This window comes from Xenopus laevis, chromosome 3S (assembly GCF_017654675.1).
Source record: "Xenopus laevis strain J_2021 chromosome 3S, Xenopus_laevis_v10.1, whole genome shotgun sequence".
In the NCBI taxonomy this organism is placed as follows: domain Eukaryota; kingdom Metazoa; phylum Chordata; class Amphibia; order Anura; family Pipidae; genus Xenopus; species Xenopus laevis.
Genome location: NC_054376.1, coordinates 31,048,723 through 31,192,901, shown reverse-complemented (window position 1 = coordinate 31,192,901; position 144,179 = coordinate 31,048,723). Strand labels below are relative to the sequence as shown.

Here is a 144,179-nt window from a genome sequence, read left to right as displayed (position 1 = left end):
GATCTGGGCCGGCGGGGCCCCCCGGGTTTTTTCCCGGTTTCCCGCCGGTCCATTCCGACACTGAATGTATACGATGGAGAATCCGTTAATATTGACACAATTTGGCTGCAAATCCCTGACCTGGAGGGTTCAGTAAAGAAAGAAATAAATATGAGATTTATTAAATAGCTACTGGTACTAGAAGAGGGAAAACTAGCAATGGTTTTAAAAAATTTGGAGCTAAACTTGATGAATACAAGCACTTTTTGCAAGAGTGGCTATTACTTCTCAGAAAATTTAAAGGACCAGTAACAAAAAAAATGTAAAAAAAAATTTATTTCTACATAACGAAAAAAAAACACCAAGACACGTTTAACTTTAAATTTGCAAAGTCTTTATTTAGAAATAACTTACCGATACCCCGCTTGCGCTCTTCTTCAGAAAAGGTGGCAGGACAACGATCCATTGCGCAGCGCTCGATTTCTGCCTTCTGCCTTGTATAGGAGATAGCCAGGGAGGAGAAATCGAGGGATCATCGTCCTTTCGCCTTTTCTGAAGAGGAGCGCAAGCGGAGTATCGGTAAGTTATTTCTTAATAAATGCTTTTTTTTGTAATATAGAAACAAATTTTTTAAAAATAATTTTCATGTTGCTGGTCCTTTTATATGAGCACCAAAGTAGTCTAAATACCATTCATCTGCAGGTTAGTATCCATAAACAATAATACTCCAATTTCAACTGAACTCATTCAGGGCTAGAAATAATTCTGACTTGCATCACCCCTATGCTTCCAGCTAACCAGTTCAGATAATGGATAGTATATTATATTAAAACTCAGCTTTTAATCATAACTGCAATAAAGGCACGCTGCCATTAGGGATGTAGCGAACGTCGGAAAAAATGTTCGCGAACATATTCGCGAGCTTGCGTCAAAAATGCGAACGGTTCGCGAACGTCGCGAACCCCATAGACTTCAATGGGAAGGCGAATTTTAAAAGCTAGAAAAGACATTTCTGGCCAGAAAAATTATTTTAAAGTTGTTTAAAGGGTGCAATGACCTGGACAGTGGCATGCCAGAGGGGGATCAAGGGCAAAAATGTATCTGAAAAATACATTGTTGACACAGCGCTGCGTTTTGTGCTGTAAAGGGCAGAAATCACACTACGTCACTCAGGTGATGTTTCTGGACACGGAATGTGAAAAAGCTCACACAGCTAGGTGGCACTTGGTTAAAGACTGGGCAAACAATGCCTGCAAGGGCAACGTATACAGTAGTGGATACGGAATATATTATTGCTGCTGTAAAAACATCACTCAGGTGATGTTTACGGACACGGAATTATTATTGTTATTTAGACAGAATGTGAAAAAGCTCACACAGCTAGGTGGCACTTGCATACCTCCCAACTGTCCCTCTTTTGACCACTCAACCCCCTGTCCCTCTTTTGTACTGGAAAGTCCCTCTTTTCTCTGCACTGAACAGCCAGAAAAAAAACTGTTTCTAACTTAATTGGCTTTTGGCAGAGAGCTCAGAACAGCTAACAGGTGCAAATAAGATACTTTGTAACAATTTTGACTCTGGTTGGTGCTGGTGGTGGTGAACTACTAGGAGGAGCAGCACACCAGTCCCTCTTTTCTCTGAACTGAACAGCCAGAAAAAAAACAGTTTCTAACTTAATTAGCTTTTGGCAGAGAGCTCAGAACAGCTAACAGGTGCAAATAAGATACTTTGTAACAATTTTGACTCTGGTTGGTGCTGGTGGTGGTGAACTACTAGGAGGAGCAGCACACCAGTCCCTCTTTTCTCTGAACTGAACAGCCAGAAAAAAAACAGTTTCTAACTTAATTAGCTTTTGGCAGAGAGCTCAGAACAGCTAACAGGTGCAAATAAGATACTTTGTAACAATTTTGACTCTGGTTGGTGCTGGTAGTGGTGAACTACTAGGAGGAGCAGCACACCAGTCCCACTCCCCAACACAGCTAGACTAATAGCACTGGGCTCTTATAGTAGCAAAGTAAAAAAACAAAAAAGAAAATAAAAGCAGTCCTTACAAGGACTATTGGGTTATTACAGCAGTCAGCAGATGAGATCAGAAGCAGTGCCCACAGCAGCTATACACAGAGCACTGCAGTAGAAGGTAGATTACTAGTCAGCAAAGCTACCTAACCTAAAATGTCCCTCAAATCCCTGCAGAGTTCTGTCCCTACAATACAGAGCAGTATCAAGTAGATTACTAGCCAGCAAAGCTACTATCAACTGTCCCTCAAATCACTCAACAGCTCTCTCCCTACACTAGCTCTTCCAAGCACACACAGGCAGAATGAAAAAACACTGCAGGGCTTCAGTTTATATATGGAAGGGGAGTGGTCCAGGGGGTGTGGGGGTGGTCCAGGAGGGAGAGCTTCCTGATTGGCTGCCATGTATCTGCTGGTCTGGGGTGAGAGGTCAAAAATAAGCGCCAGCTATGGCGAACCCAAATTGGCGAACGTCGCGCGACGTTCACGAACATTCGGCGGACGCGAACAGTCGATGTTCGCGCGAATTAGTTTGCGGGCGAACAGTCCGCGACATCCCTAGCTGCCATACTAGAAGACTCACTGCTTCCCAATCTCAGAAGCAGTGTGGGACTGTATCCCTAAAACAAAATCTACTAAAAACCACCTTATGCATGATTTTAGTTGATGTTGTTTTAGGGACACGGTCACACACTGCTTCTGATGTTTTTGTATTTTATATTTTGCAGGATTAAACACACACGGATTTTTATGAATAGATTTTTAATGATATGATGGGGTAACCTACTGGTGACACGGAATATTGCACTTTAACAAATATTTTAAAGAGACTTTTTAGGGCAGAGACAGACACAAAGATTTGGGGAGATTTAGTCACCCCTGTGACTAATCTCCTCTTCGGGGGACTAATCTCCCTGAAAAGGTTAAGAAACGTGCACTAATTAATTATATGTAAATGCGATGGAATTTGATCACAATCACAAACACTATGAGGAAATTTCGGCGCCTATTTATATTGTTAAGACTATTTAAAGCTTGTTTACACATTAGATGTTATCCTTGAAAAAGGTCCTAATAAAGACCGATTTATTGGAGCATTATAACATGTGTATGTAAATAAAAACCACTGATTTCACAAAGCGAATTGCTGGTCCAGGGATGATTCATTCCAAATTGAAGTTGTATGTCTGAGAATTGACTATGCACTTCGGAAACTGCCCAGGTAGAGTGCAGATACTTAGGGGCAGATTTATCAAAGGTCGAATTTCGAAGTGAAATATACTTTGAAATTCGACCATCGACTGGCTATACTTAGACTTTGAATATTGAAGTCAACGGTTTTTTTTACCGAATTTGACAGTTTTGCCAGTTACCCAGTGAGTACTAATTCATCAATGAATACATTTCATTGTTTGATTAACAAAGACACGTTATCATTTCAAAAAACAAATACCAAGTGGAGGGGTAATCTTACAACTGCAGAAAGGGAGGCTATAAAGTCCTTGAAAAATAATGGTGATATCATGATAAGAAATGCTGATAAAGGTTGGGGTGTGGTGGTTTTGGACTACAGTTGTTATCGAAATGAATTATACATCAATTGGGAGTCCACATCTGATTTATATTTGATTATGCCTAAGGGACTCGCCCCAGTTCTCAGGCGATCACATATAAAAAAGTCCTTTATCCAAAGATAGCTGTCCCAAGGCTTTTGTTTTCATAAAAATATTGTTTTATTAAATTAGCATTAAAAATCAATTACAAACAGGGGTTGTTTGTAATTGATTTTTAATGCTAATTTAATAAAACAATATTTTTATGAAAACAAAAGCCTTGGGACAGCTATCTTTGGATAAAGGACTTTGTTATCGAAATGAACTTATGTTAGTAATTACAGTAAATTATTGTATGAACCCACCAAGGAATTTGGAAAAGCATTATGTGAGCATTTAAATATGGCAGTTGCACAAGGCTGAATAACACCTGACATGTTTGCAGCGCCGATTCATACCTTAGTGCCGCCTGAGGCGGCTCCTGCGATGCCGCCCCCCCTCGCCGACTTACCTGTCGGGAGGGGAGGCAGGAACACTAATGCGGAGAGCGCAATTGCGCTCTCTCGCATTCGTAAAGCCGAATTTCCGGTTTAAAAACCGGAAATTCGGCTCTTAAAGGTGCAGGAGCGGCTTTTTGCCGCCCCTGGAAACCGCTCCGGCGTTGCCGCCTGAGGCGAGCGTCTCAGCTCGCCTCATTGGCGGCGCGCCCCTGCATGTTTGCTTATTTGATTCCAGCACATCCAATAGTGCCAGTGATATATACTTTACCAAAGGTACATAAGAATCTGGCAAAGCCGCCAGGGAGGCCAATCATTTCCTCAAAAGGCTCCCTAAATGAAAAGATTGCACAATATGTGGACTATTTGTTACAGCCTTGTGTAAAGAAAATAGGCAGCTATTTAAAAGATACAGATGATTTTTTTAAGAGTGGTAACGAGTATAGTTGTACCTTTGGATAAAGTAATGCTGGTCACTATGGATGTGCAAAGTCTCTATACCTGAATACCTTACCAGGAAGGCATGTTGGCAGTACATAAATTGGTAATTGGAAACCCAGATGATGTGGGGCCCCTGATTGAATTCATGCTGTCCCTGTTAGAATTTATATTATACAAAAATAATTTTCAATTTGAAAATCATTATTCTGTTCAGCATAAAGGGACATCAATGGGTTCACGCGCCTACATGTGGGAATATGAAAGATGTAACATATTTGGACATCAATCATTTAAGCCTTTTACTGGCGCTTCATTGATGGTATTTCCTTTATTTCGTTGGGTTCTGAAGAAGAACTAAATGTATTTGTGGGAGACCTGAACAACCTCCAGACTCCAGTGAGATTGGTAGTGAATTACAGTGGAAATACGTTTTCTGGATGTCATGGTATATAAAGCCACAAAGGGGTTACAAACATGCATTTATTCTAAGCCCACAGACAGAAACACGGTACTGCATTATGTGTCACCATCCAAGACATTTGCTAAATTCACTACCAAAATCTCAGATCAGATGTTACAAGTAATTCGTATAGATAGTGACATGGAAAAGAGAAATAAGGACCTGCAATTAATAAGTATTTCTGGAGAGGGGCTACCCACGGAAACTGATCCATGAAACTATTGAATGGGCAGAGCAGGTGGATCGCACAATGATGTTGAGAGAGAAAGATATGAAAAATGGAGAGAATACGCACAAGCGTTTATAATCCCAATAGTGAGTAAGTTAGGCAAACTGTGCTTAAACATTGGGACATTATTAATACTAGGGATGCATTGAATCCAGGATTCAGTTCGGGATTCGGCCAGGAGACATAGTTGCATTTTATCAATGGTGCTCAAAAGGTTGACTCTTTTTCTGGAAAAAAATACTAGTCTATATTTCTATATTCCCAACAAGCTCATTTTTACCAGTTAGGCCAGGTGGCAACTCAAGGTCCTCAACTGCGCATGTTTTTTTGTTCGTATTCATTGGAAACCCTGAATTTTATGCCTGGTTAATGGCAGGTGTAAATACAGAGCTTTCTTGTATCTCTGCACAATCTGCCTTTTTCCTCATTTATATTTATAGGCATAGCAGGCACATTGGTGCTAGACCAAGAAATTTTTCGCTACATTTTAAATGTCACCCTTACCATTAGCTCTTACTCTTTAAAGTGGCTGAGTTAATTATCAGAACATTATTAGATAGATGCTGCTCCACTGTCCACAATCAGGTGCGTCTGTCCAAAGCAATATAAAATCATTAAAAAAAACATACTTTATATGGCAAGAAAGCTAAGGACACATTTTTCTGGTGCCATGCCCTTAATCAGAGTTTTTGACCATTTCAGCCTAGTAAAGTACATAACCTTTTATTGTAGTTTTTGTACTTAAAATTCATTATCAGAACACCAGAGAGACATATTTGTTCAGTTGCATTATTTTTGTGGTTATTAGCCATTTCAACATTTCAAATTAAAATAAAATTTAATTTAGTTAAAGTATACAGGTATGGGACCTGTTATCCAGAATGCTCGGGAACTGGGGCTTTCCCGATAATGGATCTTTCTGTAATTTGGATCTTTATACCTTCATACCTACTAGAAAATCATGTAAACATTAAATAAATCCAACAGACTGGTTCTGCTTCCAATAAGGATTAATTATACCTTGGATTATGTACAAGTCACTGCTTTATTGTTACAGAGAAAAAGGAAATAATTTAAAAAAAAATCTGAATTATTTGGCTAAAATGGAGTCTGTGGGAGACGGATTTTCTGTAATTTTGAGCTTTCCGGATAATGGATCCCATACCTGTGTATAGAAATACCTTTTATTTTTGAAATCCAAATGCTAAAAATTATATTGTATACTAGTTTTTGTCCACTTGATGTCACTAAAGGCTTACTAAGGATTCAGTTTCTAAGCCTTAAATGCAAAATCTACCCTGTTCAACATGAGTTCAATGAATCGTGATTGTGTCGAACATACTTTCTTCATGAAAAAGGGTTATGTTATTTCTTGGGATAGTAAGCAGGACCAAAGTGAAATTGAGCTGTAACCCTATTGTGACACCTTGTTTATTAAAGGATGTACACTCTTGATAAAAAGAATGTTTCTTAACAATACAGGTAAGAAACAGGCCTGAATCCCATTTGCTATATAGGTACTGGGAATTTTTCTGACGAAGTACCTCCACCTAGTAGGATCAGGGAATGCACCTATGGGTGGCCCCACTAGAAGCAATAATAAAACACACAAGTGCAGAAACAAGTATAACTTTATATTGAAATAAAGAAAAGCAGAGGAAAGGCAAAATGCAAGTACAGTATCAATATCAATAACACCCCTACCCCGGGGAACCCAGGAAGGATCGGCGAGCATCAGAGGGGAGGTAGGTAGGAAGGGGAGAGTGACAGAGGAGGGAGGAAAGAGGGGAGCAAATCCAGACTAGGAGCCCCAACATCGTTCCGCCCTAGGCAGGTGCCTCTACTGCCTAGTCCTAGTTCCGGTCCTGAATTCCAGACTTGAAGGAAAGTTTTGATTCCATTAAATACCAGGTGTACTGCCAAACAGATCCTCTTGTAGGCTGCTACATAGGGACTAACAAATAGCCAATCACAGCCCTTATTTGGCATCCCCCAGGAACTTTTTCATTCTTGTGTTGCTCCCCAACTCTTTTTACATTTGAATGTGGCTCACTGGTAAAAAAAAGGTTGGGGATCTCTGCCTTATACTGTTCACAGTTTTCACAAAGCCAGAAACCTCTCTCTCATAGTCATTGGTTTGTGTCACTTGCACTCACTGAAAATGGCTATTACACAAATAATCATTTCATATCAAGGACAATGGATGATGGCTTCCAGAAATGAATTGCTGGCACTTTTTACGAGGTAGGTGCTCAGAAACAAAATGTCCTAGAGCAGTAGAGCCATTTCAGTAATACCTAGGGTCTGTTTTTCAACTGGTCATCCTGTTTTTTTTTTCCGCTAGGTCTGTTCCAATGTTCCTTCTAATTCCTTCTCGGCTATGTGCACAAAAATATTATTTTGTGCAAACATTTTAAACGTGTGTGCGTAGTTTTTAAAAACTGTGTGCTCAGGTCAGAATGCTGGACCTGTGCATTCCCATGCGTTCTTTCAGTTGTCTAATTGTTTTCCCACAGTATATTAATCCACAGGGGCATTTTATGATATAAATGACCATTAGACAACTGAAAGAACGCATGGGAATGCACAGGTCCAGCATCAGGTCTGCTCTCAATCCAGATAAAAGTGAAAAGGATAAAGATAAAACCAAAAAACAAGATCTTTCGCGACAGTTGGTGGCAAAGCACTGGGCCGAGGCAAAACACAGCCCGGCAACAATCAGGTGTATGCTGACTGAATATATTACAATTGGACCACGCAGGGGAGACTTTGATAACTACTTAGAAGGGAAGTGTATTGGATAAACTAACTGGATTGCATAGCTCCAAAAGGTCTCAATGGACAACTAGTGCTTAGTTGTTTTTTAAATTGATAGGCTTCCCATGTTGCTATAAATGGAATGAGAAAATACAGTGAATTGAGTAAACGTGAAACAATATCATAGGCATATTTAATGTTAGCATTGATTTTATTACATTGTTTCTTATATTACGTATTACTTCCACAAAATGTGATAACACTGTTATATTAGTTACTAAGTTGATTATTTGTACAAATTTCCCAGGAAAATTGGAAAATGTATCCAAATGGACTGATGACACAGTGACACCAAGTGGTGAGCAAGTATACACATTTTTTTCATTCATGTTAAAGGGCATGTAAAGTCTAAAATAGAATAATGCTAGAAATGCTGTATTTTGTATACTAAATACAAACTTGAACTTACTGCACCACAAACCTAATCAAACAAATTATTTATGCTTTCAAAATTGGCTACAGGGGGGTCACCATCTTTGTTAACTTTGTTAAACATCTTTGCAAGACTAAGACTGTGCACATGCTCAGTGTGGTCTGGGCTGCTTAGGGATCATCATAAGCAAAGCTGCTTGAGTTCTGCATGGCTGGTAAGTAAGGCTGAGGCTCCCCCTGCTGTTCATAAGTATGATTGTTTCCCTGCTCAGCAGTTAGGGACCATCTGACAATTCCTATCCACAGTAGTAAATGAAGGGAGAATTTCACTGCATACAGTCAGGTTTCTTATAAAAACGGTACACATTTTTTAATGAAAGTATATTGGAGATAAGTTTTTTTTTTTTATTAAAGAAAGTAAAAAATTGATTTTATTTTTTTGCCTTTACATGCCCTTTAAGCAATGGACAAATGACTATGTGAGATTTTGGAATGTATAACATCACATTTGGCGCCAAAGACACAGGGGGAGGTATAAATACACCATTTGAATTGTATTCACTTATCCTTGATAAAGGCCCCAATTATATATGTGGCTATCCCACCTGGATACGGATAGACATGCCGAGGGCACAAAAGTAGTGGTTGCTTGGACCCTAGTAGGCATGTGCCCCTTCTGCCTCTATCTCTGGCTATTGTTTAATAATAGAGATAGAGACACATGGGGGGAAGAGAGAGAGGCGAGGAGCAAGTGGGGAGCAGGCATATATGCCAAGCAGTGGGTGCGGGGAGAGACTGCCAAGCAGGGGCTTTCCTTGGGTGCCATATGTGTTGTCCCAGCTCTAGAGAGATGCATTGGGATAGTTAGGAGCTGGACTGGCAAAAGTGAATCGAGTTACTAATCAATGGGGAGATATACAAACAATAAAGCCTATCCTCTCTTTATTCAGACTGGGGCTTGTTGGGTTCCCTCGGTACAGCAGCCACAGGAGCCATGATCCCCCACTTAAAAAGTAACCATAATGTCCACTCACCCTCACACAAGCAGGCTCACATTCATGGGCATATTTATTATGCTGTATTATATAAAATTCACCAGATTTGCCGCCATCATTTTACATTGCTTCCGGCGGAAGTCAATCTAAAAAAAAAAATCTGATCGTACGAATCGAGGATTCGTATGATTTTCGGACCGTGTGTGGAGAGTCCCGACATTTTATGTCCGGCGGTGATCGGTCGTGTGGTCGATCGGACAGAGATTTCTGTCGGCGGCCGATAATATCTCTGCATGTATTGGCGATTGTACGATTTTCAGTGGGAGACTGTCACTAGCTTTGTCAGACATAACTATCGTACGATTGCTGTCAGGGGCAGAACATCGGCTGATCTGTTCTTTTCTACTTTATTTGATCGGAATGGTTAGTGGCAGGTCGGGAGATGGGGAAGTGATACAATGTAAAGAGTGTCAGACAGGAACCTGGCAAACTGGCAGAGACACCTGCACCAGGATTGTCAGTTTTCCAGCCAAATTGGGCTACTAATTTAAAGCCCACGCAGGTTTTGAAAGTACAAATTAGCCAAGGTATGGATTTTGGCTACTTTCTTTGGTCTTTGGCTGGTTTGTACTTTGGAAACTAGCAAAAAAATTTTCTTGCCCTAATGGGCCAAGCCTGCATCTCCTAATGCATGTTGGGTAATGTAGTTTTTGTTTAGGGCAGATTTATCAAGGGTCGAATTTAAAATTCAAAATAAAGAAAAATTGAACTTCGAGCTATTTTTGTGTACTTCAACTAGGGAACAGTCCAAATTTGATTTGAATTTGAAAAAAATTTGAAAATTCGAATATCGAAATTTATCATGTACTGTCTTTTTAAAAATTCGACATCAACCATTTGCCATCTAAAACCTGCCGAATTGCTGTTTTAGCCTATGGGAACCTCCTAGAACCTATCTGGAGTCAATTTGTGGACTTTTAAAAATCAAAGTTTTTTTTTTAAAGCGGACCTGTCACCCAAAAAAATTATTCAAAATCCTATTTTATCACATAAGTCAAGCAAAATTAACTTTAATTAAACTATATAAATTATTTGAATCTTGTTTCCTTTAGTGTAGGAATTAATAATTATAGCAAGCAGGCAGGAGCCATTTTGTGGACACTGTTATTAAGACAAGCCTTGTATCATCTCAGAATCTTGTTTGTGCACCAGAATAGGGGACCCGATGTCCATCCCCATGTCCTGGCTACACAATTAAATGGTGAAGAGAACGGGGGAATGTGCGGGGAGCAGTGACATCTAGGAAGTGCTGAATGAAAAGTGAAAGTAATTGTCTGCCCCGCCTCTATGCCTAGGCATAGAGGAGGGGCAGACAATATTTGATTGACAGCTGAGGTTTTTAAATGAGCTTACAACAGCTATGAATGCTTTAATAAAAAATAGAAATTGGATTTCATGTTTAATTTGAAAAGGACTTTTATTATTCAGATTTTTGTGTCTGGGTGACAGGTCCACTTTAAATACTTTGAGTTGAATTCGATTGAATTCGATATTACTTCAGTTCGAATGATCAAATACAGCCTATTCACCGAAAGAAAAAATTTGATTGTTTTGATGAATTTCGGTTGGCCTTTTTTTATTCGAATATCGAAGTTATGGGAGTACAACAAACTTGCATTACTTCAAAATTCAACCCTTGATAAATCTGCCCCTTAATACAAAACTACAATAACCAGCTTACTATGGGACTGACTTGTGTAGAAGTCAGGAGTTACTAGATTTTGGGCTATGTACCCCAGTCTCCCTTCACTCTTAAGCATTCTCACATTTTCTGTTGGCTTTCCTTAATTTCAGACAAATTTGGGGCAAAAATCTGCTGGCCACCAAAAGGTCTACAAGTTGACCTGTTTAACCAAAATCTTTTTTTTATTTGTATATGTATTAGGGCCTCATGGGGCCCCTATCCCTCCTTGGCTTCCCTCTGTAGTTACGCCCCTGGTGACTGGCAAATCTGTCCCATTTTGCTTTATTTAAAAATTTGCAAAACATTGAAAATTTGAAAATCATTTGTTTTAGACTTTTTTTTTCACTGCACATATTGTGCTATTTTTAGGCTACTTTTGGAGTGCCTCTTGGCTAGTTTTGGGCTGGTTTAGTAGCTGACTTCGGCTGGTTCTGAAAATTAAACCTGGCAACCCTGACCTGCATTGTTACCAGGACACACAATGTTGAACAAGGGTTTCTGGGAGCCCACCAGTGCTGCAACTTCAAGGGCCCCTCTTGCACCAGTGGGTGCGACCTGGGTCTGTGAAGCCCACAGGATTTTTCCCAGTGCCACACAGGCCTAGTCCAACTCTGAGGATGCAGCCAGATAATCAGCATTAGCCGACCCGAGAATAACATTATGAGCACCTGAGGCACATGTTTTTGCCTTGTTTGAGGGGAACACTCCATGTGAGGGCAAGTGCCCCCCTTGTCCCTTCCTGTGGATGTCTTTGTATATGTGGATTATACATATTATACATTACATTATTCTGATAACCCACCGTATGCTCTGTAGGTATTATACGTGAATTTGCCACTGCATTCACCCTGTGTTCAGTGGCGGAACTACCGGGGGAGCAGTGGGAGCAATTGTACCAGGGTCCGCACCCCCTGCAGGCCCGCGGGTAGTCCATGCGCGCTTTAAAAACCTGCTTCCAGAGCGGCGCAGGCTTTGTGTTTTCTGTGCTTTAAAAAATGGTTTCAGTGTTTTCGGGCAAAAATCCGAAAAAATCTTGAAAATCGGATCAAATATCCCAAAAAATCGTGGAAATCTGATTTTTTTCCTGCAAAGCACATTAACAGGAAAATGTAGTAAATAAGCGTTAAAAACCCGAGCGGATTTGATCGGAGTTTGTAGCAGAAAATAGAGATACATTCGGACTTTGATAAATAACCCCTTATAATACACAAAAGGCATGAATATCCTGTAAATTATATCCTTATAAACGGTGAGTTCTGATGTCATCAGTTATAAATGGTGAGTTCTGATGTCATTTCTGTTACATGACTCACTGAAACTTGTGTATTATAATAAATAAAGTTCCCCCAGTTGCAAAATATGAGGATATTAGAAGTTACCTCGGAGTTCCATGACCTGTATAAAAACACTCGGCCTTCAGCCTCGTGTTTTTATATGGTCATGAAACTCCTCGGCAACTTATAATATCCTTATATTTTACAAGAGGGGGTACTTTATTCACTATATATTCTATAGTCTCTTGTTCTGTTTAATAAGACTGGGGTGTTGAACAAGGATAAAATTCACACATCAATAAATGTACAAGTGAATACAGCTTCAAAGTGAAAACAAAATTGTGCTGATATGTAAAGTGAAAAGAAGCTTCCCCACTTGCCAGTTCTCCTTTAAGGGCTAGTCCACACGGGGAGATCGGCAGGCGTTTGCGGTCGCGGCGACAAAGCGCCGCGCCAGTCGCCGCGACCGGCGCAGGCGACAGTTTTGTATGGGCGCCTATGTAAAAACGCCTGTGCTAACCACACCAGGCGATGCGCTTTTCAAAAGTCGCCTGAAAAAGCCTGGCGAGGCATTTTCAGGCGACTGTTGAAAAGCGCATCGCCTCGTGTGGTTAGCACAGGCGTTTTTACATAGGCGCCCATACAAAACTGTCGCCTGCGCCGGTCGCGGCGACTGGCGCTGCGCTTTGTCGCCGCGACCGCAAACGCCTGCCGATCTCCCCGTGTGGAATAGCCCTTAATGTATTTGTACCCTTTAGTACTGCAAATGTAACATGAGCATTACTAAATGTATTAGAAGCAGAATTAAGCAGAATTAAAAGCAGAATCTGGTATATATATATATATTCTGCTCTGCACAGGCTCCTCGTTAATCTCTAGGTGCTCTGTCCTGACTATAACCAGCAGATAGGACAATCTTCCAAAGATTTCATTTGCATTTAAGGCAGTGCCACGGTATTAAGGCAAGTCTCAAAATCAGAGAGATTTGTAATTAGGTCAAAATGTGCTCTATCCTCCTTTCATGTGTGTGACTGTCCAAGAGCCCACTTTTCATTAACTGAGTAATCCCGACTTAAAACCTACAAGGGTTGCTTTGTTAATGGAGAATATTGCTACTGCCACATATACCCACCATGATGGAGAATGTAGGTGAAAGATATCGAGCCTGGTGCCCTTCAATTTTTAGCGTTAGGGTTAGTCGAACACGAATACACATTTTTATATTGCCTCCGCAGAAAATATAATAAACAGTTGGAAAGTAATATTTAGGGGCAGATTTACTAAGGTTCGAGTGAATTACGATTGTTTTGCCTTAGTTAAGGATTAATTAGATCTTGGTTGGCAACAAGTTTTATTATTACAGAGAAAACGGAACAATATTTAAAATGTTTATTTATTTGATCAAATAGCACAATTTATTTGATATCTATTTGAGAGTCTATGGTAGATGTCCTTTCTGTAGTTTGGAACTTTCTGAAAGACAGGTTTCTAGATAACGAATCTTATCACTGTACAAAACAAACATAAAGATGGTAATAAGATAGGCCTAAATGGGTCTAAAACCAATGTCCAAGCATGTAACTGGATCACTGCAAGATGTACCATACACTTGGATAACATACCACCATTGAACAGAAGTGTACATATATATATATATATATATATATATATATATATATATATATATATATATATATATATATATATATATATATATATATAGTCCTTGTGTTTTCTCCGCACTCCAAACAATAATAAGTGACCCAGGTGCTACCCGTAATGGAATAGATAAATATATAGATGTAAATGGGTGCACACCAGGAACGTTTAAAGCCAAGTTACTTAAAGGTTAAAACATACTTTATTGAAAAATATAAAAACAGGCCAACGTTGTAACTTGGCTTTAAACGTTCCTGGTGTGCATCTATATATTTATATATATATATATATATATATATACATATATATATATATATATATATATATATATATATATATATATATATATATATATATATATATTCAGTCCTTAAGCGCCTGCACTCAATCCCAATCACTTTACGGGGTGCATGATCAATCTTCAAACGTATATTTGGTGTATGGAATAATTCATTCCTGGATCAGCACTCTCCTTTTTTCGTGAAATAATGTGTTTTTATTTATGCACACATGTTATAATCTTCACATTATAGGAATATTATAACGTGTGTATAAATAAAAACACATTGTTTCACGAATATATATATATATATATATATATATATATATATATATATATATATATATATATATATACATACACACAAAAATCTTCCGCACACCATTAATTGCAAATGACCCAGATGCTACCTGTGAAAAGCTGTAGTAATAAATGCCCGATGTAAGCAGTAGCACACTGGGAGCCTTTGAAAGTTAAAAAAGTTCATAGAAGTGAGTGAAGGGTATCTAGTCCATCCATTATTACAATATGGATTTATAAGTGGCAACTCTAAAAACATTAAAACAGAATATGAAAACCTAAACAGTAAATTATGTGTGTAGCTTCAATAAATGGATCACATGTACAGTATATTGAATTAAAGGGTTTATTTATTGTACAAGAGCTTTGCATAAGGTGCAGGGGAGCATTATATAATACACTTGCATTTTGAAAGAAGAGAAATGGAGACTCCCTTGCCTTTAGCACCCTTTGGTACCCCTGCCTAAATGTATGCAATGAGACTCATTGTAAGGGCATGCCAGGGGACACCTATGTGCTGCCCATGTGCCATTGATATATTATGCAGCTTTGTGAGCGCAAAGAGTTTTGCCTGAGGCAGCACCATGAAAATATTAAAGGGGAAAGTTGTGAAGTGACAAAACATGCTTGATTAAATGTGGACCTTCTCCTTTCTCATTAAGTTTAGAAAGCATCACTCCCCTCACCGGAACGGTTATAGATGTGTTTATTTCCTTCCTTCTCAATCAACATGGCAAGACTTCTTACGAAAGTTTTTCTTAATAGATTGCAGTTTTTTTTTCATCATCACAAACTCTGTCTCTATGCCAGCAAAGCATTTTTATACTTCATGGTTTTTGTTACTATTAAAAAATAATACCATAGTTTAAATGATCCCTAGGGATTGCTAATTAATGCAGGAAAGGTAATCCTCTAAGGCTCTTCTTGAAACCAAATATGCAAGCAGGAGAGAATCAGTGGATGTGATTAATTAATTAGCTGCAAAGTGTCGTTTGTGAACAGTTACATTGGACTTCAGGCATAAAGTTATCCTTGACTAAGGCCTTCATTCTTAAAGGAATTGTTCAGTATAAAAATAGAAACTGGGTAAAGGCATAAAAAGTGTTTTGAATATAGTTAGTTAGCCAAAAATGTAATGTAGAAAGGCTGGAATGACTGGACGTCTAACATTATAGCCAGAACACTACTTCCTGCTTTTCAGCTCTCTTGGTTTCCACTGATTGGTTACCAGGCCATAACCAATCAGTGATTTGGGGGGGGGCACATGGATCACAACTGTTGCTTTTGAATCTGAGCTGAATGCTGAAGATCTATTGCAAAATCACTGAACAGTTATGTCCCGTGTGGCCCCCTTCAAGTCGCTGACTCACTCAGAGTTAGAGAGCTGAAAAGCAGGAAGTAGTGTTCTGTTCTCTTTGACATCCAGTCACTCCAGCCTTTATACATTCCATTTTTGGCTAACTAACTATATTTTTTCATTTTGCACAGCCTTTCTATTTAGCCAGTTTTTATTTTTATACTGAGCTGTTCCTTTAAAGGGATACTGTCATGGGAAAAACATTTTTTTTCATAATGCATCAGTTAATAGTGCTGCTCTGAAATCCATTTCTCAAAAAAGCAAACAGATTTTTTTATATTTAATTTTAAAATCTGACATGGGGCTTGACATATTGTCAGTTTCCCAGCTGCTCCCAGTCATGTAATTTGTGCTCTGATAAACTTTACTCTTTACTGCTGTACGGAGTGATTTCACCGACCTCCCTTTCCCGCCCCAGCAGCCTAGCAGCTCCCTAACACAAGATAACAGCTGCCTGGTAGATCTAAGAACAGCACCCAATAGTAAAATCCAGGTCCCACTGCGACATATTTAGTTACATTGAGTAAGAGAAACAACAGCCTGCCAGAAAGCAGTTCCATCCTAAAGTGCTGACTCTTTCTGAAAGCACATGACCAGGCAAAATTACCTGAGATGGAGCCTACACACCAATATTACAACTAAAAAAAATACACTTGCTGGTCCAGGGATTACATTTTATATTGTAGAGTGAATTATATGCAGTGTAAACAGTAAAATTTAGAAATAAAAACTACATTATAAAAATCACGACAGAATCCCTTTAAGAAAAAGCCTTTAGTTATTTACCATCTCTGCGAAGTCTTCAAAGATAAAGCATTTGGCCTTAGATGGGGACAAGAGAAAAACTTTGGAAATCCCATTTGCTAACCATCGAATTGTGATTTTCTCCAAGAATCTCGAAAAGTTCATGGTTTTCCTATATTTCTAAAAAGCTCTAAAAAATTTCAGATTTATTAAGTGAAAAATCATGAAAACCTTGAAAAAACATGAAAATTTGTGAAAGTCCTGTAGAAGTCAAAGGGAGCTGAGCGGATCTGATTGGAGCACTTTAAATAAATTTAGATTTTTAGAGGTTTTCATATTTTTTTTTCACTAGCAATTTACCGAAAAACTTTAATTATAAGAGAATTTCAGAGTATTCCTGATTTTTAGGGCATTGTTTCCCTCTTTTTTCCATTCATACTTTTTATATTTGGATTGTCAATGACAATTGTGGTTTTAGAGTTTGGAAGCTTAGTTGTGGTTTCAATAACCTCTAAACCCACTAAAATCCAACATACAGTATAATAAATAAGGCTCCACAATTAAAGTCAGTGACGTAACTACCTGAGGAGCTGAATTTAAGGTGGCCATACACAGGCAGATTTAAAGGAGAACTAGGTGAGGTGAGTTTCTCAATTCGCCTCATTGGCGGAGAGCCCCTGAACCCGCTCCCTTAAAAAATTATCTTCAGGTCGAGAAAAAAAAAAGTATGCGCATGCATACAAAATCGCCGTGAAAACCCAGTACCCCTGGATGCTCAATAACGGGGAGAAAGAAAAGTGCAATCGTGGTGCACCGCGGTGGGGCAAAGGCCCGGGATGGGGGCCCGGAGACAGCAGCCCTGGTGGGCCTCAGACCCCCAGTCCGACCCTGTTAATTACCAGCCTTATATTGTGACATTTATATTCTATGTGTACTGTATATTGTGAGTCTGTCCCTAAGCTCAGTAAGTGACATCAGCACGGAGAATGTGCAGTGAATCAGCAGAAAAGAAGATGGGGAGCTACTGGGGCATCTTTGGAGGCACAGATCTTTACTGCTAAAGGGCTGTGGTTGCCTTGGGCTGGTACAGAAACCTAAAACTTAAAGTACAGCATTTCTAGCCTACTTTTTTAGTTAAGCTTTAGTTCCCCTTTAAGCTTCTGATTCAGCTTCTTCAGAGCAATTAGGCAGCTTATCTGCCCATGTATGGGGCCCTCCAATGGGCCTATCTGACTGATATCTGGCTGAAAATTGGCCAGATGTCAATGGGGCACGTTTGATTATTTTGTCAGATCGAGTCCTGTGTCTGCATGTTGATGTGGTCCTCGATCTGATGGACAGCATAGTGGCAATGATGATCCAATTGTTGGCCTGATGCCAAACGCTCGAATAGTCCAATATTGCCCATATTAAAGGCAATAATGTATGATCACCTTTATCCAGCGAATGATAGCAACCAAACAACAGACACAAAGCAGAATATTGTTCAGTTTGTAGGTCTGCTAAAAGTTGGAGAGAACAGATAAATATTGGAGCTTAACTGTGGTTGGTATGCCACAAGAAAATATATTATTAATAAATATCGGTTTACTCAAGGCACCAGGATTAGTCATAGGCAACCCCAAAAATAAGCATACCACCATGTGGCTAAGACCCCACCAGGCCCAGATTCTCTTCACGTCCACTGACACCCCATGTCAGTAGTCACCCACCACTTCTGCGTAAACAATTTTGCTGGAGCACTGGGGACTTGCCACTGAGATTTAAACAACTACGGGCTGAGTCCCAAATTCAGATGCCAACCCTAGGAACTATATCCCAATGTTTGTAACAACTTTTCCAGTGGCTTCTTACACTGTCCAAAAATTATTCTGCATTTTATTTTAGAGAAACCTATCTGAATTCGAATGGTCGATTTTCTAAGTGACTCATGTGCAAGGTCTTCCATTTTGTTGTTGTCTTCCAGATGATCGATAAGAACATTGTGTTACTGATGTACTGATGTAATTGGCTCAATACAGTCTTTATGGTTTTCTCTTTCCTTTGTATATCATGCATTCCTTCATTGTAAGTAATGTGCTTTTACATCTCCACTTAACTGCTTTTCTTTTCAGGACATTACCCAAGCAATTCTGCTACCGACGGAGATTTGTCTGTCTGTGGCATAATGACCCTATTTTCAGTTTGTCCTCATTTACGAGTATAGAGGCCTTGTACAAGTGTTTGCTTCTGCTCCCCCTCCACAATCCAGAGCATAAATATCTAGAACTAAAAGATTCTATTTTAAAATTAAATGCACACAGTTTCATAGTTTGGCCACATTGTGGCAATAAGTAATGACAATATTGGCATTAGTCTTCAATTTGCCTGGCTGCCTGGTTATCCAGGGTTGCCACTCACTAGAGGAATCCTGGAATTACTTATAGATCCAGGCTGGGTGTAGTTCAAGGGTTCCCTGTGAAGTTACAATGTACATATACAGTAATTCACAAATCAGGCTGAACAGGCACATTGGTGCTTGCTCTAAGTTGCTAGTATGTTTCTCAATACACAGTATGTGACTTGCCCAGTAAATCATGGGTCTACCCCATATGCTTTTCTTTTCTTCTTTTCTTCTTTCTTTCTTTTGTGTTTTTATGGGAAAACCATGCATAGCAGCTAGTAACTCTTGATTATAAGTAAGATTAATTTCATAAGTAAGGTTACATTTCACTTTAGGCTTCTAAGTTTTATTGGTACCTGTGATCTGCTTTATTGAAATGACTAATGGTAAGAAACTCTGAAGGCTGGACCAAACGTCAAGCATTCTGCAACTGAATATTAAAATGTTTCCAGGTACAAGGCAGTAGCAGTGCTTACTAGACAAATATATATGTGCTGTACTGACTGGGTTTGCTGTCAGAGGCTTTAAGCTCTACCCAAGAGTATACATTTTACTGTGACAGTACACAAATGCAAGAATGTCTACACTATAACAAAGGAGAGATTATAGCTTTGGAAAACCAGCTGCTGTTCAACTGAATGTCCACCATTGCTAGTACTACTAGTTTTAGTTTAAATATATAATGAAAACGTGGAGGTCTAAGACCTCCAAGTTAAGAGCTAAGTTAAATCACAATTAAAATAATTGTAAATGGCTTATATATTTAATTTATAATAAAACACGAAAAAAAAAGAATGAAAGTACCGTGGTCTATTTTATTCTAGATTAAACAAGTTTGGTCTGCTACTCTCCAAGCATCAGTGAATGCTGAGAATACAATAACAACTGGAAAACCTGCTGCAGTTTTGGGGCTAGGGATAAACGGGCTGATCAATTTAGTGCTAAACTTGTTGTAGTACAGGTATAGGATCCCTTATCCGGAAACCCGATATCCAGAAAGCTCCAAATTACAGAATGACTCCCATACACTCCATTTTATCAAAATAATCCAAATTTTTAAAAATGATTTCCTTTTTCTCTGTAATAATAAAACAGTAGCTTGTACTTGATCCCAACTAAGATATAATTAATCCTTATTGGAAGCAAAACCAGCCTATTGGGTTTATTTAATGTTTAAATGAATTTCTAGTAGACATAAGGCATGAAGACCCAAATTACGGAAAGTTTCGTTATCCGGAAAACCCCAGGTCCCGAGCATTCTGGATAACAGGTCCCATACCAGTATAATCCAAACTAATTGCTGATTATTTGCAATGCGTAACTGCGCCTGTGCACTTTAGTTACTAATTAAGCTTCAAGCTCCCACTAAGGGGGTAATTTACTATACTCAGAATGCAAAAATCAAGAAAAACGTTTTATTTTTTTATAAAATCGGACTTTTAAAAAATCACTAATTTTTCAGAATTTATTAAACCCTGATGATGGAAAAGTCAGAATCTAAAAATTCGGCATCTCAGACCTGTCGAAGTTGCATATAAGTCAATGGGAGAAGTCCCAATGAATTTTTGCGCTGGGTTTCAGATGAAAAAATCCAAACAAAATCATGAAAATCAGATAAAAATCCAAAAAAATTGTGAAAATCAGATTTTTTTCCAGAAAAGCTAATTATTGGGAAAATGTAATAATAAATACGCGTAAAAACCCAAGCAGATTTGTAGCAGAAAATATTGAGATAAATTCGGACTTTGATACATAACCCCCTTTGTTCTATATTCATGTTCCGAGGATTATGTAATGCATTATACAGTAAGATATCCCCTAGCGCTGTAAAAATATTTCCCAACTGGGTGCCTCACAGTCACTTGTGTACACAGTGTTTTCTTTCTTCAAATCGCATAAATATTTCTCTTACAAACATATGATTATTTTAGCAAAGGCTCCATCTGTCTATCTGAATGACATTTTTCCTTAAACTCCTGAATATCCCCTTCTGTTTCTTGCCTTGAATGAGCGTTCTGTCCTGATTTCGACCCTCAGTGGTTGCGATTCCAAATTTCCTTCCACAAGGTCCCTTTGTCTTTGCCAGTCGGTAAATCTCCAGTAAATGTCATTTTTCCCATTTATATACATGCATTCAAATTGCATCCTAGCTGCAGAGTGTACTTCTTTATTAATATTTATAACTTGCTCTAACCTGAACTAAAATATATCTATCACTCAATAGCTGCTTTGTATGAGGGATACAGGTTATAGTAATGATATAGCGTTATTTAAAAAACTGTAAAACTATGAGTGTGTGTTTAGTAAAGTGTGACATGTCAAATTTGATGAACTTTCGCCAAAAACAAAAATGAACATTTTTGCATAATTATGCCACTGCAAAACTACAAAAATGTGTCATTTTATTATATGTTTTTTCACCAAAACTAATTTCATATAAAGATACAGCAGCCACTTATCTATCTCAATACCAACGTGATATCCACCGTGCAATTATCCCACATTATGGTGTTAATAAGCCAAAGTAATTACCGATTAAAATTATATATAAGAAAAACTGACAAGTATTTACATCAACAATATTTTGGCACATTGTCACAAAAAAACACGTCTGACATATTAAATCAAAACTTGGCATAGTAGAAAATTCTGTAAATATGCCGAAGTAAATTACAACATAGGGCTAACTTGTGTAGTGGTAGATGTGTATACCATCTATTTCCATGATACTTTTTGACACGGTTCTTTGTGTAACCTTTGTAGGTAGATAAATATTGTGGAATCAATTTAAATTAGAGGTTGAATTTCTGGTGCAATGGCTAGTAATGCTGCCTTTTGGCCTTGGGGGTCCTATGTTCTATTAAAGCCATGGCTCTCTCTTTAATGAGTTTATATGTTCTGCCTATGCTAGTGTTGGATGTCCTTCCATACTCCAGATATTACAGGTAGATTAAATGGCTCCTGATAAAACTGACTATTTTGAATGTGATAGGGACTTAGATTGTAAACTCTGCTTTGACAGGGATATATAATCTCTACAAAGTGTTGTGGAACATGTCATCACTTTATTAATACAAATAATAACCCTTTCTGATGGGGATGGTGCAACGGGGGATGGTCAGGGCTTATGACTAAATACCTCTTAATTTCAGTCTTGGAAGGTTGATGTCTCTGATCTGGGGAAGGATTATTGGGAGTGGTCCTGGAAGACCTCAATAAGGCAGGATTATCTAATATTGAGAAATAGGGATTTTCACATTAAAGGCCAGAAAATAGTGAGGTATGATAGATTTTAGGCTAATGGCATACAGGTACTTCTCTACACTAGTATATATTACAATTAACTTTGAGAAAACTGTATGCTGCTATTTTAATATTGATGTGGACTAGCCAGCATCATCAGACTAACCTGAAAAACCCTGGGTAGATCTGCCTGAAAGAATGGACAAAAATCACTTCTGATGGAAAACTCCTGTGACATCTTTGAAGGCCTGGATAATCACTACTAAAGAGATGCTGGACTTTTAAGCTTGTTCAATAAGTTCAATATACTGTATAAAATACAGCATTTCTAGCCATATTTATTTTTTGGGTTTATTTCTCCTTTAAGGGATCAAAAATCGAGTTTACCCCCTTATGTCAAGGGGTTTTTGCATTCCTTTTGAAAAACAGTGGCAAATATGACACAACACAACAGCAAGTGATCACTTGCTGTTGTGTTGTGTCATATTTGCCACATAGTAGCAGTTTGTGTGCTGCATATTCTAAAGTTACATGGCAAGATCTGATCCCTTGGTAACAGATTACATGGGAGGCCAGCACGGACTGGTTAGGAGAGGTCCGTATTAATATTCCCTTTAATTAACTGAAGGCTGTGTGTGTGTGCATAAATTATTTTTGTTTATACTTTTAAATTAAACAATGAAATTTCAGATTAGTTGGTGGGTCCATGAAAAATGCACATTACTTGTCTGCTTAGAATTTTTCTAATAGGTATCTCAGTCAGTGACATCCTTCTCTGCTACGTAACAAAAGGCACAAAGGCATTTGGAGCAGCAGGAGAGTAGCTTAGAATAATAAAGAATCAGTTTTAGATTCCTCTTAAAATTAAAGCAGACAATGATCATGAATGGCTAAAGGTACATGGACTGTTTTGACTACTGTTGTGCTTAGGCAGAAAGCAGCAGAAGACAGAACATATTTATTATGATTATTTTTATTATTATTATTATTATTATTATATCAGTTACATGCATTACTATGTTAATTTTATTGCAACACTTATTAATTTGCAGTTCATGGTACATGGGCAAGATTAGGTCATTTTGGGTATGGGTCTTTAATTCAGTTAGGGAGGATTGATCTATGTTCCCATTCAGAGCCCCAAACTCTCATCATTGTTTTGCTATTTGTATTCCCTAAACGCAGCTCTGCAGTTGGCCCTTAGTGTCTTAAAGGGGTTGTTTACCTTTAAATGAACTTTGAGTATGATGTAGAGAGCGCTATTCTAAGACAATTTTAAATTGATATTTATTTTTTTATCATTTGTTTCTTTTGAGTTATTTTGCTTTTTAATTCAGCAGCTCTCCAGTTTGCAGTTCCAGCAATCTAGTTGCTAGGGTTCAAGTTACCCTTGCAACCATGCAATGATTTTAATAGGAGGCACAAATATGAATAGGTGAGGGTCTGATTAGAAAGATGAGTAATAAAAAGCAGCAATAACAATACACTTGTAACCTTACAGAGTATTTTTAGATGGGGTCAAGTGAGAACCAGAAAGATTCAGAAGAAGGTGGTTTATTTTAAACACTATACAAAATAAAAAATGATGGTCAATTGAAAGTTGCTTAGAATCAGTCATTCTATAACATACTAAAAGTTAACTTAAAGGTGAACCACCTTTAATAGTATGTTTTTTCCTTGAATGTTAAACACACTAGGGCTCATTTACAAATACATGCACAAGTGCAAAGTGCTAAAGTTGTTGTCAATTTTTGCTCACTAATATGTAATATGTAATTCACAATCGTACATGCATCTTAACACCTTGCAGCAACCAATGCATGCAATTGCACACATGCAGTATAGTAAAAAAACCTAGAATTAACACCTGCTTTGTGAAACTGCAACTTGAGTGAGATGCAGAACTGTTTCTGAGGCCGCCTGAGGCGGCTCCTGCAATGCCGCTTTCAAGTTAAAACAGTTCTTATAATGCTGGGAGTTTGCATTGTCGCTAATCAAAATGCCAATCTGCATCTGAATTTGCACTTTTCATGGAGTGCTGCTTTGGTAAATGAGCCTTGCTGTGTCCATAGCCCATTACGTAAATACATGTATGAAATCCTAATTATTTTCCATCCCTTGAACACTAGGTCAGTGGGTGTGAGAAAGCGTGACTGCTTGTTAAATGGGTATAGCCATATGGAAGGCAAAGTTCTTATTTCCAACTTGACATACCTGCTCCACGAGTTCCCTGACTGGAAATATCTCTCCATTGTTACCCTCTTTCAGGTCAACAATTTAAAATATTATATTCCTTCTTTAAACTGCCATATACAAAAGAGTCTAGTGATTCATTAAACCATCAGTAGCAAATTGTCAAGGTAGCAATACACCTGCTGTTTGGGGGTCTATAAAGTTGAACGGACTGCTTGTTATCTGGAACTTGATTTAACTAGGATGTTTGTATCTATTAGATTGTTTTGCAGAGAATGAATATGGGAAGGGACTGTGGCTGTTGGATAACAAGTATAGCAGGGAGATACGGTGCCTATAGTAGCAGTGGGATAATAGTTTCTAGGAAGAGGCTGTAGCTGTGGGATAGCAGGTATCGTAGGGAGATACGGTGCCTATAGTAACAGTGGGATAATAGTCTCTGGGAAGGGAGTGTGACTGTGGGATAGCAGGTATAGTAGGGAGAGATGATGCCTATAGTAACAGGGGGATAATAGTCTCTGGGAAGGGAGTGTGACTGTGGGATAGCAGGTATAGTAGGGAGAGATGGTGTCTATAGTAACAGTGGGATAATAGTCTCTGGGAAGGGAGTGTGACTGTGGGATAGCAGGTATAGTAGGGAGAGATGGTGCCTATAGTAACAGTGGGATAATAGTCTCTGGGAAGGGAGTGTGACTGTGGGATAGCAGGTATAGTAGGGAGAGATGGTGCCTATAGTAACAGTGGGATAATAGTCTCTGGGAAGGGACTGTGGCTGTGGGATAGCAGGTATAGTAGGGAGAGATGGTGTCTATAGTAACAGTGGATAATAGTCTCTGGGAAGGGAGTGTGACTGTGGGATAGCAGGTATAGTAGGGAGAGATGGTGTCTATAGTAACAGTGGATAATAGTCTCTGGGAAGGGAGTGTGACTGTGGGATATCAGGTATAGTAGGGAAAGATGGTGCCTATAGTAACAGTGGGATAATAGTCTCTGGGAAGTACATTGACAGTAAATTTGTAATACCATCCATGGCCTTGGCTGTCATTTTACCAGATAGGGTGGAGATATACCATCCAGATGGCAACCATAACTGATTAATAAAACTATGAAATGGTAACAGTAACCAGTCATATCAGTGTGGCACAACCAGATGCCGGTGGTGCAGGAAGATGTAACAAAATAGCAGCTAGCGTCATAGCTTTGAATGATTTGATTTATGTCCCCCACAATGTCTATTGTGTCCTGGGTACCCATGACAACTAAATATGACCCGGAAGGGAACTTGTGACCTTGTGTCACATGTACAATTAGCTATACAAATGGAGTGTGGGGACATTTCTGTGTAATAAGTGTACCAATTGCCTTTGATCTCTATTTTGTTTCAGAATGGTAAAAAACAGGAACACGTGTAAAATTTCAGGTGATTTGGGAATTGTATTTCAGCTGTATATATAATAATGTCCATACAGTATTGTCCTTCATTTATTAGTACTATATATATATATATATATATATATATATATATATATATATATATATATATATATATATATATATATATATATATATGGCTATATAATGTATATGAATGGCGTCGAACTATAAACTCCTGTCACAGGGAAAGCGCTGCAGATGGGAAAGGTCACTGCTAACAAACAAAAAATTGATGTAGGTCATCTGCCAGGGATGCAGGTAATTGAACACACTGCTACACTGTACGCTACAGAAGGGACAGAGGCAGATGGCTTTTGAGCGTGAAGCGACGCCCCATGGGATTTGTAGTTTCTCCTACAGTCACGCTTCATAAACCAGCGGCCCCAAAAGACTACATCTTCCATCGTGCAAAGCGGGGCAGGGCATTCAGAAGCGCTTCTTAATACTCCCCCCATATCCGTATGCTCAGTGACTGGCTGCTTAGGGCAGACACGGAACCGGCAGATTCCACGGGAAAGGGGAAGGGGTGTCCTGCTTCGTTTTTTTTTTAACTTAGAGTCGGCATATTGCTGCGCTGCAGAAGGGACACGGGAGAAGGGGGGCAGGGATAAGAAAATCTGTAGTCATTTCCTGTGGAGGTTCATTTCCTGGTTAAGCCCCAGTTATTAGCGGCTCTGTCCCTATTCTCTGTATGGGACCCGTCACCTCCTTCCCTCCCGCTCCCCCGCGGGGCTGCCCTTGCTAGTTGGGAACACTGCTGTCACCCTTCGCTTCTTTCATGGCTTGGCCATTGCCAGCCGCCATAGCGGTGTTAGAATGCTAATCATGTGCTCCCGGGCTGCGTGAGCGCTGTCACTGGGTCTGTCCGTATGCACGCATGTCTCCATTCCCTGCTCCCTGATCTAAAAGCTTTTGCCGGTGCCGTTGATTATTACCATTGAATGAAATAACTGGTCCCATTTTGGATCTCTTGGTTCGGAAACATGAAGAAGTTTTTTGATTCCCGGCGTGAGCTTGGAGGATCCGGTTCTGGGGTCGGCGGCGGCTCATCCAGCGGCTTGGGGACTGGCTACATCGGCAGAGTGTTTAATATTGGCAGACATCAGGTCACCGTGGATGAGGTCCTGGCTGAAGGTACAGCACATTATCCCTTGCAGCCTCCCTTTGCTACAATGGTATTCTCTGCTTTTAAACAGTGGCATTAATTCTTCACTTGCCCTCATCTGTCAGGCACAGGTTTTTGCTTGGGAATTCCTGCCACATAACAGGTCTTGGGGTCTATGGAAAAGTAGCAATCTATAGATGTCCTTTAAATGTGTTTTATTCCATGGCAACATCATAAAAGAATCAATAACCCGTAACTACACAGAATAAGCCAAGGACAGGCACCATGTGGACTTCCAGATGTTGAAGGGCAACTCCCTGGCGTGGGTGTAGGGTTGCCACCTTTTCTGTTAAAAAAATACAGACTTTCCTATATATTTATCTTTTCTTTCCTATTAACATTAGGATCAACCATCATTTTTAATATTTTAAAATACTGGCCAGGTGGCAACACTACGTGGGTGGCATAGGTCAAACAATATTTGCAGGCCTGCTGGTTGCCCGCTCATACCACGCAGCTAGGGTTGCCACCTGGCCGGTAAAAATGATGGCTGCTCCCAATGTTATTAATAGGGAAAAAAAAGATAAATATATAGGAAGGCCGGTATTTGTTTTCCAGAAAAGGTGGCAACCCCTCACGCAGCAGGCCTGGAATGGTAAGGTACAAAAACCTGTGAAACAACGCTTCTCAAGCTCAGGGATAGACAAGAGAGTTGAGCTTCTTTGAGAAGCGCTGTTTCACAGGTTTTTGTATCTATTTGCAGTGTCGGACTGGCCCACCGGCATACCAGGAAAACTCCGGGTGGGCCCAGGTGTCAGTGGGCCTATTACTTCTAACCATTTGGCCTATTTCACGGTCATTATCTATTTCTTTATAGGAACAAAAAGGTTTAATAATGAACACATAGAGTATAATATGTAGAGAAAAAAGACTAGGAGAATAAAGAGGTTGAGTGAGGAGAAGAAGTATAATAGTTTGGAAAGTGGGCCCTTAACCTAAGATTTTCTGGTGGGCGACTGGCATCCCAGTCTGACACTGTCTATTTGTATATTTCTACCGGTTGGAGTACGGTTACGAAACGGCAACGGGAATGAATTTCCAAAATCCTTATCTTTTTCCATTGAAAGATCCTGGCAAATGCCAGAGGGGCCACCACAGACAGTCACTCTTTATCTGACTGTTTGGGCCTCTGTGTACTTTTAAATGTCTGGTCCTATTTTGAATCGCACTCCAGACCTGCAAAACAGAGGTTTTTTTTATTCACAATATCCCTCGGCACTGCATTTGTAACATAACTGGGGAAATTGTGACATTAATGGAGCCTGCCATCCCCTGAGGGACTAGTCCAACCTGAGGCCTTCTAGCTGTTACTGAACTTTAAGTCTTTTATCCTTGGCAGCTTTTGGTTGTTAGGGGAACTTACAGTGTAGCAACAGCTGGACAGCTACTGAGTGCACATTTCTGGCCTGTAGTTCTATCTGTCTGAGGCTTGTTTAAATATGATACAGGAGGGAAATGTAACAGCTGTTAAACTGCCATGATTCTATATCTGTTATTTGTGATCTATGTCCAGGTCATATGTAAAAGACAGGGCCCACAGGAGAAGTCATTGGCCAACATAAAGGGTTGTTCACCTTTAAATTTCCTTTTAGAATGACGAAGATATTCTGAGACAATTTGCAATTGGGGTTTCAGTTTTTATTTGTGGGGTTGTCAGCTTTTTATTCCACAGCTTCACTCTATTATAGTTTATATAATCAAGCTGCTGTGTAGCCATGGGGGAAGCCATTCAAAGCTGAAAAAGGAGACAAGGCACAGGATACACAGCAGATAACAGATTAGCTCTGTAGTATACACTTATCTGTTATCTATTATTTGTCTTGGGCTTGAATGGCTGCCCCCATGGCTACACAGCAACTTGTTTATATAAACTATATCAGAGTTTCTAAATCAAACAACCCCCTTTTACCAGTGCAGAGCAAAACTACATTATATTGTCATCCATTTACACCATTTTTTGGTGTTACTGTTCCATTAACTTAAAAGTGAACCACCCTTATAATTTGTATGTGGCTCACATTAAAGGGATTGTGTCATGATTTGTATGGTGTAATTTTTATTTTTAAATTACACTGTTTTTACTTCACATAATTCACTCTATCATATATAATTTCATTTGTGAACCAATAAGTGTATTTTTTTTTTTAGTTGAAATATTTGTGTATAGGCAGCTACCTAAGGTCATTTTGCCAGTACTTCATGATGGAACTGCTTTCACACAGGCCATTGTTTCTCCATCTCAGTGTAATGGAAGGAGTCCAATTTGGGATTTTTACTGTTCAGTGCTGTTCTTATATTTACCAGGGATCTGTTATCTTGTTTCAGTGGACTGTTATCTGGTTACCTTCCCATTGTTCTGCTGATGGGGGGGGGAGGGAGGGGATGACCACTTCAACTTGCAGTAAAGTGTGACTGAAGTTTATCGGAGCACAACTCACATGACTGTGAGGGCACCTGGGAAATTGACAATATGTCTCGCCCCATGTCAAATTTCAAAATTAAATATTAAAAAAATCTGTCTGTGGATGCATTTTGAAAAAAAAAAAAAAACAGCTTTAATAAAAAGCCCTGTGCTTCTTTGTCTTAAAGGGGTTGTTCACCTTCCAAACACTTTTTTCAATTTAGTTGTTTTTAGATTGTTCCCTAGAAATAATGACTTTTTCCAATTACTTTCCACTATTTATTTTTTACGTTTTTTCCAAAATCTAAGTTTAAAGTTGAATGTTCCTGTCTCTGGTGTTTGAGTCTGACAGCTCAGTAATCCAGGTGCAGATTCTGAACTGTTACAATTTTGCAACATTTAGTTGATACATTTCTCAGCAGCATCTCTGGAGTATTAGCAACAATTGTATCAATTCTAACAGCTGCCTGTAATGAAACCCAGAGATTCTGCTCAGCAGGGACAAAGATAAGAAATGTATCAACTAAATGTATCCATTTAGAACAGTTTACAGGATCGGCGACCCCCCCTCCCAGAGCTGCTTCAGAAGGAGAGAAATGACACTTTATACTTCAATATTAGAAAAACCGTGACACATAGAAAATAGAAAGTCATTGGAAAAAGTCGTTATTTCTGGTGATCTATCTGATAACAACTAGTTGTTTGAAGGTGAACAACCCCTTTAATGAGCCTCAACTTTATAGTGGAAAACCTCTGTTTTTATTGGTCAGTGAATCTTACCATTCCCATTCTTAGTACCGAAAGAGAATTAGCAGATATCTTTTATTGGATATATGTTGCCTTTATTTATGAGGGGGGTTAGGCATTATTACGTTTAGGTGGACTACTTATATGAGCCCCAGAATGAAAGATTGGAAAGCCCAGAAGATGGATACGTAGTGTATATGATTTGTATGCAAAGTTCATGTACATAAATTTATTATTATTATTATTAACACCTATTTATTAAGCACCAACATTTCTAGCATAGCTGTACAATAGGTAGGTGTAAACATACAGATAACATACAAATATTAACTGGTACAGAAGGTAGCAAGGGCCCTGAGCTAATGATTAAGATAAAACAGCTTTACTACTTCCGTAGAGGTTATACTACTCCAGAGTAGAAGACTCAAGCAACTGATCATGATCTCCTTCCGTTAGACTTGTAAAAGCAAAATTCTGATTGGTTGCTACGCTAGAATAAAAAGCATTGTAGCCCTGAGACCACCTTCCCAGCCTCATGCAATAGGTAATATGAATAACCAACATAAAAATGCACTTTGGCATTAACACAAGCTTTTTACTTTGACAGGTTTTGCTCTCCCTCGGCATTAAAGTTTGTAACCGCTTGTTTGTAACATCAGCCCTTGGTACAGTTTAGTCAATAACTGTCTAGTTAATATGTATTATATTCTTATAGCAATGGATGTACCAATTGGCTGTATGATGAAGACACTCATTACCCTTTGCCTCTACCTATGCTCTGTAAAAACCGCACTCTATCTTCCTTTACTCAGTACTGGAAAAAAAGGAGACTAGAGAGAAGGAGGCAGAAGTTCTGCATAAATGCAGCTGAAAGTGTTTACTCAAGTATTACAAGGTCGCATCTGACAATCTGCATCCTGGATAAATCATTCTGATGCAAGGGAAAGATTCTGAATGTTATTAATAGGAAAAATGAGAAGTCACCGCACGCAGGCCTATATTTAATATGCATTAAAGTTCCAAATCAGCATGAGCAGGTTTATCGATACGCAGTATATAGAGAGAGTACAGATAGTGTGGAGTCATGGAACAGACTAGAGCCAAGGCATTCCAGTACAAAGAAATTATGGAAGTATGTGACTATATGAGTATATGAGTGAGGTTGTTGGAATTTAGAGCAAAGATACACGGGTATTTGTATCATCTTGTTTTTTTAAAGCAAGGTCAAATGGCATCTATTGTTTTGTAAAATAACACACACAATAACCTTTGGTACCAGGGTTGCCATCTCAGCCTGTTATAGTAACACACACAGGCAGCATGCCGAATGGTTAAAATAACATTAACACCAAAAACTGAAAGTCTAATTTAATGAATTAAAATAAGCTCGGTGGTATATACTGGTATTCTTCAGAACGTATCTGTTATCTACTGTGTATCCTGTGCTTGAATGGCTGCACCCATTGCTACACAGCAGCTCGTTTATATAAACTATAGTAGTGTTTCTAAAGCAAACACACCAGTCTTAGCCGTGCAGGACAACACTACATTATATTGTCATTCCTTAAAAATACTTTCATTTTTTGGTGTTACTGTTACTATTAAACATTTACGACCATACAATACACACCTAACTGCAATTTAGCTCTGTAGGATTTCGTTCAATACTTAAATACTTATCTAGGTATAAAGGGGTGACATATAGTTATTGGCCCCCTGTCTGGCATTTAATGAGAATTGGAGTATTTAAGGTTTTCCTGGTCTTGGTTTGGCACAGGCATGGGGTCTATTTTATACAGAATTCTTGGGACTAGGGGATCTTTCTGTAATCTGGATCCTTATATCTTAAGTCTAATAAAAACATTTAAACATTAAGAAAAAGTAAAAATGTTAGTTAGTTAGCTAGGATCAAGCACAAGATACAATTTTATTAAGAAAAAGGATATCGTTCAAAAAACTTGAATTATTTGCTTCAAATGGACTCTTATGGGAGATGGCCTTCCCATAATTCAGAGCTCTCTGGGTAGCAGGTTTCCAGATAAGGGATCCAATACCTGTACTAGAAATGACATAGTGCAGGTATGGGATCCATTTTCTGAAAACTTGTTATCCAGAAAGGTCCAAATTATGGGAAGGCCACCACCCATAGACTCCATTTTAGTCAAAAATTGTTTTCAATTGTTTCCTTTTTCTCTGTAATTATAAAACCGTGCCTTTCAATGTATTCTAACTAAGATGTAATTAATTCCTATTGGAGGCCAAAAAAGCCTATTGGTTTGCATTCGGTTTTAAATGTTGTTTTTTTTAAGAATGGAGATCTATACAGAAAGAACCCTAGGTCCCGAGTATTCTGGATAACAGATTTCATACCTGTATAGTTGTGTGCGGTTTTTAAATTTTAAGAGGCCCATTTATCTAAGTCCGAATTTATCTACATTCTTTCGGAGAAAAAAATCTGTACGGGTTTTTTCGCCTTTTTTATTAATACACTTTTCCATCATTTTTTTTGCTGGGAAAAAAAACCATGAAAAATATTGAAAAAATTGAATTGTGCGAATTTTCAGATTTTCCACCCGAAAACTTTTCAGATTTTTACCTTAAATTTTTGGATTATTGCACGAAATCCAGCGCAGATTGGAAATTCTCCTATTGATTTATATGCAACCTCTGCAGGTCTGAGATGCCGGATTTTTGGATTCTGACTTTTTCCATCCTCGGGGTATAATAAATAAATAAAATATATATAAATAAATTATATATATATATATATATATATATATATATATATATATATATATATATATATATATACATACAGTCCAGAAATTCTTGAACCGGACAGGATTTCTAACCTTGCTCCCCGCCCCAGAATCCTTGTCTGTTAGCTGACCTGTGAAGGATGCAGCAAGTTGTAGTCGCACATTGTGGTTAAAAAATGTGACATCCCAGAATTAATTGATGGTGTAGATGAGCTGCAAGGTTCAGTGTGTTGCTGTTTTTTAAATGTTCTCTTTTAAATGTTTCATAGTATATACTCTTTTACCCCTTTTAGCCCCATTCCCGTGCCTGCTTTTCTGCTCCATTCTCTCTTGTATCCTCCCTTTTTTCTCTCTTTGTGAAATTCTGGCTCAGCAGTTTTTCTCTGGCTGACTCTGATATACAAAGGTTCATTATAAAATGCCCATGGGATACCCAGGCTTCTCCTGCTTCACTTCCTCACTCCATGCAGGAATATAAAATCATTACAAGCACATTATCCCATTAATGCAATATTGTTGATTTTTTTTTTTCACACGGCACCAATTTCTGTGACTTTTATCAGTGGGGATAATGAAGAACATTATTTAGATCTCAATGTGTAAATGTTATACAATCAATGTATAAATTCATGCTAAAGAAGGATATAGTAAATCAGAAATACAGATTGTGCTGTACTGTTTATAATGATCAGACATAGAGCTGTATGCTTTTCTTCTCACATAGGTGTGACAGTCACATGCCCCTTATATGTTACGACATTTAAGTATTTAATTTTAGCTTTATAGGAAATTCCAATTACCAAGGCCAGCTTTTTTTTTATTCAGCTGGTTTCAGATCAGAAAAAAAGACTTTTTCTTATCTAATTACTTTCTATTTTCTAATATTGAAGTGTAAAGTTTCATTTTTCACCTTCGAAAGCAGCTCTGGGAGGGGGTCTCCAAATTTTAAATGTTACATTTATCTTTGTCCCTGCTGAGCAGAATCCCCGAGATCCTTTATAGGGGTAGTTCACCTGTTCACCAGTCGTTTTCAGATAGATCACCAGAAATAACGACCAATTCCAATTACTTCTATTTTCTATGTGTAACTGTTTTGAAGTGTAAAGTGTAATTTTTCACCTTCTAAAGCAGCTCTTTGAGGGGGGGGGTCGCCGACCCTGTAAACTGTTCTAAATTGATACATTTAGTTGATACATTTCTTATCTTTGTCCCTGCTGAGTACAATCTCTGAGTTTCACTACAGGCAGCTGTTAGGATTGAAACAATAGTTGCTAATACTCCAGAGATGCTGCTGAGAAATGTATCAACTAAGGGGCAGATTTATCAAAGGTCAAGGTGAATTTTCAAATGAAAAAAAAAAAAAATGAATTTCGAGCTATTTTTTGTATACTCCGACTAGGGAATAGTCCAAATTCGATTCGAATAAAAATCAAAAATTCGAATATCGAAATTTATCATGTACGGTCTCTTTAAAAATTAGTCTTCAACCATTTGCCATCTAAAACCTGACGAATTACTGTTTTAGCCTATGGGGGACCTCCTAGAACCCATATGGAGTCAATTGGTAGACTTTGAAAAATCAAACGATTTCTTTGGGAAAACCTTCTAATAGAATTCGATCGAATGCGCTATGCCTTAGATTCGTATGATTCGAATTTGGGGGCGAATACGGACCTATTCGATCGAAAATGGACCTATTTGAGCAAAAAAAAAACTGACTTAATTTCGGTTGGTCTTTTTGAATTCGAATTTCGAAGTTTTTTTCAATTAGAAATTCGACCCTTGATAAATATAAATGTTGCAAAACTGTAACAGTTTAGAGTCTGCACCTAAATTACTGAGCTGCCAGACTCAAACACCAGAGACAGGAACATTCAACTTAAAACTTAGATTTTTGAAAAACAGTAAAATATAAATAATGGAAAGTAAATTGAAAAAAGTCTTTATTTCTGGGGAAAAAGTGGAAAAAGTGTTTGGATGGTGAACAACGCCTTTAAAGGCAGCTGTTAGAATTGATACAATAGATGCTAATATTCGGCAGATACTGCTGAGAAATGTAGCAACTCATTGTAGCAACTCATTGTAGCAACTCATTGTAGCAACTCATTGTAGCAACTCATTGTCAACTTAATGTAGCAAATTGTAACCATTCAGAATCTGCTGCTGGATCACTTAGCTGCCGGACTGAAACACTAGAGATGTAAACATTAAACTTTAGACTTACATTTTGGGAAAATGGTAAAAAATAAAAGATGGAAAGCAATTGAGAAAAGGCTTTGTTTATTGTGAACAACCTGAAAAGAACTGAACCGAAAAAAGTGTTTGGAAGGTGAACAACCCCTTTAGGTCTAAGTTGAGTTACTTGTTCATTGGAAAAGGCTTGTGCAGGCAAATGTACAGTGTTTGGTTTCTTCTGCCTTTGTTTTTGCCCTTAAAGGAAAGTGTTGTGTAATCAGAATCGTCTTTGAACACATACAGTATAAAACATATCGGTGGCAGGGGCTGCTTTGTGCTATTTTATTACAGAAGATGGAAAATGCCTTAGTATTGGCAAACAAAGTATTAATGACAGCTAGAGCTGCTGCTGTCTCTACAGACTGTCCTAGGTAAGGCAAGCAAGCAACATGGCAGCTCCCTCTAATATGTGTAAATTTAAATATGAAGCGAGAGAGGGAGAGGTGAAGTTTTGAATGTACAGAAAGTTGACCCATAAAAAATATTATTGAGATGGACCCTGTATATAAATATTGTATGTTTCTCTGCTACTCCCCCTGGTGCGGCAAACGTATGTTTTTAGAAAAGCTGTTGGTTTTTTATCTGTGAAAGAGCACCCCCCCCGGCCGGGGACTTCATTCTCGTCAGTATAAGGGGTTGTTCACCTTCCAAACACTTTTCAGTTCAGTTATTTTCATTCAACACAGTTAAAGAGTTGGCCACCCCTCCTCCCAGAGCTGATTTACAAGGTAAAAAATGAATCTTTACACTTCAATATTAGAAAAACGGTCGCAAATAGAAAATAGAAAGTAATTGGAAAAGGTCTTTATTTCTGGTGAACAATCTAAAACCAGCCTTTAAATATGTTGCAGAGTTTAGGTGACCATAAGGTAGAATCCTGCAGCGGATCAGGTATCTGTGGGTTACCCGCAAAAGCCTGCGATACCCTGCGGGTTGTGGGTAGAAGTTCCGGTTGCGGGTATAGACGCAGTTCTGCGGGCTGCGGGTCTTCTCAATAATTGATTTTTACTCCTTTTTTCTGATCATGCCTACTTCGATGATGTCACTTCCGGTTTACAACGACAGCACTTCCTGATTCTTGATGAAGCAGGTCGCGGGTCCGGGTTGTGGATAAAGTACTTGTGGGTCGGGTAGCGGGTCCAAGCGGGTAAGAATGTGGGTTGCGGGTCCGGGTTGCGGATTGCAGGTTGTGGGTCGGTTACGGGTTCCAAAAAATTGACCCTCGCAGGACTCAAACCGAAGGGACATTTTTGTGCTACTACTTATAGTACACATTTTAAATGTGTTCAGGGTTTCATCTCTGCAACACAAGTAATGGAACTTCAGAAGCTATTTGGTAGCCCCTATGTGCCCTGGAAGCCTACAGGAGGCTTTGTTTGGCAGTGCACATGGTTTTATCCAACCAAAACTTTCCTCCAAGTCAAGAATTAAAAAATAAGCGCCTGCTTTAAGGCCCATGAAAGCAACATCCAAGTAACTTATTACCCACAAACCACTGGTTGGCGATCACCGTATAAAGGTTTTGCTGATGTATGCACATCACTGCTAAAAAGCTAAATTGCTCCACCTGTAAGTTACTAAATAGTTTTGCTATTTCAAACAGATGAATTTACATATACTGGTATGGGATCTGTTATCTGTAATACTTGAGACCTGAGGTTGGATCGCCAATTCTTTAAGGCTGCTAATAAACTAAATAGAATTGTTTTGCTCTGTAGATATATGCAGCTGGGTTATCATCAAGTACAAGGGACTGTTTATTATAGAGCAAGATATCAGAATTTTTTGCTTAAAATGGGGGAGATGACATTCCCAGAATTCAGAGCTTCTGAATATTTGGTTTCTGGATAAGGGATCCCATACACTATAAAACATGCTATATATGGTGATCAGTGGATGTCATTAATTATAAAAAGAGATTTCATATCATTGTATTACATTAGGGAGGTACAGGCATAAGATCCGTTATCCACAAACCCATTATCCATAAAGCTGTGATTTACAGAAAGGCCATCTCCCAAAGACATTTTAATCAAATAATTAATTTTTTTTTTAATTATTTCCTTTTTGTCTGTAATAATAAAACAATACATGAATTATACCCAATGATTAATTAAGGGTACACACAATGTTTAAATGATTTTTAGTAGATATTTAGATCCTTATTACAGAAAGACCCCAGGTCATGAGCATTCTGCATAACAGATCCCATATCTGTATATTATTCTCCATGTAATCCAGGAGTAACATCATTACTTAAATATTCTCATACTTATTTATCTGTTATCACTTAAATGTAACCTTTAGTGAGGTCCTTTGTGTCAAGTGAAAATTGGCTGGTAACCTCTAAAATCTTTTATTTCATACTGTAAAACCTATAATTACTCCCTTTATGCTCCCTTTTATATTTCACCAGTTTATTTAGTTATGCTGGTGGCTATATGGAGTATCATTAAATCACTATCATTTCTTCATTAACTAACTCCTTAGCCATTAGCCATTGCTCTATCTACATCAGGGTTTGGGGCCAGTACATTCCTATATATGGCTTGTAAAGTACACTCTTAATTTGTGCTTGTTGCTTAAAAGGTTCAGACTGATGGTTATAAAAAGTTGGTTAAACAGTTGCAAGTTTTTTAAAGGAGAACTAAACCCCCCAATAAGAAAAACCCCTACCTACTACCCTAGTAATAGTAGTAGTCCCCCCCCCCTCCCTGCTTTCTCCCTCATAGTTTGTTACCCCTGAAATTGCCCCTAAGAGTCACGTATCCATGCAGGATCACTGGTCTGTAAGTGAGCGCCATATTGGGTGCTGGAAATTGCCGAAGAGAAGGCAGAGGACCAAAAGAAGACCGGAGATCCACAACATGGCGCCCATGAGCTCCACAACACTTATTCTGCACCAATACTTGAGCAAATTCTTAGGGGCACTTTCAGGGCTTAACAAACTATGCAGGAGGGACGCAGGGAGAGAGTACCTAGGGTAGTAGATAAGGGCATTTCTTATTGGGGATGTTGTTTCTCCTTTAAGTGAACAGCTTGTTTTGAACATGTCATGTAGTTTGGGGCCCACTGCTGGCATAGGAGCCCAGCATGCCTAAAACTGTATGACATCACTCCTCAGTGACCTCACAGGAGGTGTGACTTCATTCCTAGGGGCAAAAGGTCGAATTTCAAATTTATGCGAGTTTTTAAAAACTCCCCTAAACTCCCATAAATTCTAAATTCGACCAATTGAAATGTATTCGCATTAATTAGATGGACCTGAAAACTCGAATCGAATTCGATTTGAATTTAAAAAATCAGATTCAAGTTTTTTCTCCGAACAAAACTCTGTCAGGAAGGCTGCAAGCAACTCCAAATTGATCCCTGAAACTCTCCCATTGACTTAAACAGCAATTTGGCAGGTATAAGGTCGCAAATAGTCAAAATTCGTGTTCTTAAGAGGCCAGAGTATGATAAATCTTGAAAATCAAATTAAAATTTTCTTAAAATGTTGAATTGAATTTCAATAACTCCCTAGTCGAATTTGACAGTTTTGACCATAAAAAAAATCGAAAATTCAAATTTCGAATTGAATTTTCACTTCGACCCTTGATAAATGTGCCCCCTTATGTTGCGGAGGAGCAATTAGAATGCCGGATTTTGGCTATTTCATGGTATATAGAAAAATCTACCAGCACACAGAGCTGCTAAAGCAGGGGTAACCCATGTGTATTTAATGTGTTTTGCAGTTTATCTCTAAAATAAAACCTACCTGATCTTTTCATATTTCATAAACATCCAGTGCAGAGGCCTGGGCACTTTGATATACAATCATAAGAACAAACCAGAAAAAAATCCATATCACACTACCTCTTCGTTATTCTTAGTTTAAAAATAGCAATTAGGCAAAAAAAAACCTTCACATCAGGCCTTTGGTACCCAGGATGCTGCTTGTGTAGTTTCCATGGAGATGGTCGTGGTGATGGATTTGGGCCTAGGAATCCAAGCACAAATGCTGAACACTTACCGAGGCAGAAAAATAGTCTGGCAGTAGGATACAAACAGATATTCATCCCTTTCAAGATAGGATTGTTCAGTCGTACGGAAAAGGTTCCTTTATTTGTTATGGCACAAACCAGAGCCACTGATTTTTATCTGAAATGTATCCAAGCAGCAATCATTTGTAGTTTGGCTATAAATATTGCAGGTATGAGATCACTTACCTGGGAATACAATACTCAAATGCTTTAAATTACAGAAAGCAAATAATTCTAATTTTACGTTTCTAATGTTCTTAATGATTTCATTTTTCTCTAATAATAAAACCGTACCCTGTACTTGATTGTACTAGGGATGCACAAAATACAGGATTTGGATTGGGTTTCGGCTTCTTTAAAATTCTTTAAAATTAATATACAGAGTGCAGTTTTAGTAAAGTCTTCCTTCCCATAACATGTCCTTATTGCTTAGGTTTCCAAACTTGTGAATAGGTGAGGTTTGGTGCTAAATACTTACCTGGTCTTGTAGATATTCCTTCAAGCCCACCTTAAAGGCCAGTCCATGTGAAAGTTAGAAGAGGTCTCCTATTTCTGACATATCTCAATCTTTACATATAGAGGTATTTGTAACCTTCTTATTGGGTTACGGGAGTCAAGTGTTAGACCACTTGTGATTGTATCATCACACAGAAAGAACTAGTATGGTACTAGAAAGGAAAACTAGTATGTGCCATTGGGTAATCATAAATAGAAAACTGCCATTTTAAAATAATAAGGCAGCCCCCCCAGTGCACACAAACACACCAAACAAACCATACTCGTTAGGTCACATGAACCAATTAACAGACCGAGTTCTGTATTTTGCTTCAACGCTTCTTCCTGTTACAGTTAGAGTTGTATTATTTCTGGTCAGGTGATCTCTGAGGCAGCACACAGACTATCACAAAATGGTGGCTCAAGGCCAGAGATGTAAAAGGGCAAGATTTACTTAAATATATATACCAGTTTGATAGGATTCTTTAATATGCCACTTAATTTGATATACATTATCTGTTTTTCAAGTATTCATTTTGGGGGTATAGTTTTCCTTTAAGAAGGAACTCTAAATATTTAGAAAGTGGGTGTTTCAGTACAGGCGTGGCCCTGAGTAAGTAAAGCAGCAAATATCCCATTATCTTTGGGGTCATGTCTGAAACTGCAGGGCAGGTCGAGCTGCAGCACGATATTGAGATTTTTGTGTATCTTGGAATTGGCTTTTAAAGACAAAATTGAGTTCTACATTTTTTTAAATTGGCTTACCCTACCCATACAAATACTGACAAGCCTTGGGAAACAAGTTAAGGAATCCGTAAATCGACATGGATAGACTGAGCATTGCTATTTGTGTCCTGCTGAGCAAGTCTATAAATGGCAATAAATATGATAATTAGAGTGTACTAGGAAATTAAAAAAAAAAAAAAAAGGAAACGGGTTAGACGTGCGTTGATCTCATAATCAGGGACTGTAAATTAAACATAAATTGTAGAAAGAAAAGCAGTTCTATAACTTTATACAGTAGTATACTAATACTAACATATTGTAAGCTGGGTTTATTTTCTCTCCTACTTTTGTGAATAATAATTATTTCTTAAACGACTGCTATCTTAAACGATAAGGAATGCCAAAAAACAAAGCTGCTTACCATTCACCAAGGGCCATGGTGCCACTTTTTTTTATTTTTAAAACATGTGCAGTGCAGTATTTCTTGGGAGCCCTTTTGAACTGTGAAGGTACTAAACAGATGGACAATGGGGTGAAAAGTCAGAAACTTTTGACATTTCCACTTTTTATAGGATTTTGGGCCAGTCCAAGAGTTTAGCCCAAACGGAATCCAACCCCTGAAAGTCACCAGACTTTAAAGCCATAGACAGAGCTAACATTGCCATGTCCAAAGCCAGCATAACAAACAGGCCTGGAGTAATGGGAGTCAAATTAGGCCCTGCCATTCCAAGTACACAGAGGCCCAAACAGCCCCGTACCAGCCCACTATATGGTAACTTTCTATGCAACCATACAGCAGCCCCTCTGGCATTTGCCAGAACCCACAGATTTGCCAGTCGGGGCCTGATAACAAACAGGTATTTTGGTGGCCACCAAATCCCCCCCTCCCATTCTTTGTCACATGTTATTTGGGTTTTTAGTTATGCTATGTTTTTTGACTAAATTTGTTTTGGTTTGATGTCAATTGTATTAAAACTGCAAAATGTATTTAGTTAAGAGGTTGTTTAACTCCCTGTTATGATGTATGTTTATTTTTTGTAGCTTACATGGGTCCTTTTTGGGTAGCTGTGGCCCTTATCATATTTTACTGGCTTAGATCAGCCCTCCACGTCATTCTATTCATAACATTTTTATCACCTCTTTTACCTCTGCCACTGTATTTAGCTGTCTTAGGGAGCTCTCAAACAGACTCATGGGAGGTCACAGTGTGAACAACAGGCTATATTCATTTGGGTCATTGTGTTACTATCGGTTGTACTGGAGATGGAGGCTTATAATATTGGCCAGTGTTAAACATATGCCCTTCTAGGTGATCTTGTAGCCAATGACCACACTTGCTGGAGCATCTTTGTGAACTCTACTGGAGTATTTACAAAAGGCATCTTGGTGCCGAAGACAAAAATATCCCTTCTGACATGTATGCTGAAAGTTCCTATCTGCCAATCTCACCTAAAATGCCCATTCACTACAAATGGAGTGGATATGACGGGATTCAACCACAATTAGTCCAATTATCCTGAAGCCATATAGAGAAACTGAAAAAAGTAGCCTTAAAGGAGACCTTTTGTGTAAAAAATAAGAATGTACCAGTGCATTAAACGCCTTTAGATATAGAAGAATTGTGCATAAAAAGTAGTGTTTCAGGCTGATTTATTGAATATTTCTGCAAAAACTCTAATAATCCCTCCTTTCTTCCACTTCCTGCTCCCTGAATTCCCAGGCTGTGCAGAGGAGCCAGCGGCACTCAGCTCACTGCACTGCTGAGCAGGAACCAATCAGCAGCTAGCAGGACCTGATAGGGAAATAAAGCCTGTCTGTGCTTGTGTTACTGAAAGGCTGTGATTGGCTGTCCCCCTCCTACTGTGCTTCTGGCAGGGACCGTTAGGACACGCCCACCCCTCATTTGAAACACAGACGGGGAACAGAGAACATATATAGGGAGTTCCAATAAAGGGACTATTTTTAAAGATAATAAAAAATTTTAGCACCATGTAAAAGCAACACCATATATAATTCATAATTGCTTACAAAACTATTGTTTTTTTTCATTTATCCTATATGTCTCCTTTAAATGTTCTTTATACACCATATATAGTGAGTTGGTCCCTTAGCTCAGTAAGTGACAGCAGCACAGAGCATGTGCAGTGAATCAGCAGAAAAGAAGATGGGGAGCTACTGGGGCATCTTTAGAGAAACAGATATTTACATCTATAGGGATGTGTTTGTCTTGGGCTGGTACATAAGCCCAAATCATAATGTACAAAATCTGATTTTGTAGATAGCTTAGCTTTTCAAACGTCCTATTAAAAAGTCAGCAAGACCCAGTTATAAGCTCAGCAATAAATTGCCATATATTGTATCTTAGTGGAAGTCATTGGAATTATGCATCCTTACTAGGGCAGCCATCAGTAACCCGCTTGATCCTCTGTGACAGGTGTTGGATCTGTTGTCTGAACACCTGATATACGGAAAATTCTGAAATACAATTGCTATTTCCAATATATAACAAACAATGCTAAATTTCTGGCTGACCGATTTACCTTTTCTCTGTAACAGTAGCTTGTCTTTGTCCCTATCTGTGCTATCATCCGTATATATTGATAGAAAAACAATTCTGCTTGTTTTTCTTTTTTGATTATTAAATGTTTTAGTAGCCCTAAAGCATGGTTTTGCAAAGTATAAAAAAGAAAAACTAGATTAATCCCATATCTGTAACACAGTTGTTACCCCCCATAACATAACGGACCTCTGTAAAATAGGAGCACATATCAATGCTGATAGTTTAGACGCAAGTTCTCTGTTTACTGTAGTCCCCATTTAAAGGAGAAGGAAAAATTAGGCAGTTTGTCAATAGATTATCCACAATATTGGAAGCTGGAGAGCTATATTTATTCTGCAGAATGTTTCACCATAACTGAGTAAACTGCTCTAGAAGCTCTCTGTTTGTTTAGTATAGCTGCTGCCATATTAGCTTGGTGTGATATCACTTCCTGCCTGAGTCTTTCCCTGCTCACTCATAGCTCTGGGCTCAGATTACAGCAGGGAGGGGGAAAGGAGCAGACTGAGCATGCTCAAGCCCTAGCCCTGGAGGATTATGCTGAAAACAGGAAGTCTGATACAGAAGCCCATGTGTACACAATAGAAGGAAATAATCGTGGTGTTTCTTTTGACAGAGGATTCAGAGCAGCATTACTTTGAGGGTTTACTGGTGTATTTATATAGACCTTTCTGATAAAGCTTAATTAATTTTAGCCTTTCCTTCTCCTGTAAGAGAAGGAAAAACAGGGATGTATAGCCCATGATCCCACCATCTGAAGACTGACCAGGGTGCGGCCATTCTTATCTTTGGACTGTGTTTGATCACTAGGAATGCAGCTTGGGTCAGGCCTTGCCATAAACTCTGCCAAAACACTGTTTGCTCAGCCATTTCCTGACAGCCTTATAAAAATACACACAATATTTGTCATACTCTCCCATGCTCCATCACGTGCAACAGTGGCAGGCCTCTGAGATCAACCTTTCAAAATAAGATTTCATAAAACTGCTTTGCATGTTGAATCACAAAGTTAAAGCTTGAAAGAAATGCAAGACTATTTCCAAAATAATTTAGGGGCCACTTGTCTGGTTTATGGAAGCGTTTCTGTTAAACTCGCAGAGATGAAATCTATATTGTTATAAGTCAGTAATAATTAATTTTGTTTTTAACTGACCATACACCTAAAGAATACGCTCTTTGGCTAGGTTATCAAACGAGCAGACCTTTCCTCGATATGCCCACCTTGATGTTTGTCAGGGCCAAATGATCAGACCATAATTGCTTTCAGTGCAGACTGTCAGGGAAAGGACCACATCAAAGTACCAATGAGTTCTTCACCCACACTGGAAAACCAGACCTGCTAGATTGATATTTGGCCAGTTTGGCCCATGCCTGTATGGGCCTATAAGCAGCCAGTTTGTCCTGAGTTGGTAGCTTTTAATGGCTACTGTATGGACTCTTTTACGAAGTCAGCCTAGGATACACAGCTAGCAGTGATGGGCGAATTTGTCCCGTTTCGCTTAGACTCGAAATTAGAAACAGGCACAAAATTTCCGAAACGCAATTTTCAACGTCATCATCAATTCGCTGGCATGGAAATTGACGCCGGCAACAATTCTGACGAATGAGTGTCTGCCAAATAAATTTGCCCATCAATAACAGCTAGCTCGTATGGGCTCATCTACAAGCATTCCTCCCAACTGTCCCATTTTTCACGGGACAGTCCCGATTTTGACAGCTCAGCCTGCAGTCCTCGGTTTGTTACTGAAATGTCCCGACTTTCACTTTGATCTCCCGCACTGCACAGCCAGAAAAAGATACATTTCTAACTTAATTGGCTTTGGCACAGACCCCAGAATAGATACTAAGATACTTTTGTAACATTTTAAGATAAGCAGGTCTCTTGGGAGAACTCAGACTCGCAGCTTAAAGGGCAATTCACCTTCTTTAGCAAAACTGTAATAACACATAAAAAACACAGAAATGTGTTCAAACTTTTCATAACCTGCCAAATTTTATAAAATATACATGGAAACTAGGGGGGGTGTTACCACAAAATGGGCGTGATCAAAAATGTTGCCGCACTCCACTCTGAAAATCGTTTTGTCCCTCTTTCTATTTCCAAAATGTTAGGAGGTATGTACAAGGTTTGCAGGCAAAACTAGTCTCAAAGTAGGGATAATTCACAGTTTATGGAGATTTTCTTTGCTGACGCAAGCAACTGTCTGCTATAATCTACTATCTGCTTAATGAAAGAGGAACCCTGCTTTTTATCATTTTTAGAATTGTGTACCCATTTGGATGAAAGTGATAAAGAGAAGACGACTGAGACTGTATCGATGACAACCACACCAGCCTTACAAACACTCACTCAAAATGATTATTTTTGTATGCACACAGTAACTCTGCTTATTCACGGCTTCTTTCCAAACACAAAATTGAAATTTATAAGTTGCGCTTACTAACAAGTGATATGGACATTTATTTGCCAGTTGACATAACTAACCATCTCACAGCAATAAGGATGAGCTAGTTTATTGGCATTATGGTGCCAGTTATCTGCTGACAAAAGGTTATATCCAAAGATATATGTCCCCAGGCTTTTCATAAGTAAAAACAAAATGTTTATTCAAGATTGCATTAAAAAATTAGATACATACTGACCCCACACGGCCCACCTTACGCGTTTCGTACCCTCCGGCACTCATAGGTGTGCCAGTTATCTGCTGGGCATGTATTTATTTACTCATGGGGTACAACAGGTCCTTCTGCACATTCATGCTCCCCATCGAAGGCATCACGCGGAAATACAGCATAGGGCTATTAGTCATGTTTGAGGCTCATATGCTAGATATGCCAGTAGAATTTTAAGCCCCTCAAACTGTCCTATGAGCTCAACAGACATTTGTTTGTGAGCACATCTTAATCTGGTCCTTAACAATAGATTTTATAGTGTTACTGACAGTTATACAGAAATAGTCTCTGCTGTAATGTAACCGCTTTCTACTTCCATGGCTATAGAGATGTGACCAATAATATATGGACAACCTATGACTCTACCGCCCACTCAGGTTCAATTCTTTGTACATTATTCACCACCTGGAATAGATTTACAGTGCAGTGATATGTACGATGAATTGTAAGATCAGCTGGCACCATTGTTAAAGCTGGTATATGTGATGCATGAGTACCCGAGTAGTGATGAGCAGATCTGTCTCGTTTTGCTTCGGTAAAAAATTGCTAAACTTCATGAAGCGCATTGGAGTCAATTGGCGTTTTTACGAGCGACAATTTTTACGTGTTTTTTCTCGTTCCAAATGCCAATGCCCATTTTTCTTATGCCGACTATTTTGTCCTAATGCATTAAAGTGGACCTGTCACCCAGACACAAAAATCTGTATAATAAAAGTCCTTTTCAAATTAAACATGAAATCCAATTTCATTTTTTTATCAAAGCATTCATAGCTGTTGTAAGCTCATTTAAAAATTTCAGCTGTCAATCAAGTATTGTCTGCCCCTCCTCTATGCCATGGGCATAGAGGCGGGGCAGACAATTACTTTCACTTTTCATTCAGCACTTCCTACATGTCACTGCTCTCCCCACATTCCCCTGTTCTCTTCACCATTTAATTGTGTAACCAGGGCATGGGGATGGACATTGTGTCCCCCATTCTGGTGCACAAGATGATACAAGGCTTGTCTTAATAACAGTGTGCACAAAATGGCTGCTGCCTGCTTGCTATCATTTTGAATTCCCAGACTGAAGGAAACAAAATTCAAATAATTTATATAGTGTAATTAAAGTTCATTTTGCTTGACTGATGTGATAAAATAGGATTTTGAATATTTTTTTTGGGTGACGGGTCCCCTTTAAAGTCAATGGGCGTTTTTTTCTTAAAGGGGAAGGAAACCTAGTCGGCGCAAACCCCCCACCCCCCCTCCTGTTTGTTGAGCAACAAACGGGAGGGGGGGTGGGAGGTTTGCGCCGACTAGGTTTCCTTCCCCTTTAAGGCGCCTTTTTTTGGCCTAATGCATTAAACTCAATGGCTATTATTTTCTTCTGGTGACTTTTTCTCAAATTGCATCAAAGTAAATTGGCGTTTTTTTCTTATGTCGACTTTTTTGTCCTAATGCATTAAAGTCAATGGCCATTTTTTCTTATGGCACCTTTTTTTTTTTTTATCCTAATGCATTATTAAAGGGGTTGTTTACCTTTGAGCTAACTTTTACTATGATGCAGAGATTGATATTCTGGGACAATTTGCAGTTGGTTTTTATTCTTTTTATTATTTGTGGTTTTTGAGTAATTTAGCCTTTTATTCGCAGCTCTACAGTTTGCAATCTCAGCAAGTCCAAATTACCGTAGCGACCATGCATTCATCTGAATAAGAGACTGGAATATAATTAGGGGACGGTCTGAATAGTAATATGAGCAACAAAAACTCACAGTAACATCACATGTGTAGTCTTACGGAGTCTTTTTTTGTAGATTGTCAATGACCCCCATTTTAAAGCTGGAAAGATTCAGAAGCAGAAAGCAAATAATTTAAAAACTATATAAAAAAAAAATAATGAAGACCAATTGAAAAGTTGGTTAGACTTGGTCATTGTAAAACATACTTAAAGTTAAATTGAAGGTGAACCACCGCTTTAAGTCAATGGGTGGTTTTTTTTAGGCGATTTTTCCCCATGACAAATTTTCGCAAAACAAAATTGCAGCAAATCCATGCATGTACATACTTTCAGCAAAATCTAAAGTATTGTCTTGGTTGTTGACCTTATGCTGAACCTGTATTTAGTTCATGCTGGACCTGTAGTTAGTTCACGCTGAACCTGTAGTTAGTTCACCCTGAACCTGTAGTTAATTCACGCTGAACCTGTAGTTAGTTCACGCTGAACCTGTAGTTAATTCACGCTGAATCTGTAGTTAATTCACGCTGAATCTGTAGTTAATTCACGCTGAACCTGTAGTTAATTCACGCTTTACCTGTAGTTAGCTCACGCTTAACTTGTAGTTAGCTCACGCTGGGCCTGTAGTTAGTTCACGCTGAAGCTGTAGTTAGTTCACGCTGAAGCTGTAGTTAGTTCACGCTGAAGCTGTAGTTAGTTCACGCTGAAGCTGTAGTTAGTTCACGCTGAAGCTGTAGTTAGTTCACGCTGAAGCTGTAGTTAGTTCACGCTGAAGCTGTAGTTAGTTCACGCTGAAGCTGTAGTTAGTTCACGCTGAAGCTGTAGTCAGTTCACGCTGAAGCTGTAGTTAGTTCACGCTTTACCTGTAGTTAGCTCACGCTGGGCCTGTAGTTAGTTCACGCTGAACCTGTAGTTAGTTCACGCTGAACCTGTAGTTAGTTCACGCTGAACCTGTAGTTAGTTCACGCTGAACCTGTAGTTAGTTCACGCTGAACCTGTAGTTAGTTCACGCTGAACCTGTAGTTAGTTCACGCTGAACCTGTAGTTAGTTCACGCTGAACCTGTAGTTAGTTCACGCTGAACCTGTAGTTAGTTCACGCTGAACCTGTAGTTAGTTCACGCTGAACCTGTAGTTAGTTCACGCTGAACCTGAAGTTAGCTCACGCTGGACCTGTAGTTAGCTCTCGCTGAACCTGTAGTTAGTTCACGCTGAACCTGTAGTTAGTTCACGCTGAACCTGTAGTTAGTTCACGCTGAACCTGTAGTTAGTTCACGCTGAACCTGTAGTTAGTTCACGCTGAACCTGTAGTTAGTTCACGCTGAACCTGTAGTTAGTTCACGCTGAACCTGTAGTTAGTTCACGCTGAACCTGAAGTTAGCTCACGCTGGACCTGTAGTTAGCTCTCGCTGGACCTGTAGTTAGCTCTCGCTGGACCTGTAGTTAGCTCTCGCTGAAGCTGTAGTTAGCTCTCGCTGAAGCTGTAGTTAGCTCTCGCTGAAGCTGTAGTTAGTTCACGCTGAAGCTGTAGTTAGTTCACGCTGAAGCTGTAGTTAGTTCACGCTGAAGCTGTAGTTAGTTCACGCTGAAGCTGTAGTTAGTTCACGCTGAAGCTGTAGTTAGTTCACGCTGAACCTGTAGTTAATTCACGCTGAACCTGTAGTTAATTCACGCTGAACCTGTAGTTAGTTCACGCTGAACCTGTAGTTAATTCACGCTGAAACTGTAGTTAATTCACGCTGAATCTGTAGTTAATTCATGCTGAATCTGTAGTTAATTCACGCTGAACCTGTAGTTAATTCACGCTTTACCTGTAGTTAGCTCACGCTTAACTTGTAGTTAGCTCACGCTGGGCCTGTAGTTAGTTCACGCTGAACCTGTAGTTAGTTCACGCTGAAGCTGTAGTTAGTTCACGCTGAAGCTGTAGTTAGTTCACGCTGAAGCTGTAGTTAGTTCACGCTGAAGCTGTAGTTAGTTCACGCTGAAGCTGTAGTTAGTTCACGCTGAAGCTGTAGTTAGTTCACGCTGAAGCTGTAGTTAGTTCACGCTGAAGCTGTAGTTAGTTCACGCTGAAGCTGTAGTCAGTTCACGCTGAAGCTGTAGTTAGTTCACGCTGAAGATGTAGTTAGTTCACGCTGAAGCTGTAGTTAGTTCACGCTGAAGCTGTAGTTAGTTCACGCTGAAGCTGTAGTTAGTTCACGCTGAACCTGTAGTTAGTTCACGCTGAACCTGTAGTTAGTTCACGCTGGACCTGTAGTTAGTTCACGCTGAAGCTGTAGTTAGTTCACGCTAAACCTGTAGTTAGTTCACGCTAAACCTGTAGTTAGTTCATGCTGGACCTGTGCTAGTATCCAGCTGTCATTGCTAAGTAATGTATGAAGGTGTCTGGGGCTGGGTACAGAAAATCCATGGTGGCTGACAGAAAACAATTTTCCTCCAGGATCTTTTACAAGTTCTGTAACTTTTCCCATTTAAATTGAACTCTTTGTATCATATACCAGAGAGTTGTGGGATGGGTTATGGTAAAACGAGGTTGCTTTTATCTGGCCCCCAGCCCACTATTTAGGTTTACCTGGTCTTATGGAAAATTTAAAACCATAACTGATCTGCACTTAATTTTGCATCACAGACAATCTATTCTAATAGCAAAGGTGCATTTACTCTTTTAGAGCAGATCAATAAGGGTTTTCTGTACTCATGTTATAAGCAGGTCCCTCTGACCATTGCGTTCTCTTTATTTTCCTTCTGCTTAATATTTTGTTCTGCCTGTTAGACAATAATAGAGACACTGTGCCTTATAAATAAAATATTACATTAAAGTGCACAACAACTATCAAACCAGCCAAGGTATAAAACACACACATTAATGTATATAATATTTAGTTGAGACCATACAATAGAGAGGTGCACATTGAGGGATAAGACACCAAACACTATAGACATTTTATGCCTGATCATAATGATCCAATATATCTAATAGGGTGGCTTTCTTTCCTACCAGATGAATTAGAGCTCACTTAAATAACTGATTCCAGTGCAAACAAAATCTAACAAAATAACTTGCCTTTTGCACAAATCGTGCATGTAAAGAGACATGATGTCTGGTGATTTTAATAGTGAGCTCTAATATATCTTCTCGGCAAAAGGAGCCCCCCTATAAGATATATTGGATCGTTCATCAGACACCCAACTCCTGAATGAAGACAGAATTAGGAGAAACAGATGCTGAGAGAAGAATAGTGCAGATAAACTTGATTATTTCAGAAACGGCACATCATTTTTAATTGATTGTATTTAGAACGTTTCTTATTTCAGTATGCTGAAGCTAATATTAAATTTTCATTTTCGCAATAGTTCCCCTTTAACAAAGCTTCACATTCTAATAATGCCAATAATTTTGCAGCAGTTGTAATCGTATTGCACCAACCTCTTTATCAAGGGCTGTTTGGTACCAGTTAAAAATAACCTGGATAAGCTTCAGAAATATAATCACATTGCAGACGCTTAATAATAGAATGTGTCCCCAGGTGGTAGGAAAATATTCTTGTTCAGTAACCTACGCATCACCCTTAGGACAGCATCCCGACAGAAGAGCCATGATTGAAATGTGAGCAATGATAATGAGTGAGGACATTTTAAACAGTCTGGAACAGACATCAGGCCATTAATTAATAAAGAAGCACAGTCCGGTCTGAAGTTGCAAATAGCTAAGTCTTATAGAAATGTACAATGTATTTGCTTTTACTTTGCAAGTATTGATTAATAACCTTGTGTGTCTTATACAGGTGGATTTGCACTCGTGTTTCTTGTTCGCACCAGCAATGGGATGCGCCGAGCACTTAAACGCATGTATGTGAACAACGAGCATGACCTACAAGTGTGCAATAGAGAAATCCAAATCATGGTAAGAAAATGTCACTCTTTTTATTGATTCCTACCCCCCAATATCAAGTAATATTGTCTAAATGGCATAGTAGTCCGAAAGGACCACTGAAACCACAATATATTTTGTTTAAATACAATTTATTTTTGTCTTGCACAATAAAATAAACAAGAGGCATCCTATTTATCAAAAATCTAATTTCTGAATTTGAAGGGTGTTTTTTCTTTTAGATTGGGAAAAACCCCAGTAAAACTCACACTTAATTATTAAAATCTAGAGTCTCAAAGACTTGATCAATTAAAAACATGAAAAAAAACTTGAAGTCCGCAAAATCACAGTTCCAATGAGTCTATCAACTTTCAGAAAAAAATTCCAAGTCAATCAAATTTTAAAAATGGTGTTTACATTTTGCCTAGGACAGTTCCCATTGACTTCTACTTGAACTTTTTACATTTCAGCTTTTTGTGCACAATAAATCTCAAACTTTTGCGTTTATAAGTTTTTGCAAAAAACTTGAATGGCAGTAAAAACTGGAATTTGGTAAATTGGCCAAATATTGTTCCATGGAACTTAAGACAATGCATATCCATGAATGACCCAACAAACCCTACCAGAAGAAAGATGGGTATCATGCTTTCATGGAATGGTGGCATGTTTTGAAAGTGCAGACTATATTCAGTGTATGCTTTTAGAAAATATCAATTTTCTAACTGGACTGGACATTACTCTCACCCCTGCTGTGCTTTTGCCTGGCAAATTCCTTTCTATATGTAAAAATTGCCAGTAGTATAAATGTCAATTCAAACCCAATAAGGCATTATTCTAGAAATGATGTACAGTGCCCAGCTTTTTGCCTGTAGTGCGACAAACTGAGCTGGATTATTTTAAAGGCTAATTCACATGAACTTTTAAGTGACAATTGTCACTTTTTTGTAAATTTTTTGTGGTTATTGAATTATTTAGCTTTTCCTGTTCAGAACCTCTCCAGCTTGGCTTCTTAGCAGCTACCTGGTTGCTATGGTCCTATTTGAAGCCATACAGTGGTTTTAATTGTGGACTGGCAGATAAAAAGAAGAGGGCCTGAATAGAAAAATAAGTAATAAAAATGAACAATAATAGTTTTTTTAGCTGCTAGCTTCAGTGAGCCCAATTGAAAGCTGGGAAAAAGGCAGAAGACGAAGGCAAATAATTCAAAAACTATAAAACAATGTCTGAAAAAGACCATTTGAAAAGTTGCTAAAAATAGGACATAACATGACATATTAAGTTAATTTAAAGGTGACCCCCTTTAAAATGATGAGAGAATTTGGGGAGCACCTGGGCAAGCTGGAGCAGATACTTGGATGTATGTTATATACCAAATGATACAGCCGCCCTATGACCTTAAAGGGGTTGTTCACCTTCCAAACACTTTTTTCAGTTCAATTGTTTTTCAGATTGTTCACCAGAAATAAAGACTTTATTCAATTGCTTTCTATCTTTTATTTCTTATGGTTTTTCCAAAAACTAAGTTTAATGTTCCTGTCTCTGATGTTTAAGTCTGGCAGCTCAGTAATTCAAACGCTAAACAATTTGCTACTTATTTAGTTGATACAATTAGTTGATACATTTCTCAGCAGTATCTGTGGAATTTTAGCAACTATTGTATCAATTGTAATGAAACTCGAATTCTGCTCAGCAGGGACAAATATAACACATGTATGAACTAAATGTATCAATTTAGAACAGTTTAGAGAGTCTGCGACCCCCGTTTCCAGAGCTGCGTTAGAATATATGCGTTCAATATTAGAAAAACAGTCACACATAGTAAATACAGTAGAAAGTAATTGGAAAAAGTCTTTATTTCTGGTGAACAATCTGAAACCAACTGAAATGAAAAAATTTTTGGAAGGTGAACAAACCCTTTAATGATCCATTATCTTGGCCAAGCAGGGTTCTGTGATATTGCTGTGTGTCTACTGGTGCTAGAGAGAAAGATGACTTAACATGTCTGTTCTTTTTGTAGGACATGGTGATAAGAAAAACATACAAACATATTTCTATAAGTATGGTGCTTAGTGGTACAACTGACACCGTGGCATTGAATGAAGCACCTTATGCAGTCTGTATTTTTTTTCTGCAGAGGGATCTCTCCGGACACAAGAACATTGTAGGATACATAGATTCTAGTATTAATTCCGTGAGCAGTGGGGATGTGTGGGAAGTTCTCATCCTGATGGATTACTGTCGAGGTAAGCTTATTTTGGGGCAGATGTATCAAGGGTCGAATTTCGAGGGGTTAAATCCCTCGAAATGGGGAATAGAATCGAATAGGGAATTCGGGCGAATTTACGCGTAGGCGAATAGTCGAATGGGCAAATATTCGCCTGGCGAATAGTCGCACGAACGAATATTCAATCGAAGGATTTTCATTCAATCGAATAATCGATCGAATGCCTTTTAATTCAATAAAAAACGTAGAAAACAAGCCTATGGGACTTTCCCATAGGCTTTTAAAGGAGAAGGAAAGGTTAAAACTAAGTAAGCCTTATCAGAAAGGTCCATCTAAATATACCAGTAAACCCCCAAAGTAGTGCTGCTCTGAGTCCCCTGTCAAAAGAAACACTGCATTTCTTTCCTTCTATTGTGTACACATGGGCTTCTGTATCAGACTTCCTGCCTTCATCTTAAACCTCATTGCCCTGGGCAAGAGCATGCTCAGTTTGCTCCTCTTCCCCCCCCCTCCCTTCTCTACTGTAATCTGAGCCCAGAGCAGGCAGAGACTCAGGCAGGAAGTGATGTCACACCACATTAATACTGCAGCTCCTATACTAAACAAACAGAGAGTTTCTAGAGCTTTTTACTCAGGTATGGTAAAACATTCTACAGAATAAATATAGCATTCTAGCTTGCACTAATGCAGCTAATCTATTGGCAATAAAATGCCTCCGTAGCTTTCCTTCTCCTTTAAAGCAATTCGGTAGGTTTTATCTGGTGAAGTAGGCAGTCGAATGATTTTTAAAAGAGGCAGTACTTCGACTATCGAACGGGTGAATATTTGCAAGGTTTTTGCGCTCAATCTATTCGAATCATTCTACTCAGGCGAATTTACGCCAATTCGATAGTCGAGGAGCACAAAAAACTACTCGAAATTCGAGCTTTTTTCCCTCTATTCATTCACCCGAGCTTGGTGAATGTGCCCCTTTGTGTATACACTAAAGGTGATATCTACCTTTTGCAAAATCCTACAAGATTTATAAGAAGGATTTTCCACAAACTACTCTCAAATCATTCTCTTATATTCCTACCCAATTCTCCAATATCCCTCGTGCACCCCACCCCTCCTCTGCAATACATATTCAGAGATGGCAGCAGGGTGTGGCGATAATGCATATATTAATATAAACAATAATTATATAAACAAGTTGCTATGTAGCCATGGGGGCAGCCAATCAAGGCTCAGTTTACATAGCAGATAACCAATGCACACTGTAGAATACCATTGTGCTCTTTTACAGAGCTTTTCAGTTATGTGCTAATTAACCTGTGCTTGAACCCAAAAAGACAAGACTTTAATATGCTTATAATAAAATGCTATAATATGCTTAGCGTTTGCATTGTGCTTGGCTAGCCAGTCTGAAGAACCTGGAAACAGATTGTCATCATTGTCCCTGTAGATGTGACACACTGTGCAAAATAGAACACTTTGTCCTCTAATTTGCAAAATCCCTTTTGAAATAGATTCTCCAAATTCTCCTGAACTTCACCTTATATACCAAATATATACCAAACTGTCTAATGCATTAGACATTTTTTTTAATTCAAAGCATCAGCCACTTAATCAAGGGTTTCTGAATTCTTGAGTTGCGATACCAGGAACTTTGTGCATGCAACTTTAGAAAAATCTTCTCGGGTATCTTCTCAAAAATTAAGAGTAAAGAAAAGAATTCTTACTTGTGAGATCTGATGAGAAAAACTGAGGAGTATTCTCGGTGCTATACAAATGTGAAATGGAGAGCACAGCTGAAATCCTTGCCTGTTTTCTGTTCATAAACTATCCATGAAACATTGAACTTAATGTTACTCTTTACAGGAGGGCAAGTAGTAAACCTGATGAACCAGCGGCTGCAAACTGGTTTCACAGAAAGTGAAGTTCTCCAGATCTTCTGTGACACATGCGAGGCAGTGGCTCGTCTCCACCAGTGCAAAACTCCCATCATCCACCGGGATCTTAAGGTACTCGGAAGAAGCAAGCAGTTATATAGTAACACCAAACAGCAGTCATTGCTACACTGGGGTCTTACGTTTTATTCCACTCACCCCGTGTTTCCCACACTTCAAAGCATATAGACATGTTAATTCTTGCCTTGTTCTTAATAAACATAGTGCCAGGAGTTTACATGAACCAGGAGTATCTTGTATGCAGACAGTAGTACATTAAATAAGGGTAACTTTGTGTTAAGGAAGAAGTAGATGAGGTTAAGGGTAGTGATGGGAGAACCCAACCTCTTTCGCTGAAAACTTTGCAGCGTAACAATTTTTTAACACTCAATTTTTTCACCCAGTTAAGTCTATGGGCGTCTTTTTTGAAACCTAGGCGAAAACGTTTGCTCATCAAAATGGATGGAGGGAAAGGAGGCAGGCATTGCTGATTAGGGTAACTTTGTATGAAAGCTGTTGTGGGTCTTGGCTTGTAGGGGTGCATCAAAGATGAGTGTAACAACTTTACCTGGTGGTCTAGCGGGAGGGGGTCTGCAGGGACGCCTGCAGCCCCCTCGGCGGGGACGCCCGCCACGTTGCTCCTCTGGGCCGCAAATGGGGAATGGTTAGGGCGCGCGCGGCGCGTCTCTTCCTGCTTTATGTGCGCATGCGCGCTGGCGTGTGACGTCAGCGCGCAGTGGCGCGAAATTTAAAAGTATTAAAGGCACAGTTTGGATTTTCACATTGCCCGTGATAGGATTTGTTTCCTGGTGCTTCTGACCCTTGTGCTATATTCTGAACCTGTTTGTTTCCTGTTTTTGACCCCTGCTTGGCTATTTGACTATTCTGACTTCTGGATTCTGACCCTTGCCTGATTACCGACTACCTCCTCTGATTAACCCTCTGATTGACTTCCTGGTTTGACCCTTGCCTGCCTGATAACGTTATTCTCTGCCTGCCTCGACCCGGCCTGATCTGACTACTCTTTTGCCTAACGCCTTGTACTACGATCTTCTGTCCAAAGACTTTGCTTTACTGTCGTGCCCCTCTGCTTATCCAGAACTCTCATCTTGCACCTCTCGTTTAAGTCCAGGTGGCATCCAAGTAAGCCGAGGGCTCCTCCCGAGGCCCAAAGGCGGTCACACTACTGGTGAAGCACGAGCCGAGACCAGGGTGCCTGGTGTTTTGTTCTGGTGTTGGGTGCCGACCGTGACAATGAGTTTGTACCAAAAACTGGGAACTGAAATATTTGAAAACAAGTGTGATTTAATGCCAAGGCAGGACCTGCCAGATATAAGGGTAAATTGGTATGGAGGCAGGAGTTGATGAGAAGACTAGTCCATGTACATGGATGCAGTAGTTTTTAACTTACACATTGTCTTGTGATCAGTAAGAATGTTCTCAGTCTATTTAAGGAGACCACAGGTGTCTGTAATTGTGCCTACGGCATTTAGCTTGAAATGTATCGGGTGACTCACAAATTGTCACAATGATTACACAAGGCGCACATCCCAGAAATAACCATTGCAATAATTGTGTTTCAAAAAATTGGGTAAGATGGTACTACAATTAGGAGCAATTTAGTTCTGCAAAGTGGAAATATTCACTTTTCTGTTACAAAATACATTTCGTTCAGCCTCCATAGGTCTTTGTGAGTCCATTCAAAAGAATCCTCTATAGGCAAAAAATTGTCAAAAAGAAAAACTATTTTACATTGGATAATTACTGAATATGACGACTATGCCACTCATGTATGCTTTGCCATTTTTAATGCATTCCTTGTAAACATGCTAATGGAGTAATTAATGAATGTTTCATTAGTTAAAGCCTCTGTATCCTGGGCTGTCATCCCTCTGTTGATGTCTTGGTGTTTTGCTCTGTTTGGCTGTAGGTTTTTAATGTGCATCATTGATAGATTGGACTATATGCTTTCTCTTACTGGATGTTTTTGGGTGGCCATTCTCCCATTGCTATTGTAGACAGGCAGTCAGCACAACGATTTTCACTCAAAAAAATTTGATGGTGCTGTCCTGAAGTTGTTTTTGCATTCTCCCATTGCTGCCAGGCCATGCATTATTTAGACACAAGGTAATAATGCAATAGAAGGTCTAAGAGGAGTTTACAAGGAAGGTTGTGAGCCAAAAGCCAGAAGAAAATAATATCTTAACATAGTACACTGAATATCTTCTTGCATAAAAGAAGTACAAAGAAACTATGATATAAAGTACAAGTTTGGGATCTGTTATTGAGAATGCTTGGGACCTAGGGTTTTCTGGATTAGGGTTTTTTTTCCATAGTTTGGATATCCATACCATATGTCTACCATGAATTAAACCTGATAGATTGTGTTGCCTCCATTAAGGATTTATTATACAGTTATAGGATATGTTATCCAGAAACCTATTATCCATAAAGCTCAGAATTACGGAAAGGCCGTCTCCCATAGACTTCATTATAATCAAATAATCCAGATTCTTAAAATTGATTTCTTTTTTCCCTGTAATAATAAAACCGTAGCTTGTTCTTGATCCAAACTAAAATATAATTGATCCTTATTGGAATCAAAAGCAGCCTATTGGGTTTATTTAATGTTTAAATGATTTTCTAGTAGACTTAAAGTATGAAGATTACAGAAAGATCCATTATCTGGACAACCCCAGGTTTCCGAGCATTCTGGATAACAGGTCCCATACTTGTATCTTAGTTGGGATCAAATACAAGGTATTGTTTTATTATCACAAAAAGAAAACGTTTTTTAAAAAAAACAAATTTGATTTAACTGTAGTCTATGGGAGATGGCCAATCCGTTATATGGACCTTTCTGGAAAACTGATCCCATACCTGTATAACAGAAAATGAAGTCACATCAATAATTGGGGTTACTGAGAGAAAGGACAACACTGCAGTGCTAGCTGCTGAAACTCGTGCTTTTATTCCACAACATGTTTCGGGCCCCAAGGCCCTTTATCAAGTGTAGCGTGAACATAGTGAGGTACATACATTTATACAATACATGATAAAAAACGTATTAACTGTACCGCCCATTTTTTGGGGGGTAGTGCAAGTGAGGCGTCTCTTTGGATTTCCATTGGTTCAAGTGAGGGGCGTGGATTAACCCTGTATGGGTATAGAATCAAGTCCATTGGTGAGAATTAAAATAACAAGTCCATTGGTGAGAAATTAAAATAACAGGTACTGCCAATGTCTGGCCTGCCTGTGTTACACCTGTAAAGAAACCTCACTAAGATTTATATAATGAGATATAATCTCTTAACCTTATACATAACTCAATCACTATATATAAATATATATAATTGCCCTTCTTACCGGTAGCCGTATTCTATTTATCCTTATAGGCAATATAGTTATCTGTGGAAAAGGAACAGTAATAGATTTAGTATTCTGGAAAGATAAATGTCAAACACTGATTATAATACATTGTTGCAATAAAGTTTCACTAAAGTGATTACAAGTAGCATTTTACACTGCAACTGTCATTCATGCCTAGAGGCTGTAATGTATCGAGTCTTTTTATCCAAAAAGTCTCTCTCTGTGAGAGATATTGTTTCATATCCCCGCCCCTTTGTGGTGTCTGAATGACTTCTAGTACCATCCATTTTAATTGGGTCTGGTTGTGGTTTGCCAGATTAAAGTGTCGGGAAACTGTAGTGTCTGTAGGGGAGCCCTGTTTGTAGTTCCGTATATTGCCCCTATGCTCCTTTATTCTGGTTTTTATACTTCTGCTCGTTTGGCTGACATAACCCTTGCCACAGGGGCATTTTAATAAATAAATTACGTTTTCTGTTTCACATGTTGCATACTGTTTAATTTTTATTGGGGTACCTTGTACTGGGTGTCTCACTATTTCCCCTTTAATTATGGAGGTGCAACAAATACACCCTAAACATGCATGCGTGCCTACCTTAGGTTTGCCTAAGAACCTTTGGGTGCCTTGTCTTTTGGGTGGGAAAACCTCAGCTGGGCATAGGGTGTCCCTTATAGTTTTTCCCCTTGTATAGCTGAATAAAGGGGAAGTAGGGATTTCTTGTTTTAGTGTCCTATCTTGTAGGAGCAACGGCCAATACTTTGACATGATGCTTTCGATTTGTTTGCTTAGGGTACAGTGTTGGCTAACAAATGGTGTGCAAGTCTTGTTATTTAACCCTTTTGGTTTGTATTGTAGGAGTTCTTTTCTTTCAATCTGTGTCACTGCTTTCACACTTCTATCTATCTCTACTTTTTTATAACCCCTAGTACAAAATCTGGAGGTTAGGTCATTTATTGCTCGTGTAAAGCTGGTTTCATTTGAGGAAATCCTTTTAGCTCTTATAAATTGTCCCTTGGGGATTGCTTTAATGACTTTTTGTGGGTGAAAGCTGGTTGCCAATAATACATTGTTACGGTCTGTTTCCTTCCTATATAAGCCAGTGCTTATATTTCCGTTATCCAGACTAATTGATACGTCTAGAAAGTTTATATTTTTCCCCCCTATTTCTGTAGTAAATTTTATGGTTGGATGCGCTTTATTTGCTTTATTCACCATTTCTGTAAACTCTGTTATTGGGCCATCCCACATTATCAGTATATCATCCACAAATCTATGGTAACTGGTTATATACTTTTTATAAGGGGAATCGAGGAACACTGCTTTTTCTATCTTGTGCACAAAAATATTGGCAAATGAGGGAGCCACTGCAGCTCCCATTGACGTCCCTTGTTTTTGCCAATAGTAAGCCCCCGCATATCGAAAGTAGTTTTTCTTTAATACCATAGTTAGACAATCGATTATAAAGTAAAGGAGATGGTGTGGTATATTGGTTTCAAGGAGAGCTTCTTCTACATACCCTATTCCTTCCTCTTGTGGGATGGAGGTATAAAGGCTCTGTATATCGATACTACAGAGTTGTACTGTAGTATTCACCTTCCCCAGATCTTGCAATTTGCATAATAGATCTGTGGTATCCTTTAAGCATGTTTGGATACCAGTTGCGAGTGGTTGTAGGAAACCATCTACGAACTTCGATAGAGGTTCCAATACAGAGTCTATCCCGGATACTATTGGTCTACCTGGAGGATTAACCAATGTTTTATGTATTTTAGGTAGAATATATAGTACCGGGATACGTGGGTTTTGTTTACATAAATAATCTCTCACATGTTTTGGGATTGTGTTATTTTCACAGGCCTGAGAGGCCATAAGTTCAATTTCTTTTTTAATGATATCTGTTGGGTTTACAGGGGATTTTTCATAATGCCCTGGTGTTTCAAGTTGTCTCTGTACTTCAGTGTCGTAATCTTGTTTATTCATTACCACAATGGCTCCCCCTTTATCTGCCTTTCTTATGACTATATTGTCTTTATTTCTTAATGTTTTTAAGGCTGTTCTTTCTTTGAACGTTAAATTACATTTATTGCTTTTAGGATTTTTGTTCCATAATTGTTTTACCCCTTGGGGCCCGAAACATGTTGTGGAATAAAAGCACGAGTTTCAGCAGCTAGCACTGCAGTGTTGTCCTTTCTCTCAGTAACCCCAATTATTGATGTATACTCCTTGCACCTGAGGTGGGGGTGCACACTGAGATTGAGAGGATACTAATTTGGACTCCAGAGGCACAGTCAACCCAATTGTGTGAGAAAATGAAGTCACATTATAGAGTAGCTGCTACTTGCCTAAACATTACATAATGGTTTTGATAATTATGTCCCTTTAAACTGGCTGTTGTTGTCCTAGCAGACAAACATTGCAATAATTAATGGTGCCAGGGGAATATATGATGGAGAAAGCTGTTTAGTTTGGAAACACAGCACAGTGAAGTTCCGTTCAGTAGAGCGTTGTGCATGTCACATTTTGTGGGAAATACAATTTTATTATATATGATTTTTTTATTATTTTTTTACTCCTTCATGTAACATTTTAAGTCAGCTAATTTTTTTTTAAAATAAAGAATTCAAAGGGTGCCATGTAATTAACTAATACATGTAGATTATTGGCTTGTATAGCAACACACACTAATATGGCCAATACAGACCCATACATGCATACAGTTATTGTGATACTGCCAAAGATTGAACATAAGATCTTCAGCCAACCAGATTTAGTCTGGAAATTGGATTGTTCTGACACACTCAAATGTACCAATTTACTTAGAAATCATTCTTGCGGTGTGTGCAGATGTGTTTATTGATAAAGCTAATTCCTAAAAGGTAAATAATAATGTTATTAATGCATGCATTTTTATCCTTTCAGGAGCACATACTTTTAATGTTTAGATCCCAGCATTGCCAGTTCAGTTCTGACTGTGAACTGTATTCATCCTTTTGTCACTGCGTTGCTTGCCCATCTGTTTTACACTGATTTTTATATGTGACAGCCTTCTGTCAGTCAATATCTCCTCCTTAAGGGTAGGGACACACTGGGCGATTTGGGGAGTTTTAGTCGCCTGGCGACTAATCGCCGCGACTTTTCTCCCCGAATGCCTCCCCTCGCTCTGCGCCTGGCTAAAATGAAAAATCGCCTGCGCTAATCACACGCGGCGATTCGTTTTCCGAAATCGCCCGAAGTTGCCTCACGAGGAAACTTCGGGCGACTTCGGAAAACGAATCGCCGCGTGTGATTAGCGCAGGTGATTTTTCATTTTAGCCAGGCGCAGAGCGAGGGGAGGCATTCGGGGAGAAAAGTCGCGGCGATTAGTCGCCAGGCGACTAAAACTCCCCAAATCGCCCAGTGTGTCCCTACCCTAAAGCATTTGTTTTGCTTTGATTGTCAGCACATGAGCTGGCGGCTGTCAGTCCTGATCTTCTTTGCTGTCTCATCTCCTTTACCCAGATAATAAGTGATCAGCTTGTTATCAGCCAGAATCTGCTTCACCCCCCCCCAATTCTTTGTTTTGTTCTGATTGAGAGAATCAAATTGCAGCCTCCTTTTTTCTGTTTGTCAGTAGTATGAGCTAGCTGCTACCAGTCTGCATCTACTAACTGCTTCATTAAGAAAGCAATCCAAATTTCTCATATACAAACCCCCCTTTAAAGGAGAACTAAAGCCTAACTAAAGAAGTAGGGCAGAAATTTTGTACTTTAAGTTTTGGACTTCTGTACCAGCCCAAGGCAACCACAGCCCTTTAGCAGTAAAGATCTGTGTCTCCAAAGATGCCCCAGTCACTCCCCATCTTCTTTTCAGCTGATTCACTGCACATGCTCTGTGCTGCTGTCACTTACTGAGATTAGGGAGCCACTCACAATATACAGTACACTATGAATAGAAATGTCACAATATAAGGCTGATTATATCTAGTATAGGTCAATCTAAAAACAAGTCCAGTTGTTTTTAGATTGACCTATACTAGATATACCATGACCTGGATGAATTAAAATCTTCATAGTCATAAGGCTGATTAGTAATTAATACAGATAATTATTACATGGCAGCACAGAGACCAGTGCAACTTGCATCAGGGGGACAGGGACAGACTCACAATATACAGTACACAGAATATAAATGTTACAATATAAGGCTGATTAGTAATTACTACAGATAATTACTATATGGCAACCTCATTTTCTGCTTGATAATTTGCAACAACCCCTAAGCTCAGCTTCTCAACAGCTGCTCCGAGCCCACTGAGCATGTGAGTGTCACAGACCCTTTCCAAGATGGGGACCCCCTGTGACAAGTTTGAAGTCCTGGATCATTGCTGCTATTGACAAGCTGAAACTTTAGGCTGGTGCAATAAAGTCTTTATATAAAATATGTCCGTGTCATGCAACATCTTGCTTAGTGTTAACTCAGCAGCTTATTCCAGCATGGCACACCTACTCCCAAACAGAACTGATTTAAAGGAGAAGGAAAGGCTAACATTAAGTAAGCTTTATCAGAAAGGTTTATATAAATACTGCAGTATTCAAAGTGATGCTTTTCTTAAACACAGCATTTCTTTCCTTCCTTCTATTGTGTACACATGGGCTTTCTATATCAGACTTCCTGTTTTCAGCTTAACCCTCCATGGCTAGGGCTTGAGCATGCTCAGTTTGGCCCACTCTCCCTTTTCAGCCTTTCCTCCTCTCCTCCCTGCTGTAATCTAAGCCCAGAGCTATGAGCGAGCAGGTAGGGACTCAGGCAGGAAGTGATGTCACACCAAACTAATATGGCAGCTGCTATTCTAAACAGAGAGAGTTTCTAGAGCTGTTTACTCAGGTATGGTAAAGCGTTCTGCAGAATAAATATGGTGTTATAGCTTGCCCTATTGTGGCTAATCTATTGGCAATAAACTGCTTCAATTGCTTTCCTTCTCCTTTAAAGAGCCCACTTGCCTTTGTCTGATAATATGTGAGCAGGCTGCCATCAGCCAGAATCACAAGATGCAGACATTTCTGTGAACTACAACTCCCTGGGGATCTGGAAGATCGCTGCCATTAACCAAAACTATGTATAATTTTGTAATACCCAAAACCCCCCCACAATTTTGCAGGGTTGTGCGCCAGTTTTCTTAACACTCTTTTTCACAGGCTCTGTTTTTGTTTTTTGCACCCAGGTTGAGAACATTTTACTACACGACCGCGGTCACTACGTTTTGTGCGACTTTGGAAGCGCAACAAATAAATGCCAGAATCCACAGACGGAGGGTGTCGCTGCTGTGGAGGATGAAATTAAAAAGTAAGTTCATGCGCTATAATTTTTTTAGCAAAATTGTTCTCTTTTACAGCGGTTGTAGCTCTGTCTGTCTGGGCAGCACAATGATACTTTGGTTAGCACTGCTGCTTTACAGTGCAGAGGACTTATGTTTGATTTGACTATGATAGAGACATTTGAGTGTAAGCTCCACTGGGACAGGGTTGGATGCGATTGATGCAATATCTGTTAAGTGCTATGAAGTACGTTGGTATATAAATAAAAGGATATTAATTGAGATTTAAAATGTGCACTGTTTTGCAGTCCTGGGTATGATAACCTACCTAGGTATGATTCTAGCCAGGGCCAAGAGTTTTTATGGTCCATTACCTCTGGGTACTATGGTTTAGAGTCCTGCGTGGAACCCGTACCCGACCCGTACCCGCAACCTGCAATCCACAACCCGGATCCGCAACCCGCATTCTTACCCGCTTGGACCCGCTACCCGACCCACAAGTACCTTATCCGCGACCCGGACCCGCTGACCATCAAGAATTAGGAAGTGCTGTCATTGTAAACCGGAAGTGACATCATCAGAAGTAGTTGTGATCAGAAAAAACACTATTGAGAAAACCCGCGACCTGCAAACCCGCAGAACCACCCACCAGCGTCTATATCTGCACCCAGAACTTATACCCGCAACCCGCAGGGTACCGCGGGTACCAGACCCGCTGCAGGACTCTACTATGGTTCCCCCACAATCTAACAAGAAAATATACAGATATCCACGGAGACCGCTCATCTTCATACAAGATAGATGTCATCACTCAGCGGGCAGTCTCAGGAATTGCCATACTTCCACTATGTGTGACATGCCAATATAAAGATATGCTTCTAGAATATGTACATGATCTCTAGTTTGGCCACACATTTACACCTCCTCTCTTATAATTAAAGGAGTGGTTCACCTTTAAGTTGACTTTTAGTATATTAGAGAATAGCTAATTCTAAACAATTTCTCAATTGGCCTTTATTATTTGTTTTTGTAATTATTTGCCTTCTTCTACTGACTCTGTCCAGCTTTCAAATAGGGTACACTGACCCCTTCTAATAAAGAAATGCTATGTAAAGCTACACAAGTATTATTTTTTTCTTCTTTTTATCACACATCTTTCTATTTAGGCCCTCTCCTATTCATATTTCAGTCGCTTATTTAAATCAATGCATGGTTGTTAGGGTAATTTGGACCCTAGCAGCCAGATGGATGAAACTGCAAACTGTAGAGCTGCTGAATACGAAGCTAAATAACTTAAAAACCAGAAATAATAAAAAATGTAATCCAAATGCAAATTGTCTCAGAATATCTCTCTCTACATCATACTAAAAGTTCATTTCAAGGTGAGCAACCCCTTAAACATTTTGCACATAGACCTAGGGGAACAGACTGATTGTAAAAGCTGCAAGGTAAATAAAATGTAATTTAATTCATGTTCTAGCTGTCAAATAAAGGTGTAACTTGACATGCATCAACTTCAACCTCTAATAGTGTGAAATGTGTTGGGCCTATGGCTTAAATCCAAAAGTTGTGTTGAATTAGCATTTCACAAGGGGCAAGGGCACATTAATTGCTTTTAAACTTGTACATAACAACAAAGGTAAACATTTACAGTAATGTGTAATGGATATATCCATGTAATTTTGAGTAGAATTGTATCATCATATATACAGTACAGTAGTTGGACAAAATATAGCTAGGTGCAGGCAGTGTTTGGGGGCCTTCTGCCCCCTTTATGCTTGCGGTGTTTTCAATAATTATAATACAGTTATGGGACCTATTATCCAGATTGCTTGGGACCTGGGGTTTTCCAGATAACAGATTTTTTCGTAATATGGATCTTCATGTCCTAAGTCTACTATAAAGTCATGTAAACATGAGAACAAAATTAAACCAAGGGGTTTTTCCAAAATGACTAATGCATCTATTGATTTTAATATTAATATTGGCCCATAATTCACCAATTGTCTTCTCTGCATCAGGTACACAACTCTCTCCTACCGGGCACCAGAGATGGTCAATCTGTACAGTGACAAAATGATCACCACCAAAGCGGACATATGGGTATGTAAAATCCCTGTTTGACATCATGAATACGTAGCTGTGTTATAGAGATTGCCATTTAATGATTTAATGTCCAGGACAAAATTGCAGAGCCAGGTATTTCCAGTGCCTTAATAAGGGATAGCAAACCTTTTGGTTCTCTAGCTGAAAGGGAAACTGTCATGGGGAAAAAAATGAATCAGTTAATAGTGCTGCTCCAGCAAAATTCTGCACTGAAATCCATTACTCAAAAGAGCAAATAGATATTTTTTATATTTAATTTTGAAATCTAACATGGGACTAGACATATTGTCAGTTTCCCAGCTGCCCCCAGTTATGTGACTTGTGCTCTGATAAACTTCAGTCACTCTTTACTGCTGCACTGCAAGTTGGAGCGATATCACCCCCCCCAGCAGCCTAACAACAGAACAATGGGAAGGTAACCAAATAACCGCTCCCTAACACAAGACAACAGCTCCCTGTTAGATCTAAGAACAGCACTCAATAGTAAAATCCAGGTCCCACTGTGACACATTCAGTTACATAGGAAAAAAAACAGCAGCCTGCCAGAAAGCAGTTCCATCCTAAAGTGCGTGCTGGCTTTTTCTGAAAGCACATGACCAAGCAAAATGACCTGAGATGGCTGCCTACACACCAATGTTACAACTAAAAAAAAATACACTTGCTGGTTCAGGAATTACATTTTATATTGTAGAGTGAATTATCTGCAGTGTAAACAGTCTCATTTAGAAATAAAAACTACATGACAGAATCCCTTGATGCTGGCCCATATTGCTCATGCAGCAGATTCTGTTGTGCAAGGAAGCTTTTAATCTTATATCCGTGAGCGTCATAATCTGCTCATTCCTGTCAGAAGAACTGGTAATATTACAAATTAAATATCTCAGAGGAAGTGCTTTATTTTCCCAGTTCTGTCAGATCTGCCACTGCCAGGAGCTTGTACGTATATGTGTGTGCCGGCCGTTCTGTAAAGTGATTAATTTGCATTCTTCCTCTGAAACTGGTTTGAGTTGGTTACCACTTTCCTTAATCCCAACCTTTCTCAATCCCTGTACTTGTTAAATGTACTTGGGAAAGCCAAGAGTGCAATGGCATTACCTCCTAAACTCAGAGGACAATTTATCAAAGTCCGAATTTATCTCAATGTTTTCTGAAAACAACTCCAAACCTGAACAGGTGTTTTTCTCCTTATTTATTAATACACTTTCCAGAAAACTTTGTTATCCGGAAAAAACCCCGAAAAAAATGTGAAAGAAACGAATCGTACAAATTTTACGTATTTTCCACCAGAAAACTTATTCTGATTTTTGTGCGAAAACCACAAAATCTTTGGATCAAAATATCTTTGGGACTTATCCCATTGCACAGTCACGCAAGAAAAAATAGACTTCAGTTCCCTATCAGGTCAGCCTACCTGCTGATTGGTTCCTTTCCTACAGTGCTGAGTGCCACTGGCTCTCCCGCTCAACCTGGGAAAAGAGGCAGCAGGAAGTGGAACACATGGGTGGGACTAGTACGGTTTTTGCAGAAATTTTCAATAAATCAACCCAAAACACTTCAAGTACATTTGAGAGTATAATGCACTGGCACATTTCTTGTTTTTCACATATTATGGGCCTTCCGAATTTTTTTCTAACTAGTTTAATTAAAGGGATACTGTCATGGGAAAAACATTTTTTTTCAAAATGAATCAGTTAATAGTGCTGCTCCAGCAGAATTCAGAACTGAAATTCATTTCTCAAAAGAGCAAACAGATTTTTTTATATTCAATTTTGAAATCTGACATGGGGCTAGACATATTGTCAATTTCCCAGCTGCCCCAAGTCATGTGACTTGTGCTCTGATAAACTTCAATCACTCTTTACTGCTGTACTGCAAGTTGGAGTGATATCACCCCCTCCCCTATTCCCCCACAGCAGTCAAACAAAAGAACAATGGGAAGGTAACCAGATAGCAGCTCCCTAACACAAGATAACAGCTGCCTGGTATATCTAAGAACAACACTCAATAGTAAAAACCCATGTCCCACTGAGACGCATTCAGTTATACTGAGAAGGAAAAACAGCAGCCTGCCAGAAAGCATTTCTCTCCTAAAGTGCAGGCACAAGTCACATGACCAGGGGCAGCCTGGAAATTGACAAAATGTCTAGCCACATGTCAGATTTCAAAATTGAATATAAAAAAATCTTGTTTGCTCTTTTGAGAAATGGATTTCAGTGCAGAATTCTGCTGGAGCAGCACTATTAACTGATTCATTTTGAAAAATAATTTTTTTCCCATGACCGTATCCCTTTAAAAAAGTCCGACCAAACTAGAATCCATGATTGGAGCTTATTTATCATTAAAAAAGCACGATTTAATCGGATCGGAAAATCCGAAAAGAGTGAAAGGATTTTTGCCTGAAAAGTCAGACTTTCAGACTAATTACAGCACAGACCACAGAAAATTCCAAATAGGATAGGGACCTTTCCCATTGACTTATATACAACCTTGGTAGGTCTGCAATGCTGGATTTTTGGATTCAGACTTGGGGTATAATAAATCTTTTCCACCAAAAATGTGCATTTTATAGTTAGAAAACTTAAATTTTTTGAGTTTTTGTCATTTGGACTTCAATAAATAACCCCCTATGTCTCTCTTAAAAACAGCATGTTGTTACAAAGTAGTATTTTTTTTGTACAGCCAAGAAAGGGACACAGAACTGACTACCCCTTTTGTCCCTTAAAGATCTGCCTAGTATTCTCTCTTTCTGGGCTTGGCAACTAGAGAGTACTTAACTAGTGTAAACTATCATTGCTAACATCCGTCTTCTCTCGTGTGTGTCTCTCATTGCAGGCCTTAGGCTGCTTGTTGTACAAGCTCTGCTTCTTCACACTTCCATTTGGAGAGAGTCAGGTCTCTATCTGTGATGGGAATTTCACTATCCCGGACAACTCTCGCTACTCCCAGGACATGCACTGCCTGATCCGTAGGTGTCCATTCCCTGTGTTATGCAACTACTCTTATTTGTTGGATATAGAGCAAAAACTGTTATTCCATGTACTCACTTTGTGAATGTGAATATTACTTATTGTCGTGTGCACGGATTTTCAAGATTCATATCATGCCGCCAGTTTATGTTTTGGCTCTTACCTGAAGGTGTAATAAAGCAGTAAGTAAGTAAGTAAAGAGAAACCACAATAATATGCAGTAATTGAAAATGAGTTTTGAACTCAATTAGCTTAATAGCTCTAAGATGTGCAATCGTATTGCAATTCGCTTATCGGCTATAATTCAAAAGGCCCTTTTGGCTCTAAGGGGTACTGTCATACCGTGTTAAAAAATCTCTTTGAAATGGAGTCAGAGATTTGCATTTATAAACAGAATGTGTAATGTAAATTATTCTGCATCGAAATGGAAATGGAAGGGATTAAACATTCTAAACCATATAAACTAGAGGCAATCTTAAAGAGCATGTAAAGGCAAAAAAATAATATACCATTTTTACTTTCTTTAATGAAAAAGAAACCTATCTCCAATATACTTTTATTAAAAAATGTGTACCGTTTTTATAAGAAACCTGACTGTATGCAGTGAAATTCTCCCTTTATTTACTGCTGTGGATAGGAATTGTCAGACGGTCCCTAACTGCTGAGCAGGGAAACAATCATACTTATGAACAGCAGGGGGAGCCCCCGCCTTACTTCCCAGCCATGCAGAACTCACGCAGCTTTGTTTATGACGATCCCTAAGCAGCCCAGACCACACTGAGCATGTGCAAAATCTTAGTCTTGCAAAGATGGTTAACAAAGTTACAAGATGGTGACCCCCTGTAGCCAACTTTGAAAGCATAATTTATTTGTTTGATTAGACTTGTGGTGCAGTAAGTTCATGTTTATATTTAGTATACAAAATACAGCATTTCTAGCCTTATTCTATTTTAGACTTTACATGCCCTTTAAGGGGTGGATTTGCATGTGTATGTATATTTATACAGTACAGGGGCAGTATGGGGCTTTGCTCACAGTTTGTGGTCTCTGTGTTCTGAATAACCCTTGTGTACCATATCTTTAATGAAAATTTAATGAAATTTTAATGAAAATTTAATGAGAATTGTTGCTTTGTTTAAATGAAAACAGACATAAAGAAGTTTTATTTTTGGCTGCTGCCCGTGGGAACTCCCACCTGACAGCACTTTGCGATCAAGGCTTGGAAATGACTACCTGAAATACCCAGGGTCTGAATGAATGGATTGACAAGCTCCATTTTCACTGAGACCAGATAATTTGAGACCTGGATAACATACATGGGGTGCCACACATGCAGCTGTTTGCTCTGACTCTAACTGTGGCTATTTTGAAGCCCTTGGATTGTATAGTGCAGTCAAAGTCATGGCTTAACATTCGCTTTTTAAAGGAACAGTTCAGTGTACAAATAAAAACTGGGTAATTAGATTATATGTGCAAAATAAAAAATGTGTCTTATATAGTTAGTGAAAAATGTAATGTATAAAGGCTGGAGTGACTGGATGTGTAACAGAACAGAACACTACTTCCTGCTTTTCAACTCTCTAACTGTGCGTTAGTCAGCGACTTTAAGGGGGGCCAAATGGAACATAACTATTCAGTGAGTTTGCAATTGATCCTCAGCATTCAGCTCAGATTCAAAAGCAACAGTTATGATCCATGTGCCCCCCCTCAAGTCACTGATTGGTTACTGCCTGGTAACCAATCAGTGGAAACCAAGAGAGCTGCAAAGCAGGAAGTAGTGTTCTGGCTATTATGTTAGACATCCAGTCACTCCAGCCTTTATACATTATATTTTTCTCTAACTATATTAGAATTTTTTTTTATTTTGCACATACGATCTATTTAGCCAGTTTTTATTTTTACACTGAACATATGCGCATTATCCATAACTTGTAGCAGCCCATTGGTGCATTTTAAATCCATGCTGTGTTTTATCCTGATGCTCCAAATCCTAGTGGTATACCTGACATTCTGCTCAATGAAGTAATTACAATAATCCTATACATAAGGTATGTTATATAGTTTTTAGGCTTACTCAGTGTAAGGCTTTAGAGATGCTGTTCTGTAGAATAGGGAAAGTATGTTAATATTGCCATGGTGTACAGTCAACTTTAATGTATGGTAGTCAACTTTGAAAAGAATGATGCTTTTTACAGTCTGTAATCTAACCAATGATTGTGTTTAACTAAATTCATACACACATTTACTGAATACTAAAGCACATATTATGCACTCTTTCTGATATAATTGGTCTACCCCACAGGTTACATGCTTGAGCCAGACCCTGACAAGAGACCTGATATCTACCTAGTATCCTATTTCGCCTTCAAGCTTGCAAAAAGAGAGTGCCCTGTGCAGAATGCTCATGTAGGTACCCATATCAGTCTACCAGCTTGTACCCTGTATGACTTCTGATTTTAGGCTGTGCACTAACATGTGCTTTTTTGCTGTTCATGGACTGCCTCCATCTCAACTTCCTTCAGATTCCCTGGTGGAAGTTGGATTATAAATTGATTACTTTGTTCTGTATTAGTCCCCACACATGAGAAAAACAACCCTAACCGTTACTTGCAGTGTCGGACTGGCCCTCCGGTGGGCTCAGGTGTTAGTGGGCCTCTTGCTTCTAACCATTTGGCCTATTTCATGGTCATTCCCTATTTCTTTATGGAAACAAAGAGCCTTAATAATGGATGAATAGAGTATAGTATGTAGAGAAAATAGACTAGGAGAATAAAGAGGTTCAGCGAGGAGAACAGGTATAATAGTCTGGAAAGTGGATCCTCAGCCTAAGTTTTTCTGGTGGGTCCCTGCCATCCCAGTCCAACACTGGTTACATGATATTTATTTTTATTTTGTTACGTTTCCATTGGCTGGTTGAATGTGGAAAGGTGGTGGAGCATTAGGGATTACTGTAACATTGTGTAGATATAATGCCCTTTCTTGCTCGAATTTCCCAGGATGCTGTGATTCCTGCAAAGCTTCCAGAACCTATAAAAGCTGGGGAGGCTGCTGCTAAGAAAACCCAACCGAAGGCCAGGTAATATAAGTCAGACCTGTAGCTTTAGTATATTTCAGTTATTCTGTCTCTGTAAATTTCTTTTTGAACTGTGTGTTAGTGGTGTCCTGGTCCAACGGTTGCTGAGACTTCAGCAGGCATTTTTCTTTAACTAGTGATTCTAGTGGTGTCTCTCTATTGCTGTTTAGGTTGACAGACCCTGTTCCAGCAACAGAGACATCCATAGCGCCTCGCCAGAGGCCAAAAGCTGGTCAACCTCAGCCAAACCCTGGGATGCTTCCAATTCAGCCAGCTTTAACTCCACGTAAAAGAGCCACTGTTCAGCCATCCAATCCCTCTCCAGGTAGGTTTCTGATCTGTAACATGTCAATACCTCTGATGTTTAGCAGTACATGTATGGGATCCATTGTCAGGAAACCTTTATCCAGAACTCTCTGAGGTATAAGAAGGTGTCTCCCATAGACTCGATTTCATCCAAATAACCCAAATGTTTAAAATGATTTCCATTTCCTTTGTAATAATATAATAGTACCTTTTACTTGATCCAAACTAAGATATAATTAATCCTTATTGGAAGCAAAACCATCCTATTGGGTCTATTTAACATTTTCATGATTTTCTAGTAGACTTAAAGTATAAAGATCCAAATTACATAAAGATCCATTATCCTCTTCAGCCAGATATCGATCAGGGAAGCCTGTCGGAGGGCCCCATAAACTGCCCAATAAGCTACTTACTTAATCTGTCGGCATCTTATATCGGCCCGTGCATGTACTTGAGGCTTAATGCCTCACTACTGAGTTCACTTGAAATCTACGACACCGTTGTTTCAATGCAGGGTGTAACAATACACATCCTCCCATTCTTGCTCATGTACAAGGTTCAGTATATGAAATATGGCATTTTAGCCCTATTAATTTTTAGAGTTTAGTAACATGGTTGGTGTTTGCCTTGTCTTTCTAGTTGCACCAGTAAGTGTCCAGTCCCCTAACCCTGCAGCAGTGGCACCTGTCGTAAGACCAGCGGTACAGCCCCAGCCTCAGCCAAAAGCAGCACAGCCCACGGCACAGGTTTCCACACCTGTAACCTCAACTCCACAGCCGGCTACTCCACAAGCTGCTGTACAATCTGCACTGACCCAGCAACAGCAGCAGCTGTATTTAAAACAGCAACTTATGCAACAGCAACAGGCAGCAGCATATTATCAACAACAACAGCAGCAGCAAATGCTGCAAGCTCAACAGGTAAGTGTTTTATATTTACCATATTTATAATATTTACGATATTGTATTGTATTTTTTATACTAGATTGTGCATACTAGTAGCACCCAAGTTTTATTTTGACTAGTGAGGGTGAAACGGATAAATGACCCATTTTATGTCTGCATAAATGAGCACTCTGCTGGTACTTACTTCTGTTTTTCTTAACTGTAGATTCAGGCCATGCAACAGCAGCAGATGCTTCAGGCCTATTACTTGCAGCAGCAACAACAACAACAGCTATTGGCACAACATGCCGCTATGCAACAGAAAGTGGCAACACCTAAACCGTCGTCTCTACCAAGTCAGCCACAAGTCATACCAGCTGCTCTCCAGCCACTTGCTGCTGCCCAGCCCCCTGCAGTTCAGGAACAAGGGGTGAGTGTCTTGATTAAATCTGTGTTGCATTAGCAAACCAAAAGTTTCTGGTATTCCTGGTAATAAAAGTTTACATTTAAAATGGGGTTATGTTCCAGGAGCAAGTGATAGCAACCTTTGGTGTGTGCTGAAATTATATAAAAATATGCAAATGGGGAAAAAAGGGTATTGGTACTGGCCTTTTCCACCGCCAGTTGCACAGATACTAAAGAAAAAATGATTTCCATTACCTGTGAGTCAAAATGGGATGTTCCCAGATTTATTGAGGTGCTTTTGACACCAGGGTTACAATCAAACGTTTCGGGACAATGACTGCCCTTCTTCAAGTGATGTGATGTGCTGAAATGAATCTTTCTAAAAATAATCGTGTGTGTGTGTGCTTGTTTCCTTTAACAGAACAAATGCATATTTCTTTTAAAGCATTTTTAGTGCCTTAACATTTTTTAATTAAAGTGCCAAGTTGCAGAGGAATGCTCAGGTTTTCGTATTTGTCGCCACTATAATAAAGGACCAGTAACATCAATTTTTTTTTTTTTTTTTAAAAAAACGTTTAAATCATGAAGTCTTTATTAAGAAATAACTTACCGAAACTCCGCTTGCACTCCTCTTCAGAAAAGGCGATCCGGCGACGATCCATCATGCGCGCTTGATTTCTCTTCCCTGGCTATCTTCTATAAGCAAGGATCGTCGATATGAATTTTAGTGCCATAACATTTTTTAATGACTTTAAAGTGCCAAGTTGCAGAGGAATGCTCAGGTTTTCATATTTGTTGCCACTACATTAAAGGACCAGTAACCAATTTTTTTTTTTTTTTAATTCGTTAGTATAGAACAAAAAAAAAAACCACAAGGACAAATTAAACTTTTAAATCGCTAAGTCTTTATTAAGAAATAACTTACCGAAACTCTGCTTGTACTCCTCTTCAGAAAAGGCGACACAGCAATGATCCATCATGCGGCGCTCGATTTCTCCTCCCTGGCTATCTCCTATAGGGAAGGCACGGAGGAGAAATCGAGCGCCGCATGATGGATCGTCGATGTGTCGCCTTTTCTGAAGAGGAGCGCAAGCAGAGTTTTGGTAAGTTATTTCTTAATAAAGACTTAGCGATTTAAAAGTTTAATTTGTCTTTGTGGGTTTTTTTTGTTTTTTTAAAAAAAAAATTGATGTAACTGATCCTTTAAGATAATGCAATCGTAGATCAATGAATACAATGTGTTATAATGCATCTGCTTACCTCAAATAATTACAGCTGCCAGCTCCACTTAAGACCCCACAGAAGCCCCAGCCACCTATAGCACCTCCATCTTCTGCACCACCCACAGCAGCAGGGCAGAAACTGGGATCCCTTACCCCTCCTTCATCCCCAAAGACCCAAAAAGGTGGGCACAGAAGGATACTAAGTGATGTCACGCATAGTGCAGTTTTTGGTGTCCCAGCCAGTAAATCTACCCAGCTTCTTCAGGCTGCAGCAGCTGAAGCAAACCTCAACAAATCCAAGTGAGTATGTTAAAACAAAATGCTTATGCACTTATTTATATAGAAAATATAGTAAATATTGGTAACTCTTAGTATGTTCTACAATGGCCAATTCTAAGCAACTTTTCAATTGGTTTTCATTATTTTTTTAGTTTTATAGTTATTTGCCTGTTTTTTTTCCGAGTCTTTGCAGCTTTCAAATGGGCGTCGCTGACCCCTTATAAAAAAACAAATGCTCTGTAAGGCTACACATTTATTTTTATTGCTACTTTTTAATACTCATTTTTCTATTCAGTCCTCTCCTATTTATATGGCAGTCTCTTGTTCAAATCAATGCATGGTTGCTTGGGGAAATTGCATCCTAGCAACCAGATTGCTGAAATTACAAATTGGAGAGCTGCTGAATAAAAAGCTAAATAACGCAAAAAGCTTAAATAATAAAACATGATACATCATACTAAAAGTTATCTCAAAGGTGAACAACCCCTTTAAGCATGGTTGTTACTGGTATGGGACCTATTATCCAGAATCCTTGAAATCAAATTTGTCTAAACATTAAATCAATCCAATGGGAGTGTTTTGCCTTCAATAAGGATTAATAAATATTTGGTCTATTTGGATAAAATGGGAGTCTATGGGAGACAGCCTTTCTGTAACTCGGAGCTTTCTGGATAACGGGTTTCCGTATAACGGATCACATACACATTATAATTTAAAGCATGTATTCTGTTTATCCAGACCTCTCTAGAAATAGCTACAGTATATTGTTCCTGTGTACCACTAGTAAAATGACAAAATTCTTTTTTTTTTCTTACCCATGTTTACTTATTTTACATTTAAAACTTTGCCTACTAAGCATTCTTGATTATATACTGTCTCTCATAACTATGAAACGGATTTAAACAGTTACATGTTTATAAAACATTCTGTGAGACTCTGCAAGAATTAACTCTTGGAGCCTTTCCATTGGGAGTAAGCGTATTAGTTCCTTTGTGGGAGCATGATGCAGGCATACCCACTGCACAGCACTCCTCAACTGTGTGTAATGTTATAATTCCATATTATATGTCTGTCCTGCTGCATGGAGCCCAAAATCATGTTCTTTCTTCCTCCAGTGTAAGGGCATAGACACACGTCGAGATTCGGGAAGATTTAGTCGCCCGGCGACAAATCGCCTCTTCTTCGGTCGTCTCATCTCCCTGAACTGCCTTCCCGCTGGCTAGAATCTAAATCGCCAGCGGGATGGCACTCGGAGAGCTTCGTTTTCCAAAGTTGTCTCATGAGGAAACTTCGGGTGACTCCGGAAAACAAAGCGCTCTGAGTGTCATCCCTCTGGCAATTTAGATTCTTGCCGGCAGGAAGGCATTGCAGGGAGATTAGTCGCCCGAAGAAGGGGTGATTTGTCGCTGGGCGACTAATCTTCCCGAATCTCCACGTGTGTCTCTGCCCTTAGGAGTAATGGTGGCCATACACGGGCTGATAAAAGCTGCCGACAGACCGAGTCGGTAGCTTATTGGCCCGTGTATGGGGCCCCCCGACGGGCTTCCCCGATCGAGATCCCGCGATCCGACCGCCCGTTCCCATTCGTTAGGATCCGATCATTGAGCCCTAGGGCCCACGATTGGATCGGCCCGATATTGCCTACCTCAAGGTGGGCATATCGGAGAGAGATCCGCTCGTTTGACAGCATCGCCAAACGAGCGGATCTCTCCGTGTATGGCCACCTTTAGACTTTGACTAGGCAAATAGGTGGACACAGAGTAACCAAATGCACAAAGACTAACTAGATTACCTAGTCATATTGCTTGGTCATAGGTAAACAGTTGATAGCCTTGGTTAGCTGATATCCTCTGTGAGTGTATCTGGGTTTCACACTTCAGAAATGATCTGTTCATCTATTTAATCCTAGATTTAGGCAGTTCTGTATTGTGTTTTTTTATTAAAATGTAACATTGCATTTTGCCTGATTTCCCCATTCACAGGTCAGCTACAACCACACCTTCTGGCTCTCCTCGGACCTCCCAGCAGAATGTCCACAACCCGCCAGAACCTTCTGGCTGGAATCCCTTTGATGATGACAACTTTTCCAAACTCACAGCTGAGGAACTCCTAAATAAGGATTTCGCCAAGCTAGGAGAAAGTAAGAAAACCTTCCTTTAAGCCATTAAACTAACGTGTGATACACTGTGAGTAGTTTTCAGTTATTCTATTTGTCAAACACAGAAACTATCCAGACTGCAAAGAAGCATTACACTGGCCAAATCTCTCTTTCTGATATTGCTTCTCTATCTTAAAGGAACAGTTTAGTATAAAAATAAAAACTGGGTAAATAGGCTATGCAAAATAAAAAATGATTCTAATATAGTTAGGCAAAAATGTACTGTATAAAGGCTAGAGTAATATATCAGAACTGAACACTACATCCTGCTTTTCAGCTCTCTAACTCTGAGTTAGTCAGCGACTTGAAGGGGGGCCACATGGGACATAATTGTTCAGTGAGTTTGCAATTGATCCTCAGCATGCAGCTCAAATTCAAAAGCAACAGTTATGACCCATGTGGCCTCCCCTCAAGTCTCTGATTGGTTACTGCCTGGTAACCAATCAGTGGAAACCAAGAGAGTTGCAAAGCAGGAAGTAGTTTTCTAGCTATTATGTTAGACATCCAATCACTCCAGCCTTTATACATTACATTTTTGCCTAAATAACTATATTAGAAATATTTTTTATTTTGCACAGCCTATCTGTTTACTTAGTTTTTATTTTTATACTGAACTGTTCCTTTAATAAAGTTAGATATTCACTGGCACTCTCCAGTTTGGCTATATTTTATCACAATTTCTGAAATGGACCTGTGTGTTAAGGTCCCAACCAGTCAATTTTCAAATATAATATGCTCAGATATGTTGGTAATTGTATTTGAGAGGTCTTGTCTGCACACGCCTTTGATTATGAGCCACAAGTAAAATGGCTTTTGAGCTGCCCATAAGTTAATTTTTCGTAGACTTAGTGAGCCAAGTTGATTTTTCAATACTCCAGCAGTCAGCAAAATGATTGCAGTGCTATTAGAAGCCTTAAACATGTTCATAAGATAATATTGGCTTGTGGTTGGCCTATAAATTCACCAAATCCATGATTATTGAAATGGAACCCATCAAAAGTAAATATCTACTGAATTTATCACTATTTCAGCTAGTTTCTTCCCTAACTGTATTGGTGTTAAAACCAATATAGTAAGGGAGCCTATGGTTTTTATTTTTAATATTCCCTTTTAGGCAAACCATCGGAGCAGCTGAGCCGCTCAGCAGAAGATCTCCTGTCTGGGTTTTCAGCTCCACCTACTGTGTTTCAGGCTGATGCATTTGGAACTTCACTCTTTTCCAGCGGTTCAGGTGATTATAGTCTTTGCCTCTCCTTAAAATGTTATTACCAATAGAGCCAAAAATCTGTTTTTCCTGTTCAATAAATTTTGTTAAAGGAGCATGGCAGAATGAATTTCTGCACAAGTTATGGCGTCTAATACCGTTTTGCCCTATATGAAAAAATTCAAATGGAAAGCCAGAATACCAACTACTGGCAACTAGTAGTGCAGCAGAGCTGTTACATTCTGAAAGTTTAAACAGATTGCACTGTGAACATTTAACTCTGCCTGCTTAATTTCAAAATGATGTGATTTTTACATTTAAAATTATTATGGGAGAAGACTCCTTTAGTCCTGTTTTACCAGTTTGTTTTTCTGTACTACGAAAGCCTGTTTATGCCCAAGATGCAGAATGGGTAGACTGTATGACGAGTCAAATGAAAACAGCTTCTTATGCTTTCTTGTATTGGAAGGTGTGAATGAATAATTTTCACTATAGCACAGTGACTTGTGACTATAGGGGGGGGGGTGCGGGTGTTAGTTTAAATGTCAACACTCCTTGTGATGCTTTTTAATTATAGACTAAAAACATGGGTAAGTACTGTATATCTTTCATGATTTAAGTGCAAGGAAGGAAAACTATACTCCCCAAACAATGTAGGTCTCTATAAAAATAAATATCATAAAACAGCTCATATGTAAAATCATTTTCATAATAATATGCTTTTCTAGTAGTATGTGCGATTGGGCCATCATAAATTGAAAATTGCCTTTTTAAAAAATAAGGGCCGCCCCCTGGGATTGTATGATTCCCGGTGCACACAAACGAACCAAATTAACTATACTTGTTAGGTCACATGAGCCGATTAACAGACAGAGTTGTGTCTTTTGCTTCCACACGTCTTCCTGTTACAGTTAGAGCTGCAGTATTTCTGGTCAGGTGATCTCTGAGGCATCACACAGACCATCACGAAATGGTGGCTCAAGGCAAGAGATGTAAAAGGGCAAGATTTACTTAAATATATATTCCAGTTTGTTAAGATTCTTTAATATGCCACTTAATAGGATGTAAACTATCTGTTGCTTAAGTGTTCATTTTGGGGGTATAGTTTTCCTTTAACTGTTTTACTATTGGAAAGCGTCATGGTATCATTAATGGCTCAGTGGTGGGATTTGAGATTCTACAAGTTCAGGTCTCCTTTCTGTCTTTATTCTTACTCCTCCGTTTTCTCTACTTGTTTTTCTCTCTCTCCTTAATCCTTTGATTCTTCAGCTGCAGATAAACCTGTAGATGCTCAGGGGCCCAGTCCTGGCTCTCAGCTGCAAAAAACATCTGATTCTTTCTTGCCTCTCCCTCTGTCTGACACCCCAGGTAAAAAAAAACAAAAAAAAAAAAAACTTAGATCAAGAGAAGAGCAGAATCTTGCCCATGTTTCATTACAGTTGCAATAAAATTAGCCTGCAATGGTTTTTCTGAATGGGAAAAAACATGTGTTAAAGGGGGCTATTTCCTAAAAAAATCAGGACGCATGCCTGTAATTTCCTGTGCAGGTTAACCCATGGAGCTCACAGATACAGGATCCATTATGTGGAAAACCATTATCCAGAAAGCTACTAATTACAGGAAAGCCATCTCTGATAGACATAAAAACAAAAAGTTCATATTTTTAAAAATGATCTAATTTTTCTCTGTAATAATAGAACAGTACCTGGTACTTGATCCGAACTAAGCTATAATTAATCCTTATTGGAGGTAAAACAATCCTTTTGGGTTTAATTTGTGTTTGAATGATCTTTTAGTAGACTTAAGGAATGGAGATTCAAACCCAAACAACCCCAGGTCCCGAGCATTCGGATAATGGGTCCGACCTGTACAATCTCTGGTGGTCTCCTTTCCTTTCTGCACATGCAGTTTTCTGTGGTGGGTTCCGCAACCATTTTTTTCAGATAAGAAATGCACGTGAAGATGAGGTAGAGCCACACTAATGGGCAGATTTATTAAGGGTCGAATTGTAAATTAGAATTTTTTAATTTTTTTTTGTCAAAATCGAATTGGGAAAAATCCAAACTCGATTAGAATTTTAATTCGAATTAGAAAATCGAGATTTATCAAACCTTGACCATTGGAAGAATTCGAATTCGACTATTTGCCACCTAAAACCTGCCAAGTTCATGTATAAGTCAATGGTAGAGGGCAAGTGAGCCATTTGACTATGTTAATAGCCTTCCAGACATTGGAGTTTTTTTCAGAGAAGAAACTCAATTTGAGTTTAGTCCAATTCGATTCGAGGTTAGGATTCGTTCAAGTTTTAGATATTTGATTTTTTTGATAAATGGACCTCTAACTGTATATTGCTGTATGGGACAGTGATCATAAAGGGCAGCACCCCTTCCAAACTTTCATGTATTAAAGTTCTGTGATATATCTAAGGAATGTGTACAAGCACTGGCTCCTCATATAGCTTCTAAGAATGTATATAATATGAATGACGTCATAGATCTTAATTCTAATACACCGTTGTGGAGAGCTCAATACCTCTAAGTAAAAACCTTTGTAGTGTCAGGTGCTGTACTTGAAGACCCCTTCCACAGGGTCATATCTATATGCAAAAGAAAAATACCAGCAGCGCAATGTGTGAGTTGTAGTAGTGCACAGCAGATTTATTCAGCCCAAACACATACAAGATAAGACAATGTTTTGGACCTACAAGGCCCTTTGTCAAGTGTAACATCGGGCTTGACAAAGGGTCTTGTAGGCCCAAATGTTGCATTATCTTTTATGTTTTTGGGCTGAATAAATATGCTGTGGACTAGTGATGTGCGGGTCAGGAATTTTCCCGACCCTAACCCGCCCTGCTCCAGCCCGCGCCCGCCAGCACCCGCGCTTCCGGGGTCCTTTTATAGACCCACGCCAGCGATGACATCACAATGATGTCACAAAAGGGGCAGGGCGAGCAGATGCAAGACTATAAAACCGGAACCCGCGAGGAGCAGTGCGAGGTCAACTCGAACCCGCCCGACCCGCGGGTCCCACGGGTATCAGGTCGGCCCGCACATCACTACTGTGGACTAATAAAACTCACACAGTGTGCTGCTGGTATTTTTATTTTGCATATACCAGTAGATCTTAACTCAATATACAATAAAATTATCCTTTCCTACTTTGGTTAGGAAACGGGAGCAGCATTACATTTTGTAGACAAAATTGCAAGCCCATGCCATGGTTGCTGAACTATGACACACAGCCCTTGGCTAGTCCATGAGTGCTTGTGGATCACATGGGGAGGCACATTTATCAAGGGTCGAATTTTGAATTCATGTGAGTTTTTTGAACTCCCTTAAAACCGATTGGGGGAAATTTATTAAAAAAAGCTAATTGTTAAAACTCGGACTAATTTTACCGATTTGAAAACTCGAATTGAATTTGATTAGAATTATACAAAACTCGATTTCAGTTTTTTCTCTAGAAAAAAAACCTTGAATGTCAGGAAGGCTACAAACATCACCAAATTGATCCCTGGACTTCTCCCATTGACTTGTACAGTAATTCGGCAGGTTTTAGGTGGCGTATAGTCAAAGGGCCAGAGTATGATAAATCTCGAAAATCGAATTTTAATTTTTTAAAAACTCGAATCGAGTTTGGATCATTCCCTAGTCTTAACCATAATAAAATATTGAAAATTAAAATTTTCAATTTGCCCCTAATTATAGTTCAATTAAAATGTCTTGGTTAAAACATGCTGGTTGCGAGACATTGTAGAATGCAAGTTTCTTTCATGTGATGAATGAATAAAATGCAGGTAGGGCACATAATTATGTGACAGAAGATGATGATCATATCAAGCTGATAGAATCCCGAGGAATGATTTCCACCAAATGATGGCAGATGTGTCTGTATTGCTGTTCTGCATCCAGAGATAGACTAGCTACACAGAGCCTCAAAGTTAGGAATGGGAAGGGAGAGTGAGACCCTGATTCTGAATAACTCTTAAAGGAACAGCATGAATGATAAAAAAAGAAAGCAAGTCTTGTCTATAGTTCTGTGCAAGATTGGCACATAAGCCTTTCCAAACCAGAGATCTGGCATTCTTATATTTGAAATACACTGGAACCTCAATTTTACATCCCCTGATTTTAAGTTTTCCCTCATTTTACATTGTTGGTTTGTGGGCCCACCTACAGTATATATTATGCATAATACGTTTCCCTAATTTTACATTTTACTGGATTATACACCATTTTTTTCTGGTCCCCTGAAAAACGTAAAATGGGGGTTCTACTGTAGTCATTGCCTCTACGTTGTACTGTGAAGGGGTCACAATGTTGGCTTTGTACTTTGAGGTAATAGAGAGCTCTTTAACGTTGGGACCAGAGGGCTGGTTTTAAGACTTAGGTGTACGATGTAGGTGGGGTGGGAGAAGGGAGAGAATAAGAGAGAGGATGTTGAGCCATGGTTTATTATATTTGACAAAAAGAGTAAAATTATTGCATGTAATCTTCGTTACTGAAAGTTCTGGCACTTCACTACTGATGAAGGTTATTTTACATATCAGATTAAATCCATTACATTACTGAGCACAGAGTCCAGGCATATTTTTTTCTTGTGGTATTGCTTACATGAGCTTGAGTATTTATCGACAATTTATTTCCGTTTGTGCCTTGTGTAACTCGGTATATCATAAATCTGTTCTGTATTTAGTAAAATGATGTGCTTAGTGGCTGTGTTTTTCCACACTATACCAATCTCCAGGAATAAATGGCTCCTGGCTTTCTAGCAGTTTCTAGCATCCCTTCTAGCTGGATTGCCCATGGAATCCTGTCTCCCTAGATCTACCTTTTTGTTTTGGGAATACTTTCCTGCACCTGCCTATGCTTTGCTCTCCCTTCATGAAATGCTCTTTTTTTTATCTGTTCCTATATCTTTCCTCCTCCTCTAACCAGAAAAATTGATTGAGGGTCTCAAATCTCCAGAGCCCCAGCTTCTCCTCCCTCACCTTATGCAGCTGGCAGATCCCTTTGGGAGCACAACAGAGGATGGAAATGGTAATGCTTATATCTCTATGTACACTCATTTCCAGAGATAATTCTATAGCAGTGGTCCCCAACCAATGGATCTTGTTTCTCTCTGACCCCTTGGATGTTGCTCCTTTTGGCCTCAAAGCAAGTGCTTATTTTTTAATTCCACATAGGGGCTACCAAATAGCAAATCACGGGTTATCGTTTTAACCCCAAGAACTTTTTGCATGCTTGTGTTTCTCTCCAACTTATTTTTACATTTGAATGACTCACAGATGAAAAAAGGTTGGGGACCACTGTCGTATAGTATCTATTTGCACTTTTTGCTGTCACTAAATAAAGAAGTTCTAACTGCTGAAAAAGTAAAAACTGGTAAAAATTTCCCATCAACGTCAATGCTATCGGCTGCACTGCCATTATTTTACCTCTCTTACTGCATGTTTAAAGGGGCAGTACACATACAGGTATAATTAAAATGTGTTAAAGCATTTTAGGTGTTAAAAAAGAAAAATTATTTAATTTTCATGTGTTTGTTAAGCAATGCATAGGGAACATGAAGGTTTTACATTGTCTGCATATCCATGGGCATTTAAGCACTGGATGAAAAAGAAAACTGCAAATAATGGCCAGTATAGGCATAAAGATTCTAAAACCACAGCTGTATCCACATCAGCATTCCCTCTCATTCCTTCTTAGTTCTGTGTGCAAAAACATTTTTTTTGTGCACGCATTTTAAACTTGTGTGTGCAGTTTTTAAAACTGTGTGCTCAGGTCAGTAGAGATCCAAAATTGTTGCTCAATGAACATTGATTCATATCTACATTAACCTTGTCCTAGTGGGATTTGTTGCCCTGTGATTTTGACAACGCCCAGACTATCAACATGCAAACTGGCAAATGCCAAATGGGCAGCTTTAACTTGCCGTAACCAGTGCTTTAAAGTGAGACTGTTTGGGCATTTGAAATTCCAGGGCCTATTTTGAATCTCTCTTAATATTTATGACTTATTGGTTAAATTATTGTGAGCCAGTGAATTCATATGGCTAGTTCTCCATAAACGTACCCAGCACCTGTAGTGGCATCCCATGCCAAGTTCAAGCTATACCTTCTAGAACAATTAAATGAGCGGAACATTTTACTGAAGACGGTACAATTATTATTATTATTTTAGGGGTAAAATTGCATTACCCTATATAAGCTCCTTCATATTTATTAGGAACATCGTAGCAGAGGGGCAGAGAGGAGCTTATTTCCCTTCTCTGTCCTGGAATGCTGGACTTTAGTGAGAATTTGAATGTAAAATAATTTATGTTCCATGTGCACTGTAAGTAGAAGGAAGTTAAATGGTGGGAACATAGTCTTAAAAGACTATAGGTGGAACATTGGGATTGTATTGGACACTTGTCTATACTGCCACTTTAAATGTAAAGGTTTGTTTTGCAAATTCCAAATTTTTCAGTTTTTTTTTTCTTTTTGTCTCATAGTAGCTCAGTGTGCACACATCAGGTTTTGTGCCACAGGAAAACCATTCCTCCTATGCTTTTAATAAGTTAGTGTTTATGTGTAACATGCACAACTATCTGCTTAATGCTTATTCCATGTGGTTTGGCAGGTGTATGACATCTGTGTAGACCTCCTAACCTCTGGTACATAAACCCAACCCTTCCCCAGCTGCTGTTCATTTTGGACTACACTTTTATTTAATAATACCTAGAGGCGGCATTATAGCTGATTACAATGGACACACACACACACACACACTCGCACACTTGTTTTGTTCATTTGTTTAACTCCAGTGTCATTTTTCATAATTTTTTTAAAAAAAAATTGTACTGAAACAAAGGCTTTGTTATATAAAGGGAAGGTGTCACCGAAAATTGAGTGTTTCGTATAATAATATTCGTATAATGTCCTCTAATGTACTTGTAAAGTGTAATCACAAGCCCAACCGTGACAGTCTACCCTCATAATTTAAGTCTTCCATCCCTCTAACCAGTTTAGTTGCACTCTCTTCAGCTCATTTATACCCCTCTTAAAGGACCAGTAACATAAAAAAAAAATTTTTTAAAAAATTAATTTGTAATTAATGAAAAAAAAAAACCAAGACACTTTTAACTTTAAATTCGCAAAGTCTTTATTAAGAAATAACCAATAACCAATAATAATTGGTGGTTTTTTTTCGTGAAGTACAAATAATTTTTTTAAAAAAAATGTTTTTATGTTACTGGTCCTGGAGTCCAAAACTGCACTGCATACTCCAGATGAGGCTTTACCAGGGACCTATAAAGAGGCATAATTATGTTTTTATCAATTGAGTTAATGCCGTTTTTTATGCAAGACAGAAATGTATTTGCTTTAGTGGCCACAGAATGACACTGCCCAAAATTAGACAACTTGTTATCTACAAAGACCCCTAGATCCTTCTCATTTAAGGAAACTCCGAACACACTGCCATTTAGTGTATAACTTGCATTTATATTATTTTTGCCAAAGTGCATAACCTGCATTTATCAACATTGAACCTCATTTTCCAGTTTGCTGCCCAGTTTCCCAACTTAGACAAATCACTCTGCAAAGTGGCAGCATCCTGCATGGAACCTATAGTTCTGCACAATTTAGTATCATCTGCAAAAATAGAAACAGTACTTTCAATGCCCACCTCCAGGTCATTTATAAACAAGCTGAAAATCAAGGGACCTAGTACAGAGCCCTGTGGTACTCCACTAACAACACTGGTCCAATTAGAAAATGTTCCATTTACCACCACTCTTTGTAGTCTATCTTTTAGCCAGTTCTCTATCCAGGTACAAATACTATATTCCAGTCCAACATTCCTTAATTTAACCAGCAACCTTCTTTGTGGCACTGTATCAAATGCTTTAGCAAAGTCGAAAGAAATCACATCCACTGCCATCCCAGAATTGAGGTCCCTGCTTACATTCTCATAAAAAGAAATTAAGTTAGTCTGGCAGGATCTGTTACGCATAAAACCATGTTGGCACAAATTCATAGTATTATTATAGTATATTAACCCTTCGAAAATCTTTCCTACTGACGTCAGACTAACTGGCCTATGGTTTTGAGGCTGAGAACGGGATCCCCTTTTTGAATAGCGGCACCACATTAGCAATTCGCCAGTCTCTCTGCACTATGCCAGACCTCAATGAATCCTGAAATATTAAGTAAAGAGGTTTGGTAATCACAGAGCTAAGCTTGCCAAGTACCCTGGGATGAATACCATCTGGCCCCAGACCTTTGTTTAAAGGACCAATTATAATTGCTTTTCTTATAGCCTTCTTCTAAGTTAAATTTATTCATATCTTAAACAGGAATTATCTTTCCTTTACATTCTCTGAAATGGATAGTAGTGTTGAAGGGCTTGCATTATTGTATGCACATTGCATTCCTTCCCTGCTTATTTGCTCATATACAAAAGAGCTGTTATGTTGGTTGCCTTTATTACTTTAATATACAATTTCTAATCCCATTAGCTAAAAATCATGATAAATATAAAGGGGGGTTTAAGATGGTTTGATTGGTTGTAAATAGGTTATATGTCTTTTAGGGAAGTTGTACAGTTGGTGTAGCTTTAACACGGGTGCCCAAAAGGTAGATCGGGATCTACCAGTAGACTTTTAACTGGTGATCAGTAGATCTCCAAGACACTGTCAACAAACAGCTTGTCTAAATCACCCTTTTTTTTTTTTCATTCAGATATTTATTATATCGTAATAATAATACATTATAAATGATTAAATTCTTACATATAGCAATATAACTTTTCCCATAAATCAATATAATATTTAAGTAATACAAAATGCTAACAATGCTATTATGGATGTAGATCATAATGGGACAACATCACTAAAAGTAAACCCCACATTAGTAAAGTATGGGCACTCCTGCTCTAACATGACTGCTTTCCTCTGATACACAAGAATTGTCTGTTTTGCTGGTCAGCTGAGAAAGGGACTGTTTGCATAATCCATTAATGTCCCAAAGCAATATATATTTAGTCATAAAATGGTTTCTTTATACAGTGACCAGTGTTGAATTGTGCATGCCAGCCAGAAACTTAAATCTTGGGGAAAATAGAGAATTAGGACGGTCTCCAGGATCAGTGTGCTGCACTGATTATTGGAATTTCATATTGAAAAATTTGGTTGTATCTGTACTGTTTTAGTGTCTGCTACTGGCACAAAAGTGTCATGCAACTATATATTAATTTTGTTGAAAGTACAGCCTCCGATATCAAGTTTGCTTGGAGTTACAGGTCCACCATTTTTTTCTGATTCATACACTGCAGCCTGTTGGCTAAGAAAGACAACAGTTACACGGTTATTGATGTTAAATTCCAGTGCTAAACCTAAATTTCCATAACTAATAATGTCTTTAGTTGGAAGTGTTCCTTTCAAAAATACTGACTAACAAGTGCTCACTTTGTTCAATATCCTCCTCATTTCATCTCTTCTCTTGCTGTTGTCCTTTTTTCTTACACATCTTGCTTAATCATTCATGCCCTCTGTTTCCTGGCTTCCATCTCTATTCATTGCACAAGGAAAATCAGAGCTGGCAGTGGAAAGCCTCATTCCTGGGCTGGAGCCTCCAATGCCCCAGCGACTTTCTTCCCAGGCAGACTCTGTTGCTTCAAACCGAACAGGTTGGTGTCTTAACAGTAGCTTAACTTGTTCTTTGTGCTTCTGTGGGCAGCCTGCCATCTGGAATAATTCAGGTCCCTCCTGACCGACCAATACACCTACCTACCTTAAAGATTTTTTTATTTCATTTAACTGACGATTTAACCACCGTCGATTGGCAACAGGATTGTTATATTCCTTCAAGTTCTTTTGGAAGTTATCTCTTTTGGTTTCGGTTTTCTTTAAATATAACTATTCCTATTAGACATTGCAAGACAAGGTAGATGCCTTTCTCTTCTAACCCTGCTAAAAATTAGTTAAGCGCCATGACTGCTATCTAGAGCTCATCCTTCAAGCACAATAGAAAGGCACCAGATCTTCAAAACCCAAACAATAGCAACTTGTATGGAAAAAATGTCTGCATGTTCCTGTTTTAAAACCAAGACCATTCTGTTGAAACATTTTTATTTATTTTTTTATTGAGGCCTTTAAAAGATGGTTTTCTAAATGTTATAATGACCATGAAAGTACATGACCTAGGTTGATCATTGCAGTGATGGTTACTATCTCAGATGCATGTGCTGACACTTTCCTGTCTCTTTAATGCTTCCCATTGAAATCCACCTGTTGCTGTCAGACTCCCTCACTGGGGAAGATTCTCTTCTTGACTACTCTCTTCTCTCTAACCCTGTGGCTGATCTTCTTGACGAGTTTGCTCCTGTAACACATTCAGCTTCGGTTTCCACAGGTAATGGCTAATTTGCAGTCTCTGTGGGGTTTTTTTTGTATCTATTTGTGTGATGTTTATTCATTTCATCTCTTTTTTTATTTTTGGTGGTTTGCCATTTCTTCTCCAAACCTCTCCAACCTGGTATTCTCCAGACCTGTAATTCCTTCCTGTCTATCTTAAATGACAGCTGCTGCTGGTCTTCCTCTATTGAAAGCGTGAGATCAAGGAGTTGTTCTGATGTTTTAAAGATGGTTTCTTCTAATTAAAACCCTCAGTGTGCAATTCTGTATTTTATAAGGTTCATAGATTTGTATGATTGAAGTTGTTAGAGATTGGGGCTAATTAATGAAATATCCAATTCTGTAGGACTCCCAGCAATTTGATATCTTCTTAATTTTTCAAGATCTTTTTCAGACAGTCAAGAACTTTTTTAACAAATAGACACCTTTTTTAAAGTGCATACTTGTGTTAATGCATGGAAATGTGTTCAACTGCTTTTAGCATTCCAGGGCCATTCTTGTCTTTTGGGATGCAGACCCAGTGCAGGTCAGCAGCAGCGTCTAAGCACTATCGACTCTCTAGTTCCTTATTCCTTGATAGATATTGCAAGCGAGGAGAAAGAATTCAAATTCAGAAAATGTGTTCAGTCTAAAACCTTTATTTGCAGAAAGAAAAGCAGGGCTATCTGGCACTCAAGAGAATCCAGAGGGCCAAAAAGTATGAAATAAAAAGCTATGTTTATTAATCAAAGTTAAGAAATATCACATCTCCATAGTGCAGGATAGCCCTGCTTTTCTTTCTGCAAATATTATTTTTTTTTGCTCCCTGAAGCTGAGGGTCTTGGGCTGGTGCACCTGGACCACTTGATCTACTTGGTGAGCATTTATGTTTATATACATCTATGTTCTGGAGCACCTCCTTCTCTTCTCTTGTCTCCGTCTTAAACCTTAACATATGTTTTACAAAGAATCAATAAATCAGCCCTATTTTGGTGTTAGTCTGGTTAACTTTGGCCATCTTTAGAGTAGAGGACTTCAGTGTCCTTCAGCAGGCTTTGTGCCAAGTGGCTTATTTCTCAAATGAAATTGGCTTTTGAGATTTATTGATCTTTCAGAATATTAACTAGGGAACTTAACTATTCATTAACAATGCTGTGAACATATCATAACGGAATTGCAATAAAATTATATTGTTTTTTTTATGCTAAAGGTACAAGCTGTGACAGCTTAAGGTTATTTCAGCTACTTCTTCTTTTTATGCAAAGGTTGTAATTATAGAAGAAACTCTGCTTAACTTAATATGTACATAAAATTTGGATGTGGTTAATTTCCATGGTACTGTGAATTTTAGATGTCTCAAGCAGGGCCGGAACTAGGGGTAGACGGAAGAGGCACCTGCATAGGGCGCAACAATGGTGCCTGTTAAAAAATTCTTCTGCCTACTCCTAGTCTAGATTCATTCTCGCAGCTTTCGTCTACCTCTGTCACTTGCCCCTCTGTCCCTCCCCTCTTCTCTGTCCCTCCCCTTACGTTTCCCCTTTTCGTTGCCCTTCCCGATTTTATGGCGTTTGTGCGCACAAACGGGGGGCAGGGCTAGCTGACCAGTATGCCTAGGGTGCCCAGTCGGCTTGGCCCGGCTCTGGTCTCAAGACTGGAGATGGGAGAGTTTGTTCTTGCAACTTATCTGCAACTCTGCAGAGATGTCATTTGTAGTCACGCTATTGCTGCCACTCCGCCTTGTGCTTCATGCATGTTGCTGCCGAGTCTCCAATATACTTGTGTACTGTTTTTTTTTTGTTTGTTTTTTTAAAAGAAACCTGATAATATGCAATTTGATTCCCCCTTCATTTTATTTGCTCTGGCTGCTGCAGATAGGAAACTTTAGACCGTCCCTAGCTGCTCTGCAGGGAAACGATCCTACTTCATTTAATTCAAACCAATGACAGGGGAACATTTTTCAGTAAAGAAAGTAAAAATTGGATTTTATTGTTTGCCAATACATCCCCTTAAAGGATACTGTCAGCAAAATAAAAATGCTGTATTCGTTCTTTATAGTTGTGAGCAGTAAACACTGTAGTTCTGGGATGGAAAACAAAGATGTAGGAGCACTGCAGCTAGCTTTCTGTATATATTGTATTCTGTATGGATTCTAGATTCCTTTATAATAGGGAGGTTTACAAAATGCAAATATTACAATCCACGTGTTCAGTTTATTACAACTTTGATACCAGAATTTGTTAACGTTAATTAAAGCAGAAGCATATAGAAACTTTACTTTTCAAATGCCATTTTATGACAGTAGGATCTATTCAACCAAATAAATTATAACTATAAAAAGAACATTAATTGGATTTTGAATGTTTGGCTTGCCTTATTTTTCAGTGCAGTGCCAGAGGGGTTAAACTTGGTCTTTTGTCAACCCAATTTAACTACAGAGTTAAGATCATGTAGAGTTGTAGACATAATCTCGAATATGCATTTCCTATAGTGATTATCCTTCCAAGATATTTCCATACTCCATATTCATTATACTTGTTCACCATACAGACATGTTTGTCACCCAATTGATCACCATAGTGACGTGTTTGTCAACCATCTAGGAACACTGAGAATTAAGACTCCTTTGGCAATATATTGACACTGTGTTTACAAAAACAGTTGTATGTTTTTTATATATATATATATATATATATATATATATATATATATATATATATATACACATATATACATACATACATACATACAGTAGCTGTGGGATATCTACTGAAATTTGACTTATAAGGATATTTTTTGGCTCCAGACCTCTCCTCTGGGTCTAACTTTTTAGTTGAGAACCCTTTATGGCACAACAAGTTTACAGATATATGGAAACACTGTATTAGGTGTTAAGCCATAGTTTCAAAAATATCTAGGACTGATAATAATTGTTCCCCCTACATTACCCTAATTGACCTTTGAGCTTGGATTCTAGGAGTGTCTAGATAAACAAATGGGCTAACTCCCCACATGTAACTATAATTTGCATTGCATCCATGTCCCTCTGCCACACATCATTGCCTTATACATACAGTGAAGTATAAGGACATGGCTTAAATAAATGTGCACTTATTTTTATTTGCAAATTGGAGAGGGCATCTGATCTGCAAAGTCCATCTTTTTTGAAGGGAGGCTGTAAGAAAAAACAAGAAACTCTCATCACTAGATGCCAAATTATTTTTCTGATAGAACAGATATATTTCAAGTTCACAAAAAAGTTTGGTTTCATTGCTAAATGAAGATGAGAGCTTTTTGACTTTTAAGGCCATTTTATGATTTTACACTTGGAACGAGGCCATTGTACGATGGACCATCATGTGCAGTAACTGCTAAACACATCACTTGCTTTTGCATATAGCTACTGAGCTATCCTTTTTTTTTTTTTTTTTGTGTGCATACACTAGGATCCTACATATCTTCATTATCAGATAATTATATATTATTTTAAGGACAATTCTTGGCTTCATCATCTTGACCTCATATTTTTTTTTCCTGTCTGCCTTCCCTTTGGCCAGTTTATTTTCTCTTATTCAGCCAATTAGCTCCCTATTTCATTCTTTCTTGCTTGGCTTGTGTGTGGAAAGTCTAACAAGCTTGTCTTTACTGCTGTCTGAGCTTCCCGCTTCTTTTTCTCCTCCGCACGCTGCAGACGATACTAACCTGCTAACTGGCTTTGATATCCCGGACGATACAGAAAAAAGGGCTGATGATGAATTTGATCCTATTCCAGTACTGGTATCCAAAAATTCCCAAGGTAAGACAGAGGAAGGTATTCAGGGGAACAAATAAGACACAAAACCTATGACTGCAGGTTAAAATCCATAATTTGCTTCTAGAAGTGTTCCATTTCTCCGATACCCCCCCCAAAAAAAACCTCTTATTATTTGAACTATCCTATACTATAGTTGGTATACATACAAGATATCCTTGGTCTAATGTGTAGAGATGCACCAGTGTCTTGATTTTTAGATATAATACTTTATTTTAAAATAAAAATTTCTAAACTAAATCCAAACCCTCACAATTGCATCATGTTCAAATATAAATCTTTCTATTTCAGGTATCACATACTTTATTCACACAAAATGATGGCTTAGAAGTTGGTTCAGTTGAACACTAAAGTTTGGTCTAATTAAACTCTTGCAAAAAAATTGTGTCCCAGTTCAGTTGAATGTTGAACCAAATCATGGATTTGGTGCATCTCTATGTTGCGCTCCTTAGACACTTGCAGTGTAGTTTGGCAATAAGAAAAAGAAACAGAAGAATGGCAGAACATCTCCTAAAGCTCAACATTTTGATGCATTAGCATCTCAAGCATAATAAAAGCTAGTACAGGATGGTTTGTTGGTGTGTCTTGTACTGTGAGAGGTACAGGAGAATAGTTGAAATTGCATTGCATTGAAAATGTGTCTGCTTTAGCCCTATAACTAAACAGACAAATCTAAAATTTAGTCCATCAAATCCAGAAAACTATCTGAAACATAAAGAACTAAAGCTGACATTGTACTAGGCCTTTCTGATGCAGATAAGGGGCATCTCTCCCCATGGCTTCATTTTGTTACCTAGAAGAAAGGCCCTGACAATTTTGTCAAGAAAAGAACACTGAGATATTAGCATTACATTAATATGAAAGCAAGTGTATAATCACAATTATGAGTTTAATTAATTCATGAAATTAGTGCTTTACATAAGCTGGTGAAAACAATATTTATATTGTTTTCATTAAAGAAAGCAAAGTTGTTTGTACAGTGTATTTGGTTAGGTATGATGTTTTAGTATTATACAAAAAAAAAAATATCTTTTTACATACCAGTGGAGCTTCTAAGGTCACTTTAAACCTCTATATGAATGTAACAGAAATGTTACAAACCATTTTGCACTTAAGTGCAAAAAGACAGTGGTAAAACATTAAGGGGTCTATTTATTAAAGGTCAAGTTTCTCTGTTTAAAATCAAAAAAAAAACTCAAATTTTTTGAGATTTATTATGCTCCAAAGCAGCAAAACAAAAAAATCAGAATCCAAAAATACTCTGTCGACAAAATACCTGTCGAATTCATGTAAAAGTCAATGGCAGAAGTCTCTGTAACCATTTGAAGATGTTTTTTGCCTTCATTATTATTGGGTGTTTAATGCTGGCTTGCACTTGGAAACTCTAATAATTCTAGTTTTTCGATGACAAATTCACGCGTCAATTAGAAAAAGTCGCACAATTCGATTTGACACTTGATTTTTTTTTTCGACCTGAATTATTAATGAATTAGCCAAATTCATGTATGGGAGTTAGGTTGTGTTTGTTTTATTCAAATCAACTGGGATAAGGATTAGCCATATCAGTGATTAAAACATGCTAAAAAAAACAATTACCTATAGAGAATCAAGATATACAAACACTTTCCAAGCCTCCAATTATTTACCTGTTTCATAGGTGGGCATACTACCCTTCTGCTAGTTTTATTAGTCATACTCCATGCAACAGGAACTCCTGACCTATATATTTCCATTCCTCGGTCATGATATCCTATAAATCTGCCCTCCTGGTGGCCCTTGAGGTATAGGGAGACACCACTAAAGTAGTGTGAATGTGTGACAGTTGCTTATGACACAATGACCTCCATTTCTGAAAAAAAATAGCTCATTCTAAATGTAACACTATTTTTTCTTTAGGGAAGGGTTGAATTGACATTTTGCTACGTGGAAGCAATAACCCAATATCATCAAACCAGATAATGTGCTATTTTAACAAACACGTTATTAGTCTGTAATAATAAAACCATACCTTGTACTTAGGGTTGCCACCTTTTCTGAAAAAAAATACCGGCCTTCCTATATATGTATCTCTTTTCCCTATTCATAACATTGGGATCAGCCATCATTTTTACCGGCCAAGCCAGTAAAATACCGACCAAGCCAGTAAAATACCAGCCAGATGGCAACCCTACTTGTACTTGAGGCTAGCTAAGGTAGCATGAAGCCATGTCCATGCTGTGGCTCGACTAACGTTTGAATGCAGATCAATTGTTTTTGTTTAGCAGTGCCTTACTTAGCATTTAAACAGCCGAGCAGGCAGCCATCTCAACAGAAGATTAGATAAATTGCTTCTAAAAAAAATAAAAAAATGAGTATATCAAATAATGATATAGTAGAAATAAAAGCAGAGTGACCCTAGTAGCCATGACGTTAAAATCCAAGGCGTATAGGCACAGAAAGGACAAAGATGAGTACTATTTTCATGATACTGAAGAATTATCCTTGATATATAGGTTATATATATACTTATAATACACAAAAGCCATGAATATCTTGTAAATTATATCCTTATAAACGGTGAGTAGTGATGTCATCAGTTATAAACGGTGAGTAGTGATTTAATTTCTGTCACATGACTCACTAAAATTTGTGTATTATAATTAATAAAGTACCCCCAGTTGTAAAATATGAGGATATTATAAGTTACCTCGGAGTTCCATGACCTGTATAAAAACACTCGGCCTTCGGCCTCGTGTTTTTATATGGTCATGAAACTCCTCGGTAACTTATAATATCCTTATATTTTACAAGAGGGGGTACTTTATTCACTATATATTCTTATTATTGAGACTTCTTCTCAGAGAAGTGGCCTTCCTCCTTTTTCCAAATGATTCTGTAGGTTTTCTGGTGTAGCTGATAAACTTCAATCTTTCTGCATTCTGTCTGTTTCTTTTACTTTGTCCAATTCATTTGTAAGTTCTCTTTGGAATGACATCAGCACTCTCATTTTATACCCAGGTCACCTTCCATAGACCCTTTTTTGCTATAGAACATGTTCTGATGTATTCAAGTTTTTTTTAGAGACCCTACTTGACCTCTATGCAGAGCGCTTAAAGCAAGGGCTATAAGAAGAATTATTAACCTGAGGTTTTGAGTAAGGGATCCAGTTTCTTGTCTGTATATATTTGCATATAAACATAGTTCATGTTTATGGGGCAGGTTTATTAAAATGTGAGATTAGAACTCACCAGGGAAAAACTCGCCCATTCCTATGGGGTTTTTAGAATCTTCTTTATCAATGGAGTTCCTTGTTTAATAAATATTCTTTTAAAAATCCCATATGAATGAATAAAACATAGGTGAGTTTTTCTGTGGTGAGTTTTTCTAGTGTCACATTTTGATAAATCTGCCCCAATGTGTAGCTTACATGTCCTTTTAAATGATAAGTTAACCTGTATTTTTTAATTCCAAGATATTAAAGGGTGCATGTATTCATTTATCAAATTCCATGCGTGTATTGATCAAATTCTGAATATATCTCCATATTATCTAAAAAAAACTCAGACCAAATCCGTACGGGGTTTTTTTCCCCCTATTTATCAATACACTTTCCAGAAAATGTTTGTTTTCAGGAAAAAATTTGAATTTTTCAGAATTTACACCGGAAAACTTCTTATTGTTGCACAAAACCCAGCGCAGATCAAAAAATCTTTGGGACTTCTCCCATTGACTTATACGTAACCTCGGCAGCTCTGAGATGCCGGATTTTCGCATTCTGACTTTTTCCATCCTCAGGGTATAATAAATTCCGAAAAATGTGTTTTTTTTTTAATTCCGATTTTATACTAAAAAAATACAATTTTTTGGGGGTTTTCTGCATTCATAGTTTAGTAAATAACCCCCTTAATGTAAATTAATTTTGTTACAACAGCACCCACCTGCTGGTTGGTTTCCAACCATTTTGACCACCAAGTAGTCGGGGCTGCTGGTGAGGAAAGATCTGAGAAAGGTTTCAAATGTTTCTTCCAACCCCTTGTTTTCCAATCCTGTTGGTTGAATGACCATCAGGTGGTGCAGTTGTAACAAAATCCTTTCAGATTAACAGTATATGTATCCTTTACTAACTTGGAATTAAATAAATAAATAAATACATTTAAAAAAAAAATAGAATAGAATAGCAATCTCATCAATTTTACATTCATTTATTTTTAAGGTTCACTTATCCTTTAGGAGATGAATGGATCACCCATTTATTTTCTAGGAGAGATAAATTAACTGCAGTTGTAACAAAATCCTTTCAGATTAACAGTATATGTATCCTTTACTAACTTGGAATTGAGATCAGGGGCCTTCTAGGAGAGATCAGGGGCTTTTGGATAAATATGAATTTAAGATTTCCACATAAAATTCATTGACGTTTTTATGCAATCTAATTGATTCTGAGCACTTACATAATGTTGTATTTACCTTATACTTATCCAGTAACACTAAGGGGCAGATTTACTAAGGGTTGAATTTCGAAGTTAAAAAAACTTCAAAATACGACCCTCGAATTGAAATCCCTCGACTTCGAATATCGAAGTCGAGGGATTTTTGAACGATTCAAACGATTCAAACGATTTTTAGCGATCGATCGAAGGATTTTTATTCGACGTAGAAAAGTGCACTGGAAGGTCCCCATAGGCTAACATTGCACTTCGGTAGCTTTAATTTGGCGAAGTATGAAGTCGAAGTTTTCTTCGATTATCGAATGGTCGAACGATTTTTACTTTGAATCGTTCGAATCTAAGTCGAATATAGCCTATTCCATGGTCGAAGTATCCAAAAATTTACTTTGAAATTTGAACTTTTTTGAAATTCGAACCATCACTCGAGCTTAGTAAATCTGCCCCTAAGACAAAGAGTCTTCAGTGGTTTTGTAGAAGTGCTTGCAAAGCCCTTAGATCAACTCCGTAATATATGCCTTTATTTTAAAAATGATCATGTCCCTCTTCAGAAAAAGCTCACCTATAATATGATTGCTTTGCTGGAGCAGATGCATTTTTCAATTTTTAAGCATCCTAAATTAAAGCTGATGCAGGTTCTCCTTGCTTTGAAGAATGCTTATTGTGCCATTTATGAAACCAGCTTAATTATGATTGTTTTGTTTTTTTTCAACATATGTTGGCCCTCTTGCCACAAATCATTATAAAGGTATGGAACCTGTTAAAAGCTCCAAAATATGGGTATACAATTTTCCATGGATTTTCTTTTTAGCAGAACGTTAATTTTGTAATGATTTCCTTTTTTCTGTAGTAATAAAACAGTACCTTTTATATAACTCCATATTATTTTAGTTTTTATTAACCTTTAAATCGATCTTAAAAATAAAATAGACTCCATTTTATCCAAATAATCCAAATTTTTTAAAATGATTTCCTTTTTCTCAGTAATAATAAAACAGTACAATGTACTTGATCCAAACTAGGATATAATTAATCCTTTTTGGAAGCAAAACCAGCCTATTGTTTTTTTTTTAATGTTTATATGATTTTCTAGTAGACTTAAGGTCTCATACCGGGATAAAGAATATATAATCCAATAAAGAATATTGTTAGCAGAACTTGCTTAAAAAATGTGCATTATTCACAAACCAATACACAACTGACCAGCTTATAAGTGCATATGTATATTACAAACAGTTTAAATAGTTATAGTTATTGCTAGCCCTGTAAGATCAGTTAAAGGATAAGTAAACTCTGAAAACAAGTGAATGTAAAATTGCTGTTCTAAGAACTTTTGTACATTCATTATTAATTTTATTTTTTTAATTCCAATATATTAAAGGATACATGAACTGTTAATGTGAATGAATTCAAGTAGGCAAGAAAGTTGTCAGGAGAAAAAGATGGCCAGGTCTGATGTTCATCTGGTTAGAAAAAAAATTGGAACTTAGGAGCCGCCCTCTTTCTTTCTCGTGGCCACTTCCTTGACAACGGATTGGTCAGAATACTCATAAACTGACCAGTAGGTCAGTAGAAAGGTTTCAAATGTTTCTTCCAACCCCTTCTTTTCCAATCCTGACGGTTGAATGACCATCATGTGGTGCAGTTGTAACAAAATCCATTTATATTAACAGTACATGTATCTAATATCTTGGAATTAAAAAAAAAATAATGTAAATTACAAAAGTTCTTAGAATAGCACAAGATTATTACCTACAAGATTATTATGAGACAATGCTACAGCCGTCCATCAAGCTTGCCACAGCAGAAACTAACTGAATTAATGAAAGTAAAAATGAACGGCACATATAATTTCCTATAAACACGTGTGCAAAATGCCATGTTCTATGGTTCCCAAGTCCATACATACATGCTATGACTTATGCATGGGATATTATCTGTATACATTTAACTCATATCATATAGTTATACCAATCTATTCTGAACATTTGGGAATCCATCACTATGTTTTCAATAGGGTTTAAATTACAATTAATATATGGCCCATGTCAATTCTGGACAGTGATGGAAAAGTCTTTCTTGGGACAATGACCTGCAATAAGTGGAAAGCTACTAAATATCAATATCGCTGAAGCATTAAAATACATATTTGTATTTTTAATCAAATACCGATTAAATGTTTGTATTTATTGCTGCCTCTTTAAGATAAGTGAAATTCTGGAATATATTTGTCTGTGAATCATAGAACATGCCATTTGAAACGCTTCACATTCTCCTTTGCTGTTATAGGTATACAGTTGCTAGTTTTTAGTGCTCCAGTGGTTATGTAAAAAATTGTAAATGTTGGCTATACAGGTTTAGTCAATTAGAGCAACCAATCAACAGGAAGGATTTATTGACAACCTCTTTTTTCTTGCACCTGGTTAACTAAGTGCCTTTTGTGACAAATAGTACAGTAACTATCCCAAAGGTGGGGTACTGTGGGTCTTGATGCAAGTTTAAAAACCTATCATGCATAAAGCTTTCCGGCTTCACATTTTCATAACCAGCTCATATAACAATAATAAAGCTGCTTTATTTTTGTTGCACTCCTTCCTCAACCCTTCTTTTCCTCTTTCTCTCTCTGTCCTCACTAAGATACTGAACTGCTGTCTCTCCCCCACTTTCCAGGTACTCACTCTAGTAGCAGCAGTGGGAATTCTGAGTCAAGCCTACCAAACATGACCATGTCTCTTCTACTGGTGGATCAGCTCATAGACTTGTAAACTGCACACATGCTAGTGAAATCCTTCCCACCCCTCAGAGGAGTAACCCTGCATATATATACATATATATAAATAGTTAGATGGGTATATATATATGTACATCTCTGTATTTTTTATTTGATCCTTCTGTGCATCAGTGTAGTGTGGATCTGCTAAGAAAACTGTGGCTAACTCTGAATACATATCCTTTACCATCTTTGTCTTCTATGAACTGCTTCCGTCTTTAAAAGGATAGAGGAACCTGTGTTGTGGAAGGACTAAACAGCTTAGATGGTGGTTATATGAGAGGGGCCAAAGAGGATTACCAATTCACCCCAGTGATGGAGTTGCTGACACTCGCTCAGGGATTGGCAGTCTTCGGCACTTCTGGTGGGGTCTTGCTAGGAACTGTGGTTCCTCAACAACCAGAACACCGAAGGTTGCACTTGCTGTTCCATGTTTACATATTGGATTCTTAATAGATCATAAAAAGCCTTCTTGTGTACGGATATCAAGAACAGGTTGCTTTTACCTAAAATATATGAAGTATTCTTGTACAGGTTTAAAATGGGCCTGTTCTCTACAACAGTTGCCATATATGGTAAATACATTTATATAAATATATATATCAACACTTACCTGGTAATGGAGTACCCACCAAAGATCTGCCATTGATCAACCTCAGATGATTCTTCCTAATACTCCATGAAGTATTTATTTTTTAAACCCCAAATTAGGATAACAATAGAATGTCAGAGTAACATCTCAGAATGTCTCATTGTCCTTTTGTTTTTCACCTTTCTGATGTAAATATGTGGTATCCGCTAGCAGAGAACTGCTTTCAAATATGCATCCCTCCAAAATCAGAGTACCAGTGGCCACTTTTGCTTTATTTTGCTTAGGTACATCCAGGGTCCATTGAACACAAAAGAGTGAGACTGTGAAACAAAGAGACTGAATTACGATGTGTCATAAATTGAAAAATTATATTTTATATCTTAAGAGCCTATATCATGATACACAGACACTACAAAATGTCCATAATGATACTAGACATATGTCTTCTGTAATCAGCACTGCACGTCCGAATGTCCATTTATAATGTCCATTTAGGTATTTAAACAGATTTAAACATATTTAAACAGATAAATGTAAAAAGGGGCAAAATTACGAGAATGAAAAAAATAACTGTGACGTCATAGCATTGTGACATCGTATTTTCTCAGACCATAAACTATTTTAAGCTTCCGTCTGTAAAACCAATGCATTTGTATAGCAGCTCCCAGTTGTTGCGCTGTATTTAAAGTGTTTCATGCACAATATTTTTGGTTCTAGTGATAGAAAGTCCTGCAGAAAGCTTATATCATAATTTCTTCCTAAATCCAATGAACTTGTGGAGGAGCAAACTGTCAAGAAAAAAAAAAATACGTAGTCGATAGATCTTCCTGTGTTGACCAATTTATGCAGCCATACTTGGTCCACAAAAATATTGTAAACCAGACTCAAGTCATGTACAGATGCAGTATGTGGAACAAAAATTCCTTTATTTTTCAGATCAAGTCCTGTTTCTGAAAGTTTTGAAGCAACTTCAGCATAAAAGTTTGTTGCCTTTGCTCCTAACTTTTAACATCACAGATGTGACAAAAGAAATGTCCAATATCTGTTTTAGTCCTGCTGAATATTCCACTCTGCATGGCGGGATACCAGTGTAGCCCGATCTTTAAATTTTTTATTTTTTTTTATGAAATAAGTATTTAAAACTGTGTTTGTGTTTAGCGTGTCCTGCAAGAAAAGCGTATTCTCTGTTCGTGCAAATGTCAGTAAGGAAGTCTGCGATGTAATCTGTATATTGTACACATCGCTCACAGGGTATACGAATCCGTTAAGGTAGGCTTTCTTTGTATGTCTTTTGATGCCCCTCTACAATGTGATGGATTTTGCTGTCTGAAAATAGAACTCTTTATCTTCAGAGTGTGTGGGGGGGGGAGCTCCTATGTACAACTGGTTTATACCTGTGCTGAATCCACCAAGCTTTTTTTCTTTCTTCTTCTGTAATGTAAGAAAATGTGCTTTCTAATTGAGAGCAAATCTTATCAGTGCGGGAGGGATCCCTTTAGTGAAGTGATTGATAGAATTTTGACTTGTGTATATATAAATATATAAATATATTTCTGTTAACTCATTCCATGAGCCTCCCCTGGTACAGAACCCTTCAGTTTTGTCCTTCCTATATTTCCAAGGAAAAAATAGTAGCTATGAAGAATCTATTCCCTTTATGATCTTTAAAACCTGCACATTCCCCCGATTGTATAGTAGAAACCAATCTATTTCTGTGAATTAAAGTATTTTAAAGAACTGCTTCTGCTTTCAGACTTTCAGCACTTGTTTATTATCGCTTTACATATCTAAACACTTCAACATTTTGCAAGGTTTGCTAAAATATGTTGCTGATATTTGCGTTGGGGATTATCAGAGAGTGCCACATTTATCCATCTTATACATAACCAAACCTAGATAAATGCATATTTATTCATTAGAATAATCCTGTTTCAGTAATGAGTTTTCGTTTGTATCGTGCCGTTGGGCATGTTCAGCAGTCTTGAGTAGAAATATTTGTATGTTTAAATGTATATACAAAGATTTAGCTCAAGTTTTATTACCAGCAGGGGGTCACTAGTATCCCTGCATCAAAACCTTGAGCTCTAGAGCTGTGTCGCTTTTGTCTGCTGCCACTAGTTGGTCAGCATCAACCCTGTAAACATGAGTGGCTGCTCACAACTTTAGGGAGTAGCTGCTCTAAAAGCTTCAGGTAAGTACCCAATGAAAACATTTTACAGGTAATTGCAATGTTTGTATAAAGGTTTCAAATACAAAAAATGTCAGTGCAACGTTGTCAGTGCAACATTCAATAAACAGATGTCTCCGCAACAATTAAAGAGCACTCCTAAAGCAGATTTACACATTCCAACAAGTTTCATATGATTGTTGTAGGCATGTTGATCCCCGCTGATATTCATGTTCTGGAATCTAGCAGGTTTGACATTATCTGCCTGCTGGCCAGTTTATATGACATTGCCAGATGTTGAGCGGCAGCCATGCTGTGTGTGGACCCCTTGTATGCTCACCTATTTACATAGGTTGCTAAACAATTTAAAATACCAAAAAAGAATGTTTTGGATCATTGCAGTTAGACCCCAAACTCTATTTATTGTACTTTTTTAAGGGGAGCTCCATACAAACTGACTTAAGCTTTCTGAAAAGTAAACATAATTTCAAGCAACTTTGCAATATACATCAATTAAAAAATATGCAGAATTTCGCGATTTTTAATGGTTTGGAACAGTTCCCTAAGCCTAGCCCCCTGTTCTCCTGCTGATCTGTCTGACTACTTTGCTGAGCTGGCTGACTACTGTTTCTTTGTATCAGCAGACAGCTGTCCTTAGCCTGCATCCTCCAAACCCCACAATTCCCTGCACACGTGATTTTAGTAAGGAATGGAACATCACAGTGCAATGCATTGTGGGGTATGTAGTTCCTGCATGCTGTCTGTAAGCTGTGGAGAAGTTGTTACAATTTGTAACATCAGTGTTTAGTCCCTCCTTCCCTGCCAGGATTTCAAATGATGCAACAAGAGAAGAACTGTCAAACAGCTGGATTTCAGCAAAGAAAATTGCATTTATTCATACTTTTTGACGAAACAGGTAACTGTGGTGGGTATATTAGGGGTTTCTGTGATATGTGGCCTCTTTATCACATTTTGGTTTGGAAGCCGGAGTTCCCCTTTGATATTGTAGGCTTTGTGAATTTTAAGTTGCTAAAATAAGTAAAACACTCAACATTTCTAACGATTCCATTGGGAAAACTTGTCAGTGATTTTTATTTATTTATTTAATAGAATGAGTATATCTATTTTTCAATAACCATCAAAGTAGTCTTTAAATCTTCTTTATGGTTCAGTAAATAAGCCACATAGTGGCTCTGATAGTGGGTGTGTGGTCTCTGCTGTAATTGACTCCCAAAGGCACCAATAGTGGCAGTAAATGCACGCACCTTACTTGGACCAGTTGTGAGATGGGTACTTTGTATGCACATTAAAATGTTGAAAAGTCGAATTATCTTTTACTCAATTTGTTATATCAAATGCAAAAAGAGCAAAGATGGCCTACCTTGTAAACGTCTTTCTATTGAAAATATAAATAGATTTTCTATTGGAAATATAAATGTTGCCAAGAGAATACATTGGTGAAAATAGCTAAGACTCATTTCTATAGGCCACATCTCATATATTTGTGTTCTATGTTTTCTGTGGGTATCGCAGCACCTTTCGGATTTGCATTCTCCATTTTGAAATCTAATTGTGTATATGGATATGCCATAAAATTGATTGTGTAAACTTTGCAGTATTATGTTAGTGTTGTCAAATCTTTAATGTCTTCTAAGGAAAAATGTGCCCCCAAATAAAATATAAGGGGTACCTTACTTGTCATCTTTTTGTAGTTTCCAGACATGGGAAAGCCACATGTTAAGGTCTCATGACCTGTTATGAATGAGATTGTTAGGCAACAGTTTACCTTTTAACATATTACTAATATTCTTTTCCATTTTTCCAAAATTACCAGCTACTTCTAATAAATATTGTAGAGGATTTTGGCAGGCATGTTCCATGACCTGCACGAATTATACATATGCAGAATTTTTTTTTTTACACACATACTGGGGCAGGTTCTTGTCCTGTATCCCACCAAGAGGAATAATGTCCGTTTTGGATTTCATACAGCAAATCAAGTAATTTCTTCTTGGGCTTGCATTTAATAAATGTTCTTTTGCTGTCAGAAAGATAGAAAGAAGTGCATGCCTGTTTCCGTTTCTGACTCAAACAAGGGATGGCTTTAGTGGTGCCACTTTATTTGGATACTAAATTTTAGATACTAAATCAGCTTTTGTATTCTGTTTTACAAGGTAAGGAATTGTTGTAAGTAGCAGAAATAAAATACTGTATGCTTACACCAGTACACCACACACTGCAGGTGAGTTATCTGTTGTGCAATGAAAACCCTATTATATAGGGCTGTTCTGGTTGTCTCTCTGTAAGACCCCTTTTCTAAGTCACCCCTGTAAACTCTTTATCCTCATTGAGTCTTTGTGGCTCAGTGCTGATTATATCAGTCATGCATAGGGTTGCCACCTGGCTGGTATTTTACCGGTCTGGCCGGTAAAAATTATGGTTGATCCCAATGTTAATAGGGAAAAAAGAGAAATATATAGGAAGGCCGGTATTTTTTTCCAGAAAAGGTGGCAACTATAGTCATGCACAATGTTTGCTCATCCAGAATTCAAACCTAATAACTCGAGCAGCAGGCCAAAGCACATTCGGCACTTGAATTGCAAATGCCATCAGCTGATCAGAAATCTCAAAGATCAAGGGAGAGTTATGGATCCTTGGAGACCCTCCGAGTTATGAATCCTTACTACGTCTTTAGGTTGATTCAGGAATCCTTATTTATAGGGTACATCCTTTCTAACCAAATTCTTTGAAGTCCATTTAAAAATCTGATCATCAAGTCATTTCAACTGGTGTCGTTAGTACCTTGAAATATAGGTTTTACAATCAGTCATGCCTTCTTCCTTTTTGCTTTCAGTAGCCTATTGCTACCCACAAGGTAAGCGGTGTTACATGTGATAACCTGATGTCTTCCTTTGTGTTTAGCTGAGGCAGTCTGGAATATTAATGTTGTAGATGACAGCATGCTAATAAATCTGTGGATGTTTGTGTACAGGTATGGTATCAATTATCCCAAATGCTTGAGATCTGGGGGATTTTTGTAATGCAGAGCACAATGCAATAAGGGCCAATTTATCAAAAATCAAGTTTTAGTTTTTTCACGATTTCAGTAAAAAAACACAGCAAATAAAAGCAAGTAGGAATATACTCAAGAATATTCTTTGGAGCCTCCCAATAGTTGCCATGTATTAAAGAATACTCTGCAAGTAAAAGCTGGCGAGGTTCAATAGGAGTCAATGGAAATTGTCTCTAACAGCTTTAATTATATATTTATTTTCATGGTTCATGAAAATATTCACCTTTTTTTAGCCTCATTGAAAATGAATGGAACAATGTGATTCTTGCTGGTGTGACTTTTGCACACGGGAATGTTCTGTCGCATTTTTTCTTAAATAAACTTGCATTCGAGAAAAAAGTTTTTTTTTCTTTCTTCGACCTCTATAATCCGTAAATAGGCCCTTGCGTTTACTAGAGATTAATTTAAAAAAAATCAACATGGATATGTGATCTCTTAGGTAGTACAGGGTACTAAGTTGTTACAGAGAATTGGGAAATTAAATTATCATGTATTTGTGCTGGATAAGGCATTTCTGGATAATAGGTTCCATACCTGTACATGATTGTGTATACGTGTATATCAGTGAACGTATTTGAATAGCCAACAAATTGTGTTCAATTCCAGATATATTTTCCTAATGAGACGGCCATATAAACAAGCACGATAGAAAGATGGCAATGGCGCAAGGAGTATTCTCATACTGGTACACAATGCATTTCGCATCACATAATGGCATATGGTTCCTTTACAACAGGATGAACTCCATTTGTAATTGCCTGTTTGATCATTTTAATATTTAATCTACTGAGTAGTGACATTTTGTAAGAGATGCTTGTGTGTATGAATAGCCTTATTAGGTTAGGCTACTGTTTACTTTTTTTCCTTTAACTAGTACTTTAGTTGTTTGACAGTTCTCTACAGAGACCATAAATGAGTTATTTTTGCTGCTGTGTTAGGTACTATACAGTTACTCATATTTTTTTCACACTGTAAACACAGGAAATGTAAGGGTCTTTTGTTGTTCTTTTTGGTAGGTGTGCATCAAGATTCCTCTTGGAAGATTCCACCTGGAAGCGATGGGTATAATAAAATACACTCTGGTGGAGATTATCCTCTGGCTGTTGACAACACACACTTCCTTGAAATGAAAAACGATTGCCCATCAAAGGGTCCATCTAGCTGCAGCTCTTTTCATAGCAGTGACGGAGAAGGAACTGATCATGAGCCTGACTTGCTCGACTGCAGTGGATCAAGACCTTTACTAATGGAATCAGATGATGAAGAATGTTCTAAGAAAGCTAAGGATTTAGAACTTTCAAGTTCTCATATCGAGGAAAAAAGCAACCAGAACTCTCAACTTCCTTTTCAAAAGGTAACCTCCCGGCGACCAGAGTTGAGCTTGACAGAAGATCTTGATGTATTCTCCACTGCTCCATTCAAGGGTCATAAATTAACACAGGATGAATGCGATATATTTACTAATGCTCCCTTTGTAGCCAAGACTGCATTCCCTTTATCCCAATCACAGGAACCTGATGTGTTCCTCAGGGCCCCTTTCTCTAGGAAACTCAGTGTTGAAGAAGCAACCCAAAATTCTTCATCCCAAACGTTTCCATCTCTGTATGGGCTTGATGTGGCAGGTAATTCTACATTCCGAAATTCTGAAGTGCCAGTGGGATCCCCTTCAATGAAAACCTCGTACACCACAGGCAATCTCTATTCGCATTCCATCAGAACCTTAGAATCTGTTGACACCTCTCTTTTTACTAATACCTCAAAGGAACCAGGCATCATCGAGAATCATACACTTCCAGGACATGACGCTGCTCAAGAGACAGTATTTGGCACAGTGGTCACAAATTCTTTTCGCCCACAGTCATTGTCAAAGTATTCCAGGCACTATAATCCTCAAGATGGGCGGAATGTTGATGCTCAACCAATTGCTGCTTTTAAAGTTGTATCCAAGAATGCAAACACCTCTGTAGCTGGATCTGTTCCTATATCTTCTGTAACGTACAGGACCTCTGAAATCACTAGTGTAGACCCATTTGGCTCTGCTCCTTTTCCTGCAAACAGACCAAAGCCTTAAAATTCTTGCATCCCAAGCTGATTTTGCTTCTAAAAAAACGGCCTCCTGTGATTCCACAATCAACTGCCCACATCCTATGAAACTTTTAACTTTTGTCTATGAAGCCTCTTATTGCAGTGCACTTATTATAAAATGCTTTAATCTCTTTACTATCCCGCAATAGTATTTGAAGCCTTGATATTGGGACAGAAAACATTTCTGCTTTGTTAAAAAAAAAAGCACTAGAATGAATTGCTGTTCTGACACTCCTCTGTGCATACAAATCTCTTGCATATTAACCATTTTCAAGTGTTTCTGAAAAGGGTTATCACACTTAAAATGTAGGCTACTCCTCCCTTGTTTTTTGTGTTTAGTTTAGTGTATTTGATATTGAGGTGCCTTAATTTATGGAGGTGAACCAATTAATTGTAGAAGGTTTCAGATTATCTTGAGTATGCACAACCAGTGACTCCTCTCTGTACATTGTGCTGCTGATATTAACCTCCTGGAATGGACATGATCAAAGCCCAAGAGTGTTGTAATGTTTATGCTGTTACATAAAGGTAAACAACTACTACATAGTTCCTGTACATTGTATTGTAGACGAAAAAACTCTCCTTCCACCAGTGTAGTGGTTTCTGTATCTACATAGAAAAGACACGTTTGAAATCCCAGAATTGATGGATTACCAATGAGCTCAGCCATAACTGTCAACACTCCAGCTCTCCAGAAATTACATATCACAACTACCTAGCACTGAGGTGCATGGAACTGAAGTTCAGTGATATTTGATTCCTAGTAGTATGTTATTCTTTTTGCATTTGTGTGTCGTTATGCCCTCTGTCATGCAAATGTTCTTCCTAATCTACATTGTGGGGAAGATGGATGATTGGCATGATATAAACTAGCCGATAAAAAATTGCAGATTGTTGCTTCTTTTCAGCTTTAGCATTTTATTACCCTTTTTCATTTATTTCCTATGTTCATGATGATGCAAATTTTTTATGGTTAAAACACTTGACATTAAGGAACAGCCACCCCTGAATCAGTCTGGTAACTTTTTTTTATTTGTAAATCAAGTTTGGAAAATGCAAATTTCTTAAAAGCATGATAACTTTCACCTTATAGGCCACTCTGATCCGAATCAGGACTACTGTAAGTATCTAGATTCAGCTCAGTTAATTGGCTCACACAACCATTTTTTTGTACTGTATTTAAGTTCAGGAATGCCTTAAAGGGATACTGTCATGGGAAAAAAAAAATTTTTCAAAATTAATTAGTTAATAGTGCTGCTCCAGCAGAATTCTGCACTGAAATCCATTTCTCAAAAGAGCAAACAGATTTTTTTTATATTCAATTTTGAAATCTGACATGGGGCTAGACATTTTGTCAATTTCCCAGCTGCCCCTGGTCATGTGACTTGTGCCTGCACTTTAGGAGAGAAATGCTTTTTGGCAGGCTGCTGTTTTTCCTTCTCAATGTAACTGAATGTGTCTCAGTGGGACAGGGGATTTTACTATTGAGTGCTGTTCTTAGATCTACCAGGCAGCTGTTATCTTGTGTTAGGAAGCTGCTATCTGGTTACCTCCCATTGTTCTTTTGTTTGGCTGCTGGGAGGTAAAAAGGGAGGTGGTGAAATCACTCCAACTTGCAGTACAGCAGTAAAGAGTAATTGAAGTTTATCAGAGCACAAGTCACATGACTTGGGGCAGCTGGGAAATTGACAATATGTCTAGCCCCATGTCAGATTTTCAAAATTGAATATAAAAAAAATCTGTTTGCTCTTTTGAGAAATGGATTTTAGTGCAGAATTCTGCCGGAGCAGCACTATTAACTGATTCATTTTGAAAAATGTTTTTTTCCTATGACAGTATCCCTTTAAGTTGGCCATACATGGGCAGATTAAAGCTGCCAATATCAATCCTTTAGACCAATTCTGCAGCGTATCTGCTCGTGTGTGGGAGTTTCCGATGGTCTCCCTGATCGAGAACAGGCCAAAAATTGGGCAGATATCGATCGGGCAGGTTTGATTTTTCGAGGACCGCATCGGATAGTTGATTCGTCCTACGATCTGTCAGTGCCCATTCTCTTTGTTGTAATCTGATCGTTCGGCCATAGGGCCAAATGTTCAGATTAACCCGATATCGCCCTGCCATGGGTGGACATATCGGGGAAAGATTCGCTCGTTTGGTGACTTTGTGTATGGCCACTTTTACAAAATGTCAGATATGCACAGACAATAATTATTGGTTTTCAAAGTAATCTTGGACTTTAAGATCAGTTACTGACGATTTTTGCACTGCCGACGACAGATGACAGAACTTTACATTACAAGGGATATTGGCCAATTGCATTCTAAATAGCTGACAAAGTTTGGGGATACTGGGTAAAAGAAAAAATAACTCAACTGCTTGACCCAGTTGCATTGGAGATTAAACCAGTGAAGTTTGTTGAAGAAACAGAATAAAGATGTTTGCACACAGTAGAGGTGATCAGCAGTCAGTACAATTAGGACATTAACTTAAAATATATTTTCATGAACTTTGGAGTGGAATACTTCACATAACAGTGTAGAACTATTTAATTTTGCTGCCTTGAGTTATCCCAATATAATCTGCATATGTGAGTTTATGCACAGAAAGACTTTTAGAAACACTGCCAGATATAAAATAGTAATTCAGAAGGTAGGGCCTGGTTTAGGTTTATAATCCACTTATATTGAATATTTAATATAGCATTCCATAAGTATTCAACCACTCTGGACCACACAACCCCCTAATCAATTCTTTTCAAGTCTTTTCATATCAGCTTTGCAAACTAGTCAGAAGTGATTTATCCAGGTTAGTTGAATGAAACTTCTATGACCATCCAGAAAAAGTTTTAAACATATTTGTCAGATTGTCAGAATTTGCTTGACTACTTTTTAATTAAATTTTTAGATTGCACTAAAAATACATTGCACTTCCAAAAGGTGAAAAGCAAAAGGTAAAAATCCAATTACTTTTTGTGCCAGGTTTTAACACAACAGCATGTGAAAAAGTTCCAGGTGGCAAGGCAATGCACTACATTAGAAATACAGGCTTAATCATCTATCATTGAATATTAAGGGTATCTGTTTTCTTAAAGGGGCAATATACATCTGAAAAACACATTTGGTAAAAAGCACAATATATTCCATTCTGCATATCTGAATATAAAAACACAACTGCGTGTGTATTGTCTCCTTTAAAGAAATTGAAACACTAGGGTTCCCATCGTAAGTTGTGCAATTTATAAAGCTAGTGTACATTTCTTCATATACAGTTATATGAAATGCAAATCCAGGTCTGGGCAACATCACTGGTAAAGCTTCACTCCACTTATATTTAACCCTTTAAGTGCCAGCAGAATTTCACATTTTGGTTACGCAAAATGCCAGCCGTTTTTAAGCATTTTGTGCTCTCTCACTTTAGGGGCATTTTCTGAGGGGAAACCTATAGTTTACCTAGGAAAACTGTACATTGTTTTTTTCGGTAGAAACTGAGCTTTCTAAATCTGCCTGAGTTTTCATGTATTTCCACCTGTGCAAAAAAATTTATAGTGCTAAATACCAAAAAAAAAAGAAAAATTACCATTTTTCATCGTATATCAATTTATACCAGAAAAATTTTTCATTTTACAGATGAAAATCCAACTGATTTGGAAAGCCTTATGTCTGTCGAACGTGCCAATACCAGATATGTATAGTTTTAGGGAGATTTAGGACTTCTGTACAGCAAAAACTCCCGGCAGTATATTACTGAATTTTGAAAGCACTAAGGCAGAAAACGGCATGCTTTAGATTCCAAGGCAAAACATCCTGAAACCATAGGTTTACCCCAGAAAACCATACATTTTTGAAAAGTACACATTCTGCCGATTACAAAATGGGTGACTATGTCTCTCTACTCCCAACTACCAAACAGAAAAACTTGTCTGAACATAGCGGTTTTTCAAAATAAAATTCAAAATTTTGAAAAATAATTTCAAAGGTTTTATTATACTGCTCCGCATATCCCAAACTATATTAGGTACCAAGAAAAAGCACCTGCAATATGATTGCCAGGGGTCCACTGAACAGTTTGATACCCATTATGCATAGGTTTACCAAAGTATCTGGCATTTAGAGACACCAATATGAAGTTAGCACATCCAATTTGTTCAGGACTTTACTTCAGCTACTGAGAAATCAACACATTGACTGCATTTTTTGTGGGGTAAAAACACAGAAATATATATTTACCCCCCAAACCCATATATTTTTGGAAAGTACACATTCTACAGAATCTAAAATGGGTACCCATGCCTTTCTGCTCCAAACTACTGAGTCGCAAGGTTTCCCAAAATTGTCGGTTTTGGTGAAATATCTGAAAATTGCCTCAAACCTTCAACTTCCCAGCACCATATCACCCATGTATCATTACATACTAAGAAACAGCACCCTAAATATGATTGCCAGGGTTCCTCTGAACATTTTGGTGGCCATTGTTCATAAGTTTACCAAAGTATCTGGCATTTAGAGGCCCCAAAATGAAGTTAGCGCATACAAACAGTCCCGTGGGTAACTTCAGCTAATGAAAAATCAACACATTGACTGCATTTTTGTGGGGTAAAAACACAGAAATATATGTTTACCCCCCAAAAACCCATATATTTTTAGAAAGTACACATTCTACCGAATCTAAAATGGGTACCCATGCTTTTCTGGTCCAAACTACTGAGTCGCAAGGCTTTCCCACAATTGTCGGTTTTGGTGAAATATCTGAAAATTGCCTCAAAGCTTCAACTTCTCAGCACCATATCACCCATGTATCGTTACGCACCAAGAAAAAACACCCTAAATATGATTGCCAGGGTTCCTCCAAACAGTTTGGTGGCCATTGTTCATAGGTTTACCAAAGTATCTGGCAGTTAGAGGCCTCAAAATGAAGTTAGCGCATACAAATAGTCCTGTGGGTAACTGCATCTAATGAGAAATCAACACATTGACTGCATTTTTGTGGGGTAAAAACACAGAAATATATGTTTACCCCCCAAACCCATAAATTTTTGGAAAATACACATTCTACCGAATCTAAAATGGGTACCCATGCTTTTCTGGTCCAAACTACTGAGTCGCAAGGCTTTCCCAAAATTGTCGGTTTTGGTGACATATCTGAAAATTGCCTCAAACCTTCAACTTCCCAGCACCATATCACCCATGTATCATTATGTATCACAAAAAAGCACCCAAATTGTGATTGCCAGGGGTCCTCCAAACAGTTTGGTGCCCACTGTGCATAGGTTTACCAAAGTATCTGGCATTTAGAGGCCCCAAAATGAAGTTAGCGCATACAAATTGTCCTGTGGGTAACTTCATCTAATGAAAAATCAACACATTGACTGCATTTTTGTGGGGTAAAAACACAGAAATATATGTTTACCCCCCCAAACCCATATATTTTTGGAAAGTACACATTCTACCGAATCTAAAATGGGTACCCATGCCTTTCTGCTCCAAACTACTGAGTCGCAAGGCTTTCCCACAATTGTCGGTTTTGGTGAAATATCTGAAAATTGCCTCAAAGCTTCAACTTCTCAGCACCATATCACCCATGTATCGTTACGCACCAAAAAAAAACACCCTAAATATGATTGCCAGGGTTCCTCCGAACAGTTTGGTGGCCATTGTTCATAGGTTTACCAAAGTATCTGGCATTTAGAGGCCTCAAAATGAAGTTAGCGCATACAAATAGTCCTGTGGGTAACTTCATCTAATGAAAAATCAACACATTGACTGCATTTTTGTGGGGTAAAAACACAGAAATATATGTTTACCCCCCCAAACCCATATATTTTTGGAAAGTACACATTCTACCGAATCTAAAATGGGTACCCATGCCTTTCTGCTCCAAACGACTGAGTCGCAAGGCTTTCCCACAATTGTCGGTTTTGGTGAAATATCTGAAAATTGCCTCAAAGCTTCAACTTCTCAGCACCATATCACCCATGTATCGTTACGCACCAAAAAAAAGCACCCTAAATATGATTGCCAGGGTTCCTCTGAACAGTTTGGTGGCCATTGTTCATAGGTGTACCAAAGTATCTGGCAGTTAGAGGCCCCAAAATGAAGTTAGCGCATACAAATAGTCCTGTGGGTAACTTCAGCTAATGAAAGATCAACACATTGACTGCATTTTTGTGGGGTAAAAACACAGAAATATATGTTTACCCCCCAAACCCATACATTTTTGGAAAGTACACATTCTACAGAATCTAAAATGGGTACCCATGCCTTATTGCTCCAAACTACTGAGTCGCAAGGCTTTCCCAAAATTGATGGTTTTTGTGAAATATCTGAAAATTGCCTCAATGCTTCAACTTTCCAGCATCGTATTGTCCATGTATCATTACCAGCATAAAGCATCCTAAATATAAACATAGGGGTCTACTAAACAGTTTGATGCCCAATGTGCATAGATATACCAAACTATGTGGCGCACAGAGACCCCCAAATGACAATATGTATAGACATTTTCACGGCTGACGCGCTGGCTGCTGCAATATAACCACCCGGTGTGTGTATTATGCGACATTAGACCACCTAACAGTACAGAGACCCCAGAAAACCATATATTTTCAGAAAGTACACATTCTGACGAATCCAATATGGGTAAATAAGTGTTTCTACTGCAAACTGCCAAACTGCAAAGCAATGCTGAACATAACGGTTTTTATCAAATTTCTGAAAATCGTCACAAAGCTTGAATTTTACCCCATTATATGCCCCACATTTCCTAACTTATCAGCATAAAACATCCTAAATATGAACGCCAGGGGTCTACTAAACACTTTGATGCCCAATATGCATAGATATACCAAACTATGTGGCGCACAGAGACCCCCAAATGACAATAGTGTATATACATTTTCACGGCTGACGCGCTGGCTGCTGCAATATAAGCACCCGGTGTGTGTAATATGCGACATTAGACCCCCCTAACAGTACAGAGACCCCAGAAAACCATATATTTTCAAAAAGTACACATTCTGACGAATCAAATATGGGTAAATATGTGTTCCTACTGCAAACTGCCAAACTGCAAAGCAATGCTGAACGTAACGGTTTTTATCAAATTTCTGAAAATCGTCACAAAGCTTGAATTTTACCCCATTATATGCCCCACATTTCGTAACTTATCAGCATAAAACATCCTAAATATGAGCGCCAGGGGTCTACTGAACACTTTGATGCCCAATATGCATAGATATACCAAACTATGTGGCGCACAGAGACCCCCAAATGACAATATGTATAGACATTTTCACGGCTGACGCGCTGGCTGCAGCAATATAACCACCCGGTGTGTGTATTATGCGACATTAGACCACCTAACAGTACAGAGACCCCAGAAAACCATATATTTTCAGAAAGTACACATTTTGACGAATCCAATATGGGTAAATAAGTGTTTCTACTGCAAATTGCCAAACTGCAAAGCAATGCTGAACATAACGGTTTTTATCAAATTTCTGAAAATCGTCACAAAGCTTGAATTTTACCCCATTATATGCCCCACATTTCCTAACTTATCAGCATAAAACATCCTGAATATGAACGCCAGGGGTCTACTTAACACTTTGATGCCCAATATGCATAGATATACCAAACTATGTGGCGCACAGAGACCCCCAAATGACAATAGTGTATATACATTTTCACGGCTGACGCGCGCTGGCTGCTGCAATATAAGCACCCGGTGTGTGTAATATGCGACATTAGACCCCCCTAACAGTACAGAGACCCCAGAAAACCATATATTTTCAGAAAGTACACATTCTGACAAATCCAATATGGGTAAATATGTGTTCCTACTGCAAACTGTCAAACTGCAAAGCAATGCTGAACGTAACGGTTTTTATCAAATTTCTGAAAATCGTCACAAAGCTTGAATTTTACCCCATTATATGCCCCACATATGGGGTAAACACAGAACAGTGTGAAATGCAAATAAATCAGCAAAAACTAATAAAACCACAAAAATCAATGCTTTTTTTTTCACACTAGTGTAATCGGCCACCAGAATTACCGTTTGAATATTTTAGCTGGGCCAAATCGATTATACGGACAGAAACAAGTGAACAACACAAATGCAGAGCTGAAAATGCAATAAAATGGCTAAAAATTCAATAAAATGGCTAAAAATGCACCAAAATACCCAAAATTGCAATATAACCACCAAAATAACATACAAAAGCTACTGCACAGTACGGTTAGCGAATACGCTATTCGGAACGGCAATAAAACATTTTTTTTAGCCCAAAAAGAGACGATGCGATAAGAAAAAAAAAAAAAAAAGCCACAAAGCCATATATGTACATATGCGTGTGCACAACGGGTAAATTGCATGTTATTTGCACGTGTGAGCATGTGCAAGTGTACATGGGTGCTGTGAGTGTGTGTGACCCCCCCCAATCCCCAAAAATCTATGTGTGAGTGTGTGTAAGTGTGAATGTAAGTGTATATTACTGTAATAAGTGTGTGTTGGTGTGTTTTTGTGTGTGTAAATGTTACACTTACCTGGGGTAGATGCTTCAGATCGTTGATAAAGGGTCCCACGCAGCAGATCTCCAGCTCCAACGGTCAGCAGCCATGGGGGGGCGGAAGTGCAGTGCAGGCAGCAGCAGGACGCATAGGAAACGCGTCCCTGCTGCTGCTTTGGGGCCCCTGGGCGATCGCGCCCCAGGGGCCACACGATCCCCTGCTCTGCTCGTTGTCTAGGGGCAGGGGATCGTGAAGGAACGGAGCGAGCGGCTCTAACAGCCGCTCCTCCGCTCGCAAACCCGGAAGTGCTGCAGAACGTAGAATCTACGATCTGTGGCACTTTGGTCCTTTGATCCACAGAACGTAGATTCTACGTTCTGTGGCACTTAAAGGGTTAATGCATCCAAATATATATATGTGTATGTCCCATGTGGCCCCACTTAAAGTCGCGAACTAACTAAGCATTAAAGAGCTGACAACCAGACTATTTTGTTAGACATCCAGTCACTCCAGCCTTTATACATTACATTTTTGGTTAACTATATTAGAAACATTTTTTTATTTTACCCAGATTTATTTTTACACTGAACCTTTAAAATATATCTGATATTTCCAGATAACATTGATGGTTTGTGCACACTTAAAATCGGATTTTCGCAACTCACAGAGGCGAGGGAGACGAGAGAGTCCATACATATATTCTGGCTTGAATAGATTCTTGGTTGAAGGTTATATATAACCCTAATTTGGTTACTGTCTCTTTTAATAGCAATTAACTCTTGGCAATCCAGGGGCCCGAGTCACTTTTGCGTATAAAAAGTACTGGGCACTATGATTTACAGCGCAGTGGCTCCAACTAGGGAACAATGAGGAGCACACTAGGAAAAATAAAACACACTACAGTTTACAAATGAAACCAATATAAACTTCATATAAAACAGTAGTGAAAGAACGTGGGCAATCTAATACACAATACACTCATGCACTGGGTACACATGGGACCTACCTATCTTACTATTAGGTACCTGACTGTTTCTTCAACACAGTCTTTTTTTATTACCAAAGTCCCAATCCTCTGGAAGGGGTTAATGTCCACACAGTTCAGTTCAATTGAAATGTGCCTTCCCAAGAGCTCTTATACCCCAGGTAACGCTACTTTTCCCAAAAGTACCTCTCCCTTTGGAACTTAGCAGCTGCTTCCACGTGGCAGGTTAATGCATAAGACTGGTCCTCAAACCGGGGCCCCACGTTTATATCCTTGCCAGTATCCTCCCTTAGGTTGGTCACTCACCGGGGTGCTCTCAGAGGCTGTCACACTGGAGATTACAGGCAGCTCTGCAGCAGGATCAATTTCACCAGTGGCACATTTCTCCTCCTGAGTCTCTAGCAGCTTGGCGGGGAACAGGATGGGTACTTCTAGAGATGCAGTAGCTTCTCTGCACTCTTGGACAGTCGGCCAAAAAATGGTTCTGACTGGATGATGCAGCATATAACCCCTGTTAAGCTGTGTTGGAGACCCTGTACGTTTGGCTCCAAAGTCAGGCACACCTTCTCTCCCAAGGATGCACTGGGGCGCCCAGCCAATTGGATGGCTCTCCAGCCTGTAACTGGGCTGGATGATGTCAAAGACAGAGGGATAATGTGATGAGTGCAGTAACATCTAGCAAGTGCTGAATGGAAAGTGAAAGTAATTGTCTGCCCTGCCTTTATACCTAAGGCATAGAAGGGGACAGGCAATATTTGATTGACAGGTGAGATATTTAAATGAGTTTACAACAGCTATGAATGCTTTAATAAAAAAAAGGTTTTGGATTTCATGTTTAATTTGAAAAGGACTTTTATTATACAGCTTTTTATGTCTGATTGACAGGTCCCCTTTAAATACTTTACTTACTATTTACTTAATACATGCTCTCCCCCTATATGCAGTATTCCTGATATTCAAAGTTTGACTTTCCTCTGATTTTCCTCCTCCATGTCACCCAGAAGTGGAAAGGATGTGTGATCTGCACTATTCATGCAATATATAGGTGTACCTGCAGGAATTCTGTACCTCTTTAAGATCACATAGGGAAATTGAGATAGGAATCTGTAAGACTTGATCGCCAGACATACAGATCAGAAAAGGAAGAGAGAGGCAGAAGCCAGAACTTATTACGGATTAGTGCAACTATATGCCACAGATCTCTAGCAGGTCAGTGTTAGCAGAAGTCATTATATATTCCTGTATGGAAGCTGGTGAAAAATGGTAGATGATTAAGAGGAGGTTGAATTACAAGAAATCTTCTACATCTCTATGAGAATTGACAAATACTGGCCAGCCTCATGTCACTGTGTATAAGGTGTACGCTCTCTTTGTGTGCACTACAACTGGAGCATGGCTTGTTTTAAGTTACTGTAAGTTTTGAGGTGCAACTTCCTGCATTCTTCAATAGGTTTCAATAAAAAAAACATTTTGTGATCTCAACAATAACTAATTATTTGCAACTGTTTACTAGTTATTCTCAACTTGTAAATACAATGTACTGTGGGTACAGATGTGGAGAATATCCTTCCCTAGCTGAGAACAATACACGATGAACTCACCAAGACTGTCATTCCCAATAAAAAAAAGCAATTGAAAAATGTATACTGTTTTACAGAGAGGGTCTCAGGAGGATGCACCTTCATGTATCCAGGCTACGCCTGCACCAGGACTGCCAGGTTGCAGTTTTCCAGCCAAATTGGACTAATAATTTAAAGCCCAGGCAGGTTTTGAAACTACAAATTAGCCAAGGTAGGGCTAGTTTTTGGGTCTTTGGCGGGTTTGTACTTTGAAAACAAGCCCAAGTTTTGTAAAACTACAATAACCAGCATACAATGGGACTGACTTGTGTAGAAGTCTGGAGTTACCAGATTTTGGGCTCTGTACCCCAGTCTCCCTTCACTCTTAAGCATTCTCACATTTCCTGTTGGCTTGCCTCAATTTCAGACAATTTTGGGGCAAAAATCTGCTGGCCACCAAAAGGTCTACGGTTTGACCTGTTTTACCAATATTTATTGAAATTGTATATGTATTAGAGCCTCATGGGGCCCTTATACCTCCTGGGGCCCCCTCTGTAGTTACGCCCCTGGTGACTGACAAATCTGTCCCATTTTGCTTCACTGAAAAAAATGGCAAAACAATTAATATTTGAAAAAGGCATATTTTCACATATAGTTGTTTATGTTTTAGACTTTTTTTTTCACTGCACATCTGCAATTTTTGGGCTACTTTTGAAGTGCCTCTTGGTTAGTTTTGGGCTGGTTTTGTAGCTGACTTTGGCTAGTTGTGAAAATTAAACCTGGCAACCCTGACCGGCACCTAAAGTGGCTCTATAGGGCAGCAGTTCTTGCTACAGTGGAAGATAAGCGGATAGTTTTGTAATCTCTGCACCGCTACAGTGACTGTCTACATACACTTAAAGGAACAGTAACACCAAAAAATCTAACTGGTTCACTGTTTTGTACTGTTGTGCTGCACTGGTACAACTGATGTGTCTGCTTCATAAACTACTATAGTTTATATAAACAAGCTGCTGTTTAGCCATGGGGGCAGATATTCAAAGCTGAAAGGAGATAAGGCGGGGAATCACAGCAGATAACTCATAAACTCTGTAGTATTCAACGGGATTCTTCAGAGCTTATCTGTTATCTACCGTGTCTCCTGTGCCTTTTCTCCTTTTTCAGCTTTGAATGGCTGCCCCCATGGCTTCACAGCAGCTTGTTTATATAAATTATAGTACAGTTTCTGAAACAAACACACAGTTTTACTGGTGCAGCTCAACAGTAAATTATACTGTCATTTCTTTAAAACCCTTTAATTTTTTGCTGTTATCGGTCCTTTAAGATCTGCATTAAACATGTGAGCCATTCGCATAATATTGGGTATCTGTGTAAGTCAAATTGGTGATGATTAAATAAGGCTCACTGTCACATCCAGCTTGGTTACTACAGAAGCCCAGCAACATAAACATGTTAAAGGGTAAGAGCATGGGGATTATAATTTGACCACATGCTGCATACCTCACAGCTGACCCATTTTTAGAGGGACAGTCCCTCTTTTGACAGCTCAACACGCAGTCCCTCGTTTGTACTGGAAAGTCCAGTTTTTCTCTGCACTGAATAGCCAGAAAAAGAAACAAAGTTTCTAACTCATTTGGCTTTTGGCAGAGAGCCCAGAACACCTACAGCTGCAGATAAGATAATTTTGTAATAATTTCTAGATAAGCAAATAAGTAATTGTAACAATAAAAAATAACAGGTCCCTTGGGAGAAATTAGACTCACGGCTTAAAGGGGAAGGAAACCTAGTTGGCGCAAAAACCCTCCCCCCCCCTCCCGTGTGTTGCCCCACGCTCCCTCCTCCCCCCTAGCCTACCCGTCCTGCTGGGCAAATGCCCCTAACTTGTTACTTACCCTTCTGCGCAGGTCCAGTCTAGGGAGTTCACAGATTCTTCCACGCGATCTTCTTCCTGCTTTGAACGGCGCATGCGCAGTAGGAGCATTTCGCCGGTACGATCTACTGCGCATGCGCCAAAAGTACTTCGTGACTTTTGGCGCATGCGCAGTAGATCCGTACCGGCAAAATGCTCCTACTGTGCATGCGCCAAAACGCCGTTCAAAGCAGGAAGATCGCGTGGAAGAAGATGTTATCTGTGAACTCCCTGGACTGGACCTGCCCAGAAGGGTAAGTAACAAGTTAGGGGCATTTGCCCAGCGGGACGGGTAGGCTAGGGGGGAGGGTGGGCAACACGGGGGAGGGGGGAGGGTTTTTGCGGCAACTAGGTTTCCTTCCCCTTTAAAGGGCAATTCATCTGCATTGGCAAAACTAGCAACTGAAAATAACCACAGAAATATGTTCAAACTTTCATAACCTGCCAAATTTTGTAAAATGAACATGATAATTAGGGGGCGTGACCGCAAAATGGGCGTGGTCAAAAAATACTCAGCACAACTTTTTTGTCCCTCTTTTTAGTTCCAAAATGTTGGGAGGTATTCATGCTGTAAATAAATACAAAGTACTAAAGGAAATGTCCTTGTGGAGGGCTTCTTCTAGGGCTTCATCATCCACGTTGCTACTAGAAAGCTGATCTTGCAAAACAAAGTCTACTTTTCAGCAGCAGAGAGATAAGAGATATATATAAGTACCTCCCCCTGCACTATCCTCTGAATGTGTCGCCCATTCCCGCGGTAAATAACCTCCCTGTCAGTTCTCAATGACTCAGGCGCGCTTCGGGCAGCCTATATCTTTTCATGACGACGCGGGGTCCTTTCGAAAGGTCAACAAACATGGCGGCGCCCGCGAGCAGGTTACTCCGTTTCCTGGCAGTAAGGAGCGCAAAGTAAGTCTCCGGTAACGTGACCCGAAAGTAACAAGTCTTACCTAAAGATGGAAACGGGCAGCGGACAATAGGGGCATTTTAGGGTTCTAATACGGTCTGGGGCTATGGCTAAACGTTTGGGGGGAGCGATATATATATATATATATAAGACTGAGGATCATTCCATTACTTAAAAAGGGGGTTCACCCGCATGCATGGGTAGTTGCAGCACTGGAAATTGGCTTCTTATTCCTGGAGTCTCTCTGCTTTCTTGGCGATTTGAGACAGTGCTTGCTCCCTGAGTGAATGTGGAAGGTAACTGTTCTCTCCTGGGCAAATAGTATGTGCCCAGCACGTCCTGGACTCCTCTAGTTGATAAAGACTGGCTGGTGAGGGCCACTGATTGATAATAGTCAGCCACTGCCAAATCCCTTGTGGCCTGCCCTGAAATACAATGTAATGACACAATAAATGGCAGGGGATTCTGTCTCCATTGTGGCTGATGTGGGAGGAGGGGGGCTATCCTATTTGGGATTTAATGAGTTGGCCAGATAGAGTTGCCACCCAGCCAGTAAAACACCTGCCGGGCCCGGTATTACTCATTTACTGGCAACTGTAATACCCTTGAAAAAAGCCCTTGGCCAGCCCCCAATTCATTTAGAACGTAACTTTTTTTCAGTCTTCTGGACATGGTGCAATGTTGCCCGAACCTCTAGGGCAGGGGTCCCCTGCCTTTTTAACCGGTGAGCCACATTCAAATGTAAAAAGAGTGGGGGAGCAACACAATCGTGAAAAAGTTTGTTGGGGTGCCAAATAAGGCCTATGATTGGCTATTTGGTAGCCCCTGTGTGGACTGGCAGCCTACAACAGACTCTACTTGTCACTATACTTAGTTTTCATGCAATTAAATTAGCTTTCAAGCTTTAAATTCAAAAATAAGCACATGCTTTGAGGACCCTGAGAGCAACATCCAAGGGGTTGGAGAGCAACATGTTGCTCACCAGCTACTGGTTGGGGATCACTGCTCCAGGGCATAAAAGCTTTACTTGGTCTTGCAGTACCCAGGCTCCCTGGTATAGATCCAGCCAGGTGAACAACCAGAAGCTAAAAAGAAAGGAGCACTCCTTAGCAGATATTATTTTAAAGTGTGTCAGGAAGTGGTCATAGCCCAGTAGGCCGACATCTAACAATTGACAACCTGATACATGGGCATCTGCCCAGCAACTAGGGAGATAGGGAAGTGTATGAATTTAAAGCTATAGGGGCTTGTTAACCCTATGGGTTGTACAACGGGTTGTAATGGGTTGTAAGCTTGGATGGTTAGGGTAATGGCACACCAGGAGATTAATCACCAGCAATAAATTTCTGCTTCTTTGGTTAACTAATCTTCTGTAAAAAAAATTTTTTGGCAAAGATAAAAATGCATGACTGAGGGCAACTAATCCCGAAAATGCATGTCCATTGGAAATAATTGAAATTGCTGACGGTAAAACATTGCATCACTTCATTCTTCCGAAGTCGCTCAACGATGCTTCAGGAGGAAACTTCAGGCGTTTTCGCGATATGATGGTGTGACCGCCAGCAATTTCCATTATCTCCAGTGGAGATGCATTTTCAGGAGATTTGTCGCCTGCAGTCATGCATAAATAATCGCTGCCCATTTACAGGGGTTGTTCACCTTTAAATTAACTTTTAGTATGATGAAGAGAGTGATATTCTGAAACAATTTGCAATCGGTTTTCTTTTTCGTATCATTTGTGTTATTTCGTTTTTAATTTAGCAGCTCTCCATTTTGCAATTTCAGCCCAAATTACCCTAGCAACCATGCATTCATTTGAATATGTGAATAGGTGGAGGGCCTGAATAGAAAGATAAGTAATAAAAAGTATCAATGACTACAAATGTGCAGCCTTAAGGATCTTTTGTTTTTTAAATGGGGGGTCAGTGACCCCCATTTGAATGCTGGAAAGTGTCAGAAGATTGCAGCAAATAATTAAAAAAAACTATAATAAAATAAAAATGAAGGCCTGTTGAAAAGGTGCTTAGAATTGGCCATTATATAACATGCTAAAAGTTAAAGGGCATGTAAAGTCTAAAATAGAATCGGGCTAGAAATGCTGTATTTTTACTAAATATAAACATGAACAAATAATTTATGCTTTCAAAGTTGGCCACAGGGGGTCACCATCTTGTAACTTTGTTAAACATCTTTGCAGGACTGAGACTGTGCACATGCTCAGTGTGGTCTGGGCTGCTTAGGGATCGTCATAAACAAAGCTGCTTGAGTTCTGCTTGGCTGGGAAGTAAGGCGGGGGCTCCCCCTGCTGTTCATAAATATGATTGATTCCCCGCTCAGCAGTTAGGGACCGTCTGACAATTCCTATCCACAGCAGTAAATGAAGGGAGAATTTCACTGCATACAGTCAGGTTTCTTATAAAAACAGTACACATTTTTTAATTAAAGTATATTGGAGATAGGTTTCTTTTTTATTAAAGAAAGTAAAAATGGGATATAATTATTTGCCTTTAACATGCCCTTTAACTGAAAGGAAAATCTCACCAGCCTAGAGTACTTTTTTCTAGATTGCATGCTGTTTGATTCGTTCAAGGGTCCCCTGCATTTCTTTTGGCACGTTTACTGTACTGTGTATGTACAACGCTAGGGACGCTTAGATCATACAAGTAATTTGGGATTGAAATAAATATGTCTGTGTGTCACTGCAGAAGATAGTGACCTGGGCAGTTTCAATGTTCATTGAAGAAATGCATTGGCTCAGGCTTTAAGCTTAACAACTTGCTGGTTTAATACTTTATTATAATTTAGCATTTTTTACTTTATAGAAATAATATTTTAGAAAGAATATAATACCTTGCTGTACAACTGCTCCAGTGAGCTTTACCTAATTGTTAATAATTAATTTTCTTTATTTTTTTTCAAGGTTTTACCCTCAGCTTAGGCCTGATTTTTATTCAACGACAGCCCAGGCATATCCGTTTGGTAAAAGGAAGCCCCTGCAACCAGTGAATTCAGTATATAATCCAGGTATTTATTAATCCCACTAGGTATTTTACAATGTAAGTTATGTCTCCAAAACATACAGACACCACTGGTAATAGTTAATGGGGATTTTGTAACCACTTGATGCATTCCAGTCTTGCATTACAACATGTTATTGTTAAAGGGATTCTGTCACGGGAAAACATTTTTTTCAAGTGCTGCTCCAGCAGAATCCTGCACCGAAATGTGTTTTTCAAAAGAGCAAACAGATTTTTTTAATTCAATTTTAAAATATGACATGGGGCTAGACATTTTGTAATTTTCTCAGGTACCCTCAGTCATGTAACTTGTGAGTTTTGATAAATTTCAATCACTCTTTACTGCTGTGCTGCAAGTTGGATTGATATCACCCCCTCCTTTTCCGTCCCAACAGCCTATCAACAGAACAATGGGAAGGTAACCAGATTATAGCTCCCTGACACAAGACAACAGCTCCCTTGTAGATATAAAGGTGGCCATACATGGATAGATCCGCTCGTTTGGCGATGTCGCCAAACGAGCGGATCTCCCTCCGATATGCCCACCTTGAGGTGGGCAATATCGGGCAGATCCGATCGTGGGCCCTAGGGCCCAACGATCGGATCCTAGCATTCGGCAAACGGGCGGTCGGATTGCGGGACCGCATCAACGAACAGATGCGGCCGCGATCCGACGGGGTTTTTAAACCCATCCGATCGAGATCTGGCCGACTTTCGGACAGATCTCGATCGGGGAAGCCCGTCGGGGGCCCCCATACACGGGCCAATAAGCTGCCGACACAGTCTGTCGGCAGCTTTTATCGGCCCGTGTATGGCCACCTTTAGAATAGCATTCAATAGAAATCCAAGTCCCACCTCAACTTGTCCAGTTACATTGAGCAGGGGAAACAATAGCATATCTGAAAGCAGTTCCATTGTGAAGAGCTGGCTTTTTCTGAAAGCGTATGACCGTGCATATGCCTACACACCAATATTACAGCTAAAAAATACACTTGTTTGTTCAGGAATAAAATGTTATATGGTACCGTGAATTATTTGTAACACAAATAGTGTAATTTAGAAATAAATACTACACCATACAAATCATGACAGCTCACGAGTCCCTTTAAACAAAAAAGAAAAAAAAATTGTGGTTGAACATAATGGTGTTATCTGTTATCCACTCCTTAACCTGTGCCATATAACCTTTTTCAATTTCCACCATTGCTGCACAGCAGCTTCTTGCTTGGTGAATCCCTTAACTGGAAAGGGCTGTGTATATTGAAAAATCTTTTGATTAAATAATGCAGTTGCCTATCCTGTTCTGCTAACTCTGGGTTCCTCCCTGTGTAGTGAGGACATGCTCTGACTTGTATGGGATGTGATTTGTTTTTCATTACTGAGATTTAAATGAATGTGCCAGCAATTCAGTCATTGATTTACATTTTAGCATTTTCATGGAGTGTATTTTAATGGAGTGCGTTGACTCTAAAGAGACTTGTCTACTACCCAGATCTCTCCAGGATGTCTGCAGGTGTAACGTCTTATATGTTTAAATTTGAATGCTCACTAATGTGAAAGGGAAAGAAATATTACTCATAATATACATAATATAATAATAATAACATAATAGTTACCCCAAAGTCCTTAATGTATTGTACGAAACATGGACAAAAGTATAGCCAAAAGTGGGGCCATTGACAGTAGTTTTTAAGATTTCCTGTGCACCAATCCCTATTGCTAAAGTCCCAATGATGAAAATTTGCCCAAATAAAAGGGAGGGGACCGGGTGACGAACAGTAGTGGGCCTAGGGGTGCCCGCTATGTAAATCCGGCCCTGCTTGGAGCATTTTGCACGTTCTTCGTCCGGGTCAGGTTGGGGGAGCAACAAGGGAAATGGCCCAAGAAATGAAGGAAATTTTGCAATGCAGTGAGTTACTATAAAGCTTATCACAGAGTCCTAGCATTTCAGGGCTACTTCTATTGTAACTTTCCTTGAAATTTGAAAGTAGCAAGTAATTAAGCTGGCCATAGACGCAAAGATCTGATCGTACGAATCGAGGATTCGTACGATTTTCGAACCGTATGTGGAGAGTCCCGACATTTTTCGTCCGGCGGAGATCGGTCGTTTGGTCGATCGGACAGGTTAGAAAATTTCTGTCGGCTGCCGATAATATCTCTGCGTGTATTGCCGATCGTACGATTTTCAGTGGGAGACACTAGCTTTGGTTGGACATAGATATTGTACGATTGCTGTCAGGGGCAGAACATTGCTGATCTGTTCTTTATTTGATCTGACTGGTAAGACTTTGATCTGAATGGTTAGTGGCGGGTCGGGAGATGGGAAAGTCCGATCGTACGATGATTCGTACGATCGGATCTTTGCATCTATGGCCAGATGCAGGTTTATTGTAAGGCTAGGTAGTTGTTATTTTTTATTCTTTCTGTGTCTAGCTCCTCTTTTTTCACTTTCTTCAACCTCATGGATTTTTTATAAGTTAAGAGCACCCAACTCCTGGGTTGGGTCAATATCAAGACTCAATGATAGCTTACAAAAAGAAGTGATTAATTCAGTGGATATTACTGAAATGACCATTACAAATATTTGGGTTGCAACTGGGTAATGAACCCAACACAAGAGCAAGGGGTTAGATAACTAACCTCTAATGTCTATTCTATACACACCGTAGGGCAGTAGATTTCTGACTGATGTGTGCTTTAGATATTGGTCAGGTCCCACCTTGAACCTTAGGCTTTTAAAACTGTTTTAATTCCTGGTAAAACTAAGACATTCCATCACAGGCTTTCTGTAGTTTATATTTGTCTTGGTTAATATTTGAAGTGCAGCTGATGATTTGTACTGTTTCCTTTTATCCCTGAACTGCTTCTGAGTAAATCTACCTCTCAAGAATCTGATATTTATATAGGAAAAAAGTGATCGCCCCGGGACATTAGGTTCTGGGTGATGAGTTTGGCTCAAGTGTCTGTAATGCTATAAATGATGGATGTGGGTTGACATGTTTCCACTCAATTGAAACAAGGAGGCACATTTATCAAAGGTTAAATTTTGAATTCATGTTTTTTTAAACTCTTAATAAATTTGAATATACCTGAAATTTGATTAGGGGGCTATTTAATAAAAAAAACTCACACAAATTTTACCAACTTGAAAACTCGAATCGAATCCAATTAGACTAAACTCGAATCGAGTTTTTTCTCGCAAAAAAACTCGAATGTCAGGAAGGCAGGTTCAAATTGGTCCCTGGACCTCTCCCATTGACTTATATACAGGCAAATAGTCAAATTTGGGTTTTTAAAGGGCCACTGTGTGATAAATCTTCAAGAATTAGAATTTCAATTAAACCCTTAATACATCTGACCCATAATGTTCTGTGTATACATTAATTTATTGTACATCTCAGCAAAATATGTTGGTGCCTTATAAATATGTGTTGAGAATAAAGCAGTTATTTTCAGACGGGTGATAAAGGGCAGTAATGACTTTCACCAGAAACACAAGAGCTGGTTTAAGAAACTGCACATATTTGCCTAATATCACATCCAGGCTCCTAAGATGTACCCAGCAGAGAATTGCCCAAATGTGTCAGGGCTGCCTGCATTGAGTGAGATTGGGGGGCACAGGGCCCACCAGAGCTGCTGCCTAAGGGGCCCTCGCACACACACAGCCCTCCAAGCCCCGTGCCCCAGCTGCAGTGAGTGAGTCTAGGTCGGTGGTGCCCACTGAGTTTTTTCCCAGTGCCCTGCCTGCCTGGACCGACTCTGGATTCCAGTCTTTGTTTATCACCACTCTTACATTTAAAGGAGAACTAAACCCTAAAAATGAATATGGATAAAAATGCTATATTTTATATACTGAACTTACACCAGCTTAAAGTTTCAGTTTGTCAATAGCAGCAATGATCCAGGACTTCAAACTTGTCACAGGGGGTCACCATCTTGGAAAGTGTGTGCGACACTCACATGCTCAGTGGGCTCTGAGCAGCTGTTGAGAAGCTAAGCTTAGGGGTCATCGCAAATTATCCAGCAGAAATAAGCTGATGCTACAGGGCTGATTATTAAATTCTGATGCTAGTTGTACTGGTTTCTGTGCTGCCATGTAGTAATTATCTGTATTAATTACTCAATCAGCCTTTTATAGTGACATTTCTATTCTATGTGTACTGTATATTGTGAGTGGGTCCCTAAGCTCAGTAAGTGACAGCAGCACAGAGCATGTGCAGTGAATCAGCAGAAAAGAAGATGGGAGCTACTGGGGCATCTTTGGAGACACAGATCTTTACTGCTAAAGGGATGTGGTTGCCTTGGGCTGGTACAGAAGCCCAAAACATAATGTACAACATTTCTAGCCTACTTGTTTTAGTTAAGCTCTAGTTCCCTTTTAAAGCTTATGAGAGATGGCACAGGGGAGCTTGAGCAATTCCCTGCTGGCTGAATATGGGATATGCCTTGTATTATTAATTGAAATAAATATGATTTAATATCACATTAATAAAACTATTGAACACATGGGTCCATGTTGCCCATGGGTCTCTGTTTGCACAGCCTTGCCTTTAAACATTATTTCTATTCCCACAGTGAGATGTATGTTCATTCAGACTCAGGACACGCCAAACCCCAACAGTGTCAAGTTCATTCCAGGAAGAGCTGTTCTGGATGCAAGAACCATGGACTTCCCAAATCCTGCTTCTGCCTTTTGCTCCCCATTGGCTAGGTAATTCACATCTGCAGACTACTAGTGATACTGTTAGTTAATTCTATCAGAAGTACTGGTTAATTCTACAAACTAAAGGTGGGCGAGCCCCAAGACCTGGCAAGGCAACTGATACATTAATGAAGCTTTATTTTTTAAAATATTTTTCAGGCACCTTTTCAGGATTGAGGGAGTAAAGAGTGTTTTCTTTGGACCAGATTTCATCACTATCACCAAAGTAAGATTATACCTGTGCATATTAGCCACAGTATACTGCAATTTTTACAAGAAAGTAAGCAGATTTAGTAATCCTAACATTTGTTCTGTAAACAGAATGGTGAAGACATGGACTGGAATTTAATAAAACCTGATATTTTTGCCACCATTATGGATTTTTTCTCTACTGGCCTACCGGTAGTGACCGATGAGGCACCTCGTGGTGATCCAGGTAATATAACAAATTGTGTGTATGGTGGTGTGTATGATCCTTATCAGCTTTTTCTGTAACCTTAAAACTGATAAGTTATTAAACTGACCAATTTTAGATTTCTATGTCATCTCTTTGTTCTGTATTGCTTGTGTAGGACTAGGGTAAGGTCACACTGGGAGATTCGGGGAGATTTAGTCACCCGGCGACTAATCCCCTCTTCTTTGGGGCGACTAATCTCCCCGAACTGCTTCCGCCTGCTAGAATGAGAAATCGCCTGTGGCATGGCACTCGCCGCGCTTCGTTTTCCGAAGTCACCCGAAGTTGCCTCACGAGGAAAGTTCGGGCGACTTCGAAAAAAGCGAAGCGCCGCCAGTGCCATGCCGCAGGCAATGTTTCATTCTAGCAGGCGGAAGACAGGGGGAAGCAGTTCAGGGAGATTAGTCGCCCCAAAGAAGAGGTGATTAGTTGCCAGGTGACTAAATCTCCCCGAATCTCCCAGTGTGACCTTACCCTAAGACAACTAATGGGGTTACTATTAGTAACCTAATTGCTTGGTCTGGTCTTTCAAAGGTGAAAGCCATGTCTGAAACTCGTAATGTCTTCAGCCATTACCAGTTTAGCTTTTTCCTCTTATCACATATCCTACCTGGTGGAGTCAGATATCTTATGGGCTGTTGGAAGTGAAAAGTAGTTGGATACTGGAGACCTAACATTAGTGTGAACAACTACATAATAGGTGATATGACATTGACAGCTGTCAGTATTAAGGCTCTTGTTAAGCTCAGGTTCATACTGGCCAGTACGTGACCAAGACAAGGATAATAACATTCTAGTTTTATGTTTTTTATAGTGAATATACTGCTGTTGTCACAGATAACGAAAGCACCATAATATAAGGGAAACAGAATGGCAAAATACACAATGTTGTTAACTGGGTTTCCCCATCATCTCAAATCTCACCCTTGTTAGGACATGCTGTGAGGAAGTGTAGAAGACAATGGGCGAGAAGAATAAGGGAGGCAAGGTGGTGCTAGTGAGATGAGAAAAAGTGGCAGAATTGTAAAGAGGGACAAACCTAAAAGCCAAAAATATAACCTTGTTCCCAATTCTTAGAGCTGTTGTACTGTAGAGGAATTGAGTAGGTGAAGGTGTATGTGAGCAAGGTATTTTTCATGTGCATGTCATGTGTGTATCTATTATATAGCTGCCTCAGAAGAGGAAGATGAAGTGGTGGCCATGATCAAAGAACTGCTGGACACCAGGATCAGGTAAAATTTATCTGCTGCCCATGGTGTGACCCTCGGGGGTCAAAGGTTAGAGATTGTATTCACTAGGAGGTGTTATCACCCTACCTCCCAATAAATTGCACATTCATTAAATGTTTTTTTTTTAATTACTTAAATTCCAAGGGAAAAAAATATAAACAAACCTATCATTACTGCATCAGAAAAATATTAAAATAAGTGTTTGGTTGGGTTGATATATTGAACATTGTTTTGTACTCTTTAAATGAGAACTATTGGATTATTATTATTATAGGATTATTATTATAGGATTGGGTGGTGTTTTGCTGCTTTTTTTTAGATTTAACTCTGTAAAGGTATACAAAATGGCCATTCCTATAGGCATGTCCGTATACAAATATGATTGCGACACTACGGGGTAGATTTATCAATGGTCGAATCAAAAATTAGAATTTTCTAAATATAAATTTATGGTCAAAACTGTCAAATTCGATTAGGGTGTTATCCAAATTTGATTCGAGTTTTTAAAAAAAATAAATAAAATTGAATTTGATTTTCGAGATTTATTTGACTATTCGCCACCTTAAACCTGCCAAATTGCTGTTTAAGGCAACGGGAGACGTCCCGGGATATGTTTGCAACCTTCCGAGTTTGATTGAATTTGACTCAAATTTTCGGGGTCGTTTAAATTTCAACTAGTCGAATTTTCGAATTTATGGGCGTTTGGGGGAGTTTAAAAAGCCTCACATGAACTCGAAATTCATCCCTTAACAAATATGCCTCAATATGTGCCTAAATATTGGCAGCACATACCTCTCCTGGAAGATTTACTAAAACTTACTGTATGAACACTAGTATAAATATCTATCCTTATATCCAGTCTGCTTCTGTTTCCCACCCTAAACTATACAGGCCTACAGTGCAAGAAGATGGTGGAGATGTCCTGTACAAAGGCTTCCAGGATGGCATTGTCCAGCTGAAGCTGCAGGGGTCCTGTACCAGTTGCCCTAGCTCCATCATTACACTAAAGAGCGGCATTCAGAACATGCTGCAGTTCTACATCCCAGAGGTTGAAGGAGTAGAGCAGGTAAGGCTTTCACTGTGTGCAGTCCTGAGCTCCTGTGTATGTCTCATTAGTACCACACTTAAAGGAGAAGGAAAGGCTAAAATTAATTAAGCTTTAGCAGAAAGGTCTATATAAATACACCAGTAAATCCTCAAAGTTATGCTGGGCTGCTCAGAGTCCTCTGTCAAAAGAAACATGGCATTTGCTTTCTTCTATTGTGTACACATGTATCAGACTTCCTGTTTTCAGCATAAACCTCCAGGGCTTGGGCTTGAGCATGCTCAGTTTGCTCCTCTCTCCCCTCCCTTTTCGCCCCTCCCTCCTCCACTCCCTGCTGTAATCTGAGCCCAGAGCTATAAGTGAGCAGGGAGAGACTCTGGCAGGAAGTGATGTCACACCAAGCTAATATGGCAGCTGTTATCCTGAACAAACACAGGCAGTGTCTAGAGATGTTTACTCTGGTATGTTAAAGCATTCTACAGAATAAATACAGTATTATAGCTTGCACTATTGTGGCTAATCTATTGGCAATAAACTGGCTCTGTAGCTTTCCTTCTCCTCTAACTCTCACTCTCTTTTTCTGATTGCCTGAAGTTGTCCCTTTCCTGTTGCTCGTGTGACTTGTAGTCAGACTTCCCAGCTTCCAAAACAGCACTGTTTTATTCAGAGAATTGACTCCTTTTTGCCAATTAAAAGGTTCTCTGTGAATTGACAGCCATTCTTTTTTTTTTTTTAAAAAAAAAAAAGCTGGGGTTATTTACATCTGCAAGGTGCTAAAATTGGCGCATAATTGTTCCCAACAATATGCCACCAATTCGATTGCTCCTACTTGAACTTATCTATACCAACACCATATACTTAGTTGCTGTTTGCACATACTGATCTGGCACAAGGCATCTTGGCTCACTGGGGCTCATTTATAAAGACTGGGCAAATTTGCATCTGGGCAGTATCCATAGCAACCAATCAGTGATTAGCTTTTTTTCAGTTAGCTGCAGGTTGAACAGTGAAAGCAATCATCTGATTGGTTGCTATGGGGTACTGCCCAAGTGCAAATTTGCCCAGTGTTTATAAATGACTCCCACTCAGTTGATTTTACCGCTACCCCTGACAAAGAGGGGTCGCGGATCTGGGCCTGCGGGCCCACAAGAGCCTGGGGCCCGCCGGGTTTTTTCCTGGTGTCCCGCCGGCCCAGTCCGACACTGGCCAAATTTAACCAAACACGTGGGTTGCTATATCAGGTAAAGATCCTCTTGTTTGGTTATCTTGCCAAAAAATCCTGAGATGTGTGCCCACATTAACAAAGGATTTTTTTTATCAGTAGCAGTGATGAAAGCACCAACTTATTTTCCTATTCACGGAAGTGGAAGCAATCCACAAAGCTGCCTAACATGCACCGACCTGTTACTTGCCAATAGTTGCAGACTATAATTGTTGCTTCTTGTTGCTGTCAGCATCCAGCCTTTACTGCTCAGTAGTATTGTGTTACAAAGGTGACCAGTTCTACAGACCCTACAAATTGTATTTGCTTTGCATATATATCTACAGGTCAGGTGACAGGCTGACTTTTTCCGTCTCATTGTGTTCTGTAAGGAAGTGCAAGAAGCAAAGCAAGAATTCTGTTTACTTGCTGTTAAGTGGATTACTATTTGATCTTCCTAAATGCTCTTTCACTGCAACATAAACATTGTGATTGGTGGGATGACTCGTGTTTAAAAGCAATGCTTGCTGATTTTGAGGCAGCTGTTATTGGAAATTGAAGCAGCAATCACTACTCTAAGGGCAGAGACATGCTGCGATTCAGGGAGATTAGTCGACCGGCAACAAATCTCCTCTTCTTCAGTGCAACTAATGTCCCCAAACTGTCTTCCCGGCGGCTAGAATGAAAATCTCTGGCGTGATGACACTCGGACCAATTCGTTTTCCGAATTCGCCAAAAGTTCCTCGTGAGGCAGCTTCGGAAAACAGATTGCTCCGAGTGCCATCCCGCTGACGATTTATATTATAGCTGGTGGGGAGGCAGTTAGGGGAGATTGGTCGCCCAGAAGAAGAGGAGATTTCACCTCAGCTATTTGAATTTCAATAGCAGCTGTTAAGCACGAGCTTGCAGCAGTTTCCGGGTTTGGCCTTTTAACCATAAATATTATATGTTACATGAATCAGCCAATGCCTGGCCACCAAAAGCTTGGACATACATGTAAAGGTTTGGTTCACCTTGAAATTAACTTTTAGTATGTTATAGAGCTGCCAATTCTAAAGGGTTCCTGTCATCGGAATACATGTTTTTTTTTTTTTAAACGCATCAGTTAACAGTGATGCTCCAGCAGAATTCTGCATTGAAATCCATTTCTCAAAAGAGCAAACAGATTTTTTTATATTCAATTTTGAAATCTGACATGGGGCTAGACATTTTGTCAATTTCCCAGCTGCCCCATGTCATGTGACTTGTGCCTGCACTTTTGGAGAGAAATGCTTTCTGGCAGGCTGCTGTTTTCCCTTCTCAATGTAACTGAATGTGTCTCAGTGGGACATGGGTTTTTACTATTGAGTCCTGTTCATATATCTACCAGGCAGCTGTTATCTTGTGTTAGGGAACTGTTATCTAGTTACCTTCCAATTGTTCTGTTGTTAGGCTGCTGGGTGTAGGGGGGGGGTGATATCACTCCAACTTGCAGTACAGCAGTAAAGAGTGATTGAAGTTTATCAGAGCACAAGTCACATAACTTGGGGCAGCTGGGAAATTGACAATATGTCTAGCACCATGTCAGATTTCAAAATTGAATATAAAAAAATCTGTTTGCTCTTTTGAGAAATGGATTTCAGTGCAGAATTCTGCTGGAGCAGCACTATTAACTGATGCATTTTGAAAAAAAATGTTTTTTCCCATGACAGTATCCCTTAAAGGGGTTTCTCACCTTCCAAACACTTTTTTCAATTCAGTTGTTTTTAGATTGTTCCCCAGAAATAGACTTTTTTCAATTACTACAATTCAGGCGCAGACTCTAAACTGTTACAATTTTGCAACATTGAGTTCATGCAACATTTCCCAGCAGCATCTCTGAAGTATTAGCAACTATGAAAACGGAAAACACAAGGGACTTTTAACTCCATAATACAAGTGTCAGAAACGATCTAGAGGTTGCCACCTTTTATAAAAAAATTTTACCGGCTGCTGGGGGCGGGGCCTCAAATGGGTGGGGCGTGATATCAAAGGGGGTGGGTGTGATGCCAAAAGGGGCGGGGCCACACAACGGAGACCTGCGGACGCTAGAAGAGGCAAAAAAAAGGTAAGTTGCAGGGGATTGGGGGCAGGCCGAGGGCTCCTTTTGATCCTATTACAAATTTAGCGGCAGCTACATTGCCGGTAAATTTGTAATACCGGCCCCGGCCTTGGCAGGTATTTTAACGGCTAGGCCGGTAAAATACTGGCCGGGTGGCAACCCTATCTAGTAATTACACATCAAAAATAAAATAAAAAGCAATTTTTATTCACCACCATGCCATATTAGTCAAATGGAATTAAAAACATTTAAAAACTAAGCAGCGCTGCATATGAAACTGAAGGGATCGCTTCTATAAGGACATAAACCCCAAAGGCTGATTATATCAGATATGGGAAAAATTAGCATGCTATTGTGTGAAAAAATTTGGTAGTCTGTTAATATTGAAGGACGTCATGAAAAGGCTTTGGAACAATGAATGCAGAATTGCAATTGTAAATTCCTTAGGTTAAATATTTTCGATTGAGTAGATCCATGTTGGTCCTAATAAGGAGAAATTCCAAAACTTAGAAACAAAACAGCATGCATGCATTCCCCAACATCGTATAATGTGAAAGGAGGATTGCAAAATAAATGCCTGAATATTTTTTGCCCATGGGCCAATGTTCGATTCAAAAAATAGTTTCAATATTGAGGATTATTGCTTTGCGTGCTGGAGTCTGTATAATGCTAAGGGTGCGCTATCTGCACCTGCGATGCACAATAATGACTAAACAGTCCAGATAATCTCAATTGGCGATATAACTATCGCAACATGTACTTCCAAATGTTACAGTCGGTTTGCAGGTGATGTATCCTCAAAGCCGCTCTCTATGGCAGACATGTGACATTCAGATGAGATAATAATTATACCGACCGTATATAGGGTAGTGCTCGCAGTTAGCTTCAAGATTGATCAGTTAAGTTAAATATAGCGTCATGTGACTCTCATGCCTAGCTACGTAGTAATAACTTGTATCCAATGAATTTGTATCCACAATGAATTGTATCCGAAAAAGATAGTTTGTATTCAAACAAGGATATGATTGTAGCCACAGTGGAAATATATTGTACACTTTGTATCCTCTCCTTCAGCAGCGTTCCTAGAGGGGGGCGGGCCCTGGTGCGTGATGCGCAGCCGGGCCCTGCCCCCCCCCTCCGTACGGCGCGCTGCCGGGTTGATTTGAGTGGCGTGCAGTGCTGCCGAGGGGCCCTTTGGGGGTGCGGGCCCTGGCCCGCTCGCACCCCCGGTAGTTCCGCCACTGCTCTCCTTGAGAAAAGCAAGTTCGATCTCTGTTATAGGCAGATGCCATTGATAGGAGATGATATCTGAGATTTGGAAAATTGAAAAAGGAGGGCATACAATCCAATACATATAATAGAAATTAATTAAGTGTAAGTACTGTGTAGTCACCAATTAGGAAATCATTACGTGAACCATAGCACATTATGGCATGGTGGTAATATAATTTCAAGAGTGAAATTTTAACATTTGAATGAGAACATTGATTCCAATTATACCTCAATAGGGATTCATAAGCCATGTCTATGTAAGGTCATGGTTCAAGTACACCGAAGGAGGTGATATGAGCAAAAAAGTAACAAAAATTCCATTTGACTAATATGGCATGGTGGTGAATAAAAATTGCTTTTTATTTTATTAACTTATATTACCTCTAGATCGTTTCTGACACTTGTACTGTGGAGTTAAAAGTCCCTTGTCTTTTCCGTTTTCATATTGCCAATTTAATGGACACCCCAATACCTGTAGTCTGACATAATCTTATTAAGCCCTATCTTAGTCACTTTGTTGTTGTATTAGCAACTATTGTATCAATTCTAACAGCTGCCTGTAATGAAACCCAGAGATTCTACTCAGCAGGGACAAAGATAAGAAATGTATCAACTAAATGTATCAATTTAGAACAGTTTACAGGGTCGCGACCCCCTCCCCCAGAGCTGCTTCAGAAGGAGAGAAATGACACTTAAAGGTGGCCATACACGGGCAGATAAAGCTGCCGATATCGGTCGTTTGGACCAATTTGACAGCTTATCTGCCCGTGTATGGGGGCTTCCGACGGGTCTTCCCGATTGATATCTGGCCGACCCGTCGGAGCCGCTTAGCGCATCGTAATTCGATCGTTCGGCCATCTGGCCAACGTTCAAATTACCCCCGATATAGCCATGCAGTTTAGTGGCATATCGGGGAAAGATCCGCTCGTTTGGCGATGTCGCCAAACGAGCAGATCTTGGGAGTCTATGGCCACCTTTACACTTCAATATAAGAAAAACCGTCACACATAGAAAATAGAAAGTCATTGGAAAAAGTCGTTATTTCTTGTGATCTATCTGTAACCAACTAGTTGTTTGAAGGTGAACAACCCCTTTAAGCAACTTTTCAATTGGTCTTCATTATTTCTTATATAGATTTTTTATTATTTGATTCTTTCCAAGTTTCAAACGGGGGTCACTGACCCCATCTACATACAAATGTTCTGTATGGCAACACATTTATTGTTATTAATACTTTTTATTACTCTTCTTTCTATTCGGGCCCTCTCCTATTCATATTCCAGTCTTCTATTCAAATCAGCGCATGGATGCTGGGGTGATTTGGACCATAGCAACCAGATTGCTGGCCTTGCTAACTCAACATAGTACACCTCTGGTAGCGGATATTTTGGAGTCAGTTTATGTTGATGCCACACAAGTTACAGGGCTTACTGGAGAAGTCTCACACATAAGGCTTATGGCAAAAGTGGTGGGTTTTCAAATGTCCTTTTCCTCATGCAACTGCTCCTAAATTGTGTTCCATGTAAAGCTGCCAGCTGGGCACACACAGTCAGGCCGTCCATCACCACCCCTTTGTGTGTCAGACATTGTGCTCAGACATTGTGCTTTACATTCAATAGAGGACGGGTGACAGACTGATTGGAGTGTTTTGACACCGTTTTTTATCCATTAGCAGACAAACACCCCGTGTGTAATTGGCCTAATGAATTGACCCACATGCTGCTCATTCCAGCGGGAAGGTGACGGAACATAAGATGCTCTTTAGGAGGGGTGTCAACATTAGTGCAATGAATAGGGGCTGGTGCTAAAGATACTTTTTTGGCTCTTGTTTTATTCACGAAAAAAGTTATTTGTTACTTCTTGAGCTAAACGGGGAAACTGAAGGTACTCCATGTTTGGTTGCAGCGAGTTTGATCATTAGATTCCCAGGTAAAGCCCCTACATAATGGACTCTTGCTAACAAAACAGTCACAACAAAGGTTTTAGGGTAGGGGTTCTTTTTATCGCTCTCACAAGGATCAATCATGGAGGAGCTTCAGTTCCCGCCATTAAGTTGAAGAAATAAAAACCATATGTTTAGAACAAGCCCTATTCATTATACTCCAGTTGTAAAGGGATATATCGCCCATTTAAAACAGCTTTGCCTCTGTAATGGTAAAAAAAATTACTTTACAAGGTGCTCAAGAGCTTGCATTCCCCGCGCTATGTTCTAAAATGCATCGCAGCATAGTAACATGTCTAATGCAAAATACATTTAGATATTTTTTACTTCCTATTTAGATCCACCCCCAAAACCCCAAATTCTTTTGTGCACACAGGGGGTTTCTTTTGTGTTTTTCATTTGTTTATTTTTTCTGATTATGTAGGCAGACTCATAACCATGTTTTTATATAAGCCTGTAACTGATTCATGTATGTACTTTCTTCCTGTAGGTTAGGGTTGCCACCTTTTTAAAAAAAAAAAAAAAAAAAAACTTCACCGGCAGGTGGAGGGGGCAGGGTTAAAAGGGTGGGTTGTGACGATAAAGGGGCGGGCCGTGACACGATATTGGCTGGGCAGGTGGTGACGTCAAAGGAGGCGGAGCCAAACGCACACATTTGGCAAGAAGCCCTGGGAAAAAAGGTTAGTTTTGAGCAGGCTGGGGGCAGGCCATAGGCTTTTTGTAGGTGTATTACAAATTTACCGGCAGCTACATTGCCAATAAATTTGTAATACCGGCCTTGGCTGGTGTTTTACCTGCCGGTCGGCAACACTACCTGTAGGGCCAGAAGTATGTTCAACACTTCTTATTGACCGACTGTTGTCCCCGTTGGTCAAACATTGCTTCAGTGCTCCCCTCCCTTTTATTCTGATTTAAGATTTCATTTATCTGTGGTTTTAAATAGTTGTCTCCCATCCACCCCATTGGTGCAGTCATAGCAAAAGACAGAGCTGTCCAGTCAAGCTATTCTGTGTGTTTACAGATTCACTTTTAAAGACACAGTGTCAGGAATTTCAAGTGTTTTTGTCTTTTCTCTTGCTTTATAAACTGTTTCTACTCATGCTTAACCTGCCAGCGATGTATGATCAACTGCTGCTTGCTGTCAATTGTCTTGGAACACACAGTGTGTTATTCACTGCTTCTGCTCCTGACAGAGGTCAATATATTTGTCCCAGTCAGATGGATGAGAGGTACTTGTGGGTTGTGATCAAAATGTTGTGTGTGCTGTGGCCTTAAAGAAGAACTAAAGAACTAGCAACTGCGCATGCGCCAAAAGTTATGGAAATTGACGAAAGGAAGGAAGATGATCCAAAGAAGACCGGAGATCTGGAAAGTGGTGCCCATGAGCTCCGCTGCGCTTACTCTTTACCGATATGTGAGCAAACTCTTAGGTAATTTCAGGGGTAACGATCTATGTGGGGGGAAGCAGAGGGGAGGGGACTACCTGGGGTAGAGGATTATCTTATTGGGGGGTTTAGTTCTTCTTTACGGTCACAAACATGCCCATCCTATCGCCCTGACCATAAATTGCCACAGATATGTCACTCAAATCTTGTAATTGTGTGAAAATACCTGCTTGTGCTGTAAGTGCGATTTCACAGTGGGCAAAAAAGTTTCCTGTGTATCATTGCCCTAAACAGAACTTCTTTTCCTTAAAGGGTTTAGTTCACCTTTGAGTATGATGTAGAGAGTGATATTCTGAGACAATTTACAATTGGTTTTCATTTTCTATTATTTGTGGTTATTTGGACTTTTATTCAGTAGCTTTCCAGTTTGCAACTTCAGCAATCTGACTGCTAGGGTCCAAATGACCCTCGCAACCATGCACTGATTTGAGTAAGAGACTGGAATATAAATGGTATAGGCCTACATAGAAAGAGGAATAATAAAAAGTAGTGATAATAAATGTATAGACTCACAGATCATTTTGTTTTTTAGATGACCCCCATTTGAAAACTGAAAAGAATCAGAAGAAAAGGGCAAATAATTCAAAAATGCTAAAAAATAAAGACAACCATTTTTAAAAGTTGTTTAGAATTGCCTATTCTATATTATACTAAAAGTTAGCTTAAAAGGCAATAGCACATGGGCAACTTTGCCACCAGTGTTAAATCACAGGCAACTAAACTCCTGAAATGTCTTGTCATTGCCTGAACTGTATATAGTGAATAAAGTACCCCCTATTGTAAAATATATAGTGAATAAAGTACCCCCTCTTGTAAAATATAAGGATATTATAAGTTACCGAGAAGTTTCATGACCATATAAAAACATGGAACTCCAAGGTAACTTCTAATATCCTCATATTTTGCAACTGGGGGTACTTTATTTATTATAATACACAAGTTTCAGTGAGTCATGTGACAGAAATGACATCAGAACTCACCGTTTATAACTGATGACATCAGAACTCACCATTTATAACTGATGACATCAGAACTCACCATTTATAAGGATATAATTTACAAGATATTCATGGCTTTTGTGTATTATAAGGATATTATAAGTCACCGAGGAGTTCCATGACCATATACAGGTCATGGAACTCCGAGGTTACTTCTAATATCTTCATATTATCCAACAAGGGGTACTTTAATTATTATAATACACAAGTTTTGGTGAGTCATGTGACCAAAATGACATCACTAGTCACCGTTTATAAGGATATAATTTACAAGATATTCTTATGTATTATATGTAAATATGTACCACAGATTTTTTGTCGTTCAGGCAAAATCCCCTATGTGTCGCATACAAAGGAGATGATAAGGAACAGATTATACAATCGGGTTCCCATTAATGTGATTGTGAAACAAACAGGCCTCTTTGTTTCTCTAGGAGACAGATTGTGGGAATAAAATTATACGTCTGATCCAATGCAAAACAGGGCAAATGTGCTTTTTTTTTATCCTATTTACAGAGCAAACAATATAATGGCAAGACAAACCTTGGCAAGGTGATACCAAATACAACAATTTACACTTAGGCTTAGTCCACACCAGGCGATTTGGGGAGATTTAGCGCCTGGCGACTAATCGCCTCTTCTTTGAGGAGACTAATCTCTCCGAACCGCTTCCTCTTCTCCTGCGCCGGCTGTAATGAGAGTCGCCTGCGTTATGACACATGCGGCGCTTCGTTTTGCAAAGTTGCTCTAAGTTTCCTCGTGAGGCAACTACAAGCAGTTTCGAAAAACAAAACGCCGCTTGTGTCATAACGCAGGCGACTCTCATTACAGCAGGCGCAGGAGTTGAGGAAGCGGTTCGGGGAGATTAGTCGCCTCAAAGAAGAGGCGATTAGTCGCCAGGGCATTAAATCTCCCCAAATCTCCTGGTGTGGACTTAGCCTTAGTGTCAAAGGCAATTGACAATTTGCATGCGAGCGAAGTAATTTGGGGGGGGGGGGGGCATAACCAAATAGTATCCCGTCTGTTTGATGAGGGGTGCTAATAAGTGCCAGTGGGGAGCGTCTGTTACTTAATGCTGTTCCTGCAGGACATTATATACTGAAGTATTTTCCCATGAAATGTTTATAGATCATGCCATAAATAAAGCTTTGTATTTTGTATTTATAATCAGGTGACGGATGAAGATGAGGAAGATGCTGGAAAAGAAACTGCCTGAGACTTCCTGATCATAAATAGTAACTTGCTGTCTATATCCGGCATCTGCTTGATAGAAAACCACAGCCATTTCTAATCCCGGCGGCACTGTGAACTGGCAACCAGTTGAGTGGTTTAGGTAGCCTTCGCCAGTCTCAAATGGGAAAAAAAGAATTTGTTTGTTTTTTTTTGCGGACGGGGGATCTAGAAGATAAATATTACAATCGTTTATTTTAATATTCAATCTCATGATTAATTATTGTATTTATCTGCCTGTTGGAATAAAAGGCTCATATATGTGCAAATGCACTGGCTCCATGTGTTGGTGCTATAAGGGTTATCATGGGAGGAATTTCGAATTCATGTGAGTTTTTCTTAAATTCTAATTAATTCGAAATTCAACTTGGGGAGATTTATAAAAAAAAAATTAAAAAAAATCGAATTTGTTAAACTCGGACGAATTGAAACGACCCGAAAACTCTAATCAAACTCAATTCAAATTTGATTCTAGTTTTTTGTCTGAAAAAAAGAAGGCTACCAACAACTCCAAATTGACATCTGGACCTCTCCCATTGGCTTAAACAGTAATTCAGCAGGTTTTAGGTGGCAAATAGTCGAATTCGAATTCTTAAATGATCAGAGTATGATAAATCTCGAAATTATAATTCAAATTTTTTTTAAAAAAAAAAACCTCAAATCGAGTTTGGATAATTCCCTAGTCAAATTTGATAGTTGGACCATAAAATTCGAATTTTCAATTCCCACCTTAATAAATTTGCCCCTTACTGTTAGGAATTGATTCTGTATGTCAGAGTTGCTTGAACACTAAGAAGACGATCTGTGAATGGATATTCGGGGCTGTTTTGCCTACTATTAACACATACATTTTGGATTTTTTTTTTTTGTGTGTGGCATCTAGGATTTAGCTGCTATTGGTGGAAATGGCTTCACTACCAAAATGACACCATGTGGGGCCCCCTACCCTTTACTCTTAAACACAAAACAAACAGCTCTAAGGGCAAGGCCAGACATGGCGTTTTTACATTTCATTTTTAAAAAAAGCTCAGTTGGGCATAAACTGCACTACCACTGAAACTAATGGAACAACACACTATGGCAATTCTCACAGGGTGCTTGCAAGCCGAAATCCACCACGGGACGCCAACATTGGCATTTTTTTAGCAGAAACACCAATACGTCAAGAAACGACGAAATCAATAGACTCTTTGGGATCTGCAAGTTTGAAACCACACTTTACGTAAATACACAGCGTATTTTAAATATGGCGTCCAAATTCTCACGACATAAATGACGCATATACGTTTTTACGGCCGGTGACGTATTGACGATCATTCCTGCTCCATTTTGCATGTAAATAGTTTTTTCTATTTCTAAATAGCTTTTCTATTTCCAGCCAGCGGAATTATGGGGAACGACGATCGTACAATCGAAGGATTATTCCTTCGATTGAATGATTAAATCCTTCGAATCGAACGATTCGAAGGATTTAAATCCAACGATCGAAGGAATATCCTTCGATCAAAAAAAGTTAGGGGACCTTCCCCATAGGCTAACATTGACTTCGGTAGCTTTTAGCTGCCTAAGTAGGGGGTCGAAGTTTTTTTTCAAGAGACAGTACTTCGACTATCGAATGGTCGAATAGTCGAACGATTTTTAGTTCGAATCC

The 144,179-nt window shown here is 38.9% G+C and overlaps 2 protein-coding genes across 14 annotated transcripts; both read left to right on the top strand.

The window, feature by feature from the left end:
• Window positions 1-26,419: 26,419 nt before the first annotated feature.
• Window positions 26,420-108,932, top strand: LOC108712767 (AP2-associated protein kinase 1). Of its 13 annotated transcripts, none has more exons than XM_041588159.1 (21): window positions 26,420-27,103; window positions 51,249-51,367; window positions 53,469-53,577; window positions 55,419-55,561; window positions 64,054-64,175; window positions 66,168-66,249; window positions 69,085-69,217; window positions 71,521-71,624; window positions 72,215-72,294; window positions 72,462-72,616; window positions 73,237-73,517; window positions 73,708-73,911; window positions 75,162-75,409; window positions 77,371-77,528; window positions 78,661-78,777; window positions 80,020-80,118; window positions 83,688-83,789; window positions 88,329-88,421; window positions 89,036-89,146; window positions 92,816-92,920; window positions 106,978-108,932. In XM_041588159.1, exons 1-21 carry the CDS (start codon window positions 26,953-26,955, stop codon window positions 108,030-108,032), a joined length of 3,771 nt encoding a protein of 1,256 aa, XP_041444093.1. In that variant the 5' UTR covers window positions 26,420-26,952; the 3' UTR covers window positions 108,033-108,932. The 13 variants fall into 13 exon arrangements, with proteins under 13 accessions (XP_041444093.1, XP_018110666.1, XP_018110660.1 ...); XM_018255177.2 differs by having other exon boundaries at window positions 88,320-88,421; XM_018255171.2 differs by lacking the exon at window positions 80,020-80,118.
• Window positions 108,933-121,759: 12,827 nt separating this feature from the next.
• nfu1.S (NFU1 iron-sulfur cluster scaffold S homeolog) lies at window positions 121,760-142,797 on the top strand. Its single transcript, XM_018255169.2, has 8 exons — window positions 121,760-121,915; window positions 124,834-124,937; window positions 129,506-129,641; window positions 129,792-129,858; window positions 129,954-130,068; window positions 131,255-131,318; window positions 132,207-132,381; window positions 142,470-142,797. The coding sequence occupies exons 1-8, from the start codon at window positions 121,827-121,829 to the stop codon at window positions 142,512-142,514; spliced, it is 795 nt and encodes a 264-aa protein (XP_018110658.1). The 5' UTR covers window positions 121,760-121,826; the 3' UTR covers window positions 142,515-142,797.
• The last annotated feature ends 1,382 nt before the right edge of the window (window positions 142,798-144,179 follow it).

Excerpts from the sequence above, each read along its gene's own strand:
- LOC108712767 (XM_018255177.2), top strand. The coding sequence starts at position 26,953 with ATGAAGAAGTTTTTTGATTCCCGGCGTGAGCTTGGAGGATCCGGTTCT. Across the intron at positions 72,617-73,236 it reads GCCATCCAATCCCTCTCCAG|TTGCACCAGTAAGTGTCCAG; the intron begins GTAGGTTTCTGA and ends TTGTCTTTCTAG. Across the intron at positions 88,422-89,035 it reads TGTTGCTTCAAACCGAACAG|ACTCCCTCACTGGGGAAGAT; the intron begins GTTGGTGTCTTA and ends TGTTGCTGTCAG.
- nfu1.S (XM_018255169.2), top strand. The coding sequence starts at position 121,827 with ATGACGACGCGGGGTCCTTTCGAAAGGTCAACAAACATGGCGGCGCCC. Across the intron at positions 129,642-129,791 it reads TTTTGCTCCCCATTGGCTAG|GCACCTTTTCAGGATTGAGG; the intron begins GTAATTCACATC and ends AATATTTTTCAG. Across the intron at positions 130,069-131,254 it reads GGCACCTCGTGGTGATCCAG|CTGCCTCAGAAGAGGAAGAT; the intron begins GTAATATAACAA and ends TCTATTATATAG.